The sequence below is a fragment of the Schistocerca gregaria genome, unplaced genomic scaffold, assembly GCF_023897955.1.
Source record: "Schistocerca gregaria isolate iqSchGreg1 unplaced genomic scaffold, iqSchGreg1.2 ptg000440l, whole genome shotgun sequence".
Taxonomy (NCBI): Eukaryota; Metazoa; Arthropoda; class Insecta; order Orthoptera; family Acrididae; genus Schistocerca; species Schistocerca gregaria.
Genome location: NW_026061863.1, coordinates 1,874,430 through 2,018,608, shown reverse-complemented (window position 1 = coordinate 2,018,608; position 144,179 = coordinate 1,874,430).

Sequence of the window (144,179 nt, the reverse complement as noted above, 5' to 3'; positions counted from 1 at the left end):
ATTGTGAGTCCGTTTAGTGATGATCAGAGTAAGTAAAGAGAAATGTCTGAGTACGTTGAGTTTTGCTCAGCTGTTTGAAAATCAAATAACATAAAGGAGATTATCAGCACAATCATTCATAAATTTTTCTAAAGGGAGGTTTCAAAGGTTGCAATAAATTTTTCATCTATGATTATTACTTTACATATGAAATATTCTATTGCAGATTAATAAAAACGAATTTCTTTGAATGTTCCCAAAATAATGTTCAAGTTATATTTTTATTCAAGGACTACAGCTGTTTGTACAAGAATGAAAATATGATTTTTCATCGAACTTAGCAAAGATTTTCACGTTGCACTGGATTTTTGTTTACTGGATATAGCCCGACTAGCTTTGAAGCGTAAGACTATCTTTACTTTATGAATTCTTTTTTATATTTCTAAGCTCTCCTGAAGAATTATCCACTTTTAAATACACTTCACGTTATGTTCAGAATTTATCACTTTTTGAATGAAAATTTAAAAGAGCTGCAGCTTGTATCCACCTGTGAATGCACAAGATAAAATCTACTATCTCTTTGTATTCTGCCTATGGAATGCTGTGAAAAGAAACACGTTTTTATTTTCGTTCACCTCTACCTGTACCCTTTTTAGGATGTGGTCGTTATTGCGATGGTATATTTTAATCTGCCGCTGTTCCAGAATGCTCGCTCACGGTGCAGCTCCGTACTGCCAGCGATATACAATAAAATGCTGGAAATTCTAAAATAAAATGGGTAATGTCCGGTGCGAACTTTGCAGTAATTGTGACAAACAGATTTTATTAGATAAATATATTTTAACAGAAACAATTAAAATCTTTACACACCGTTTACAATCCCAGCTACAAATGGCGTCGATCATCGACTTATGACAAATGAAGACTACGTAAGAGCCTAATGCAACGTTACGGGTTCCTCTCCCATTCAGTCTGTGCAGAAGGCAAGCGATTCTACTACAATATATTGCCAATTTATATCTTACCTAATTTTTGTACAGTCTTTGTCGTTTTTGATAACATATCCTTTCTTCTGTAGCGATTTTCACATCCTCCGCCACAGATAGTATTTAACAGTCTTTGAATAATCATTTATAATAGCAAAATTCATAATTATCTTTTAAATGTCCTTTTGAAATACAATTAACAGAAACACATATAAATTATTTGTTGCAATGAACATTATACATCGAAATGTTCTTTTAACTTTCACTTTGGATGCGTGCTGCCAGAAAACGTTACACCACGAAAGCAGAGACTGCTCATGAGGGGACCGTGAGCAGAATAGGAATGCCTTGGCGGGACCACCACAGTTGGAGAAAATCGAACCCGCTGATCCACAACATAATCCACTTAACGACAATGAGTGGCGGGAACTCTCGCGACAGAATGGTGCGGAACAGGACGGATCTCTGAGCAAGGTAAGTGCGAATGTTCTACACGTGAAAAAATCCAGCACACGGGACGATTTGTTACAGGAGGCTGCAGGCAGTAAGGTTTCAGCTTTTATGCCAGATATCACCACCTCTATTAGAGTATCAGTACCCAGAACGCACTTGAGCTGCATCTGCCTGTGTTCGATTACAGGTGAGGCAGCGTTTCGTAATTATGTGTGGCTACAGAGGCAGCGTGCAATATTTCTGCAAGGGACTTCTGTCGACTTTTTGAGTACACGCCACACGGAGATGATGCTCTGTACTGGGTGAAACGAGGTCCGACACGATGCTACGACGTGCTCCGTGACTTTTGCTACTTCAGTGTATAAATGTACCGGATGTCTCTCTTAAAAGTCTTCAGGCACATTTCTTCTGGTTTTTCAGTAGATATTTTAAATGTGTAGATGCAGTCAGTCCAAACGTGTAATGGTCATCACGTCGACGGAAAGCTTCGGTTTGTTTCCGTTACACGCGAAATGCTGTTTGAAGCGGAATTTTACATTCTCATTCGTTAGAGCGGCCCGAGATTAGTCCAGCTTGGTATTCGTTTTAGCGATACGTATTAGCAGGAAAACTGGAAAACGGAGAGTGGCGGTAGCTATCAATTTGGGCCAGGGCCTTGTTGTCGCTGTTAGAGTATCGGTTATTCTTAGAGTTTTCCCGCTCCTGTTAATACAAATGGATGAAGCGAATGACGTTGTAGACTAGTTTGTGGCCCGTCCATCCGAATGGGTACGTGAAATTCCGCTTTGAAAATATATTATTTTTTTTAACGGGGAACAAACCGACGCTTTGCGGCGACAGTGGCACATCATGACAGGCGTAATGAACAGTATTAATTTCGACTGACTCCACCTACACATTCCAAACACGAAATCGAAAATATCTGTCGGAACACCAGAGCAAATGCGCCTGAAGACTCTTGGGTGGAATACCTACACAGGATATTGGAGAAATAGTGGCAAATATTTTGATAGGTGATACCAACCACAAGAACAAGAAAAAAAATACCTTGAACGTGGGTCTGGAAATGCATACTTTGTGAGATCTCTACACTTGTCCATAGTGGCTGAAGACGTTCGGGTGTGAATATGTCCGCCTGACACGCAAGGTAGATATTAAATAAACAAGTGACGTATGGCCACAGGTGCTGCCCCCATGATCCGTGAACCGAGCGAGGTGACGCAGTGGCTTGCACACTGGACTCGCATTCGGGAGGACGACGGTTCAATCCCGCGTCCGTCCATCCTGATTTAGGTTTTCCGTGGTTTCCCTAAATCACTCCAGGCAAATGCCGGGATGGTTCCTTTGAAAGGGCACGGCCGACTTTCTTCCCCGTTCTTCCCTAATGCGATGAGACCGATGACCTCACTGTCAGCTCTCCTTCCCCAAACAACCGAACCCCAACCCATGATCCGTCAATAGCGTTCACTACTGTACGTGTCTTTCCGTATTGACGTACTCCAGTGTACACAAGTCTGAGCACTGGGTAATCTACAGGCAGTTGTGTTGCATGTACTATAGTTTTAGCGTTGTTAGTGTGTGTTATTTTGTAGTAAATTGCTTGCAACTATGGGAATGTATCGCATTTATTTATTCGGAGTATGGCATTTAAGTACATTTCAGAATTGCATCACGTTATTCTATATTACATGCTTTCACAGACAAACATCTAGTCCCTGTAAGTCATATCGCAATGTTTACTGTCACTGTGATATTTGTACTGCACTGTGCACGAATAGGTTGGTAAATTTTCCATTTCTCTTCTGCTTGTTAACAATGGAAGCTTACTACTCATAAAGTGACATGACGGATATAATTATCTCCTATGGGTTAGCAATTGGAAATAGGCCGTAAGCACGTTCCCACTACGCAGAAAAATACCCACGTTGCAGAGTACCATGCGATAAGTTGTTGACCCAAAGTTTTCGGCTTCTTAAGGACACGGATTTTCTAGCTTCCAAAAGACGAATGGTGGACCGAATGAGTCAGTTCACACACCTCAGATGCAGGGGGACATACCAGATTTGCTGGACGAAAGACGTGCAACAGCAGTGTGGGGATTTGGCGATTGACACCAACAGAAGGCATAAGTCATCCTGTTGTTCGGCTGGTACTGCTTGAGCTATTGCTGTATCCGTAACACCTTCAACACATCGAGGCACTAATGCCAGAGGACCACGATAGCCTATCATAGTTGTGTCATTGGCCCATACAGAAGCGTGCTGCAGGTCCACTGTTTTCGACGAAGAATTTATTTCTCTGATCCTTTGCGGTTCACAAAGGGTCGTGCTGTGAACTTCCATACTCAGCACGTGTGGGCTTATGAAAACCCCTATGCTGGTGTACAAAGAGTACATCAACCTCATTTCTCCGTCAACTAATGGATAGACATTCTTGGTGATAAGTTACTAGGGCCATATATCCTACTCCAAACATTTAATGGAGCTCATTATCGTCAACTTCTTGTTAACATTTTGCTTACCTTGTCTGAGGAGGTACCACATCAGTAAAGACTACCGATGTGGTTTATGCATTATGTCACATTTCATCTGCAATGTGTGTGAATATCGGATGCTGACGCTTCATGTCTTTTGGAATGGTTGGGGCGGAGGGGGCACACCTTCGTCCCCTGTTCCCTCGACTTCGGTCCCCTGTAGTTTTGGTTATGGGAACAGTTCAAGGCGTTAGTCTTGCAGTACCACATGTATGTGAAATTAGAAATCGTTACCAGAGTCGGAGACTATTTAGACTCTGACAAATCCCTTTAGATACAGTTTTGATATACATAATACAATGGAAATATGCTACTTGATATTTGGCCCTTACATGAGGTCCTAGGGTGAACAATTTGTATAAAATTACTTAATAACTGTATTTTAAAAACAATTAATAATGCAAATCGAATGAAAGGAACACTAAATTCTTTAAATGAAATTCAAGTAAAAAATGAACTGGTGATTTATTGCAAAAAGTCTTCTTCGTACACAAGAAAACCAATAGACTAACTGTCTATCATGTTAGACTAATACTGACAATCAGCAAAAGCATAATGTCCAGGGAAGGATAATGTGTTCATGCTGCACATTCCCTCCACGATGTTGAGGCGAAATAAATAAAAAAAAATTAAATTTCTTGGTTTTTTGTAAACAGGAAAAATTGTGGACATGGAATCGTAACTTCAGAATTTTTGAAAGGCGTTTGTTTTTTTACGGGCTGTATTAACCAGCTTGAATGCGGACAAATTCAGTGCTGCGTGAAATATGCCTGTAATATAATTTACCATTCCGATTAATTACATTTTTGAATTCTACGTCACTGTTGATTTAATCAGAGTTCTCACCTTAGACGTAGAATTAGTCCTTCTGCCACAATATTAATTCTTTAGTCGCCCTCGATGTTCTTCTCTTTGTTGACCGTGTGTACCTTCCTAAGTCGGCATCGGTTCACTTCACGTAGACGGTGGAAACCAAGGAAATACAATGCTACGTCACTTTAAAAAATAGTGAGAAGTATCGAAGTGTTACGAAAATTATTTATTCACAAGACAATAAGACTTGCTCTGCTCGTCGCACAAATCATGATTACTAACAACATGGCTCTGCCTTTCCGCACAGTCCGAAATTACGTCCGTCCTCCACAAGGCAACAATCGAAAGTGTCTCTCAGCTCCTTCGTGGAGTATGAAACAAAAGAGAATCCAATTTGAACATTACAGAGATTATATCCTACATCCCTCTCAATTTGATCTTTAGCGCAGCCTTTAAGGTGTTGTATGTCTCGGCGTCGGAATGTGTCATTACAATGTGAATAAACAGTACGAATCTGAATTTTACTATGTAGTGATTCCTTGTCGGGACTAAAATGAAAAGAACCTCTCTTCGTATCCGTAATCTTACGGTACTGCGGTGGTGTACAACTACAAAATGGTAATCTCCCAGACAAATTGGTGCCGCTACAATGTGCTCACCAATTACTAGCCATCTCGATCTACATCCACATCTACATCGATACTCTGCTAATTACGTTGAAGTGCCTTGCAGAGGGTTCTTCGAACCACCTTCAAAATTCTCTATTCTCCAAATGTCGTATAGCGCACGGAAATAACAAACACCTACATCTTTTTCGTACGAGCTCTTCAAATGGTTCAAATGGCTCTAAGCTCTATGAGACTTAACATCTGAGGTCATCATTCCTCTGGACTTAGAATTACTTAAACATTAACGAACCTAACCACACACACATCCATGCCCGCGGCAGGATTCGAACCTGCGACCGTAGCAGAAGCGCCGTTCCAGACCGAAGCGCCTAGAACCGGTTGGCCACAGCGACCGGCTGTACGAGCTCTGACTTCCCTTATTTTATCCTAGTGATCGTTTCTTCGTATCTAGATCGGCGTCAACAAAATATTTTCGCATTCAGAGGAGAAAGCTGGTGACTGGAATTTCGTGAGAAGATTGCTCCGCAACGAAAAATGCCTTTGTTTTAATAATCTCCATCACAAATCCTCCATCATTTCAGTGACACTCTCCCCCCTATTTCGCGTTGATGCAAAACATGCTACCATCTTTGCACTTTTTCGATGTACCTGCTAAAAACGCAGTGTTGGGTTAGCCTTCCCCACATGATTTTCTGTGTGTTCCTTACAATTTAAGTTGTTCATAATTGTAATTACTAGGTATTTAGTTGAACGTATGGCCTTTAGATTTGACTGATTTATCGTGTGACGGGAGTTGAACGGATTACTTTTAGCACTCATGTGGATGACCTCACACTTTTCGTTACTTATGGTCGTTGCAATTTGTTTGCCGGCCGGTGTGGCCGAGCAGTTCTAGGCGCTACAGTCTGGAACCACGTGACCGCTACGATCTCAGGTTCGAATCCTGCCTCGGGCATGGATATGTGTGATGTCCCTAAGATAGTTAGGTTTAAGTAGTTCTAAGTTCTAGGGGACTGATGACCACAGATGTTAAGTCCAATAGTGCTCAGAGCCATTTATCTATTTCTTTGCAATGTGTTTTGATCTTCTGATGACTTTATTAGTCGATAACCGACAGCGTCATCAGCAAACAACCTAAGCGACTGCTCAGATTGTCTCACAAATCGTTTATACGGATAAGGAACAGCAAAGGGCCTGCAACACTAAGATGTGTGCGTCAACACGAGATCTGCGCCCCCATGGAACTTGTGGACCGAGCTAAGTTGTCGGGACGACTTCCTAGTGCAGAACACCAGAATGTTCGCCCCCCCTCAGCGATCGAGCACGAGAAGTCTCCTCTACGACGATCGACCCAAGAGTGTTCGATCATCCACATTCAACTCCTCAGTTTGGGCCGTCATGGCAACAAGCATGTCATTTAAAACGTTATGTACTTCTGTCCAATGACAGCAGACGAATCAGAGCCTTGTATAAACAACTCAGAATTTCCAACAAGCCAAGCAAACGCCGCTGGAACCCCACCAGGTCAGGTTCACACAGCAGCAGGCCGCTCCTCGTCAAGAACTGGTCAGTTCTCTCCAGATGTTACCGGGTAAGACACTCAGCGTCAAATTCTGAGCTTCCTGGTGTCGTGACTCGTGACGTCACTATGTGTGCCACTGGATGTCAGACTCGGAAAAACTTTCTTCTTCAAGGCGTGAAAATGACTGTAATGCGTGAGTTATTGCCGGATTTGTTATGCGCTCTGTATGTGCTTTCACCCTTCTCAGACAGCAGCTGGTATAGATTTTACGCTTGTGAGCGTATATATACGTTGTTATGTGGCTAGAGGAGCTTGTGGACTGGCCGTTCGATTTCCTTTACGTACATTTATGTAATTCGAAAATCTGTGCCCAGACATCAGTTTACTAAAACAACGTGACAATTTTGTAAAACTCAAAATTGTTAATTCTAAAAAAGGGAGATATTTTTCCGGCTCACTTAAATACAAATCTATTCGTAAGTATTTGAGTTTCATATTGAAACAGTCTCGAGGTTAGAACCTCATTTTCAGCAGTTTCTTTAATTGTATTAATATTGTATTTTTTTGTCAACTGGAAATACTGAATTATAATATTCTAATGAAAATACGATTTTATTTGAGTCAAATCAAATAAATTAAAATTTGATTCAGACATGTGAAATGACTTGTCAATACTAATAAAACTCCCAGAAAGAATATCACTCTGCAGCAGAGAGTGCGCTGCGATGAGACGTCCTCTCAGAACTAGAATAATCTGCCAGATGGTTCCATCAGTAATACTGGTGCGCTTTATATGTTCGTTTCTCCATGTAATGGAGAAAAAAGAATTACTCGACATTCACAGTGACTAGAGTATGTACAAAAAGGGCAATCAATACACATTTGCAGTTGACCAGCAGATCGTTCTGCAGATACAGTCTATCCTTTTGAATTTTTAAGTACTATAATCTATTTCTGTGAAGGATGCTTATCACGATATTTATTTGCTCTTTCGCTTTAATCACATGAACTCTGAGAGTTTTATGTGACTATATTATTTTGTTTCTGCAAACATAATTCGTTCCACCAAAATAGCTGGAAATCCCACAGCAGATCAGTTCCAGTCATTCCACGAGTAAGGAGGTACACGGCTCGTCTTATCTGTAATTCAACCATGCCTAGACGGTCAATACCGTATTCTATCGCGTCCGCACTGTTACTTTGTGCCAACAAGGTCTCTCAACAAGGGAGGGGTCAGGCGTCTCGGAGTGAACCAAAGCTATGTTGTTCGGGTATGGAGGAGATACACACAGAGAGAGGAAATGTCGATGACATGCCTCGTTCAGACCGTCCAAGGACTACTACTGCAGTGGATGACCGTATCCTACGGATTATGGCTCGGAGGAACTCTGACAGCAACGCCACCATGTTGAATAATGCTTTTCGTGCAGCCACAGGACGTCTTGTTACGACTCAAACTTTGCGCTACAGGCTGCATGATGCGCAACTTCACTTCCGACGTCCATGGCGAAGTCGATCTTTGCAACCACGACATTTTGCAGCTCGGTACAGGTGGGCCCAACAACACGCAGAATGGACCGCTGAGGATTGGCATCACGTTCTATCCACCGATGAGTGTCGCATATGCCTTCAACCAGACAATCGTCGGAGACGTGTTTGGAGGCAACCCGGTCAGGATGAACGCCTCAAGATACACTGTCCAGCGAGTGCAGCAAGGTGGAGGTTCCCTTCTCTTTTGGCATGGCATTATGGAGGGCGGACGTATGCCGCTGGTGGTCATGGAAGGCGCCGTAACGGCTGTACGATACGTGAATACCACCTTCCGACCGATAGTACAACCATGTCGGCAGCATATTGGCGAGGCATTCGTCTTCATGGACGACAGTTCGCGCCCCCATCGTGCACATCCTTTGAATGACTTCCTTCAGGATAACGACATCGCTCGACTAGGGTGGCCAGCATCTTCTCCTGACATGAACGCTATAGAACATGTCTGGGATAGATTGAAAAGGGCTGTTTATGGAAGACGTGACGCACCAACCCTCTCAGGGATCTACGCCCAATCGCCGTTGAGAAGTGGGACAATCTTGACCAACAGTGCCTTGATGAACTTATGGCTAAAATGCCACTACGAATACAGGCACGAATCAATGCAATAGGACGTGCTACTGGCTATTAGAGGGAGAGGTGCGTACAGCAATGTTGACCACCACCTCCGAAGGTGTCCCTGTATGGTGGTACAAGATGCAATGCCTGACTTTCATTAGCAATAAAAAGGGTGCAAAGGATATTCATGTTGATCTCAATTCCAATTTTGTGTACAGGTTCCGGAGCTCTTGGAGCCGAGGTGATGCGAAACTTTTTTGATGTATGTACATTTTTACTTTGTCTGTACAGAACTGTATACACTGTTAGCGTAAATAGCGCTAGGGAGGTGCATTATAGATTCAGTAAGCGTACAATACTTCAAAACTCGTTTACTACCTCATTTTCCGCAATTTGATCTTACGTTCTTGCCTCAGTGTCAGAGGTACAACAACAGAGTTTGCGTTTGGCTGTCATCCATTCGTATGTTCCGCTACATTTTTGGAGAGAAACCCGGTTGCCGCACAGTCGCGGCGTTGGCCTCTCTCTCTCTCTCTCTCTCTGTCTCTCTCTCTCCGTCTCTGGTGCCGACTCGCTGAGTGTGACACCTAGCGGCAGCACTGGGTACCTTTGGCGCGACGTTGCGAGTCACAATCCCAGAAAGCTAAGGAATTAACGCCGGGTCTTGAGACTCAGACCTGCTAGCCGCCAGTAGCGCACGCAACACCAAAGATCCCACCCTCCTCCTAACGGCGCGTGACCCCTGCGGGCCCCAATGTAGCTGCCCTGCCGGACTTATAACCGGGGACTCAATGCTCTGAGCGGTGAGCAGGCTGTCCCTCCCTTATTCCCATTGTTGTGTGCCTCGGACGTTCTACAACTCTTGGGGAAACGAACTCCGAGGTTCCCACGAATTCTCTCAGCTGAAGTGATGTAAGTTAAGACACACAACCTCTGGAATTTTTATCAGGCACAATAGTGAAAATCAAGTATATTAATGAGAGTTTAATAAAGTGATGAGAATCGTCTTCCAGCATTTCTCCGTCATAAGGAGTGGGTGGTGTTAGTTTATCACTGGATGGAGCAACCCAGATTGCTTGTAACATTTCAGCCGACGCCACGCCGGTCAATGATACCCAGACACTACAGGTTCGCGTCTTCGACGCAACTACGAGCAAGCGTATTTCGGAGAGTGCGTGATCTCTTAAGCTGAGGATCAGAGCGATACATTTCCATTGGAGGAACGTCACGTTGAGCACCTCATATGAGAAATGTCATTAACGGATATCAGGATGGACGGCTCGTATGGACAAGTGTACAGATCACAGAAAGTATGCGTTTCCCGATCCACGTTATAACATCCCAGCTTCCTCAACCAAATTATAACGTCCCAGGACTTTCTGCACCAAATTATAACATTTCAGCTCCTCAACACCAAGTTAAAACGTTGCATTAGGAGGTGTGTGCTTCGTGCAAAAGGTCTTGAGTTCATATTGACGACAACAAGTAATTCTTCATTACAGACGTTTATTTACAAACAGAACTGACAGACTTCACAGATTCAATAACTGGATCTCCGAGCTAACCGCACTGCATATCCGAACTGGCAACTGACAACTCCTAGGTGTATTAATATCTTTCCAAACAATCAGAGTCTTTGACAATGTTTTGTTTACAATACCATAGCAATTCACGACTTAAAACTAAATTAGACATTACAGAATTTTAGTACAGATTAAAGTAAGTAAGAGGATCAGTACATATAAATTCTTACAAGCATAATTTCCAAATAGATTTTATAACATTTTTCTACCAGCTTCTGGATAACCTTCACCAGATTTGTACCGGTGTTTCCAGAAATATCTTGACATTTGATTCTGGATATTTCTTGAGTGATTTAGAACAACTGTTTATATGTAAAATGATTTAAATCGTGTTTCAAATCGTAAATAAATCTTTTTAGCAATATTTCTTGATACAAATCGTCTTTCGAAATCAGGTTATGAAACAGTTTTCACAAGTTTTCGTATCTTTGCGATCATAATATAGAATATCTCTTTAGCTGGTGAGTTTTTAAATGTATCTTGTCCATATTATACGAAATAATTTAGCTCAAAACTGATAATTTATACAATTAATCAGAGCTACAGCAAACAGTGAGTCTTTCTTTTACAAAATGAAATATAATTACAAAATTGAATGAAAATAGGTTACTAACACTAATATATATTTACATTAATTCTATTTTTGTTCTTTCTGTGCAAAATGTCCTAATATTGACACAGTACAATATTTAAACATCACCAAGGTTTCCCTTTACATTTTGCATATCTGTATCGACATCCCCTAAAAGTCTACAGTATCGAATACTTCAATATGTCCCAATATGTCCTGTAATGTTACACAACCCCCCATCAGCACTTCCACGTGAAACACGGAAGGGTTGATGTCCTTACATTGCAAAACAGAAAAGTTTTACACATATCTTTGGTGTCTTCTTTCTTGAAGACCGGTGATCTTCTTTCTTGAAGGTCAGTGATCTTCTTCCTTAAAGGTCGGTATACCTCAATGCCGCACACTGTATTTCAGTCTCATCTTCACAGTCCGTATGGTTTCCATATACACTGCATGCAATCACAGGCTGCAATAGCACAGTCCGCTATGAATATACAGCACACAGTGGTCAAACCCAGTTAAACATTAGCAAAAGCATTTAATAGTCGGTGCACCGGTTTTTAAGGACACAGAAATTTGAATTCTCTAAAGTCTAATTACTCAAGAAAATTTACTCTAAATAATTTCTTAAAGCTAAGAGAGGATAGACTGACAGGTGGAGAAAATTGATTATACAGGATCACAGAATAAGTGTAAGATGCAATGCCAGAATACTAACATGAAATATGACAATTGCATAGCTAGGGGACCTAGTGCTCGCCAAACACTTAGCACACAAAGAATGTATGCTCCCCTGAGGAATCAGATAAATACAACATAACAAAGTATACAAAAATATCCTGGTAAGATTACATATAAAAGTCTATAAACATCTATTATCTAAAACACTTTTTTACATTTTTTTATACAATTTCAGTTCGGTCACGTTTTGTAGGTCAAACAGTCTCCAAGAATTTGGGTAGACTAGATGGTAAGCATTCGGATGAGGATTGTCCTGAATCTTGAAAGGTCCAATGTATATGTCAAAAAACTTTTTTAATTCACCACTGATGGCTTTAGACTTCTCTTGTGTTTTAACAAGGACCAAGTCTTCAATTTTAAATTGAGTAGGCTCCAATCTTTTGTCACGTCTACATTCCCTCTTATCACCTTGAGATTTCATGGTCTTTCTCACTATTTCCTCTCTCTCTTGAGTACTTAATGGTTTGCAGACTGGAAAATCAATGAAATCACTAATTGGATGTGGTGGTTTGCTATTATACTGTATTTCATACGGCGAAAACACTAATGCTGTAGGCTGTTCACAACATCTTCGAATTTCTCAACATAGTCAATCCAACTAGCATGATCAGTATTGCAGTAGGTTCTAAAGAATCGCCCAATTTCCCTCATGTATCTCTCCGAAGGGTTTCCTGACAGATGATAAGCTGAAATAAGAATGTGACTTATATTTTCATCTTCAACAAAAGCTTTCCATACTCCAGAAGTAAATTGAGTCCCATTGTCTGATAATATTTTCTGAGGTTTTCCAACCCTGCCAAAATAGTCTCCTCTGATTTTTGAAATAATGCTCTTACTGTTTGCCTTGCGAAGAGGGTATGACTTAATGAATTTTGAAAAAAACATCAACCATAACAAAAACGTTGCAATAGCCTCCTCTGGTCTTCGGTAATGGTCCATATAATTTGACAGCGACAAACTCGTGTTGTTCTTTCGGTAAGATGTTTTGCATCAATCCTCGACAAGTTTGGTTGGATACTTTTACTCTTTGGCACCTGTCACAACCCGTTAAAATTTTTCTAACCCTCCTGGCTATGTTGTTAAAGTACACATTTTCTTGGATTTTCTGGATACACTTTTGAATCCCACAATGACCAAAACTTTCATGAATGTACTTGATGAGTACATTGATGTACTGTTCAGGCCAACATAATTTCCATACATCGCTATCTACACTGTTTCTCTTGAATAGAATCCCTTTGTAGATTTTGTAATAATCTCCCACTTTTTCATGTCCCTATTTCCCTAAATAACTTTTGACCAGTTTACAGTTCTCATCGTGGTTCTGATTCCGTCGGATGTCATTACAAATGTCTCTGATTTCTTGTTCATTGTCCACCCCTCTTAAATACATAATTTTGAATTCTTTTTCACATTCCCCACTGTCATCTTCAAAGTCACCCCCCACAGGTAGTCTAGATAAAGCATCAGCAACTACATTATCGGGTCCTCTAAGATATTTTATTGAGTAATTAATTTGTTGTAACAAGAGTGCCCACCTGGTAATCCTTCCATGATGCAACCTACATTCTTGAATATAAATTAATGCCTTATGGTCTGTGTAGACAACTACCTGGTTTCCCAATAAACAATTTCTGAATTTAGAAAATGCCCAGTAAATGGCCAAAAGCTCTTTCTCAGTAACAGTGTACTGCCTCTCATGTTTTTTCAAGGTTTGACTAGCAAAAGCAATAGACCTGTGTTCTATTTTCCCATTTATATTTACTTCTTGGAAAAGGTGAGCACCTAGGCCATAATCACTACTATCTGCCATAATGCAAAAAGGTAAACTTAAATCAGGATGGTACAAAATTTTACTGTTACATAACTGTGTTTTTATTTCTTCAAAAGCAGCTTCACATTCCTGATCCCAAACCCACATTGCGTTTTTCTTCAGCAATCTGTTAAGACTTGGAGCAATTAGAGCTTGGGTACTAATGAACTTTCTGTAGTAACCGCACATCCCGAAAATTGACTTGAGTTGTTTCTTGGTTTTTGGAATTGGGAATTTTGCAATTGCCTTGAGTTTTTCAGGATCTGGCAAAATACCATCCTCAGAAATACTGTGCCCCAGAAACTTCAATTTTTTCATACCAAACTTACATTTAGATAATTTAAGTGACATTCCCCCTTTCCTTAATCTATTGCAAACCTCCCTCAAAGTATTAACATGTTCTTCCCAAGTTTCTCCAGTGATCAAAATGTCATCTACATACACAGTTAATTTTGATAAAAGATCTTTTCCCAAAACAAAGTCAAGTGCTCTAATGAATTCGGCTACTGAGACATTCAGCCCAAATGGTACCACACAATACTGGTAACATCTTCCCCCATACAAAAAGGCAGTATACTTTTTGGAATCATTTTCTAATTCTACTTGGTGAAATCCTGGTGTGAGATCTAAACTGGTCATATATTTCATTCTTTCAAATTTATGAAGTAGTTCGTCTATATTCTCGAGATGATCGGTCTCTCTTTCCACATACTTATTTAGGTGTCTTGAATCTAGTACAAGCCTGACACTGCCATCACGTTTTGCAACCACTACCAAAGGATTATTGTATTGGCTCTTACTTCTCTCAATGATGCCCCACTCTTCCATCTTTTGAAGTTCCTTTTCTACATCTTTTCTCTTTGCAATGGGTACACTATAAGGTTTTATAAAGAATGGCTCATGTGGTTTTAACCTGAGTTTACATTGGTAATTCTTTACTCTGCCAGGTCTATCATCAAAAACATCACAGTAATTCCACAATAATCTTTCTACCTCTACCTTCTGTTCTTGGTTCAAATTATCTGATTCCCGTAATTTTTCTTGAACTATATCCCCATATTCTCCATCATCATAATCCTCAGTAATTTCATCTACACAATAACCACTGTCTTTAGAAAATGTAACGTCCCTAATTTCAATTCCCTTATCAGCACAGTTTTGAACCGACATGTCAGTACTGGAACATACTCTCGTCTTAAGATCAATAAAGGTAAACAAACTCTTTTCCCAATCAAATGCTGCATTAGCTTTTAATATCCAGTCCATACCCAACAGTACATTCTCATTTAGGTCACTTATTACAGGACATCCTTGAGTAAACTGTACATCATTTATACTGAAGGACAACAACATCTGTCTATTAACAATTTTGCTCAGTTTGCCAGTAATGCCTCTAATTTTTATTCCAACAACAGGTAATTCAACAAAGTCAGGATCATGGTTAATTATATCTCTTAATTTGCTTGAAATGGCACTAATTGGACTCCATGTGTCAATCAAACAATACCCTTCCCAACCTGCAGCTTTAATTTTTATGTATGGACAACCCATAGTGGTGTTTTCCCTTTCTTCCTGTTCTTCATACAAAAGATCTTCTGCTATCTCATCATACCTCTGTTCCATATTTAGGTTTCCTTTATTAGGCAATACTTTCTTCAAACTTCTAGGTCTACTGGAATTTACTGGAATGTCTGGATTACTATTTACCTCACTCACATCCTGACTAGTACCCCGTTTGATGATTTCATTAGGCTTAAAAGCAGAAACTGGTTCACAAATTTCCCTTAATTTGATCTTAACATCATTGTCATCACTGTAATCTTTAAATTTGTCCCAAACAGATTTCAAAATAATCACAGGTGCATCAGCACAATCAACCCCCCTGTCTCCTGATGTATTACTAAGCTGAACTGGCACAATCTGATTCTCATGTGGAATGTAGTTAGAGTTCCTGGCACAACTATTCTCAACACTATTGCTTATAACATCCTCCTTAACCTCAACATAAACTATTCCATCCAATTCACCATCAAAATCTTCTAGTACATAATCACCATTAGCCTTAACATCAACATTATCATCATCATTGCCTGAGCTTACACTACAAACACTACTAGTATCACCAACATTACTCACAACACCATCTTCACCAACCACATCCACATGAATATCAGACTCTCCAGAAACTTCAGTACGAACATCATTATGACAACTTACATCTAAAACATCACCACACATACGTTTGTACAATCCAAAATTATCAAAGTTATTCTTACCTTTCATTTCAGCATTAGATGCTGCTTCTTGATTATATAAATTTGCAATTATATCATCTTCTAGGCCTACTTCATCAACGGTAGCCTGGTTCCTATTACAGTTGTTTCTAGTATTTTCTCTGATGACATTCCAAAATTTCCTGTCAAATTTAATTTTTTCATTACCTCTATCTACAGATCGATCATAGCATACTGTCTATACTGGTTAGGTCTCTGATTATAGTGCTGTCTGTTCCGAGTGAAATTAGCCTGATTTTGAAAATTCCTTGCCTCAAACTGACAGACTCCCAGTGGAGCATTTAGTCGTTTAAAGGCCTATGTCTGTCGTTTCCCTGCCTCGGGTTACCTTCTCTCATGTCATTACCCCAGGACCTGTTTCGATTTTCCCATTCTCTGTTTGAATTAAAGTGCTGATCATTCCTACCTAAATTTCTTCTGTCATTGCTATTATAATTATCCCTGTTGTTGTTAAAGTTTCTTCGTTCACTATTACTGTTATTATTTGCACGGTTCGGTTCCCACCCTCTGTGTGCTGAACCTACAAAGTCGTTGAATGTGTTGTTTTGTTCAAAGGCTCTATCAAGTTTGTCCACATATTTCAAGAATTGTTCTATGGACTCATCTGGACCATATACTAAACCCCATTGTACTCTTTTCGGAAGTCTCCGGTTTAGTGCATCAATTTGAGTTAGCTCATCAAATGGCTTATCCAGATGCACTAATTTTTGCAACTGTTTCTCACAATAGGCTTTCATTGACCCATCAGATTCTCTGTAACTAGGACCATTCAAGAATTCACTTTTGATTCGAGCTTGCTCAGTTTCAGACCAAAATTTGGTTAGAAAACATTTTTTCGAAATCTTCAAAGGACATTTCCGCATAACAATTCTGATTGGCCCACGAAAGCGCCTCACCATCAAGTAATTTCTTTACAAATTTTATCTTAACACTATCTGTCATTATGGACGTGAACTGCTCCTTGCAGAATTGCATGAAGTCTTTTGGGTGTATATTCTTGTCACCGGGATAAGTTTTAATTGGAAAATTTCCCCATATCCCATTACAACTATTACTAAAACCTTTTTGAAACATAGTTTCTTGTATTTCTACAAATTTTCTGTCTACATTTTTTTCGACATTACCTACTCTACTACAAATTTCTGTGACCTTTTTGTCCGTATCAGATTCCGTATCAGATTTGAAAGATTCAATTTCGTTTTCAAAAAATCGTTTTGTCTGGTCAAATTCATTTCTCAATTGAGAATTTTCCTCATTTACAAAATCAACAACTTTTTTAAAATTTGACTGGTTATTTGAAATTTCGTTACTTAAATCAGTTTCAAGGACAGAAATTTTGAACTCAACCGTGTCCACACGACAGCTAACTTCTTTTTGGTTTGACTCAAAAGTAATTCGCCATTCTTCGAGAACCTGATTAGTGTGAGCAATCTGTTCTGTATTTGAGTTTATTTCTGATTTTAAATCACACACAGCCTTCGAAATCGACCTGTCCATCTGTTGTTGTGTCTGTTCAATTTGTTGACGTAATTCGGCACGAGAATCGTCCATCTTCGAGTTTAACTCTGAAAACATTTGTTTTAACATTTCCAACATTCCTACACTGTCAGAAGCACTTTCCCTAATAGGTGTACTCGCTACACCGCTGTCAGTACTGAAATCTGCGTCTTTTTCCATTATTTTAGGAAGCAGTTACTTATCTTAGTGTCCGTCGGCGGTCGTTGGTGTCCGTGTTTTGCGAAATTTCTTCAATTCCAGGATGGTTTCACTCGGTTGATTCACTCCTCTTCTAGTGACCCCAGAATCGACGTATTTACTTCTTGTGATCCCAGAAGAGACGTATTTTATTTAGAAGAATCACTGGGTGGTCGCCAAATAGTCTGCTTCCTCCACCAAATTAAAATATCCCAGCTCCAGCGCCTCCACCAAATTATGACATCCCAGCTTCCTCAACCAAATTATAACGTCCCAGGACTTTCTGCACCAAATTATAACATTTCAGCTCCTCAACACCAAGTTAAAACGTTGCATTAGGAGGTGTCTGCTTCGTGCAAAAGGTCTTGAGTTCATATTGACGACAACAAGTAATTCTTCGTTACAGACCTTTATATACAAACAGAACTGACAGACTTCACAGACTCAACAACTGACTCTCCGAGCTAACCGCACTGCATATCCGAACTGGCAACTGATAACTCCTAGGTGTATTAATATCTTTCCAAACAATGAGAGTCTTTGACAATGTTTTGTTTAGAACACGATAGCAATTCACGACTTAAAACTAAATTAGACATTACAGAATTTTAGTACAGATTAAAGTAAGTAAGAGGATCAGTACATATAAATTCTTACAAGCATTATTTACAAATAGATTTCATAACATTTTTCTACCAGCTTCTGGATAACCTTCACCAGATTTGTACCGGTGTTTCCAGAAATATTTTGACATTTGATTCTGGATATTTCATGAGTGATTTAGAACAACTATTTATATGTAAAATGATTTAAATCGTGTTTCAAAACGTAAATAAATCTTTTTAGCAATAGTTCTTGATACAGATCGTCTTTCGAAATTAGGTTATGAAACAGTTTCCACAAGTTTTCCTATTTTTGCGATCATAATATAGAATTTCTCCATTGAAAGTTCCAGAAGTGTGCATTAAACGTTCATTTACAGACTTTCTCGTTAGCTGGAGAGTTTTTAAAAGTATCTTCTCCATATTATACGAAATAATTTAGCTCAAAACTGATAATTTATACAATTAATCAGAGCTACAGCAAACAGTGAGTCTTTCTTTTACAAAATGAAATATAATTACAAAATTGAATGAAAATAGATTACTAACACTAATATATATTTACATTAATTCTATTTTTGTTCTTTCTGTGCAAAAGTCCTAATATTGACACAGTACAATATTTATACATCACCAAAGTTTCCCTTTACATTTTGCATATCTGTATCGACATCCCCTAAAAGTCTACAGTATCGAATACTTCAATATGTCCCAATATGTCCTGTAATGTTACAACGTGTAATGGATTTTTTTTCTTGTTTTGGTGGACAGCCCCACCTCTCGAAATATTCGACACTTTGCACTACAGGTTGAAAGAAGAGTGACGAACATAAGATGCCTTCAATATTTATTAACGTTGTGGGTGGTTCTCTTGATTTATGCTAACTTTTTTCCACCCTACGTCTAGATCTGGTTTTGTTCCCTGCATATAAAATTATATGCAAGCGTTTCTATCGCACCAGAAAGGTTGGAGGAGGTTTGATGTAAGATCTATTCGTGGTTTCTCCCTTATCGAAATCGTTTCCCATAAGAATACAAGCTACATCGTTAGCCTCGTGGCTATTGAGGTTGATCCTCAAAAAAACGTAGTACTAATAGTTCAATCCAGAACGGTTTAGGTAGCCTTTACGGTAGTTGGGTGTAGCTGTGTGGTTGGTATCCGAACAGACATCCGAAGTAGTGTGGCGGTAATGCTTCAATCTGTCCGAAGAACAGTTCCAGCTTTATAAATGTAGCAAGAAGTGTATCGTGACTAATGGAGTTGATCATTAAGACCAATTAAAGTATTTTCCTAATATATTTTGTTGCCCTTATTTTATAAAATCATTCGGTGGCTTTCTAAGAGGTACTTTGTGTTAGGAGTACGAAACGTAAATAAAATTACATTTTCACACGTTTTACTTGAGGCAGAATTAGGTAATAAAGCCAGTCGATACCTTTCGTATAGTGGAACGACGTAGTTGCTTACTGGCTGAGTATTTTTCAAGAGATCCTCTCACACAGACTGGTAATTTACACTGTTTTTAAGAGACACTCCGAGTGCGCCGTATCAGTCACTCTTTAACCTGTTACGTAAGGCGATTCGTTCCTGCTGTTATCTTTTGCGTTAATTCAGTCCCGCAACCAATAACCGTGCATTCGGGCGGTAATCAGTTATCGGTGCGTTATTGTAGTCTAAAAACTGAATCCGTTATAGTAACTCTTTTGTTTACTCACTCGGGGTCCCACCGTTTTGTACACAACTGAGGTGAGAAGTAGTTGTGACGTTCTCTACGGCGACATCAAAAACCCATTCTGAGGTGGTGTCGTCGAAAGCGTAAACCGAAGCAATCCGCCTGGATTCGAATACATCTTTCGAAAGCGAGTACAAAAGAATATTATCACAGGACTTTACAAACAGGTTTTTCAGAAATTCCTACCAGTTCACTTACTTAAATTATTTAATATTGCAACGCGTTTCGAGCTATCACCTCTTTATCAGGCAAAATATGACAAAACAAAAAACATTCAAACAGAATGGACATAGACCTTAATGCAAGTATTTTTTTAGTCTTGTCGTTTGTTGTGGCTTTCCTGCAGAGAAAGTCAAATACAAGCCGTATGAGAGCGCGTTTACTTCCTTTTCTTGTCTGTAGATGAATACTGGAGCACTCCGTTCATCAGAAAAGGCTGCCGTCTTGTGGCCACTGTGGCTTTAAATTGTAAGCACACCACGTAGCTCACCCGGAAAACATGAATAACTGATCTGGCTACTTCAGTATTATGGGCTTAATTTGTATTATTAGTTCACTTTTCTCGGACATGAGCAGACATCCACCAGTAGCAAATAATGTGACCGTGGCTTCCAAGTTAAGGTTCTTCGGTTAATCACAAGGCGTCTACTTCGGTAATAATCTTGCTGGCATTTCGATGATCTTTCTTGGGATTTCTTCATGATTCATTACATTCTTGCACGTGCTACCTTTTTATAGTTTTATGCACAGTGAGATATAATATTTAGCGATTTTAAAAAGCGAGTAAATCAAGCTGCGTCGGATAGAGGTGGAGAGGAAAGCTTCAGTTACGTTTGACGCGAAATAGCATTTAGTCATAATGGAGCGTACACTGTCAAAGCATTTTATCAAAACGGTAGTTCGTACCAGCTAGCACGTCGTGCAATCCGCAACCACTTCAGCGTTAATCGAAATCGGCCGGTGCACCTGCCTGGGCGATTAAAAAGTGGCTGGGGAACATTGAGGAGACGGCGCCAACTGGGAAACCAAAAACTGTGCGCTCGCCTGAAAAACATCGAACGTGTACGCCAAATGAAACGCGTATAGCACGTGTGCCTTGACACGACACTACAGCGCGACACGCACGTGCCGCACGAGTCGCGCGGCTGCAGTGCATATTGCGACACGTACACCGTACTTAGCACGCGCCGAATGGCGACGCTCTGCAATGACAGAACCGAAGCGCGCGCACCTTTTTATCTTTCTCTAATAATTTACAGAAACTATTCACTGAAAATATTTGATTTTTTTCCGTACTTGTAGCTTTATGTGTGAACGTCTTGGCCAAGTGCCCATCATCTCGCTAATGGTCATGCTTACTGGGATCTACACATTTTAGTAAGTCACTACGCAAAACTCAAAAAGTTTGCAATGAAAAATAGGGGGCGCTATGATTTAGCGTTTGGTGCGTATTACACCATATGTTTATGAGTATGAAATTCAGCTAACATATTAAATTTTTGTTTAGACTTAGGAGGAGGTCTCCATCTGTCTTCGATTTCGAGAAAATGGATCCCATGTAGAGCATTCACTCCCAATCTTACGCCACGGGAATGAAATATTCCTACATCACTGGTATTTCCTAAACCGCTCGAGACATGGAAACAAGATTTTGGTTAATAATGATACAAGGAAGAGAGTACTTTGCCACGCCGGCCGGTGTGGCCAAGTGGTTCTAGGCGCTTCAGTCTGGAACCGCGCGACCGCTACGATCACAGGTTCGAATCCTGCCTCGGGCATGGATGTGTGTCATGCCCCTAGGTTAGTTAGGTTTAAGTAGTTCTAAGTTCTATGGGACTGATGACCTCAGATTGTAAGTCCCATAGTGTTCAGAGCCATTTGAACCATACTTTGCCACGTCGTAAACACACTGAGCTTTCTTATCTATCACGGTATATCAGTAGTTACACTTCCCTATTTATTTATTTTTTTTCATTCCACTGTCTAATTTTTTTAGAGTTATCGACAGCTAGTGAGACAAGAGTGTCCTAATATGAAAGTAAACATGAAATTTCTTCTCTTATGTTGCCACAAACCGTCACAATGAGTTTTTTGATAAGATATTCGGCTCTCTGGTCGCCAGTTACTTGTTTAATGAGACAGATTTCTAAAACAGTGTGTCACAATAACTGCTGCAAAAATGAGTTTATGCAAATCATATTGTGTTTTGGTAAAAGAAGTGCTCTCAAACCCTTCAACAAGAGAAGTGTGACCGTTACTCGCAAATGGTATTGCATCTTCGAATGAGACGAGGTTAACAACTCACACGAAAATAAATCGCTAATTCTGTTGGAATTTTTGTTGAATCTCACAACCCATTTTATTTTTAACACCGAGCGACTGAAATGGAAACTTACCAAAGAGTTTTATTCCTTTCCTTCATCTGAGCAATAGCAAAGTAATGAAGAGCGTGGTCTTCAGGCGGGATACCACGCACACCACTGATGCCGGTTCCTCACCAACGCCTTGCCAAACTGACAGTCCGTGGTTCGCGAATAAAATAGTTGTTACTGAGAAAAGTAAACAACTGATACGTGGCACAACACAATGGCCAGTGTATCGTCAGCAGCTGGGAATAAATCGCGCGACAGGAATGCGGAAGCCAGAAAGTATGCTTTGTGAGAGGAAGAGTTCACATCGTTCCGAAAACATTGTCACCATTACATTTCTACATATCACCACACTCTTTCAGGATATTCCTACTTTTATAATAGTACCGACCACTAATTCCTTTGTGTAGCCTGTTGTGTAATTAGTTTATTAATGCTGATAGCGTGTATGCAACCACTGAAATACTTTTCCTCGTCACGACGAGCCGATTAAAACATCGTTATTTACGAGGGCTTCTCGACTATTTCGGGCTTGCAATGGAAATGTCACGTCCACATGTACGAAGTATAACGTCTCTTATTAGACCCATATCCACATGATGATATGAAGTACTTAAGTTTTACTATCTCGGACGCTTTTTACCAGGAGCGCAAAGGGGTCATACCTGTGGAAATTATGCCTTCCCGACTTTTTGTAATGGATCGCAGAGATACTTCAGCATAAGAGGCAGCAAGTAGGTAACCTTGTTTTACTTTCCTGTCTTGCTTCTAGATGACACGATTTTATAATATTCCTTACTTCCTTATTCACTACCCTCACGGTAAATCGTCTGTCCCTTCTTACGTTCTGAAAAAATTGTGGAGGCAGACGATATACTTTCAGTGGCTAATGGCTCACCGGTTATTGAACTGTGCATTGGGTTTTTTGACAAAGAATAAACAAAACAAAAGAACTGTACATATGTATGTAAATGAAAACTATTACGTGCTAACGAAAATGGACGGAGCGCTTAAACAGCGAAAAAAAGAACACTGCTCAGTGATAGAAAACTTCAGTTTACATTACAGGCCGTACTCTTCGGATGGACAATACTTCCACTGCCCGTATGCGCCATGCCGAAGTGAGTATATGGCAGAACTGCCCTCCCGCTCCCCGCCTCACACATCCGTCAGTACCCGCGTGACGCGCGGCGCGAGAAACTGCGCCGCTACCACAAAGCCGCGCGACCTGGCGCAGGCGCGTGTCGCGTCCCAGTCGCGTCGCGTCGCAGTTTGCGCGGTCCCATTTGAACCTGTGAAGTTGCAAAAACGCGCGCTAAACTTGGGATTTCAAAGAGAACGGTAGGAAGGATTTAACCCCAGGATTTGCACTTTCACCCCTACAAAATCTAAACGGTACAGGTCCTTAAGGGAATAGATTATGTGATCCGCAGCCGCTTCTAATTAAAAGTTTTGGTCATGATTATTCGGGACCAGGACATTGTAAACCGTTTGTGGATGAGGGATGAAGCTCACTTCCGTCTCTCCAGTTATGTGAACAAGCAGAACTTTCGATTTTGCAGTGACGTTAATACTAGAGAACTGCATCAGCAACCACTGCACTGGGCAAAAGTTACTGTGTGGTTCGTAATGTCTTCAATTAGGGATCATAAGGCCAAACGATTTTTAAGTTGTAACAGTGACTTCGCAGAGATACGCTAGTAAGCATGAATATTGTCAGTCGTTTGTTTCCAAAGATATGGCCTCCCGAAATGGGTACATTGCATGGCCCTCTTGTTCACTGGACGTCACATGTTTGTGACTTTTTCTTTGGGGTTATCTGAAGCGGAAAGTTTAGCAAGATAACCCACCTCGAACAACTGAAGCCCTGAAAGAGTGGACGCGACAGGAAGTGTGATGAGTCAGTACAAGGTCTGGCTGGAGGAATGCGTGCTTCTAAGCGGACGCCATAATAAGACAGTTATCTTGAAAAAGTAACTGAGGAGGAGGAGGAGGACATTAGTGTTTAACGTCCCGTCGACAACGAGGTCATTAGAGACGGAGCGCCAGCTCGGGTGAGGGAAGGATGGAGAAGGAAATCGGCCGTGCCCTTCAAAGGAACCATCCCGACATTTGCCTGAAGCGATTTAGGGAAATCAGGGAAAACCTAAATCAGGACGGCCGGAGACGGGATTGAACCGTCGTCCTCACGAATGCGAGTCCAGTGTGCTAACCACTGCGCCACCTCACTCGGTGAAAAAGTAACTGACGTTTTACTGTTACAGAAAACACTTTTTCGTATATTTTAAGATTATGAAATAGAAAAAGTGTCTTTATTTAACAGCTTTTCAAAAATCGCTCTTTATTATGCCTCACCCTGTAGTTGAAACTCTCTTCTTCATTTAGCTCATGAGGCCCTCAGCTTTAAAAGAATTTATTGTGTCGTAAACACAGTACTATTTCAATATGCTATACGAGCTTATTTTAGGAAAGACACACGGGAAATATATAGTGGTAAATGCGAAAAACAAATACAGAACTAGTTCTCTCACAAATGTTATGACTACTCTTATTTTTTATTTGGGGGACTTATGAAATCTGAATATTTTCGTAGTCTCCATGAAATAGCTGTGTTAATCTTAGATAACGGTGGGTGTGATTAACGTCTCTGACTGGTGGTGTGGAACTGTCTCAAGTGAAGGACAGCAGTAATTGGGTTATTCAGATACACACAGTAGACGATTGTAACTGCACTGTTTACGTGGAAAGAACCCACACATATTACAAAAAATTGATGTATGTACGTATGTGGCACATCTCCCCCTAGACCACTGGACTGATATGGACCAAAGTTTGTGCACATACCACTTACTGACAGGTAACAATCATAATTCAGGAGGTGCGGCATCATAAACGATGAGATGCATGAAAATCAGCCGCACCATGCCTGATGTTGAAATTTGCTTCTGTACTACTAACTCTATTCGTAACAAATTTCGCAGACATTCGCAGCGAAAGGCACATACAAAACTATATCATGATGCCACACATGATTCGGGAGATCCGACGTCATGAACACCAAGATGTGTGAAGAACTGCCGGAGTGTGCCTAATGTTTATATTTATCCTTGCTGCTCACTCTGTTAGCAACATATTTTGCTGACGGTATCGACATACGCCGCTGAATGCGCCTACATGAATGCATCGTTGTAGGACTCTTTACTGCCGAGCCACTCGTGCAGTCGAGTGAAGTGACTCCAGGCAGCGCTTTTGGCAGCTTTCAACTATGAGGCGCAAACGGTTGTAGGCCTCGCCACAGAGGCGTGCAGATACTCGAAGCAGCTGTGCCAAGCGCATCATCCCACGCCGAGCCTACTGGCAGGTGTGCGTGCAAGGTTCCTCGTTGTGGAAAACTAGCAAAGTGAACACCCCGACCGACAGTGCCGGCTGTCAGCTAGTGTACAATAAAAACATTATGACAGGTGACAGACTTACGTCATTCAACAGTCTCTGGTCAATGAATTAGTTCTTTCTTATGATCTTAATGAATTATTGTCAATGTAAACAACAAGACACCAACAGAGATAGTGATAAATGGTTCAAATGGCTCTGAGTACTATGGGACTTAACATCTGAGGTCATCAGTCCCCTATACCTAGGGTAGTTAGGTTTAAGTAGTTCTAAGGACAGCACACACATCCATGCCCGAGGCAGGATTCGAACCTGCAACCGTAGCAGCAGCGCGGTTCCGGACTGAAGCGCCTAGAAACGATCGGCCACAACGGCCGGCAAAAGCGATAAATGAGGTATTAGTGAAAGATACTGGCTTATTAACATGGCTTGCTTCAAATTTTCAGAAAATGTAACTGATTCGAATATTTGACTAACGTAAAGCCTACCAAAATCGGCTGTATAGTTACGTTCACAGTCTGCACATAACTTTGCGGTGCACGGCCGTTGCCCCTGATAACAAAGTGCGAGTGCACCGCCCTCGTGGATAACATTGCGCCCCCTAGAGTGTGCAGCTGGAACACTGATAGAGGCAGAACATTCCCATTCGTCTGGTGCGCTCTCAAGTGTCATTGATACCTTCTCTGACAATGATCTCTTACCTTCGCCATCAAAATGGCCTACCTCACTGGGAACGCATTTCTGGCCATATGTCCGCATGACCTTTTTTGCTCCTTTTGCTGCGGAAGCTGTGATCTCTGTATCTTGAAACAATACAAACCAAGGGAAAATCGAAATCACTATCTCTCGCCAATAAATAAACGATCTCTATAATCATACAACACGAGCGAATTGTGTTAAGTAACTGATCGTTCATTTTGGCCGCTGTGCACAACGCAAATACCGTCTCCTTGCGATGAACAGCTTACGAATAGAAGAGGTTATAGTTATTATTTGCGGGTCGTCTTGCCCCTCAAAAACTGGAGGGCAGTAAGTGATCTTGAAATTCGGCGACGTTCCTGGGTGCATTACGTGCTCCCACTTCTGGCCATATGAGGGTACGACGAGAATTGTCCATATAATCGTTCCGATGCGCTCACGTGTTATGTTTTGGAGAGGCATACCGTTGGTTGGGCAAATTGATCATGGTACACTCGCAGGTCAGCGGCATTGTGACACTGCATTCGTTTCCCATGCGTATCTTTTCAGGCTGTATGCGACCCTCACTGTACTTTTAAGGACGACAATGCGTGATCGCATCGAAAGCACTGGTGTAGGAGGTCTTTGAATGAGTGGATGTTCGGCAAACGTAAACACCGTGGGCCACGTCGTTATGCATTGGGGATGCATACCGCAGCTCGCCTACATGTTCCAGCGACCATCCAGAGTTCTCAGTCAAACTTGTTGAGGAATGGAACGCTCTACCACATTTCCTTACCAACCTCGTGCCCAGCTTGGGAGCTGGTTACAGAGCACGCACAGCTGTGTTTGGTGATCACATGCTTCATGGAGAACACGTTCCGCCTTTTGCAATGTGACTACTGTCTTTGAACAAAAACGTCAGTTATGTTCGTATCATTGCATGCTGCTTTGTTACCATCTGTACCATGCAGCAGCAATTATTTCTATTTTGCTTGACAGTGACACAACATGTGAAAGTTACTTTGGCCCGGAGTTTCGCAAAGCACTATAATCGAAAACGAAAAAGGTCTGACGGGGTCTATTGGGGTGAAGTGAGACCACGGGGGCTGATTCCATACCACTGTGGCGGCTCCTTTATTGTATGAAGGACTGAATTTAGTTGAAAGTACTTGATCTTCATTTGTCGAGTATATGCTGAAGATTAAAGTTAATCGCATGTGAACCGGTACTTTCAGAGACTAAAATAAAGAGCTCCTGCAAACGCTATTTACTATTCTAAAGAAATGTGACTGGGATCCTAGAATACGCAACTGACTACAACTGTATGTAAGCAATATCTGTTTCTGGTGCTCCATTTATGACAATATGAGAATAGGGGGGGGGGGGGGGCATAGGATAGTGTACCTACAAACACATCTTCTTTCTTGGTCGGTGTTTCAGTTAGTCACCGATTTTAGAACTAAATGAAGCAACGCGTACTAGAGGACGCGGTAAGTAGTTCCTGGCATTTTCGACTGCTGCTGTTGTGGGGCCTGAGGTTTTGTTTTCTGCAGGGTTTGCAAATATAACGAGTTCTACATATTTAGTGTTGTGTAATATATTAAAGATATTTGGAGGATACTGTCTGTTCTATGGTTAAAGAATTTTGTGGTGAATAAAATATTGTTTAATTTTGACTAGTTACATAACGTGTGGATGAATAAGTTATAGTTCGTGGGTCACAAACCATCTCGTACCTTCAAACGGAAGACCTTGCACCATGGAGTATATGAGATTTGCAAAAGAAGTATGTTTATGTAATGTATTAACGAAGTTACCAGTCTCGAAAAGGGAAATTTGTGATAGCTGCAACAGCTTCTATTTCAGATCGTTGTTAACTTCTAACTGGTTTTTGATAAAACGATTGATTTCGCTTGCTGATTATTCTTGTGTAGTAGAGTAATAACGTAAGACATTTCTCATAGAGAAATACACTACTGACAAAATTTTTTCTCGATTGCAACGATTTGAACTGATATTTGTACCTAGGTACATGACCATGTTGTATCTTGGAACAGTCTCTCATTTGTCAAAAATCTTACTTTTCCGGAGTAATTGTAATTTCAGAAAGAAAGTGCACCACTCCTAAAGTGAATGCTGTCATTTCAAAATAGAATAACAAAATGGAGTAAAGGTCTATTAAAGTGTGAAAGTCTGAAGTGTGTTCCACGGTAAAACACTTTTCGCTAATAATTGTCAAAACTAAGAACAAACACAAAACGCTGTCCGAGCATATAAACGATCGATAGTCGAACTAAAAATCTGAATGCCGGGTGTTCGGACAAACTTCTAGGACTTGTAGAAGGGAGACAGGAAAGAATATTTTGAGTACAAACCCATGCCCAGGAATGTACCGTTTCAGTTCTACAATGGTTTCAACTTCGATTTTTAACTCATCCACTTCTGTTTGAGGGATTAAATTACGCATAAGGCAATACAAAACAATTCGAAATGAAACATAACGGAACACCTGTTTATCACTTAAGCACATTTGTTTGTGTTAAGACTCCTCGCCCTGTCCATCTGTCACCATATCGTTTGTTCAGATGTCTGCAAACTGCACGATACAAGCGAGTTGGTGCATCATCATGCTGAAACCACATTTCCTGATGGGCAATCACTGGCACAGCTTTCAAGGACGGCCCCAATATCTTTTGTAGAGACATAAGAGATGCAAGACCAGTTAGAGTGGAAGGAGGTACGGCCCAGTTACATGACAGTCTGGAATGCCTGCCAATAAACAAATATCCAACAGGCACCGAAGCCTCGGAATGTGCTTCGCATGGAGCTTTTTGGCTGCCAGACATGGCTGTTTAGCGAATTCAGAACACAATCCCTCCCCAGTGAACTCACATTTGTCTGTGAACAGGAGTAGTTGGGTAAGGAAAGGATCAGCACATTTTGTTAGCGCAGGTTGCCTACATCAGGAGCAAGCATACATTCAGTGGAAAACCTATTGGTCTCTTTTGATTGACAAGTCCTTAACTTACTATTTTGCTAAGTGGATTATGTCCACCTGAGGATAATCCGTCATTCCAAGAAACCCTCCACACTCCTCCCTTCCCTCTCCTTCTCCCCACTTCTCCTCCTTCTCCACCAACCCTCTGGAAATTGTCTCGCAATACAAGCACACTTATGATATGGACCCATTTGACTAATTAATTAAATCGACCAATTAATTAACCCCTCCCTATCTGGGACACCCCCAGCAGTTCCCCTCCCCTCCCCTCCCCCTCCAGGAATTTGTCTGGAAAAAGACCCAATTGATTGGCTAGCAGGTGGAAAATTGATTGCAGTGTATGGAATATTGTTTAACCCTTTATTTGGCAGTGTTGCTTTCAAGCAACATCACATTTACCTTGGCCTTATGGGACAACAAACTCTTCCCAGTGCATTTTACTGGCATTACTGCCTCCAGGCAACATTCCTTTACACACTGCCAACGCCAGTTTTTGTAATAGCTTAAGGTTTTCCACACGAGATAGCAGTTTGTGCAGTGGTGTTACAGAGATCTCCTCGTGTGAGCAACAGAGGTGTCTTATTTTGGTTCTAAAAGAGTGGATTTAAATAGATTGAAGAAAAACTGCTAAGATTACTGGCAAGATATACCCAGAGGTAAGTTTACAGCAGAAATATTTCAATCTTTGTTTGGAAATACGTAAGTAGTATAAAACTTTTATGTTGCCTGTGAGCAACATTGCCTATAGTTGGGACATGTGCCATTAGTATATTACACATGTTTACGGTGTGACAGAGAAGATATTTTTATTTTTAGGGGCTTTTTAGCAATGGATTCCAGAATATTTTATGGAATTGAAAAAGCGAGAGGAATAGTAGTTCCACTAGAAAACCCGGCTTTGTCTGATCTAAGTGAATCTGATGACACTGAACTCGAAGCTTTGGCAGGCTGTAGTGATTCCAGAGCGTCAATCTCAGTTCCATAACCAAGTTATACCAGACACTGATTCTGATTTAGGAAGTGAAATCTCAGAAGCTGAACATGTGCAAGGACCTTCTGCAGTGAATCCTTCTAGTGCAAGTGGCAGTCAAGTGAAAAAGTAAATTACAAAAGCAGTCACTTACATGTGGGTAAAGGAAGATACAACTGCTAGGGCAGAAAGTCTCTCTCCTGTGTTTTCTGATGAAGGCAATACACCACTGGGTTATTTCAGAAGATTCTTTGATTCAGAACTAATTGACAAAATTGTGCAGGAAACGAACTTAAACTCTGACCAACGAACTACACGTCAGTAAACAGCAATATAAATTAAATAGAACAATTTTTCGGTGTTCTGATATACATGGGTCTTGTTTCTATGTCTTAGTAGACTGACTATTGGTCTCAGTCAATGAACTGTGAAAAATTCACCAGCATTTTCAGTTTGAAGCGCTTTCAGAAACTCCGCCGATACCTGCATTTTACGAGCAATGAGAATGCTGTGAACTGTTCTGAAAGACTTTTGAAAATAAGACCTGTTCTTGAGTCAATTGTATAGAACTGCCGTGAGCAGAAACAAGAGTCGGCATTTTCTACAGATGAGAAGATGGTTGCATATAAAGGTACAAGAGCAGGTAATTTGCGCCAATATATTCAAATAAGCCACACAAGTGGCGTTTTAAGATTTTTGTTCGTGCTGGTGTGTCTAGAGTTGTCTATGATTTTCTTCCCTATACTGGCAAGGGGATGATAACTGATCTTGCTGATGACGTGAAAATAATGGAATTGGAATACTTTTATTTTGACAATTTATTTTGCAGCCTTGAACTTAAAACATACTTAAAAAACATCAAAACATTGAGTCCATGGGCACCATAAGGAGGAACTGAATAAAGAACTGTCCTCTACATGACGAGAAGCGGTTACTGAATGACGAGTCAGCTATGACTACAGGAAGGACAGTCACTCCGACCTCATTTTAGTAAGGTGGGCAGGCTATAAAATCGTGACACTTGCAAGCTCGTTTTTTGGTGTCCAACCACTCTCAACAGGAAAACGATGGGACAGCAATCAAAAAAGAATTGATGTGCCCTGTCCCAGTAATGTACGTCAGTACAACAAGCACATGGGAGGAGTTGATCTTGCTGGTATGCTGATAGAGCTCTACAGAGTACCAATGAAAACTAGGCGATGGTACATGAGATGGTTTAGATTTATTCTAGATCTGAGTGTTTTAAATGCTTGCCTGCATTTTTCGAAGAGAATCTCTGGACAAAAAGACCTCATCAAAGTCATTTAGGGCAGATACTGCCAATGGTTTGATATTTTCAGGTAAAAGTAAAGTAGGAAGACCTTCAACAGACAAACCACCACCATAAAAGAAGAGGAGGAAGGCAACAGCTCCGACTGTTACACAAGATGCCCGATTTGATAATATGGAGCATTGGGCCTGTATACGGTCCCAAAGGTCGTTGTCGTTATTGTCCGTCTGAATATTCTACAGTCATGTGTTCCAATTGCAATCTAGTATTGTACTTCGATCCAAAGAGGAACTGTTTCCAAAAATTCCATTGCAAGAAGAACAAGAAGGGAAAATGAAACAGTTCTATTACACAGCAGGAATGCATAAATGTGTTTATAAATTAAATTATTCACGTACGGCAAACATTTTGCTTCAGGTTATCGGCAAACTCCTTTTTCCTATAATATGTATAAGTGTGATCTACTGCTGGCAATGTTGCTTGTAAGCAACGTTTCATAATTTTCATAATTTTTGTCAAAAATTTCTAAAACTGACTGAATTGTATTTCTTTAAGTATAATAAATAGATATAAGCACTTAATTTTTTTTATTTTCACCATTTGCCAAATAAAGAGTTAAAAAGTTTCTCATACACAAAACAATGTGTGAAAGATTCTTTATTTAAACAATTTAAGGGATACAAGGCAGTGTATATCATACAGTTCATTTATTTACTTTAAATATTTAAATAGACAAAATTCCATTACCTACAAATTCTTTGAGGGTGAGAAGATACTTGGAATATTAAACAACTTCGAAATTTTTTTTTTAGCCCACACGCCCAAACACTTCACTGGGCTTGTCATTCCACGTATTACTATATGTGGAGGCCACGCTACCCCTGCTCAGGTCCGTGACTGGCCACTATGAGAGCAGACGTTGCAGTAATCCCCAAACAAAAGAGCTTCTGATGGTGGCTGTTCTTTATTATTTGATTGCTGAGAAATTCCTGTTCAAGCACATGCTCTCTCTCTCTTTCCCCTATCCCCCTCTCTCTCCCTCCACCCCCCCCCCCTCATCACAACCGGTCATGTCCTGTAGTGTAACCCTGCTAGGACTGCATTCACCATTGGCCATGGTCGGATCGAATCACACACAAAGCAGCATTTACCTAGTAAACCCCACCTGTGCATTTCTTAGAGTGAGGTAATATCTCCATCAGATTGATTGTCTAATTAATTAAATCGATGCCCTTCGTGTGGGACAGTTTTCCGTTGCTTTCTATTGGTGGATTACTAGGATTAGAATATTTGATGTGATTCGATCCTACAGCTTCCCAATTTCCGAACCCTACTGTTATTTTTTCCCGTTGCCTCCTATTGGTGTATACTGATACAGTTAAGTCATTTATAGAAAGTCCATTAACCTGGAGGTAGCTGAAAATTTCAAATTTCAGCTCAGCTGCATGCTGTGTCCATAGAAATTCTGTGGAGATTTCGGACTGGTATGTGTGCTCGTAATAAAGCAACAACAATAAATTGATTAAACGGGGATTGGATATTGCGATTGGATTTTTAAATCTTTGTAGAATTCCTAAATTGGTTCTCTCCACTACATTCGGAAGGAGGAGGAGGAGGAGGAGGAGAAAGGGTGGGTTAGGGGGTAGGACAAAGACACAGAAAATACCACAGTCCAGGCCGTAGCAGTAGTTGTCATGGCCAGATGTTGGATATCGCTGAAATACATCCTGAATGCACATGCCCAGTGTCCACACGTCACTCGCCAATCTCCTCATGAGCAACCAGCGCCAACGCTCAGAGGTCGGACGGCCGTAGCCAGTTTGGTGGACGCGTGTGTCCGCCAGAGTGCACCACCCTGACGTGGAGGGCGTCTGGAAGTGATTGGAGTGGTAGGAATTAGGATGTTATCAACACGTTCATTGCCAACACTTGACAGTTATCGATATTGAATGACTCAATTTTCCAAGGGGAATACATGCAACACATACGATCACAGAGACAGCCCAATGCACACTGTGTATTAGTTTGCTGTTTAGCTATCGAAAGGGCACTGTGGCTGGGACTTGTGTGTGCAATAACCGACTAGCTGGCCTACTGGAACTTTTCGTTGTAACCACCGATTGCCAGAAAAGCCCATTTGTTCTGGCCACATGCCTCCTCTGGCACACGCCTCACATTCGAAACCGCGTCGTCCTAGGAAACCAGCAAAATTTATTTATCGCTGTAATTAGAATTAAATATTACACTTGCAGCCCTAATCTCATAACATTGGACACCGACTCTGGAAATATCGCCCTTATAATTGGGTACAGTTTAACACATAAAATGATTCATCCTCCTTGGGGGTATTGGTGCATTAGTACAATGGACATCCAGCTCACAAAATAGTTTGATTGGGGTGATCATGTGCCATCACTGTGGATTTTTAGAGTATAAAAGGAGGTGTGATAGGAGCAATCGTACACCTTGCATGTTTATTATTACTGGAGAATCTAGACAATATTGGTTGTTGTTTTGGTCTTCAGTCCTGAGACTGGTCTGATGCAGCTCTCCATGCTACTCTATCCTGTGCAAGCTTCATCATCTGCCAGTACCTACTGCAACTTACATCCTTCTGAATCTGCTTAGTGTATTCATCTATTGGTCTCCCTCGCCGTTTTTTACCCTCAAAGCTGCCCTCCGATACTAAATTGGTGATCCCTCGGTGTCTCAGAACATGTCCTACCAACCGATCCCTTCTTCAAGTCAAGTTGTGCCACAAGCTTCTCTTCTCCCCAATTCTATTCAATACCTCCTCATTAAGTATGTGATCTACCCATCTAATCTTCAGCACTCTTCTGTAGAACCACATTTCGAAAGCTTCTATTCTCTTCTTGTCTAAGCTATTTATCGTCCATGTTTCACTTCCATACATGGCTACACTCCAATACAAATATTTTCAGAAACCACTTCCTGACATTTAAATCTATACTAGATGTTAACAAAATTTTCTTCTTCACAAACGCTTTCCTTGCCATTGCCATTCTATATTTTATATCCTCTCTACTTCGGCCATCATCAGTTATTTTGCTCCCCAAATAGCAAAACTCCTTTACAACTTTAAGTGTCTCATTTCCTAAACAAAAATCCCTCAGCATCAGCCTCGTTTTGCTTTTGTTGATGTTCATCTTATACCCTCCTTTCAAGACACTGTCCATTTTGTTCAACTGCTATTCCAAGTCCTTTGCTGCCTCTGACGTTCGCCGATGACATTGTAATTCCGTCAGAGTTTTTATTTCTTCTCCATGGATTTTAATACCTACTCCGAACTTTTCTTTTGTTTCCTTCATTGCTTGCTCAATATACAGATTGAATAACAACGGGGACAGGCTACAACCTTGTCTCACTCCCTTCCCAACCACTGCATGCCTTTCATACCCCCCGACTCTTATAACTGCCATCTGCTTTCTGTACAGATTGTAAATAGCCTTTCGCTCCCTGTATTTTACCCCTGCCACCTTCAGAATTTGAAAGATAGTATTACAACCAACATTGTCAAAAGCTTTCTCTAAGTCTACAAATGCTAGAATCGTAGATTTGCCTTTCCTTAATCTTTCTTCTAAGATACGTCTTAGGGTAGGTATTGCCTCACGTGTTCCAACATTACTATGGAATCCAAGGTGATCTTCCCCGAGGACGGCTTCTATAAGTTTTTCCATTCGTCTGTAAAGAATGCACGTTAGTATTTTACAGCTGTGACTTATTAAACTGATAGGTAATTTTCACATCTGTCCACGCCTGCTTTCTTTGTGATTGGAATTATTATATTCTTCTTGAAGTATGAGGGTATTTCACCTGTCTCATACCAAATGGTAGAATTTTGTCAGAACTGACTCTCCCAAGGCTGTCAGTAGTTCTAATGGAATCTTGTCTACTCCCGGGGCCTTGTTTCGACTCAGGTCTTTCAGTGCTCTGTCAAGCTCTACACGCAGTATCATATCTCCTATTTCATCTTCACCTACATCCTCTTCGATTTCGATAATATTATCCTCAAGTACATTGCCCTTGTATAGACCCTCTATATACTCCTTCCACCTTTCTGCTTTCCCTTCTATGCTTAGAACTGGGTTTCCATCTGAGCTCTTGATATCCATGCAATTGGTTCTCCTTTCTCCAAAGGTCTCTTTAATCTTCCTGTAGGCAGTATCTATCATACCCCTTGTGTGATAAGCCTCTATATCCTTACATTTATAGTCTAGCCATCCCTGCTTAGTCATTTTCCACTTGCTGTCGATCTCATTTTTGAGACGTTTGTATTCCTTTTTGCCTGTTTCATTTATTGCATTTTTATATTTTCTCCTTTCATCAGTTAAATTGAGTATTTCTTCTGTTACCCAAGGATTTCTACTAGCCCTCGTGTTTTAACCTACTTGATCTTCTGCTGCCTTGACTATTTCATCCCTCAAAGCTACCCATTCTTCTTCGACTGTATTTCATTCCCCCATTCCTGTCAATTGTTCTGTTATGCTCTCCCTGAAACTCTGTACAACCTCTGGTTCTTTCAGTTTATCCAGGTCTCATGTCCTTAAATTCCCTCCTTTTTGCAATTTCTTCAGCTTTAATCTTCATTTCATAACCAATAGATTGTGGCCAGAGTCCAAATCTGCCCCTGGAAATGTCTTGCACAAATATTGGTAATATAAGTTATATCGAAATAGGTATGATCTTTAGCAGCACGAATTTAAATGTTGTGGTGTCCTAACAGAGGATGGAGGGAAGACAGGGGTTTAAGGTCAGTCTACAAGTTCTGAATGGTGAGAAGTAAATGCCGGCAGACAAATATCCAGTGAAGGGAGGTTGATGATTTGGATCAGCGTCAAACGGTGTCACAGGGCATCTACAAGAGATGCAGATGTTGAGACTCGATACTTGCAGCAGGGGTCTGATTAGCACATTTGATTTGTGTTCAGACTATCTATTACACTGAATGCTAATTCTAAACATTAGAAAAAACAAAGGAGGCGATTTGTTGCACAACACAAGTCAATATCTAAAGCCACGGGAGCTGCACTACATGAGTCTGCAGACAGCCTCTCTCATGGATCATATCAGCACATGGAATTGTTTTTCAACGGCTGGCGCGGATGATGGATGTAGTGGAGTCTCATACAGGTACTAATCGACTGCTACTATATTTTTAATGATCGGCCTATCCAAAATTCATGCATGTGGACCATAAGGGAAAGGGCAAGTCTTGGGATTTTTAATAGTTTGGTGTACAATAAACGCAAATATTCTTGTAGAATATCAGACAGTACATGGGATGTCAGCACTACGACCACACCTATGGGAAACTTTGACGAAAAATTGAATAACGCATTATACGAGGTTTTTCTCGAATTTTACCGATTTCATCACGAGATACTGATGTGAAATACGTTGAAATTGAGGGAAATGCGATAAAATATGTAAAATCACGAAAAACTAGTTAAATATACAAAATTAGAGAAGAATGCCATGAGATATGAAGCTAGCGAAATCAATAGGACTGCATATTCTGGAGGAGGGTGGTAGAATGGCGCTACATAAAGACACCTTAATAGCGGAGATGGCAATATTATCGTGCACATGAGCAATACAACCTAAAATCGAACCATGACATCTGTGTGCAAGAGGAAGGTTACAAGGGGCTATGGTAAACTGTAGGACTGTTACACATTCTCTGGCACTGCCTGTAGTGCTTATTTCCTTGTAAGCTATCGCTGTTCCTTCGTATGCATTTTTGCCTGCTGACGACCATTTTATGGGACTGTTGTGAAAAGATCACAATTTCTGAACTGTAATTGGCCTTCATACTTTTACAGAGGTGTATGACACCAGGTGTTTACAAAGTTGGAGTGTTTGTTTTACAAAGAATTAATGCCTTCTTTGGCGTGATAAGTAGTAGTTTTATCACCTTACAGTGCGTCACCATAGTTCACCATAAAGAAACTCACAGGAAGAATGTATATCATGCGCTTTATTGCACTGGAATATTAACAGCGTTGTATTCCACACGACTCAGAAGTCACAAGCAGCACAGCTCTAGCAATATAGCGTGTTTAGTGCAGGACCATGTAGCCCTTGGAATGTGTTTATGTTCCACGATCATTTCTCTCTTTCTGATACCTTACTTGTATGGGCGCCAAACACAGGACCAATAATTTGGAATATTTTATATGAATCTACTGTGCTACCAGTTCTAAACTACATTCGTCTGGAGCTCAATCATGCACAAATTTCTTCTTTACGATCATCTGTTATATCATCACAACACTTTCATATCTACCATACACCGATAAGGGGTGCTAACCTCTTCCACATGTCTGCATCTGGAGATGCGCTGTGAGTACGATTGGTTGTGAATAGTCTCCCTGAACACCTGTTACGGATTCAGCTCTCTCTGTTCCTTCACGAGACCTGGGGTTTAATGGGTATAATAACCTCCTACTTCTAGTCAGTTTAAAATGAAATAGGAGACAGTTTTTAGGGAGGGTTGGTCAAAGACAGTGCAAGGAGACCTTTCAATATCCAACTTTATCTAATCAATGCAAGAATAGTCTGTGACCCACAACCACGCAGGGAAAGATGGGCAATCGTAATACTAAATTACGCAGTATGATCAAACTGCTAGAAATATGTAGATAACCTAACTTCATAAGTAGAGATGCTGTCTGGTCTACTTTGTGCAGTACACCCATTCATCGATAATTCTTGTACATATGCACCAGTCATCTATCTGCATTCGCAATGGTACTCGCAAAGTAGAGGGGGGCAGTTTAGTGATGATGTAGAACCTGGGAAACATGCTACCATGTCACTGGTCAGCGTTGACATTATGGAAAAACTGATAATATTGCTGAAATTGATAGCACCACCAACTGTGGTGCTTATTACAGTGCATCGGTGGCATCTTTTCCATCTACTGGTACATGGTTGATTACCACATAATGATTGACCGACTCCACCTGTTTGAGGGGGAGAGAGTCTTTATGAGAGCAACACGTTCCAGGGATGACCAGCACCGATTCCTTATATTGCAGCTATGTACGTGATATCTGTTTCAATCATAATGGAACACCAAGACGTCTGCTACCCCCATCACTATTGAAGATGAGATTAAATGTACAGGTCATCACCTCTGTATAGCTGTTTGGAAACGCTCCACAATGCCGCAAACTCTTCCAGTTTCCACATGTTGTGATGTTTTCCACATTTTTGTCAGTAAGAAACACCGCCTCTCTCTTATTTCAACCATCCTGTGTGCTGTGAGAACAGCATCATAGTTTACACCATGCAATGTCCAGCTTTCTGTGAGAGCCAATGGATCGAAATGTGTTTATGTCGGTTTAACACCTGACACAGACCTTGAAGTCATGGTGGATAAAAAAAAAAAGGTATGGCGGTGTACAAAGCTGCAGACATATACTACTTCGATGTGTTACAGCGGAAAGCAACATATCAAACAAAGGCCCAATGACACTCTTTTTTAATTGATAATCTGTGGGATATGGTGGTCCTACAGTGCAGGTCCTGAAGCGACTTCGATCACTGGTTACCTGCTCCAGTCGAGCAGTACCTGTATATTTTCAGTAGGATCTCCACATAGCACACAGACGGTACTTGTTTTTGACATATCGGAAGAGAGGAACACAGTAACACCTTATCAAATTCTCTATTGGGTGAGAGTGAAGTTTTTATAGCTCATAGTTTCTTTCTATTGGATGGTACAAAATAACGAAGATAGAGATAACGTTTTCGTGACAGATAGAAATGCACCCTGAGGGATGCTGTGCGCTAAGTCCGCCGCTGGCGGCCGGAGTGGCCGTGCGTTCTAGGCGCTACAGTCTGGAGCCGAGAGACCGCTACCGTCGCAAGTTAGAATCCTGTCTCGGGCATGGATGTGTGTGTGATGTCCTTAAAACTAATTAAACCTAACTAACCTAAGTTCTAGGCGACTGATGAGCTCAGAAGTTAAGTCGCATAGTGCTCAGAGCCATTTGAACCATTTGTAGTTTGAAAACATCCCTCAAAGCTGTAGCAAAATCATTGTCCATCTTCTAGTTCACATATTATGTGGAGTCTACCTAACTTTCCTCATAAACACTACTGTAACTGCTGGTACTGTCTTTCCTACTAGCTTGTGTCGCAGGAGAAAGCTTTGTTTGGCACTGGCTTTACACATTGCACACGGTTAGCACAGCTACGACAAAATGTTCCCATTTCCACCAGACGGTAAAAAGATGGTCCCGTTGCATTAACTCAGCTCTCCGTGTTTGTCTCTCCAACTTCGGCTCAGTTACGACTCAAACTGTGATGACCACATGGACAAGGCTGCAGTGAGATCGTGGCAGAGACCGAGGGAGAGTTACAAGGTGCAGAGGGACTGATTAAAATCACGATGGAGTTTTGCCGTACAGGGTCCTTAGCAGACAGGATCGAAAGAGGTAACTAGTTTTGAGATAGGAGAGTGCCGTGAATATAATCTACCAGTGGCTGTAATCATGAAAATGTGAATCTCGTGTCACTATGGCCTCCCGTCGGGTAGAGTGTTCGCCGGGTGCAAGTCTTTCTACATCTACATTCATACTCCGCAAGCCACCTGACGGTGTGTGGAGGTGGGTACCCTGAGTACCTCTATCGGTTCTCCCTTCTATTCCAGTCTCGTATTGTTCGTAGAATGATGTATTGTCGGTATGCTTCTGTGGGGGTTCTAATCTCTCCGATTTTATCCTCATGGTCTCTTCGCGAGATATACGTAGGAGGGAGCAATATACTGCTTGACACTTCGGTGAAGGTATGTTCTCGAAACTTTAACAAAATCCCGTACCGAGCTACTGAGCGTCTCTCCTGCAGAGTCTTCCACTGGAGCTTATCTATCATCCCGTAACGCTTTCGCGATTACTAAATGATCCTGTAACGAAGCGCGCTGCTCTCCGTTGGATCTTCTCTGTCTCTTCTATCAAACCTATCTGGTGCGGATCCCACACTGCTGAGCAGTATTCAAGCAGTGGGCGAACAAGCGTACTGCAGCCTACTTCCTTTTTTTTCGGATTGCATTTCCTTGGGATTCTTCCAACGTATCTCAGTCTGGCATCTGCTTTACCGACGATCAACTTTATATGATCATTCAATTTTAAATCACTCCTAATGCGTACTCCCAGATAATTTATGCAATTAACTGCTTCCAGTCGCTGACCTATTTTGTAGATAAATAAGGGATCTATCTTTCTATGTATTCGCAGCACATTACACTTGTCTACATTGAGATTCAATTGCCATTCCTTGCACCATGCGTCAATTCGCTGCAGATCCTCCTGCATTTCAGTACAATTTTCCATTGTTGCAACCTCTCGATACACCACAGTATCACCTGCAAAAAGCCTCAGTGAACTTCCGATGTCATCCACCAGGTCATTTATTGTGAAAAGCAACGGTCCTATGACACTCCCCAGCGGCACACCTGAAATCACTCTTACTTCGGAACACTTCTCTCCATTGAGAATGACATGTTGCGTTCTGTTATCTAGGAACTCCTCAATCCAATCACACAATTGGTCTGATAGTCCGTATGCTCTTACTTTGTTCGTTAAACGACTGTGGGGAACTGTGTCAAACGCCTTGCGGAAGTCAAGAAACAGGGCATCTGCCTGTGAACCAGTGTCTGTGGCCCTCTGAGTCTCGTGGACGAATAGCGCGAGCTGGGTTTCAAACGACCGTCTTTTTCGAAACCATTGCTGATTCCCACAGAGTAGATTTCTAGTCTCCAGAAAATACATTGTACTCGAACATAATACGTGTTTCAATATTCTACAACTGATCGACGTTAGAGATATAGGTCTATAGTTCTGCACATCTGTCTGATGTCCCTTCTTGAAAACGGGGAGGACCTGTGCCCTTTTCCAATCCTTTGGAACGCTTCGCTCTTCTAGAGACCTACGGTACACTGCTGCAAGAAGGGGGGCAAGTTCCTTCGCGTACTCTGTGTAAAATCAAACTGGTATCCCATCAGGTCCAGCGGCCTTTCCCCTTTTGAGCAATTTTAATTGTTTCTCTATCCCTCTGTCGTCTATTTCGATATCTACCATTTTGTCAACTGTGCGACAATCTAGAGAAGGAAGTACAGTGCAGTCTTCCTCTGTGAAACAGCTTTGGAAGAAGACATTTAGTATTTCGGCCTTTAGTCTGTCATCCTCTGTTTCAGTACCATTTTGATCACAGAGTGGACATTTTGTTTTGATCCACCTACCGCTTTGACATAGGACCAACATTTCTTAGGATTTCTGCCAAGTCAGTACATAGAACTTTACTTTCGAATTCATTGAACGCCTCTCGCATAGCCCTCCTCACACTACCTTTCGCTTCGCGTAATTTTTGTTTGTCTGGAAGGCTTTGGCTATGTTTATGTTTGCTGTGAAGTTCCCTTTGCTTCCGCAGCAGTTTTCTAACTCGGTTGTTGTACCACGGTGGCTCTTTTCCATCGCTTACGATCTTGCTTGGCACATACTCATCTAACGCATAGTGTACGATGGTTTTGAACTTTGTCCACTGATTCTCAACACTATCTGTATTTGAGACAAAACTTTTATGTTGAGCCATCAGGTACTTTGTAATCTGCTTTTCGTCACTTTTGCTAAACAGAAAAATCTTCCTACCTTTTTTTTATATTTCTATTTACGGCTGAAATCATCGATGCAGTAACCGCTTTATGATCGCTGATTCCCTGTTCTGCATTAACTGATTCAAATAGTTCGGGTCTGTTTGTCACCAGAAGGTCTAATATGTTATCGCCACGAGTCGGTTCTCTGTTTAACTGCTCAAGGTAGTTTTCAGATAAAGCACTTAAAAAAATTTCACTGGATTCTTTGTCCCTGCCACCCGTTATGAACGTTTGAGTCACCCAGTCTGTATCCGGCAAATTAAAATCTCCACCCAGAACTCTAACATGGTGGGGAAATGTACTCGAAATGTTTTCTAAATTATTCTTCATGTGCTGAGCCCGGGGTCCTATAGAGACATCCAATTGCGATGTCTGAGCCTGCTTTATCCTTGACCCTCACCCAAATCATTTGACAATTCGGATCTCCGTCAATTTCCTTCGATACTATTGCACTTCTTATCGCTATAAACACGCCTCCCCGTTCACTGTCCAGCCTGTCTCTGCGGTATACATTCCAATCTGAGTTTAGGATTTCATTACTGTTTACGTCTGGTTTCAGCCAACTTTCTGTCCCTAGTACTATATGGGCGCTGTGACCGTTTATTAATGAGAGCAGTTCTGGGACCTTTCTATAGACGCTCTTGCAGTTTACTATTAGCACATTAATATTGTTATTCCCTGTTGCATTTTGCCTACTCCTACCTTGCCGCGTCTCAGGAGGCGTCTTGTCGGGCCTAGGGAGGGAATTCTCTAACCTAAAAACCCCCATGTGCACTCCACACGTACTCCGCTACCATTGTAGCCGCTTCCGGCCTGTAGTGCACGCCTGACCTATTCAGGGGGACCCTACATTTCTGCATCCGATAGCGGAGGTCAAGAAACTTGCACCCCAGCTCTCCGCAGAATCGTCTGAGCCTCTGGTTTAAGCCTTCCACTCGGCTCCAAACCAGAGGACCGCGATCGGTTCTGGGAACGATACTACAAATAGTTAGCTCAGATTCCACCCCGCGAACGAGGCTTTCCGCCTTCACCAATTCCGCCAACCGCCTGTACGAACTGAGGATGACCTCTCAACCCAGACGGCAGGAGTCATTCGTGCCGACATGAGCAACAATTTGCAGTCAGGTGCACCCAGTGCTCTCTATCGCCGCCGGTAGGGCCTCCTTCACATCTCGGATGAGACCCCCCGGCAAGCAGACAGAGTGAACACTGGCCTTCTTCCCCGACCTTTCCGCTATTTTCCTAAGGGGCTCCATCACCCCCCCCTAACTTTGGAGCTCCCAATAACTAATAAACCCCTCCCCCCGTGTGCCTGCTCGGACCTTGCTGAAGGAGCAGCCACATGTCCACTCACAGACAGAGCGGGTGATGCCACACGGCCAGCCTCCACATTGACCCTCCGCCTCGTGCGCCGCGAACGCCACTGAACCCGCCACTCCCCTTGCGGAGAGGGTGGCCCAACCGCGCCCGGTACCCGAGAAGATATCTTGACAGCAGGGACAGTGGGTGAAGCATGTAACACCTGGGGTGTACCTTGAGACGCTCCAGACTCCCCACTGCCGCTACACTCCGAGGTAGCAGCCTGAAGTCGGATGACCGCGGCCATCAACACGCTCAGCTGTTCGCGAAGAGTGGCCAGCTCCTCGTGCGTCCGTACACAGCAGTCACACATCCTATCCATCCTAAGGAATTAATTTACTGAAGAGACTTAATAAACTTTTAACTAGACTGCTAATTCACTAAAGGCGGCTGATTATTGACTAAACTGTGATTGCTAGCCACTTCTTGTAGAAAACAATGAAAATAGCACTACCCGTCTCTGGACTGTATTGAAAACAAACACTAGCACTACTGGCACTATGGCTCACTAAAGGGACTCTCTCTGACTGTATTCAAAACTAACACGAAATCTATGGAACACTATTAATAGCAGTCGACAATTAAAGCTTCCTAAAAGCAAAAACACACGGTAAAAGAAGTGACAAGTAAGAAAAATACAGTTAATACTTAAATAACGTAGCTCGCTGCACAGCAGACGTGAAGCAGACGGCGGTTAGGACGACATTTTCGGTTTGACGCCACTTCGACGAGTTGCGCGTCGATGGGGGATGAAATGATGATGGTTAGAACAACACAACATCCAGTCCCTGAGCGGAAAAAATCTCCAGTCCAGCCGGGAATCGAACCCGGTCGCTTAGGATTGACATTCTGTCGAGCTGACCACTCAGCTACCGGGACTGGACGGTGTAATCATTAAGACAACGCGATAGGATGCACCCAAAATATGTGGCTGAATGGTACTAAATTCCAGACAGCATTTCTGGCTGAAAGCTTGACACTAAAGACCTGAGAAGTCATGGGATTTTATACATATTTTATGAGGTCCATGTAGTGATGCATTTTTAAGTGATTGCTCATATAACATACCATCCACTGTATGTGATCATTCTCAATCAACCATCAACCTCCCCTATAACCACGTGGATATATCGCAGAACCTCTGTTACACTGTCTACATACTATCGATATAGAAGACGCTACAAATACTGTTTGTTAGTGTGACAAATACGTAGCAGCTGCAAGAAGCAGTTGCAAATATTGGACTAGTACCATGTTTCTTAGCTGCATCACTTTCTAAATTCGGTGATAGTGTTGATTTTATTACGGGCTTACATCGCTAGCAATGTGCACCTACACTTTCGGTCTGTTAATACAGAAACCGCAATCACTATCCACGTTCAATATCTTGGTATTTGTGCGGAAGACTACTTTATTCAGAAGCACTAGCATACCTCGATTTATAAGGAAGGTATACTTTTCAGCATGGATATCGTTGTTGATACTTGGGTGTCTGTAGAACGAAGACTGATTTTTATGCGGGGTTACAATAACACGGTCTTTGCGATCGTGTTTTTAATATCTGGTAGCTCATAGGACGATTATGCCTCTCTTCCTAAGACACACATGCAAGGTAAACAAATGAGGCATGTCGATCCATTGCGGTTTTCCACTGAATATTGCTTGGAGCCACCAGCATTCAGTTACTGGCAAAGTATTGTACTTAGTAGGCGGTGTGAATGGCAGGATTATAAAGCTAGTTTTGGGGGTGTGAAGTGACTGTGGTTATTGTTTCAACATGTACAAAGAAAACGGCTGTGTCCAGTCATAAGGGAGATATGGGTTTGACATGGGGGATTGCAGTTTCAAGGCATCGATAGCCATAAGGAGGTGCCCAGTCATAAGAGGGTTATTGATATTTCCAGAGCCACAGTCTTCAGGAGGAGGTGTTTCTCTTACTTCGATCTCTTTTTAATGTTATCAGGTTGGGGCTGCAATCGAACTATGTGATTGTAATTACAGTGATAAATACGTCGCTGGTTTCCTAGGACGACAAAGTTCGTCATGAGGAGCACGTGGCAGAGGTAGACTGTGGCCAGAACAAATGGGTTTGCTGGCTAAAAGCTCTTGCGAGTGGTAGAGACAAAGAAAAGTTCAGGCCAGCGGACTAGTCGTTTTTTGCGCACAGCTGCAGGACAACTCCCGGCGATTATGCCCTCTGGATAGCTGAATAGCGAACTGATACTCAGTACGAGTTGAGCTGTCTTTTCGATCGCGTGTGTTGCATGTATTCTCCATGGACAATTGAACAATTCAGTATTTATCACTGCCAAGTGTTGGTCCTGAACGCATTGATGAAATCCGAAGTCCTACCACTCCAATTATCCCTGGACGCCGCCCATGGCTTGGATGGTGCATTCTGGTATACACGCACATCCATGGCTGCTACAGTTTTCTCTGGCCTCTGAGCGTTGGCAATGGCGGTGTACGAGGGGACAGGTGCGCTGTGTGTGGACGATCAGGAGGTGGTTTAAGTGTGTCAGGTTTAGTGCTTCTCAATACATCACAGTGATCTCTGTCTTTCAGTGGTATTTGCTGTTGTCTCTATCATATCAGGCAGTAGACCCTTCCTTCTCGTTCTCCTCCATCTCCATCTCATTGTAGCACCAGTACAAACCCTCCACAGATTGTTTATAGACATAGCGTGCAACTGAACTGAACTTCGAAATTTTCAGTTACCTTCAACTTAATGGACTTTCTACCAAATGACGTAACTGTACTAGTATCGACCGATAGGAGGCAAGTGAAAAAAATAACAGTAGGGTTTGCATACTGGGAGGTTGTAAAAATGGCTGTGAGCACTATGGGACTTAACAGCTCAGGACATCAGTCCCCTAGAACTTAGAACTACTTAAACCTAACTAACCTAAGGACATCACACACATCCATGCTCGAGGCCGGATTCGAACCTGCGGCCGTAGCAGTCGCGCGGTTCCAGACTGAAGCGCCTAGAAACGCTCGGTCACTCCGGCCGGCTGGGAGGTTGTAGGATAACATCCCATCAAATATTCCAGTTCTATTATCCACCAATAGGAAGCAAGGAAAAACTGTCCACAAAAAGGGTATCGATGTAATTAATTACTCAATCAGTCAGATAGAGTGCGGGAATATTTCCAAGACATCCACACCTGGGGTTTACCAGGTAAATGCTGCTTTGTTTGTGGTTTAAACCAACAATGACCAACGGTGCGTACAGTCCTGGCAGTGGCACACTACATGACGTGACTGCTTGAGAGAGAGAGAGAGAGAGAGAGAGAGAGAGAGAGAGAGAGAGAGAGAGAGAGAGCATGTGCTTCAACAGGAATTTCTCAGGTATCAAATATCGAAACTTTGCCACCAGCTGAAGCTTTTGTTTAGGGATTAGTGCAACTTCCGCTCTGCCAGTAGCCAGTCATGGACCTGAGTGGGAGTAGTGCAGCCTCCGCATGAAGAAATAGGCTAAATGGCCAGCCTCGCGAAGTGGTTGGAGGTGTGGTCGCACAGTGCTATGAGGTTGATGAAAAGGATTTTCAACAGTGTAATAACGCTTGGTGAGTTATGTTGATGGAATTCCTTGCACAATTGGGATAATAAAGCGCCACAATTGTTTAAATATTCGGAACTACATTGTCACCATCAAAATTTTCCAAGCTCTCGTAAACGACGGCAAAAGTATTTACAGAAAATCTAAATAATTCTAATCATTCTAATATTTCAAATATTTCCCCCTATGAGTGAATATAAATTGGTTCAAGAATCATGAAAGAAGGTTGTGTACATGGAAGAAGCTTAGAGATACTAGAAGGTATCAGATAGATTATATAATGGTGAGACAGAGATTTAGGAACCAGGTTTTAAATTTTAATGACAAAAAAAAGTTCAAATGGCTCTGAGCACAATGGGACTTAAAATCTGAGGTCATCAGTCCCCTAGAAATCCGAAATAAATAAACCTAACTAACCTAAGGACATCACACACATCCATGCCCGAGCCAAAATTCGAAACTGCGACAGTAGCGGTCGCGCGGTTCCAGACTGTAGCACCTAGAACCGCTCGGCCACTCAGGCCGACAAATTGTAAGGCATTTTCAGGGGTAGATGTGGACTCTGACCACAATCTATTGGTTATGAATTGCAGATTAAAACTGAAGAAACTGCGAAAAGGGGAGAATTTAAGGAGATGGGACCGTGGATAAACTGACTAAACCAGAGATTGTACAGAGTTTTAGGGAGAGCATAGGGGCACAATTGACAAGAATGGGGGAAAAGAAATACAGCAGAAGAATAATGGGTAGCTCTGAGGGATGAAGTAGTCAAGGCAGCAGAGGATCAGGTAGGTAAAAAGACGAGAGATGCTAGAAATCTTTGGGTAACAGAAGAAATATTGAATTTAATTGATGAAAGGAGAAAATATAAAAATGCAGTAAATGAAGCGGGCAAAAAGGAATAGAAACGTCTCAAAAATGAGATCGGCAGGAAGTGCAAAATGGCTAAGCAGGGATGGCTAGACGACAAATGTAAGAATGTAGAGGGCTCATCTCACTAGGGGTAAGATAGATACTGCCTACAGGAAGAAAGGAGAAAGGAGAACCACTTGCATGGATATCAAGAGCTCAGATGGAAACCCAGTTCTAAGCAAAGAAGGGAAAGCAGAAAGGTGGAAGGAGTATATAGAGGGTCTATACAAGGGCAATGTAATTGAGGACAATGTTATGGAAATGAAAGAGGATGTAGATGAAGGTGAAATGGGAGATATGATACTGCATGAAGAGTTTGAAAGAGCACTGAAAGACCTGAGTCGAAACAAAGACCCGAGAGTGGACAACATTCCATTAGAACTACTGACAGCCTTGGGAGAGCCAGTCCTGACAAAACTCTACCATCTGGTCAGTAAGATATATGAGACAGGCGAAATACCCTCATACTTCAAGAAGAATATAATAATTCCAATTCCAAAGGAAGCAAGTGTTGACAGATGTGAAAATTACCGAACTATCAGTTTAATAAGTCACGGCTGTAAAATACTAGCACGAATTCTTAACAGAAGAATGGAAAAACTGGTAGAAGTCGAACTCAAGAAAGATCAGTTTGGATTCCGTAGAAATGCTGGAACACGTGAGGCAATACTGACCCTACGGCTTATCTTAGAAGAAAGATTAAGGAAAGGCAAACCTACATTCCTAGCATTTGTAGACTTAGAGAAAGCTTTTGACAGTGTTGACTGGAATACCCTCTTTCAAATTCTGAAGGTGGCAGGGGTAAAATACAGGGAGCGAAAGTCTATTTTCAATTTTAACAGAAACCAGATGGCAGTTATAAGAGTCAAGGGGCACGAAAGGGAAGCAGTGGTTGGAAAGGGATTGAGACGGGATTGTAGCCTCTCCCCGATGCTGTTGAATCTGTATATTGAGCAAGTAGTAAAGAAAACCAAATATAAATTCGGAGTAGGTATTAAAATTCATGGAGAAGAAATAAAAACTTTGACAGAGTTACAATGTCATTCGCGAACCTCAGAGACAGCAAAGGACTTGGAAGAGCAGTTGAACGGAATGGACAGTGTCTTGAAAGGAGGATATAAGATGAACATCAACAAAAGCAAAACGAGGATAATGGAATGTAGTCGAATTAAGGCCTGTGATGCTGAGGGAATTGGATTAGGAAATGAGACGTTTAATGTAGTAAAGGAGTTTTGCTATTTGGGGAAAAAAATAACTGATGATGTTCTAAGTAGAGAGGATGTAAAATGTAGACCGAGAATGGCAAGGAAAGCGTTTCTGAAGAAGAGAAATTTGTTAAAACCGAGTATAGATTTAGAAGTATTTGTATGGAGTACGTGGACGATAAATAGTTTGGACAAGAAGAGAATAGAAGCTTTCGCAATGTGGTGCTATACAAAGATGCTGAAGATTAGTTGGGTGGATCACATAACTAATGAGAAGGTATTGAATTGAATTGGGGAGAAGAGGAGTTTGTAGCACAACTTGACTAGAAGTAGGAATCGGTTGGTAGGACATGTTCTGAGGCATCAAGGAATCACCAATTTAGTACTGGAGGGCAGTGTGGAGGGTAAAAATCGTAGAGGGAGACCAAGAGATGACTACACTAAGCAGATTCAGAAGGATGTAGGTTGGGGTAGGTGCTGGGAGATGAAGCAGCTTGCACAGGATAGAGTAGCATGGAGAGCTGCATCAAACCAGTCTCAGGACTGAAGACCAAAACAACAACAACAAAACGTGAGTGATTACAATGACTACTGTTAACCCGCTGCCCCACACTTTGTATAGACCCTCTACATACTCCTTCGACCTCCCACCTTTCCCATCTTTGCTGAAGACTGGTTCTCCATCTGAGATCTTTATATTCGTACAGCTGCTTCTCTTTGTTTCCCGAATACCTCCTTAACTTTCCTGTAGCCTAATTCACAGAACAATTTCGGTCGAGTGGTAAAAAGTGAAACAAATGCCTGAAATGGCATCGGCTTTTATTGAAATGGAAAAAGACATTAAAACTGGGCAACAGACGGGCAACTTTACAAACTGTCAGCGTGGCGGGTGCGAGGTAGGTCGATGTTACTAAATCGCATCGTCCCATGTCTGGCTAATAAACACTCTCCGAAAGGTACGACTTTTATCCAGGACGGCGCCCCACTCCGCACTGCTACACGTGTGCAAGATGTCTCGCGCACATTATTTAGTGAGGATCACGAGCTGAGCAGCCACTCCCGGCTCCCCAGACCTCAGTACGTGTGATTATTGGCTGTGGGCTTAGCTGAAGTCTCAAGTCACCCGCGATCGTCCGACCGCATTAACGATGCTAAAAGACAACACTCGACGGCAGTTTTTCACCATACCTACTGGTGAGTTGTACAGAGCATTTCACAACGTTGTCGCCTGACTACAGGCACTGTGGGTGAATGACGGCCGACATACTGAGCATTTGTTATAAGTAACATCTTCAAAACTCCATTGCTATGCTAAATATTGCTTTTGTATCACATAAAGAGCCATCTGTTGGTGTACATCTACATCTACATGGATACTCTGCAAATTACATTTAAGTGCCTGGCAGAGGGTTCATAGAAACACCTTCACAATTCTCTATTATTCCAATTTCGTATAGCGCGGGGAAAGAATGGAAACCTGTATCTTTCCGTACGAGCTCTGATTTCCGTTATTTTATGGTGGTGATCGTGCCTCCCAATATAGTTCGGTGTCAACAAAACATTTTCGCACCCGGAGGAGAAAGTTGGTGATTGGAATTTCGTGAGAAGATTCCGTCACTACGAAAAACGCCTTAAATGATGCCTAATCCACATCCGGTATCATTTCGGTGACACTCTCTCCCATATTTCGCGATAAAACAAAATGTGCTGCCTTTCTTTGAACTTTTTCGATGTACTCCGTCAGTCCTATCTGGTAGGTATCCCATACCGCGCACCAGTATTCTAAAAGAGGACGGACAAGTGTAGTGTAGGCAGTCTCCTTAGAAAATATAACCGACCTACTAAGTGTCCTGAAAATAAAACGCAGCCTTTGGTGAGCCTTTCCCACAACATTTTCTATGTGTTCTGTCCAATTTAACTTGTTCGTAATTGTAATACCTAGATATATAGTTGAATTTACGGCTTTTCGATTAGACCTATTTATCGTGTAACCGAAGTTTAAAGAGTTCCTTTCAGTACTCTTGTGGATGATCTCACACTTTTCGTTATTTAGGGTCAGCAGCCACTTTTCGCACAATCAGATATCTTTTCTAAATCATTTTGCAGTTTATTTTGATCTTTTGATCTAGGCGCGCAGTCCGGAACCGTGCGACTGCTACTGTCGCAGGTTCGAATCCTGTGTGTGATGTCCTTAGGTTAGTTAGGTTTAAGTAGTTCTAAGCTCTAGGGGACTAGTGACCGCAGCAGTTGATTCCCATAGTGCTCAGAGTAATTTAAATTTGATCTTTTGATGACTTTATTAGTCGATAAACGGAAGCGTCATCTGCAAACAACCGAAGACAGCTGCTCAGATTGTGTCCCAAATCGTTTATATGGATAAGGAACAGAAAAGGGCCTATAGCACTACCTTGGGGAACGCCGGAAATCACTTCTGCTTTACTCGATGACGTTCCGTCAATTACTAAGAATTGTGACCTCCGTGACAGGAAATGGCCAATCCAGTCACAAAACTGAGACGATATTCCATAATCACGCATTTTCACTACGAGCCGCTTGTGCGGTACAGTGTCAAAGGCCTTCCGGAAATACGGAATCGATCTCAAATCCCTTGTCAATAGCACTCAACAAGAGCTAGTTGTGTTTCACAGGAACAATCTTTACAAAACCCATGTTGACTGCGTGTCAGTGTTATAGCGCAGAGGAGGCATTGATTGTAAATTGCCACTAGCATACTTCATATACGACCAGAATATCTTGGATTTGTCTGCCAGGTTTCGAGACAAAGTTTCGTCGTGGAAACTGTTATAGGCATCTCGCATTGAACTCTGGCTATCCTTTAGAGAAGCCCGGAATTTAAGCAATCTTAGGGATTTTGCGTCTGTTTAAATTTGGCATGTTTGTTTCGTTGTTTCTGCAACAGTGTTCTAACCCGTTTTGTGTACCACGGAGGATCAGCTCCGCCGTTTGTTAGTTTATTTCGTATAAATCTCTCAATTGCTGCCGATACTATTTTTTGAATGCAAACCACTTCTGGTCTACACTTATATTATTAATTTGGAATGAGTCTCTCAGGAAGGCGTCAAGTGAAATTTTATCAACATTTTTGAATAGGTATAATTTTTATTTGTTTTTCGAGGATTTCGGGATTACAATATACAGTCTCGCTACGACAACCCTGTGTTCACTAATCCCTATAACGGTTTTGATGCTCGTTATTAACTCAGGATTATTTGTCATTTGCACTTTCTTTAGTTTCAGTAAAAACCTAAATTTGGGAAATTTGTGGTAAGTTCCTATGGGACCAAACAGCTGAGACCATCGGTCCCTAACTTAAACTGACTTACATTACGGACAAAACACACACCCGTGCCCGAGGAAGGGCTCGAACCTCCGAGGGGAGCCGTGCGAACCGTGGCAAGGCGCCCAAGACAACTCGGCTACCGCGTGCGGCTATCTCTACCTGCATTATTCCGTGAAATATTGACTTTTGAAATAATATGGACTTTAGCATATCCCTGCACAATATCAACAGCAAGGCTTCCAAGACACTTCCCTCGGGCACAATCTAAGTTACTTTGATACTTAATGATGACTCTTCATCCAAGATTACAAGCTACATTCTCCTTATCAAATATCCTCAACTGACGCAAATTTTCATTGATTCCTCATAGTGCCTTACTATTGATAATAGTATAGCATTGGTACTGAATCAAATACTTTTCGAAAATCGAAAAATACTGCATTTATCTGCCTTCGTCCATTACTTTTAGCAGTCATCTGATAAAATAGCGAGTTGGGTTTCACGTGATCATTGTTTTCGGAAATCATACAGGTTGCCATAGGGAGGTCATTCTGTCAGACATACCTCGTTATTTTTTTAATTTAGAATATATTCTAAGATTCTATAACAAATCGATATCAAGGATACCGGACGGAAGTTTTGAGGATCACGTGTACTGCCCTTCTTGTAAACGGGTGCGATCTGTGACTTCTTCCAACTACTGGGCAGGGCTTTTTGTTCGTGCGATGGACGATGGATTATAGTTAACAGAACTGCTAACGCAGCCGCAAATACCATGCACCGTGTTAAGGGATCGGCCGAGCCATGGAGCTTCATTCAATTAGAGAGATTTCAGCTGTTCTCAATGTTCGATGATCTATTGGAATTTGCCGGACGCTGTGGCCGAGCGGTTCTAGGCCCTTCAGTCCGGGAATGCACTGCTGCTACGGTCGCAGGTTCGAATCCTGCCTCGGGCATGGATGTGTGTGATGTCCTTAGGTTAGTTAGGCTTAAGTAGTTCCAGGTCTAGGGGACTGATGACTTCAGATGTTAAGTCCCATAGAGCTCAGAGAAATTTGAACCATCTATTGAAACTGATTAAAGGTAAACACACTATATGAGCAGAAGCGTTCTCTTCTGCAAATGCTTTGCAAAAAAGGGATGACAGTCCTTTTTGAACAGCAATCTGTTGTAGACTAATTATTATTGGTTTTCCCATTTTAAGGATACTGCAAATACACTCCTGGAAATGGAAAAAAGAACACATTGACAAGGGTGTGTCAGACCCACCATACTTGCTCCGGACACTGCGAGAGGGCTGTGCAAGCAATGATCACACGCACGGCACAGCGGACACACCAGGAAGCGCGGTGTTGCCCGTCGAATGGCGCTGGCTGCGCAGCATTTGTGCACCGCCGCCGTCAGTGTCAGCCAGTTTGCCGTGGCATACGGAGCTCCATCGCAGTCTTCAACACTGGTAGCATGCCGCGACAGCGTGGACGTGAACCGTATGTGCAGTTGACGGACTTTGAGCGAGGGCGTATAGTGGGCATGCGGGAGGTCGGGTGGACGTACCGCCGAATTGCTCAACACGTGGGGCGTGAGGTCTCCACAGTACATCGATGTTGTCGCCAGTGGTCGGCGGAAGGTACACGTGCCCGTCGAACTGGGACTGGACCGCAGCGACGCACGGATGCACGCCAAGACCGTAGGATCCTACGCAGTGCCGTAGGGGACCGCCCCGACAAATTCCATCAAATTAGGGACACTGTTGCTCCTGGGGTATCGGCGAGGACCATTCGCAACCGTCTCCATGAAGCTGGGCTACGGTCCCGTACACCGTTAGGCCGTCTTCCGCTCACGCCCCAGCATCGTGCAGCCCGCCTCCAGTGGTGTCGCGACAGGCGTGAATGGAGGGACGAATGGAGACGTGTCGTCTTCAGCGATGACAGTCGCTTCTGCCTTGGTGCCAATGATGGTCGTATGCGTGTTTGGCGCCGTGCAGGTGAGCTCCACAATCAGGACTGCATACGACCGAGGCACACAGGGCCAACACCCGGCATCATGGTGTGGGGAGCGATCTCCTACACTGGCCGTATACCTCTGGTGATCGTCGAGGGGACACTGAACAGTGCATGGTACATCCAAACCGTCATCGAACCCATAGTTCTACCATTCCTAGAACGGCAAGGGAACTTGCTGTTCCAACAGGACAATGCACGTCCGCATCTATCCCGTGCCACCCAACGTGCTCTAGTAGGTGTAAGTCAACTACCCTGGCCAGCAAGATCTCCGGATCTGTCCCCCATTGAGCATGTTTGGGACTGGATCAAGCGTCGTCTCAAGCGGTCTGCACGTCCAGCACGAAGGCTGGTCCAACTGAGGCGCCAGGTGGAAATGGCATGGCAAGCCGTTCCTCATGACTACATCCAGCATCTCTACGATCGTCTCCATGGGAGAATAGCAGCCTGCATTGCTGCGAAAGGTGGATATACACTGTACTAGTGCCGACATTGTGCATGCTCTGTTGCCTGTGTCTATGTGCCTGTGGTTCTGTCAGTGTGATCATGTGATGTATCTGAGCCCAGGAATGTGTCAATAAAGTTTCCCCTTCCTTGGACAATGAATTCACGGTGTTCTTATCTCAATTTCCAGGAGTGTATTTCATACCTGCCACAGAAAATTTGTGTACGTGGGGTTTGTATTCTAATTCGAACGTTTGATTTACGCTATACGTATTCGTTTCGGAATATCGTTTCTACGTCTTCCGTTAACTATACTTGGTTAACATTATGAAGACATTTAATAACATTAATGAAATACAACTTTGTTTGCGGAAAACATAATGATGTTCGAAGTTGCCAGTTTTTCCACGACAAACTACTTTCAACAACTTATTATATGCATAATTGTTGCAACTGATTGCTGGGAATTATATATATATATATATATATTTTGTGTGTATGTACACAAATTTGAATTACAAAAAACAAATACTAAAAAAAATGGTTGCATGGCGCGAGATTCGATCCGGCGAACTTCGGAATTACCAACCCGAACCCGAGAGTTTACCGCTGCGCCACGACGCTGTAGAATACTATCAATCGTAGTGAGTATTTCACCGCAACGGTTTCTTTTAACTGTCAATTTTCTCGACAACGGCTGAGAAGTACATCTTGGTGCTTTCCCACATAGCACCTCTGGCCATGAGCTTTTATTATGCGCAGTATGAATTGAATCTGAATTTCACAATTGGCGGCCTCCCCTTGTAAGAGTGCTTCGAATTCCTCACGAGGGATCACAGACAGCCAACCGCTCGACGCTTGTTTACAGCGAGGCACGGGACAGAATGCACGCGGGGAGAGTTATGTTGTCCCGGTTGCCTCTTCGTCATATCATAGTTTTGAATCTGGAAGAGAGAAGGTGTCCAGCACGAGCCTTATAGACGTAAATCGGAAAGAGTTGTTTTCCGTCATTAGGCTGCCGCGATCCTGGCGGATACAGTAGTGATTTTTCCATCATTAATGTGCCGAATGAAATAAGTTTCGTGAATGAATACAGTGTTATTCTGTAAGTAACATATGACGAGTGCTGTATGTAGTTTGTAGAAATTAGCTCGTCTGTTTATGCCGTAGTAACTAGTTATTATTTGTTGTCATATCTTTCAGGTGCATAATCTGAGTAACGGAGGATGTACACCCTTCGACTAGCGTTGTAATATATAGTTGGGAGCCTGTCACAGACGATGGCAAGCGGGAAGTTACTGTCACTGTGTTTTGGTTTGCAAAATACAGATGCATTATCAACGCACTACCGGAAGCAGCCAGGTCTGTTTCTCGGCGTTCCAGGTTGACAGGAACGGCTATGGTGGAGAGATTTTTGGTGGTGACGAACGAAATGACTTTTCTTGATACTGAGGTACTATACCATGAAGACGAAGCAGAAGGTGATTCAGTGGAAGATATCCCGACTAGTGAATCGCTAAATTGTCATAACACTTCAGAAATCTCCACATCACTGGGAATATGTGCTTCATCCGTTCCCGATAAGTATCACGAACCGGTTACTAAACGACTTAACTACAGCTCTATACCCCTTGAAGTAAAAGTTAAGGCGGTAGCGCTAGCCAGGAATCATCCAAATTTGAACTTACAAACACTGCAAAGGAATGGAGCAACAACAGCCCTGGAACAGAAGAAGGACTTGAAATTGTGTGAAAGTGATATCGTTAAAGGAGGGACAAGATACGACAAATACCAGGCGATAAATATGTGGACATACGACCGATTTGTCGAATCTTGTTGACGTAACTAGAATGTAACAGCGAGAATACTTCAGGAGTGGGCTGCAGGTGCAGCGCTTCAATATACGGCCAACAAGGATTCTACGTCTGCTGCATCATTATCTTGGGCAAAAAATTTCAGATCGGGGTATAAAATTCGTCAACGGCGCGTCACTAAATACGTCTCTCATAAGGAGGTACAAAATATAGAAGATATACAGGAAGTGGGAGCTCTTTTCAACAGGCAAACGGCGTCACTTATGACCGGTTTTAATAGTGATTACGTGATCAACACCGGCATACAGGATGCGAGTATTGGATGAACATTCGACGCACGTTATCGCATAAGGGAGAAAAACGAATCCTTGTCGCAGTTGGTAGTAAAAACCTACTAACACATTCGTACACGGCGCAACATGCCACTACAGCCTCTGGAAAACTGTTACGTAAGGTTTTCCTATGTTTACAAGAAACGAATGTTACATTTGGTCCTCAGGTTATAGAAGAGGTCAACCGTTTAACCGACTCGTTGAAAAATGTTTACATTACCTTCTCCAAACTGACGAATGCGATTTACAGAACATTTCTTGAGAATGTTTTAAAACCATACGTTCCCGATAGCAAGTTTTTTCTAGTAGTGGATTCCTGGAGTGGACAAAGTAATGCTATATTATATGACACAATGATTATAGTTGGCGAGGGTCAGCCGACGTGCACGGTAAAAGTAATACCGCCCAACTGTACACCTGTGTACCAGCCGTGTGATGTTGATTTCTATCGCCAGGTTAAAAACTTTATTTCCAGGCTTCAGGATTGCAGTGTGCTTCTGGAAGCCCAGCGGGAATTGGACGACCGCACGGATACAATAACTATTTACAACATAATTCATAACCAACTTTCAGCACCGATTTTTCACGCAATGATATCGTATGCGTGGTACGCATCAAAATTAATTCCCGAAAAAGACATTTTTAAATGTAAACCAAGTTTGTTTTCCGCCTACTCTTGGGAAGGAACAGTGTAGCTATCGAAAGATTGCATTCATTAGATGTTCTTGGTGCCGTGAGTATATTTGCTTCAAATTTTTATGTGACAAGTACCAGCCATCTCGTTGTTCGACGAAAAATGAGGACACGTAACAGTGACTGGAAGAGCCATTCTAAAGTGACCTGGAGTAACATTTTAGTTGTTTACTACCCCAAGAAGTTTCAGAAATTTATTTGCCTACCTTATTTTTATCGTTCCTTATAGATTTACTTACCTTATTAACCCTCCTATTCCTATGAATTGAGATATGGAAAAATACAAACGAAAATAATAACATCCACTGGGTTTCCTCGCGATTCGAACCCGGGTTCTTAGATTCCCAGCCAGTTACCTTGGCTGTTGCGCTATCAGTGCTGTCGGCAAAAACCGTTTAAAAAGTAGGAACAGAAGCGACAGTTGTAAAACTTTCTTTCCTCGGTTTCTGGAATAGTATGCGTTTTCAGTTACAATAGCTGATATTGAAAAATGCTCTATTTACAATTATCTATCGATCCCACCAATTTTGAGTCGATTGCTCTTCATAACTTTTAGGGGTGATTTTTTCAATAACGTGGCGGTGTTGACCTAAAATATCTTAGATTCCTCCGTTTTAGGTTGTACACAAGCGACCTGCCAAATTTTAGCCGAATCGGTTGGCCGTGTCTGAGGCCTTCCATTTGTAAGGAGTTACATGTCAAGCTCAAGGAACAAACGCGCCGTCTCAGTGCGACGTCAAACATTATTTGTGAATATTTGAATGTTGTTGAAAGAGAAGGAACAATTACTTATTCATTCTTTCTCTTACTTTTGTAAGGTCCAGACGGTTGTCTTGTTAAATTTTGTGAGATTTGTACACTGTATTTATGGAAAAATGAATGTGATAGTTTCTGACGGACCAGAAGGTTCCGAGCTTGCGAAAAATGTTTTGTTGTTGTTGTTGTTGTTGTGGTCTTCAGTCCTGAGATTGGTTTGCTGCAGCTCTCCATGCTACTCTGTCCTGTGCAAGCTTCTTCATCTCCCAGATCCTACTGCAACCTACATCCTTCTGAATCTGATTAGTGTATTCAGCTCTTGGTCTCCCTCTACGATTTTTACCCTCCACGCTGCCCTCCAATGCTAAATTTGTGATCCCTTGATGCCTCAAAACATGTCCTACCAACGGATCCCTTCTTCTAGTCAAGTTGTGCTACAAATTGCTCTTCTCCCCAATTCTATTCAATACCTCCTCATTAGTTACGTGATCTATCCACCCTATTTTCAGCATTCATCTGTAGCACCACATTTCGAAAGCTTCTATTCTATTCTTGTCCAAACTATTTATCGTACATGTTTCACTTCCATACATGACTACACTCCATACTTTCAGAAACGATTTACTGATACATAAATCTATACTCGATGTTAACAAATTTCTCTTCTTCAGAAATGGTTACCTTTCCATTGCCAGTCTACATTAATAGGATGTATACATCCCGCTCTCTCGAGGATGCAGTCAAGGCAGCCGAGTTGTGGCCAGCTGCATTTACTGATCACACTGCTTACGCCTGTACCATCAAGCTTTGACGACAACTACTATGGCGTAGCCGCTGCCCGCTTACCTGATCTCACCGGAATGTCAACCGTCAGTTGGAGACACGTGTAGACTGTGCCTACTTAAACCTAACTAACCTAAGGACTTTACACAACACTCGGTCATCACGTGGCAGAAAAATGCCTGACCCCCCCCCCCCCCCCCCATCCGGGAATCGCAGACTTTTACTACGCCATCCTCAGGTAGTGTTCCGTTATGCCACAAACACGGACTCGACAGATGACTGTCAACCGAGCACATCAACACTGTGAAGGGACCATCAATTGTACTCGTCAAATGGTGGGAATCATCAACGACAGCCCTCCATATCCCACGTTGTTGTTGTTGGAGTGTTCAGTCTTGAGACTGGTTTGAAGCAGCTCCTTATGCTTCTCTATCCCTCTGAATCTGCTTAGTGTATTCATCTCTTGGTCTCCCTCTACGATTTTTACTTTCCACGCTGCCCTCCAATACTAAATTGGTGATCCCTTGATCCTACCAACCGATCCCTTCTTCTAGCCAAGTTGTGCCACAAACTTCTCCCCAATTTTATTCAATACCTCCTAATTAGTTATGTGATCTACCCATCTAATCTTCAGCAATATTCTATAGCACCATATTTCGAAAGCTTCTATTCTCTTATTGCCCAAACTATTTATCGTCCATGTCTCACTTCCATACATGGCTACACTCCGTACAAATACTTTCAGAAAAGACTTCCTGACACTTAAATCTATATTTGATGTTAACAAATTTCTCTTCTTCAAAAACGCTTTCCTTGCAATTGCCAGTCTACATCTTATATCCTCTCTACTTGGACCATCATCAGTTATTTTGCTCCCCAAATAGCAAAACTCCTTTACTACTTTAAGTGTCTCATTTCCTATTTTAATTCCCTCAGCGTTACCCGACGTAATTCGACTACATTCCATTATCATCGTTTTGCTTTTGTTGGTGTTCATCTTATATCTTCCTTTCAAGACACTATCTATTCCTTTCAATTGCTCTTCCAAGTCCTTTGCCCTCTCTGACAGAATTACAATGTCATCGCCGAACCTCAAAAGAAAAATTCGGAGTAGGTATTAAAATCCATGGAGAAGAAATAAAAACTTTGTTTACTTCACTGCTTACTCAATATACAGATTGAATAACATCGGGGAGAGGCTACAAACCTATCTCACTCCCTTCCCAACCACTGATTCCCTTTCATGCCACTCGACTCTTATAAATGCCATCTTGTTTCTGTACAAATTGTAAATAGCCTTTCACTCCCTGTATATTACCCATGCCACCTTCAGAAATTCAAAGAGAGAAAACTTTTGACAGTGTTGACTGGAATACTCTAAGGAAAGGCAAACCTACGTTTCTAGCTTTTGTAGACATAATCTATTTTCTAAGATAAGTCGTGGGGTCAGTATTGCCTCACGTATTCCAATATTTCCTAACTGATCTTCCCTGAGGTCGACTTCTACCAGTTTTTCCATTCGTCTGTAAAGAATTCGCGTTAGTATTTTGCAGCCATGACTTACTAAACTGATAGTTCGGTAATTTTCACATCTGCCAACACCTGCTTTCTTTGGGATTGGAATTATTATATTCTTCTTGAAGTCTGAGGGTAATTTTTCTGTCTCATGCATTTTGGTCACCAGATGGTAGTTTTGTTAGGCGTGGCTCTCCCAAGGCTGTCAGTAGTTCTAATTGAATGTTGTCTACTCCCGGGGCCTTATTTCGACTTAGGTCTTTCAGTGCTTTGTCAAACTCTTGCTGCAGTATCATATCTCCTATATCAACTTCATCTACACTTTCCTCCGGTTGTATGATATTGTCCTCAAGAACACCGCCCTTGTATAGACCCTCTATATACTCCTTCCACCTTTCGGGTTTCCCTTCTTTGCTTAGAACTGCGTTTCCATCTCAAATCTTGAAATTCATGCAAGTGGTTCTCTTTTCTCCAAAGGTCTCCTTAATTTTCCTGTAGGCAGTGTCTATCTTTCCCCTAGTGACTATCACGACAGCTGTCCCGCAGAAATATGTGGACGGCAATCAGCGCAAAGCGTGTGGCACGTGGTGTCCACTCACAAGCAAATATTCTGTTAGGCCAAATTATGGCAATGGTATGATGCACACAGGAGTAAAAAACAAACCAGTTTGAGATGGGCTATAGTACCGAGTATACACGTATTCTGGGTCTGGTGCACGAGCCATGGACTACTTGGGTTGAGCTTAACGTGAGCTACTGATGTGTTTGGCTTTATTTAGGGCTGTCCACATGTTTCGCTTTCGTTCATAAGTACAGTGTGCCTGGTGGTTCATAAAGAAAGTTTGCTTCACTCCAGACTTACGTCCATTGTTATTCCGTGGTCACGTGATAGGACGACATGCTCATATCACTGAGGCCTGTATGCCCTCAACGTGCACTCCTGTGAGAACATCATTTACCGCATTCACCAGCTAGTAGACATTGTAAATAGATTTCATTTGCCGGTTACTTGTTTACTCTTTTGTGCAGAGTCAATGTATCTATTTCAAACAAACCTCATCAAGTTCCATCGCCATGTCATCACTTTATCCTTGTCCTTCAACACAGTACAAGTGTACAGCAATAAAGCTAGTTCACTGCGCAACTGGCATGTGAGCAACAATATTAGCCTGTTCCGTCTTCACTGGTGATCCAGATGTGATCTGTGCATAACACTTGGTGAAGAACTTTCGCTGATGTCTGTGACATGGAACCATGAGGTGACAAACCATCGAGTTTTTTGTAATAAGCCTCCACATCCTTACATTTGTCCAATAGCCATCCCTGCTTAGCCATTTTGCACTTCCTGTCGATCTCATTTTTGAGACGGTTATATTCCTTTTTGCCCGCTTCATTTACTGCATTTTTATATTTTCTCCTTTCATCAATTAAATTCAATATATCTTCTGTTACCCAAGGACTTTTACTAGCCCTCGTGTTTTTACTTACTTGATCCACTGCTGCCTTCACTACTTCATCCCTCAAACCTACTCATTCTTCTTCTACTGTATTTGTTTGCCCTATTCCTCTCAATTGTTCTCTTATGCTCTCCTTGAAACTCCTTACAACCTCTGGTTCTTTCAGTTCATCCAGATCCCATCTCCTTAAATTCCCACCTTTTTGCAGTTTATTGAGTTTTAATCTACAGTTCATAACCAATAGATTGTGGTCACAGTCCACATCTGCCCCTGGAAATGTCATACAATTTAAAAGCTGGTTCCTAAATCTCTGTCTTATAATTATATAATCTATCTGAAACCTGTCAGTATCTCCAGGCCTCTTCCATGTATACAACCTTCTTTTATGGTTCTTGAACCATGTGTTAGCTATGATTAAGTTGTGCTCTGTACAAAATTCTACCAGGCGGCTTCCTCTTTCATTTATTACCCCCAATCCATCTTCACCTACTACGTTACATTCTCTCCCTTTTCCTACTGTCGAATTCCTGTCACCCGTGACTATTAAATTTTAGTCTCTCTTCACTATCTGAATAATTTCTTTTATTTCATCAATTTCTTCGTCATCTGCAGAGCTGGTTGGCATATAAACTTGTACTACTGTAATAGGCGTGGGCTTCGAATCTATCTTGGCCACAATAATGCGTTCACTATGCTGTTTGTAGTAGCTTACCCGAACTCCTATTTTTTTATTCATTATTAAGCGTACTCTTGCTTTATCCCTATTTGATTTTGTGTTTATAACCCTGTATTCACCTGACCGGAAATCTTGTTCCTCCTGCCACCGAACTTCACTAATTCCCACTATCTCCAACTTTAACCTATCCATTTCCCTTTTTAAATTTTCTAACCTACCTGCGCGATTAATGGGTCTGACATTCCACGCTCCGATTCGTAGAATGCCAGTTTTCTTTCTCCTGATAACGATATCCCCTTGAGTAGCCCCGCCCAGAGATCCAAATGGGGGACTATTTTTCCACCGGAATATTTTACCCAAGAGGACGCCATCATCATTAAGCATACAGTAAAGGTGTATGCCCTCGGGAAAAATTACGGCTGTAGTTTCCCCTTGCTTTCAACCGTTCGCAGTACCAGCACAGCAACGCCGTTTTGATTAGTGTTACAGGGTTAGATCAGTCAATCATCCAGACTGTTGCCCCTGCAACTACTGAAGAGGCTGCTGCATCTCTTCAGGGACCACACATTTGCCTGGTCTCTCTACTGATACCCCTCCATTGTGGTTGCACAAACGGAACGGCTATCTGTATCGCTGAGGCACGCAAGCCTCCCTACCAACGGCAAGGTCCATGGTTCATGTGGGAGATTTATATTGTATCTGTAGTTATTTGTTTTGCCAGCGAAACTTACTTTGCTGTAAGTAGCTTCTGTTAAGCAATACAACAATGTAGTTACTAAGGCAGAAAATTTAGACTGAAACTGGTCAGTATGAAGTACACGAAACTAGCAGTAAATATTTAATCAGTTTTGATATTCTTATGACACTCGACGATTGCATGGAAAGGAAAGGGACCCTGCATGGTAATAATGTATGAGGACAATGCAACACAGGTGTCCTAGAAATTTTAACTTTTGCAAGTTATTATTCAAGTTATTCACACTCTGTGAATGAAATGTTGCTGGTTGAAGCCTCTCTACACTACAATGTTTGTCAATTAACAGTCCTTCGATATTGTAGCTGTGCGGATGACAAGTATGTAGCCGACGACAATGCGGAGCTGCTGTTGCTGCTGCTGCTTGATGAGAGGAACCCCGAGTCGTCTCCAGAGCCACGGATACTTACGGGACAGGCAACAGTTGAAACTGCAGCTTCCCCCGCCGGTCCACTCCTACCGTGCTCTCAGTAATCGCAGGTTAACGAGTTAGGGATGTCTACACTGGCGCGAGTATAGGTACACAACGGGTCGGCCGGAGCGTTCAACAAACACTTCCGCACTCTTTCATGACACAAACTGCTCTGCCTCCCATCTGCACGCCACGCGACAGAGGCTCTCCATGCGCAAAGATAAACATCGGTACAGCTATTATCATTTCGTCTTTGCTATTGATACATCTCAATAAAGTTCCCTTGGCTATTACCCGGCAATTTATAATACTTCTATTATAATTACAATCAATTATATACAGTCAAATTTTTATTCAATACGTAATCGAAGTATTGATGTATTTAGTTTCTGTAGCACAGCATATAGCATCAGAATCAAGAGTATAGTGGAAGATATCAACGAAAATTAAACGGCGAAAATTTTGGATGTTGCAGACGGTACTTTGTCTGCATTTTTGGTTTTATACCCTCTATGAGACATGTGTATATTGATGATTACCCGGTACACGCCTGATCACGTGGTACCGTAGACATGCCAGAAAATGGAGAGACACCGAAATCCATTGCAAATAAATACATAAAAAACCACATTTAGACGTCAACTGCTAGGAGTCTCACGCGTACATCTGAAGGACTATCTCATGTATATATGTTTGAGGGAATCCCATCATTCCCAGAGTGACAGGTAGGTATGGCAACTCGCCGGACAATGATGTGACCGCCCAACATTCACCAAGCTTTTGTATGCACAGAAAGGACCTCCACTTGCTTTGCCTGTAAGTTAGGACGATAATTGCCCGTGGATGATACTGAGGCCAAGAAGATTTACTAATCATCAGGATACAGTGGTTGCGAATGCTGAGAGATATCGTAAGCCAACCATTAACCAGGAAAGGAATCCTTTTACATTGACAATCTTTTTGTGAAATACGTCTTTTTTTGTGTGTGTGGCAAAGGCATTGCCCAACCGTAAGGGAAGCTGCTAAGTAGTAATTCAGCTGACTGCTTGTAGAATCCTATCTGGCTAATCAAACGTAAAGAAACGACCACGGTGAATAAAGTGCTCGGAATACTGCTGCATCCAGTAACTGACCTGTGCTGATATTTCGTCCGAGACTTCTTCGTAGCCGTAATATTCTTCACAGATGTCAGCATCTTCCGAATTGCTGTTTTATATTTTTTATTGATGTCAGAGTATGTGTTACTCGATACATATATCTCGCTTACTAAGTGGAATGGTGCTACGAAGGTAAGTTCACCCAGAGTTTCAAGAATTCTGAAGGAATTTCGTCTACTACAGCTGCCTTCTTTTGATTTATGTGTTTCAGTGCTCTTCGGCAGCTGCTGTTGTTATAACGTCAAAACTCAGAGATTGAAAAATATTCCCGTTACGAGCAATACTATCGCTGAAATGGGTAGTTTGAAGCCCGAGAAGTTGTCAGATACTACCCTACGCCTTGTACTGTTCATGAACGCCTGCAGTTCAGCGGGGCAACCTCATGGCTGGATGCACGTTCCCCTCACGCTGCGGCATCCCGTCACACCGGTAAGCTCTGCGGACTGCCGTGTCTCATGCAGAAAAGGTATTTGTCTGGTGCATAAGTTCTAACGTAACACAGACGTTTATCAATAATACATTCTCCTTCTCTATTTAAAACAATCTGTCAACGCTGGAATACGTTTTATATTCCGCGACTGTGGAAATCACGTGGTTTTGAGGCGAAGAACTCGTCGAGCCATGTTCATAGAGCATCTTCATTGGAAAGGGAAGTTCCTTCAAGGTTGTATCTGTGTTTGAGGACACCAGATCAGCTGAATAACGTGGTTGCGGAAGGACTCCCCAACACAACTCCCGTATAGTGTCTTCCCTCAGCCTAGAAAAATGCGGGTGGTCATTATCGTGGAGTAGCATCACTTCACGCGGTCTTCCTCCTTGTCGTTCTTGGATTGCGTCTGCAAAACGTCTCGGTTGCTGAGAATAAACGTCAGCAGTGATGGTTACACTTCGGGGAAGCAATTCGTAGCGCACTAGATGCATAACATCATCTTTTGTAGATGATTACAGGTCGTTGTTCCGGGAGTTGCTGCTTTGCTGGGCTCAACCATTCCTTTCGTTTCCCTGTGTTAGCATTGTTGTTGTTTGCTGTCTTCAGTTCTGAGACTGGCTTGATGCAACTCTCCATGCTACTCTATCCTGTGCAAGCTTCTTCATCTCCCAGTACCTACTGCAACCTTCATCCTTTTGAATCTGCGTAGTGTATTCATCTCTTGGTTTCCGTCTAATCTCTTGGTCTCCGTCTACGATTTTTACCCTCCACGCTGTCCTCCAGTGCTAAATTTGTGATCCCTTGATGCCTCAGAACATGTCCTACCAACCGGTCCCTTCTTCTTGTCAAGTTGTGCCACAAATTCCTCTTCTGCCGAATTCTATTCAATACTTCATCGTTAGTTATGTGATCTGCCCATCTAATCTTTAGCATACTTCTGTAGCACCACATTTCGCAAGCTTCTATTCTCTTCTTGTCCAAACTATTTATCGTCATGTTTCACTTCCATACACGGCTGTCGTGCGGTAGCGTTCTCGCTTCCCACGTCCGGGTTCCCGGGTACTATTCCCGGCGGGGTCAGGGATTTTCTCTGCCTCGTGATGACTGCGTGTTGTGTGCTGTCCTTAGGCTAGTTAGGTTTAAGTAGTTCTAAGTTCTAGGGGACTGATGACCATAGATGTTAAGTCCCATAGTGCTCAGAGCCACTTGAACCATTTGAACCATACATGACTACACTCCATACAAATACTTTCAGAAACGACTTCCTGATACTGAAATCTATACTCGATGTTAACAAATTTTTCTTCTTCAGAAACGCTTTCCCTGCCATTTCCAGTCTATAATCTATATCCTCTGTTCTTCGACCATCATCAGTTATTTTGCACCCCAATAGCGGTACGGAGTAGTCATCGCCGGTGTTGTTCACGAGCCAAGCAATGATGCACATGTGGTCACCTGCTGATTTTGTGATTTTGGCTTAGGGCATGCGGCACCCGTACTCTTGATGTTTGAGCCTTTCCAATTGCACTTAAATTCGTACGGTGGTGAAATAATTGCAGTTTACCACATTTACCAGCTCTCGAGTACACTCGCGTGGATCATTGTGGGTTCATGAGTGTGAACGACTTCCATTAAACAGCGAAATCATTAACGTCAAAACGATCCTCCTTAACAAGAGAAAACCACTTCCTTAGAGTTCTCTGTCCAATAGTATTATCCCCACACACGGTGCAAATGTTTCTGGGTGCCTCCGCTGCTGTAGCCCCTCGAATGAACTCAGACCGTGTAAAATGTCGGAAATGTTCCGATTTATCCTGTTTGTACTCCATTTTGTAGCGTCGACAGCTCCACTCACTATCTTCAGACACAAAATTTCAACATGTAAACTCAAATAGCAACAGTGAACTAACAATAAAAACTGACAATCGTTAAATAAACCCTTAGCAACCTGAATACCAGCTGACAAAAAAAAAAAAGCTGTGAACTTCTGCACCAGCCTAATAGATACATATTTTCAAGTGAACCTAGGATTTCAGACTTAATTTTTTTTGTTTAAGAGCGATTATATCAGGACGCTAATTATGGACAAAGTATGGTCACAAAATATCGACATAATATTTACAGATGACTTTGACATAACACAAATCAATATTTTGCACATTTTGCGCCACTTTCTGGAGCATCTATATTCCACTACATCCGCATTATGTACAAACCAGCAGAATTTCTGAGATTTATAGTAGTGGTGCAAAACAATAACTATGATGTATAAGAAAACACAATTAGTTACTTCAGACATTTTTTGAGTACACCCTGTGGTCCATAGCATTCTACTTAAAGCTCCTAAAGCATCTCGCTAACACTAGGCAGATATGAGACATCGACGTGACAATTCTAAACACTGCGTATGACTTTAGTATGACAGCAACGAAAGATTTAAGTTTTTCTCAGTTACCCTGATTTATTTAAAGAAGTTAAATCGTTTTTCGCAAAACTAGTCCTCACGCTGGTCTATTTGCTTCCTCATTTGGTCATATCCTACTCTTTGCTTCGAACAATTTATAGAGAATCATATTTTCGTTACACTGAAAAATTTGACCATTGAAATACACAGACAGCATTCCGCTCTAGGCAAAAGCACGCCAAAAAAAGAAACTAAAGTGTAGCCTGTATAGAAACAATAACTGTTGTACGTTCTCGCTTCCCACGCCCGGGTTCCCGGGTTCGATTCCCGGCGGGGTCAGGGACTTTCTCTGCCTCGTGATGGCTGGGTGTTGTATGCTGTCCTTAGGTTAGTTAGGTTGAAGTAGTTCTAAGTTCTAGAGGACTGATGACCATAGATGTTAAGTCTCATAGGGCTCAGAGCCATTTTTTGAATAAGTGTTGTAGAATTAAGGAACATGTTTTATGTGGAAGAACTGCGATGTTTTTGGAAAATGAATATCTCTTCTATAAAAGTCAACATTGACTTATCAGGATGGCAACGTGAGAAGGCAGTATTGAATACTGAAAGGAATTGTCAGCACCATTGCTCTTTGCAACGTATGTGAGCCGTGGCTGGCTGGATGGGTGCCTTGTTTTTTTTTTTTTTTTTAATCATTTGTTGTAGCCCAGTGGTTACCGCAATAACGTTGCTGTCTTCTCTCCGTGAGCCGCAGTAGCAGTGTGTATCGATACTAGTACTGCTGTACTATGTCTGGTGTGGCGGATATGTTTTCCGGGTGTGCTGTGTGTGACAGTCGGTCCGTTGGGTCAGAGCAACGAGGAAGTCTCTGTGGCGCGTGGTCAGACCGGAGCCGCTGGCGGCGTGCACGTGCGGTTGGAGTTGTGAGGCACTTCTTGCGAGGGTTACGAAGTTCGTCAGCCACCGAAACTGGACACTAAAGTTGAGTGCTCACTTAACCTACTATCAAGCCTCAACTGCTATCACATCTCTTGGTTTGATCCTGGTTGTCACTTTCTGAGAGATCCACGCGAGCAACAACGTGTGTGCATTGAAGTCGACTAGAATTGCAGCCGTCTTCCTGTGTGGTGTTAAACTTCATTAATGAAGGAATGACTTAAATTAAGTGTACCAGAGGTATCTCCTGTGTTGTGGCCGTTGACGTTCCAGTGACCTAAAGTGGTTGTTGACGTAGTTTCTGGCAGTGTATTTTCCACATCGTGTTGGTATTGTACAGCACAGCGTGTAGTGTGACAGCTAAGGTGTTGGTAGTTTTGGGCGTTTATTCTCATTTGGCTTGATTGGCCACCAGTATCCGGAACGTTTTGCGATTGACATCTTGTTGTCGTTTTGCTGTTCAGATGCAGTAGAAGTGATGTTGTTGGTTGGTTCCTCGGCTGGCTTTTTGTTGGGTTGCCTTTTGATTAAGAAGTTGTCGGTCTGGCTGCCTGTTTCACCTAAAAGTGCGTTAGTTACTTCCCCAGGTTGGAACCTTCTGAGCGCCGCTCCTTGTGTTTTACAGAGTGATTTCCTTTTTAGTCTTAAGTACTGTGTGTGGCCTTCAGCGGAGTTTTTTCTTATTGAAATTTCAAGGCTTTTCTTCTTAGGCCTTAAGGCGTAAAAAAAGTTTCTTGACTGGTATGTGGCCTTCAGCCGAGTTTTCAGCCTTTTAAAATCAAAAGTTGAAAATTTTGTCTAGGATTTAAGCCGGAAGAAATATTTTGTAGTTTTTATGTGGCCTTCAGCCGAGTTTTTCAGTTAAAGCCCAGACAAAGAAATTTCCAATTTTTAATTTTAAGACGTGAGATTATTTGGGTTTCGTATGTGGCCTTCAGCCGAGAGTTATGTGAAGCATTTTAGGATAAAGACTTTATCCTATTTTAGTTGAAATTCAGAATCTCTTCCTTTAGGCCTTAAGTCGTAAAATTGTTTTCTCCATGATGTGTGTTTTAATCTCTATTAAATTAAAAATTCAAAATCCTTGTCTTGCCCTTAAGTCATAAGATTGTTATTTTTTAATATGAGGCCTGCAGCAGAGTTTTACACGAAGTATTTTGAGATCAGGCCTTCAGCCTTTTCAAATTGAAAGCTCTTCTTCCCAGGCAAAATCCGTAAAATTGTTTTGTTGATATGCGGCCTTCAACCGAGTTTTCAGCCAATATAAATTAAACTTTGAAAATCTTTGTCTCGGCCTTAAGCCGCGAGACTATTCTTGATTAACGTGAGGCCTTCAGCCGCGTTATATGGGATAACATTAAATCTAAGGCTTTCAGCCTATTTATATTGAAGATAAAAAATTCTGAAGAAGTGAAACCGCCAGAAGAACTCCTGTACCTTGCTTAGGCCTTGTGCCTTGGATTTTCGATGTGGCCTTCAGCCGATCTAAATTAAATCAAAGGAGGTCTTTCGTTAAAACCTTGAGAGTTTTGATTCTTGCTTGTCTGATTGTGTGTTTTAAGAAATAAATTTTGTATGATGGTGTGCAACTGACAGTAACATATTTTGACCTCTTTCCACAAATATAACCGCATCCGCTCCGTCCTGCTAGCCCAGGGATTTCACTGGTAGCAGAGCGTGGTTACGTTTGTGTTCTTGCCATTCCAGTTACTGTTAGTTTCAATTTTATTTCTGTTCTGTGACACCACATTGTTTTGGGTGTTGATTGTTTCAGGTGTATTGTAATGGCGGTCAGTCAGAGTCCGGGGATCGGCCTGCTCAGGAACATCTTGTTTACGAGTTGGAAATAAGGCGCCAAGCTACTGAGAGCAGTGATCCGGATTTAGTGGCCCGTTTAGGTGCTGCCGTTTTTCAGCCGGTTGACGTCACGCCGGCGGTGTTGGGTGAGACAGGAGCGGCCACTGAATTTTTGTTGAAGGCTGTTAGGGGCCTTGTGGACAATATTTGCGTTTTGGAAGGCACTCAACCTAGTGCCAGTCTATTGGATACGGTGTAGGCCCAGTTAATGTATTTAACAAATCGGAAAGCGGATTTGGGCATGTTAGCTTTGGAAGATCACCATAAAAAATTAGCCGCCGAATTGGGCTCTTTGGTTAGTGCATTGCAGTTTAATGTTACGTGTTTAGATTTGGTGAGAAGAGGATTGAGGAGCGGGACTTGCTGTGTTCGGGAGAGGGCGAGAGCCTGCCCGGGATGGTACTGTTACGTCCTCGGTGAAGTTAGACGCAATGTTTGCCAAGTTGCCTAATCCTCTCGTGATATTACTGAATTAGTCGTGGAGTGGCTTGAACAGGTCGAAAAATTATTACGGTTGTCGGTTCGTCTTGAACTTTATGCTTCTCCCTATCGTGGTTCCACACCAAGTAATTTTGTCACTGCCGTACCTGTTAGCTAGAAGTGAGTTGCAGAACCTCCTCTTCCGAGCCATGACTGAAGTGTTCTCCTTACAGCAATTGAGGGAGCTCGTCATTAGGCAGAGATTGACCACCGGAGTTCGAAAACAGCTTGAATGTCGTTACATTTGGGAGATGCAGCGGGATAAAGAGCAGTTACATCAGTATGTGGACAGAGTTCAGACGGCGTCCTTGGCTTTGTTAATCGATTTGCCTGAACAACAGCCGGTGTCTATTGTTCTTAGGGGAATGCGCGTTGCGGATAAGTAGCACTATGTTTTCCGTAATCAGCCTTCAGCTTGGGAAGAACTCCGTGCCGCGGTTGTAGCGATATGGGCGTTGCCACTTGGATACGATGTATGTCACGAAGTTAAGGGGCAGGCCACCGGCGCTGGCAAGGGAAATTCCGAAGTGTCTGCATCCGCTGAAGCCGTAAAACTGGAACCCCGGGGTTGTTTCAGGTGCGGCAGCACGGCTCACTTGGAGCGCTCTCGGATTCAGCCTCGCGCTCTCAGAGCCAATAAATGACGCCGGACTGGGCAGCTATCTCGTGATCGAGCCTTTAGACGCTGGCGTACCCGTGTTGTCGCTCCCTCTTCACCGCCCTCGCCTTACGTTTGTTCTCGAGTAGGTGGCGAACCGATCTGTGCTCTTTCCGATTGTGGTAGCTCATTTTCATTATTGTGCTTCGAGTGGTTTTTGGAAGTTGGTCATTTTACGAAACTTCGGTCGGTGCTTTCTCCGGTGCAGAGATGTCGGGTGGCCAATGACCAGGTGTTGCCTCTGCATGATTGGGTCCGAGGGAGTATATCGATGGGGGATTTTTCCTGGCCCTTGTCATTAGCCTCGGTCAAGGAGCTGCCGGTCGATCTAATTTTGGGATGTGATTTCAGTAAATACTGGGTTATTCTTGGATTATTCTGGGCACACCTTTTTCTTTAAGTTAGCTCCTGTGGAGAAGTTTCTACATCTCCATCCATACTCCGCAAGCCACCTTATGTTTCGTTTTATAAGTGCGCTAAACGTATTGTGCATCGAAATGCAGATGCATTGGCCGTTCAGGATGTGGGTAATGAGTTTGATCTTACCCATCTCTCGCCGCATCACGCTTCTCAATTACGGGATTTGTTACAGAGTTTTCCTGAGCTTCTTAGTGATAACTTGAGTGTCACTAATGTTCTTAATTACCATATCCTTCTATCCGACGATAGTCCTGTCAGGCAGCCCCCACGTCGCCTCTCACCTCCTAAGGTGAAGATACTGAAGGCGAGAATATCACAAATGCTCCAACAAGGAGTTATTACGCCTTCTACATCTACTTATGCTTCCCCCATATGCCATGTTCCCAAGGATCAGGAGCACTATTTCAGACCTGTGGTTAACTACCGGGTGCTTGAACACTAAGGTTGTCTTCGAATGTACCTCTGCCTCTGATCTGCATAACTTTTACCTGGTTTGCCGGTACTAATTGGTTTACTGTTCTTGGTTTGAACCAAGCCTGTTGTCAGATTCCATTAGCTGAAGAATGTAAACATGTTACCGCATTTTGTACTCATTGGAATCTGTTTGACGGAGTTCCTTTTGGTTTGGCAACTCGTTTGCTGGATAATATCCTTAGGAACTTGAAATTAGTGTTTGCCTATAATTATTTGGACGATTTAGTCATCTATAGCTGTTCGTTTCAGTCCATTTGGATCATATCCAGAAAGTTCTTTCGAGGTTTCAGGGAGCCGGGCTGACTGTTAAACCCAGTAAGATGACATTAGAAAGGCAGCAGGTGTTCTTCTTAGGTCACCTAGTGTCAGGTCAGAGTATTCGCAACGAACAAGAGCGAACTAAGACCATACGGGCGTTGCCTCCGCCTACTGATAAACTCGGAATTGCTAGGTTCATAGGCATGTTGAACTACTTTAGGCGTTTTGTCCCTAATTTTGCTTAGTTGGCCGCGACCTCAAACGAACAGTGCCGGAAGAGAGTGCGTTTTGAATAAGGACCTGTCCAGGAGCCCGCGTTTGAGTATATTAAGGCAGCTGTAGCCAATCGTCCATTTCTAGGAGTACCATACTTTAATAAAAGGTTTATTGTCCAAAATGACACATCTAATGCTGGTATTTTAGCCGTAAAACTGGCCGTAGTGCCAGATGAGAGGTACGCATTTAATTTGAAGTTAAACACGTGAGAGACACTGAAAATATCCTTGCGGATGTCCTCAGCCGGTAGTTCGCCGAATCTACACCTAGTGAGGGAACCCGGGAGACAGATGGAGGCAGGATTGGGAGAAATTCCTCTTTAGTTTGATGTCGCTCAGCGTCGGGATCAGGACCCTATTTGGCTGGAGAACTGTCGCATGAGTATATTATTAACAGTTGCATTCTGCGTAAAAGGGTCGGGCATGCGAAGCAGTTAAAGAAGTTTGCCAGTAGCTCTGGTGCGCCCGGTTTTTCGGTACTTTCATGATTCGTTGGTGGGTAGCCACTTATAAGTTCCTAAGACTCTGAAAAAAGTCAAGGAGCATTTGACTTGGCCCACCATGGAGCGAAATGTCAGAGAGATGGTATAGCAATATCGGCTGTATAATGTAGTCAAACCCAAGAATGCTCTTCAACAGGGTTTGCTGAGCTCTGAGCGCGAGTCCTGTCCTACGCACAAGCTCTATATCGATTATCTAGGACCCTTTCTTCGTACTAAGAAAGGTCATCGATACGTGTTAGTTATTATTGATGCGTTCTCCGGATTCACTTGGCTCACTGCTACCACCACTATTCCTCATTTAACTAAAGTTTTCATTGTTTTTGGCCCCCCTAAGAAAATTGTTAGCGATAATGCGCCGGCCTTCCTTTCGGCTCCTTTCAAGGCGTCCTATTTTCAGAACGGTGTCAAGCATATCACGACTGCGTCGTATTATCCGCAGGCATGCTTTACGGAGAGGGTTAACCGAAATCGTAAATCCGCTTTGATTTCAGAAAACGCCTAGTAAGTGGGACTCTAGTCTTCCTTGGCTTAGTTTTGCTTTTAATACCACCAATCATGAAGCCTTGGGAGCTACTCCCGCCTCTTTGATCCTTTCCTATCCTGTTAATTCCCCTTTTTAGAACTTGTGGGGAATTCAAGATCTAGTTCCTCAAGTCATCAATGAAAACTGGAACCGTGCCAGACGTAATATACTCAGGGTCCATAATAATCAAGGTGAGCGTTACAATCGTAATCGGCGAACCTTTAGAGGGAGGCCAGGAGATCAGGTCTATGTCCGTAGTTTCCCCAGTAGGCAGCTGCGTGTCGGAAATATGAGTAAATTTACTCCTCATTTTCTGGGGCCTAGCACCAATTTGTTCATTTTAGGCCCGGTGAATCTGCTGGTTAAGGATAACCATTCCGGTAACCAGTACTGGGTTCACCTTAGCCAGGTTAAATCCAGTTAGTTAGTCTGATGGTTAAGTAGCCACCCCCCCGCCCCCCCTTCCAGCATCGTGTTTGTTTGAGGGCGGGAGGTTGAGCCGTGGCTGGCTCGTGTTATGCTTCCCATTAAATATTGGTTTTGGTTGATATTCTGTGATTAGTCTCTCGCGGTTAAGCTGTTATCCTCTCTCTCCGTGAGTCGCAGCAGCAGCGCGTATCGATATTAGTACCCTTGTACTATCTATGGCATCGCGCTTATAGTTTTCCGACTGCAGCGCGTGCGGGTAATGCTCCCGTCCTTTTGCCTCAGAAAGTCTACAAGGAAGAGCTATGTGGTCTACTTAGTTCTGGTGCATAACGGAAGATTAACAAAGATCCTACTATCAAGGTGACAGTATGGACTGCTGCCTTGCTGAACGCTTCATCACTACCAAAGGAAGTCAAAAGAAGTACCACCGAGATATTATGGTCTTCCTAAAGTTCACAAAATGTCTAAGTATGAGAGTGTAGAGGTCTATGAGACCTATAACGAGCGCTATTGATTCACCGACGTATTTTTCTGCCAAACACTTGACTTCCTAATTAAAACAATTGGTAGGAAAATGGAGTCACCACATTCGTAATTCTATGGATTTTATTCAGAGACTTAACACGTCAAAACTAACTAGCACATCATTATTATTTAGCCTGACGTTGCTGTCATTATGCACCGGTACCTTTAAAGGACTCTTTCTCTTATCAGCCAACATCTTGATACGAACATTACGGCCTTATTTGATCATGTGCTTTTATCATCTTATTTCCAGTTTAATGGTGAATTTTATGAGAAGATTGATAGTTAATAAAAATTTGCGGGTTTCCAGCCGCGTCGGGTGGTTAAAATCCCACGGGCTTTCGACCGAGCTCTCCCCGGTCATTCTCAAGTGGTAAGACTGACTGCTGTGTCGTCGTGGCCGCGTCGTTATACAGCCGCACTGCTGGCTGTGACGTCACTGGTGCTCTCTTCCACGCCATATATGATCATGTTTTCATACCGCGTTCATCGCGCCCGTTTTAACATCGCGATAGCCGGGTCCCAGGCTGTGCTGAGTTGCAAACATCCGCCCTTGTTGATGGTGTTTTCAGCGGTTTTTATTTCAATAGCTTCTTTTATGACGCTATCGCAAAATCCCTCCGCTTTCATAACGACAGATGTTTCGTCGAATAGAATTCGGTGTCCATTTTCTAAGGCGTGTTCTTCCACGGCTGATTTTTCTGGATAGCGTAGGTGTAAGCACCTCTCGTGTTCCTTTCCGACGTTGCTCTACCATGCGTACTGTTTGGCCGACGTAGTAACAGCCACACTGACATGGTATCTTGTACACTCCAGGCGTTCTTAGCCCTAGGTAGTCCTTCACAGGCCTTATGAGCTGACGAATTTTTGCTGGGGGCCTGAACACCGATGAAATGTTATATCTCTTCAGGAGTCGGCTAATCTTTCCCGACACTGTACCACAGAAAGGCTAAAACACAAGTTTCTTGCTTTCTTCTTCGGTGGTGTTCTCTTCTCTGTTGGTGTGTTTCTTGCGTGTCACGCCAGATATAGCCTGGACACCTGTCCGTGGCTGTACCCGTTTTCCCGGAAGACGTTTCGGAGGTGGCTCAGTTCTAGTGGCAGACTTGCTGCGCCTGGGACGACTTTAGCACGATGGACGAGGGTATTCAGAACGCCACGTTTTTGTGCCGGATGGTGGTGGCTGAGAGCGTGCAGATACTGATCTGTGTGTGTGTGTGTGTGTGTGTGTGTGTGTGTGTGTGTGTGTGTGTGTGTCTCCGTTTTCTGTAGACACTGTGGCTGAGGGGCCCCTTGGTTTTCCGTCGAATGAGGACGTGAAGCAAGGGCAATGTACCCTCTGTCTCGACTTCCATCTTACACTTGATGTGGCCGTGAATGCTGTTCAGGTGTTCCAAAAATTCACGACCATGGGGCTACATGATGAAAGTGTCATCGACGTAACGCTAAAAGCAACTTGGTTTAGCTGGAGCCGTGTCCAAGGCGAAGTCTTCAAATTGTGCCATAAAAAGTTTGGCTATGGATGGAGCCAGAGGGCTTCCCATAGCCACGCCGTCCAACTGGTCGAAATACTGGCCGTCATGTAGGAAGTACGACTATGTCACTGTGTGCTTAAACAGTCCCACAATTGTGCTATCAGATAATTGGGAGAGGAGATCTATACAGTCTTTGACCGGAACACGTGTAAACAGGGAGACCACACCAAAACTAACCATCATATCTCCTTGACTAAGACGCAGTTGTTTAATTCTGTTGAGAAAGTCGACGGTGTTCTTGATGTGATGCACACAACGACCCACATGCGGTGCAAGGAGGCTGGTCAGGTGTTCTGCCAGTCTATAAGTGGGTGACCCAATGGTGTTCACAATGGGACGAAGAGGAGAATCCGGTTGTGGATTTCTGGTAGTCCAGAAAGCGTAGGTGGTCTCGGCGCCTGAGGGAGGAGAGTCTTAATAACGCCCTCTTCCAGCATTGACTGTTTTAGAAGCTCTGATGTCTTCCTCATTATTCTTGACGTCGGGTCCCGTGGCAGTTAACGCTATATATCCTCTTCAAGCATTAACTGAATTTTGGCATCGTAGTCAGCTTTATTTACAATGACGGATGCATTGCCCTTGTCGACTGGCAGAACCACGATGAGTGCGTCGTTGCGGAGTGCGTGAAGACCATTGCGTTTAGCCCTAGTCAAGTTAGACCTCGGTGGTTTAGATTTTGAAATGATGAGACACGTTTCGCGATGAATTTCGTCAGCATTCTCACTAGGCATCTTACGGATTGTTTGTTCAACCCCACTTATATCATCACAGACAGGGATGCTCTGAAGCGCTGGTGCGAAGTTAATACCTTTCTTAAGCGCCGAAATGGCACCCGCATCGACCTCTTTCTCCGTCATATTGATGACAGTTCCTTCTGTTGATTTCCGTTCTGCACCGTGTTGTTGTTAAGAAATCCGCGCGAACTACCCTTTCTGTTTCTCTGTGGCCTTCTTTTGCTGTGGTGGCCGCGTCGACCCACTCAAAATCTAATTGTGAGAGTACCTCTGTCAACTGCAGATGTATAGCCAGCAGTTCGCGACCTTTTAAATCCAGCTGCCTCCTAGTGAAGTGTATCGTTTCCCGCAACAGGGCAGAGCTGGCTGAACGGTAGATTCACCTGGCTGCCGAGGTAAATCGTGGAATCGCGTTCTCATCTCGACAGCGTAGCAGGAAGGCTAGAGAGCTTAACAGGTTAGCCTTCTTCCCAAGCAGGTTCCCTAGGCGCCACGTTTCCCCCCCCCCCCCCGTAGAGGTACGCCATGTATGAATGCGTGGTTTCGTGGCGATATGAATTAATAAGATTTTCTCGGGCTTCCAGCCGCGTCAGGTGGTTATAATCCAACGAACTTTCGACCGAGCTCTCCTCGGCCACATCAAGTTTACGATGGAAGTCGAGACAGATGATGCACTGCCCTTGCTTGACGTACTCGTTCGACGGAAAACCAACGGGCACCTCAGCCACAGTGCCCGCAGGAAACCTACACACACAGATCGGTAACTCAGCCACCACCATCCGGCACAAAAAGTGGCCTTCTGAATACCCTCGTCCATTTTGCTAAAGTCGTCCCAGACGCAGCAAGTCTGCCACTAGAACTGAGCCACTTCCGAAACGTCTTCCGGGAAAACGGTTACAGCCACGGACAGGTATCACAGGCTATATCTGGCGCGACACGCAAAAAAACAAACTAAGAGAGGTGAGAACACCACCGAAGAAGCAAACAAGAAACTTGTGTTTTAGCCTTTCTGTGGTACAGTGTCGGGAAAGATTAGCCGGCTCCTGAAGAGATATAACATTTCATCGGTGTTCAGGTCCCCAGCAAAAGTTCGTCAGCTCATGAGGCCTGTGAAGGACGATCTAGATCTTAGAACGCTTCGAGTGTACAAGATACCATGTCAGTGTGGCTGTTACTACGTCAGCCAAACAGTACGCATGGTAGAGCAACGTCGGGAAGGAACACGAGAGGTGCTTACACCTACGCTATCCAGAAAATTCAGCCGTGAGCCGTGGAAGAACACGCCTTAGAAAGTGGACATCGAATTCTATTCGACGAAACATGTCGATATGAAGGAGGGATTTTGCGATAGCGTCATAAAAGAAGCTATTGAAATAAAAACCGCTGAAAACACCATCAACAAGGACGGAACCCGACTATCGCGATGTTAAAACGGGCGCGACGGACGCGGAATGAAAACATGACTATATACAGTGTGTTACAAAAAGGGACGGCCAAATTTCAGGAAATATTCCTCACACACAAATAAAGAAAAGATGTTATGTGGAGATGTGTCCGGAAACGCTCAATTTCCATGTTAGAGCTCATTTTAGTTACGTCAGTATGTACCCTACTTCCTCTATTCACCTCCAGTTGGCAAAATAGAAGGAAGGTAATGTTGACTTCGATGTTTGTGTTGACATGCGACTCATTGCTCTACAGTACTAGCATCAAGCACATTAGTACGTAGCATCAACAGGTTAGTGTTCATCACGAACGTGGTTTTGCAGTCAGTGCAATGTTTACAAATGCGGAGTTGGCAGATGCCCATTTGATGTATGGATTAGCACGGGGTAATAACCGTGGCGAGGTATGTTTGTATCGAGACAGATTTCCAGAACGAAGGTGTCCCGACAGGAAGACGTTCGAAGCAATTGATCGGCGTCTTAGGGAGCACGGAACATTCCAGCCTATGACTCGCGACTGGCGAACACCGAGAACGACGAGGACACCTGCAATGGACGAGACAATTCTTCGTGCAGTTGACGATAACCCTAATGTCAGCGTCACAGAAGTTGCTGCTGTACAAGGTAACGTTGACCACGTCACTGTATGGAGGGTGCTGCGGGAGAACCAGTTGATTCCGTACCATATACAGCGTGTGCAGGCACTATCAGCAGCTGATTGGCCTCTACGGGTACACTTCTGCGAATGGTTCATCCAACAATGTGTCAATCCTCATTTTAGTGCAGATGTTCTCTTTACGGATGAGGCTTCATTCCAACGTGATCAAATTGTAAATTTTCAGAATCAACATGTGTGGGCTGATGAGAATCCGCACGCATTTGTGCAATCACGTCATCACCACAGATTTTCTGTGAACGTTTGGGCAGGCATTATTTGTCGGTGATGTCTTGATTGGGCCCCATGTTCTTCCACCAACGCTCAATGGAGCACGTAAATATGATTTCATACGGGATACCCTACCTGTGCTGCTAGAACATGTGCCTTTACAAGTACGACACAACATGTGGTTCATGCACGATGTAGCTCCTATACATTTCAGTCGAAGGGTTCGTATGCTTCTCAACAACAGATTCGGTGACCGATGGACTGGTAGAGGCGGACCAATTCCATGACCTCCACTCTCTACTGACCTCAACCCTCTTGACTTTCATTTATGGGGGCATTTGGAAGCTCTTGTCTACGCAACCCCGGTACCAAACGTAGAGACTCTTCGTGCTCGTATTGTGGACGGCTGTGATACAATACACCATCCTCCAGGGCTGCATTAGCGCATCAGGGATTCCATGCGACGGAGGGTGGATGCATGTATCCTCGCTAACGGAGGACATTTTGAACATTTCCCGTAACAAAGTGTTTGAAGTCACGCTGGTACGTTCTGTTGATGTGTGTTTCCATTCCATGATTAATGTGATTTGAAGAGAAGTAATAAAATGAGCTCTAACATGGAGTTAAGCGTTTCCGGACACATGTCCACATAACATCTTTTCTTTATTTGTGTGAGGAATGTTTCCTGAAAGTTTGCCGTACCTTTTTGCAACACCCTGTTTGTCGAGGAAGAGAGCACCAGTGACGTCACAGCTAGCAGTGCGGCTGTATAACGACGCGGCCACGTCGACACAGCAGTCAGTCTTACCACTTGACAATGACCGGGGAGAGCTCGGTCGGAAGCTCGTGCGATTTTAACCGCTGGAAGCCTGAGAATATTTTATTAATTCATATCGCCGAGAAACCATGCATTCATACAAGATCGATGGTATTGTCATGGGACGCCCCCTCTACCCACTGGTAGCTAATTTATTCATGGAAGACTTCGAGGACAAGGCACTGGACTCAGCAAGTTTTAAACCAACGGTCTTCTGGAGGTACGTGGACGACACATTTGTGGTATCGACGCACGGGATGAATGAATTACATCGATTTCTTGAGCATTAGAATTCCATCCATTCTAGTATCAAATTTACTATGGAAATATAAAAAAAACGTCTACCTCCCATTTTTGGATGTTGTCGCTCGCCGTAAAGTTGATGGCTCATTAGGACACGCCGTATACCGGAAACCAACGTATACAAATCTAAATGTTCATGCCAGTAGCTGCCATCACCCTTCACAGACCGTATGTGTTCTTAAGACCTTAGTGCATAGGGCACACTGTATTTCCGATAAAGACAATTTGCAACAAGAGCTCACATACCTTAAGAGCATTTTTAAATCGAATGGATTTTCTCCGCAACAAATTTGTAGAGCATTCAATGTAAAACCTAGGAAGAAGATAGTAATTCTTTCAAATCTAGTACTTTTTTGCCGATGTGGGTGTATTCCTGAGAAATTCTGTGTTGTGGTGGTCTTTCACCCCCCCCCCCCCCCATCCCCCCAACGAAGACTGCTGCAGCTTTACTCTGTGAAGGACGATTTACAGCTTCGTAAAGCGGGTGTGTATCAGATTTATAGCGGAAATTGTGAGAAATCGTACAGAGATCAAACAACACGCACCGTTCATGAGAGATGTGTAGAGCATCGAAGATACAAACGCTTATTACAGCCAGACAAGTCAGCTGTGGCCGAACATTGTCTTGGTACAGGTCATTCCATGAATTACAGTGATGTGAATATTTTAACATCCACGTCTTCCTTTTGGGAATCTGCCGTCAAGGTATAGAGATTAGAGCAGCTAATAATTTAATAAACAGAGATAATTGTTTTAATTTGGACAAAGCATGGAATCCGGCTCTTGGGGTAGTTGAACTGCAGAGAAGTCGTCACGGTGTCACCGCCGCCGCTCATACATCGATAAGCGAATCAAATGTCTGTACGCCTTCGCCACAGGCGGTGCATGTATAAGCGTATTTCTTTGCCGCCGACCAACATCTCTCACTCGCATGCGCAGTACCGCCGCGGTGGAGCATCTAAGGCCGCGCTTGGCATCTTGTCGTCAGTCTTATGACTCACTCTGAGGATGGCCGGACGATACGCGGCCGAAATATCAGCGGAGGAAATTTTATTTGCGCGGCTGCGTGCCCAAAATTTAATGGACTGTTCATTACGCGGCGAGAAATTGAAAATGGACAGTGGTTATGAAGTTTTTTAAGTGAGAAACTGAGGAAAAATAGGGAGGAAGCGTTTATGAAAAAGCACATCGCCGATTCAAAAATGAGCTTGTAATGTCTTCACTTACGTTGTACTATATCCCACAGTATGTCTCGTTTCACCAGCTATCGATGCCCCTTAATAATTACATTGTTTCATCGTATAATGAGGTCAATAATTAAGTTTTGCATGTTAACCATACGGCAAAGCACTCTTCTCTTTGCGTGCTGTCATTTGCGAAAATCTTGTTTCCATATCTCAAACCGTTTGAGATGTGAGGAATGTTGAGAATATCTCATTCTGGCTCTTTCGCTGGCTCGGACGGTTGCAGATGAGTGCGCTACATCAGATTAATTTTTCCGTCATTGGTGACTGAGACTTCCACCAAAGTCTAAAGAAAAATTCATTATCTCAGCTGAATTTTATACGCGACAACATATTATGTTATGTGTACCAAACGCAAAATCTTAGCAACCCCTATTTTCTATTTTAAACTTTTTCATATTTCATGCAGTGTCTTACTTAAATCGAAGTACCATAATAAATGTCACCATTAACGAAATGATGGGCACGTCACACGAAGCTGGCATATAAAGCTATAAGTAGGGAAAAAAGATTTTTTTTTACGGAATAGTATCTGTAAAATCGTTTGAGGAAGAACGCAGGGCGTGTGGCTCGCTTCTGCCATCGCAGTGTGTCGCCAGCCGGCTGGAAGTGACCAGACAAGGTCGGCCCCGCCTAAAGAAACAAATGAAATCGCTCAGTAACTGTTCCCTGCGCATCGGCCACTGTATCCAGCACGGATTCCACCATCTGCCACAGCATATTACACGGCTTGCAAGGTATAGGGTAGATGTGGACCAGTGATTTTCCACAGCTGCCACTATGCTCTGTATGTAAGTAAAGATTTTACAGCGGGTTTGTCGTTCAGAAATCGCATTTGAGTGTTGTTTGTTTGTGGGAAGACTGTGTGACACCTTGTGTACGAAGGGGAAACGTCTACCAGCACTTACCAAAGTCCGAGACTGCAGTTTGTCGTTACGCTGCTCGCGCTGTCACGTGAATACGGTGCCCATCGGTTCGCGAGGGTCACGTAGGCTGTTAATGGCCCTACGTGACTAGCGCCTGAGAGGCTCGACGTGCTGTTTGGTTGGCTGTGCAGGACCACACAGACACACCAGGTTCCCTGTGTCATGGAACGCAGCGAGCTCACTGGTGGCCAGAAGAGCGCCCTCACGGACAGTGCGGCGACGTCCAGCGACAACTGCTGTCGAAGCCCACATCGACGCGGCAGGAGACCGAGGCGGCCGACAGTGGAACTCCCAACAAGGAGACTGGACATACCAGAGTGGCACTATGTCGTCTTTGCAGACGAGTCCCAGTCCTGTGTACAACATCACATTGGACGTATCCATGCATGCAAGCTCTGAGGAGGACGAACGTTGCCAGGCTGCTTTCGTCATCTTCTCATGGGCTCATCATCTGACTTGTTGGTATGGGGTACCACTGGGTAAATAAGATGATCGCGTCTTGTCCACACAGATGGTAATTTGGACTGTACCTATCACATTTCTGGCGCCTTAAGGACGAATGCTATGACCCTTCTCCGAGATCTTCGTGACATTATCTTTCAACACATTACACCAACATCACATGTTGCCCATGCTGTGCTGACCTGTGCCGCACACCGGAGTATATTTACCGAAATTATGGCCAAAATGGCAAAAATGGACGTTTGGTCAACTATTGTAGCAAGTACATGAAAGGTTCTCGGTTCACTTGCCTCGTCAAATTTTCAGAAAATTCCACGCTTTCGATGATACCCTCCACCATCGTCGTCAGGGACTAAAACTGACTGTCGTGAACTGGCAAGGTTCCCTCTTTCATACTCATAGGAAGGCATCTGATTTGCTGGATTACGTCACGGTGGAGCATACAGATATGTTGCCCCCCTACGTAGATAGATTTTGCTTGCAATCTAGCGATGCATGCAGCACCATCTATCGCATCACGCTGTGAACTGCGAGAAGTAAGAAAATAAACCAACGTGCAATTGAAAAGAACTTTGCGAGAGGCCTGGGACAATCACCTGCTGTGATCGGTAACATTAGACAAGTCAACGTAGCAGAACCAACCTAGATTACACACACTAACATTCACTTCTCAATACGCACATATATAACACAGTACATAGCTATAATTAGTTTGAAGGCGCATTTAAAAATTGCGAGAAAAGTATGGCAAACTAACTACATATGGAACAATCACACACGTGACGAGCAATTCGGTGCCCTAGTAGAAGCAGTCCTGTCATCACGTCACCAGTAAAATCGGTACAGCAAATTAAGGGTATCACACGAATCTACTTTGAAATTTTCAAGTACAAAAGGTTAAGAACTAGTGCAAAGTGGCATGGTACAAACTGAAAGACAGGCAGACAAACTAACAAATGCATGCCGAGTCATCCCAGGCCCATCTCTATGGACGGCAGTGGAGTAGTTTAGGGGTATTCACAACTACAGTTAACCTAGTAGTGAAAGGGAGTGCTTTAAAGGTTTGAAACTATCAAAAATAATTTTGGCCAGGATTTCGGTACATGTAATCCACTGTTGGTTGGTTGAATTGTTGGAAGGCACCAAACAGCAAGGCCATCGGTCCCTCACATTATGGAAGGATGGGGAAGGAAGGTGGCTATGCCCTTTCAGAGGAACCATCCCGGCATTTGCGTGAAGCGATTTGGGGAAATCACCGAAAACCTAAATCAGGATGGCGGAATGGGTTTGAACCGTCGTTCTCCCTAACTAGAGTCCAGTGTGGTAACCACTGCGCCACCATGCTCAGTATATAATCCTCTTTGAGTCGATACAGAGCGTTCCAGACTGTTGCTTTAAACAGACACCAGAAACACTGGCTACGAACTGTGCAGAGACAGCCACAACAGGGGGTGAAACCCGTGTAGGGGCTACACGTAACACGACTTCGGTTCGCTGTCAGGCCACTTGCAGTGCTGCAAGTTTATTAATGCATCATGTCGCTTTCTTATTGGATGATCGTTAGGTTCTGTGTTTGTTTTCGTTCCGTAGTGAACGGAACTTAACAGATGCTCGTTTCAAATCATTGTGCTTCTTATTCCTTATTGTGTGCTTTGCACTCTTTGAGTTACGTTGTAAGTATGTTGCTCATATTCTGATTGAGCTCTGTTGACATCAGTAATACTGGGTCGGGTAAATGATTCCATATTTGGTTGTTGTTCATATAAAACAGAAGTTAGTTTCTTCACATGATGTTCTGAGATTTATGATTTTTGTTACCACTTACGAATCTGTGTGTTAACTACGCGATTTAGACAATTGTTAAGAACGCCGCTTTTATTATACTTTATGTGGTGTCACCGCCAGACACCGCACTTGCTAGGTGGTAGCCTTTAAATCGGCCGCGGTCCGGTAGTATACGTCGGACCCGCGTGTCGCCACTATCAGTGATTGCTTACCGAGCGCCGCCACACGGCAGGTATAGTCTAGAGACTCCCTAGCACTCGCCCCAGTTGTACAGCCGACTTTGCTAGCGATGGTTCACTGTCTACATACGCTCTCATTTGCAGAGGCGACAGTTTAGCATAGCCTTCAGCTACGTCATTTGGTACGACTTAGCAAGGCGCCATATTCAGTTAATATGAATGTATTCTGAACAGATAATATTGTGAATCATGTACCGTCAAGAGCGACGTTCATCATTAATGGATTAAAGTTAAGTATCAAAATAATTGCGTCCGCTTTCTGAATTCTAATTCCTTGTCATGTTCCAGATCTGACGTCAGTATAGTTCTTTCCTCCTCACGCCAGCCTGCGTGTGCTAAAACGCGTGCATTTTGGCCTCCTCTTGTAACACGGTGTTGGCTCTTCTGCCAACACAACACTTTATATCTGTTTACATACGTGTCCTGTACTTTCACGCTTTTAATGAAGAACTCCATCTTAGCGGGTGTCGACAGTATTGCTATTCCACATTATTACATCTGTTGCGGAACTTGTATCTAATTCTGCATTGAGTGCTGTTGCTTCTCGTCACTGGATGCCATGCGTTTCACAATGGCTCGAAGAGTGTCGATGTAGGTGTAGATGTCTGTTTCGTAGTCTCAGTAACTAGCAAATGTTTTCACACGTTATTAACAGGCAGTGCAGATAGTGCATTTTAGCAGAAGTCAATGAAAATTTTGGTGGAGTACGAAAAACGAATGGGAACAAAAATAACAAAGGATACGAAGAGTACACTAACAATGGATTTCAATCGAGGTTCTTAAGCTGTAACAAAAATACGTGAGTCTGCAGAACACCGCGAGACAAAACCAGTGTCCTTTAGCATGCAACAAAAACAAATACAGAAGCATTTAGTTCACCCTATAATACGGATGTCAGCAAAAATTAAACAGAATACGAGCATCGTATTTGCAATGCAATTCAAAGACTGCAATACACATAGAGAGGTCCTCAAGTGGTTTGAATGGCTGTGAGCACTATGGGACTTAACATCTGAGGTCACCAGTCTCCTAAAACTACTTAAACCTAACCAACCTAAGGCCATCACACACATCCATGCCCGAGGCAGGATTCGAACCTGCCACCGTAGCGGTCGCGCGGTAGAGATGTCTTAATCGGGAACATAATTTCAACTCGATTACAGCCAAACGGTAGAAATTGCATTATTGGGTTTTAAAATAAATGTACTTTGGCACCAGACCCACTCATATAAATGAAAAATATTATCATATAGTACTCGCATTTTGCAGAGCAAGAATACAGATTATCACGTCATATTTCCCCGAATTCAATGTTCACCGCCAGGCCATTTGGAGCGCTAGTGTCGGTCTCTGCGACCGTACCTTAACATAGTCGCTACTCTTATGATATTTTGGTATTCTGTGTGGCGGATCACCACCATCCATTCAGTACGATACAGAGTCGTATCAGCGTGGAATGTCTCGCGGCACCCCTGTCTGTCACACGAGCTTAGTTCGACTCGATGTGCTGCCGCTTGTCACTGCCTGATGTAGCTTCACTGTCTATTAATTTTCGAAGCCTGAATGAACAAAAAATTAAGTACTCTAACTAGAAGAGAAACCAGGCATTGAGCAAGTATTTATTTCTTCTAGTCTTCCGTTATTCCATCTCTTCCTCCCGCTTCACTCTGTCCACCTTCTTCCCCCCTTTCTCTAGCCATCCTCTCTCTCTCTTTATCCACTCTTCTCCCCCTCTCTCTGTCCATTTCCTCTCTTCTGCTGTACATGTCCTCCTCCTCCTCCCCTCGTCTCTCTCCACGCTATCACGCTCACCCCAGCAGGAAGCTGGTGGTTTTTAGCTCTTCATTCTAGACAGCGACTAATATGTGTGCCAAATATAACTGAAGTCGTTCCAAGGATTAGGATGAGCATTTTACCGCTAGTTTGCTCGTATACGTACACGTCACCTAATTTCAGACAAATTTCGATCATATTTGTATACATATTTCACCTGTATGCCTAGCGAATTTTCACCCTGCTGTTGTGTTTTCATATAGCTAAATGTTTATGACGTCGTATATCCTGAAATATGTGTTGTACAAAAAGATAATTTTCCAGGTAGATCCAGCAGTATACGTGGCCACTATCTGCGAAATGCGTTGTGAACACAGTTGGCAGTAAAGAAGTAATAAATTAAAACGTCACACATCATCTGACAGTTTCTCGCGCATCTCACTGTTTATGACGTAATATCTCTTGAACTATTTGTTATAAAATTATATATTTTTGTAGGTACGTTGAGCGGCATATATGGATGATGTTTGCGACTAGAGTTGGTTTCAAATAAGTGATAAATTAAAACGTCATGCATAATCTGAACGTTTTTCACTCATGGTTCAGGAGACATGTCAAATACTGAGATGAGCTGTAGAATGATACATTGTAGGTACATTCAGCGACAAATGTGGATATTGTCTGCAAAAAATGTTGCAAATAGAATAAGTAGCAACTAAGTAATAGATTTAAACGTCTTGCATGATATGGTAGTTTTCCACGCAGTCAGTGTTTATGAAGTCTTGTCGCCTAAACTACACTCCTGGAAATGGAAAAAAGAACACATTGACACCGGTGTGTCACACCCACCATACTTGCTCCGGACACTGCGAGAGGGCTGTACAACCAATGATCACACGCACGGCACAGCGGACACACCAGGAACCGCGGTGTTGGCCGTCGAATGGCGCTAGCTGCGCAGCATTTGTGCACCGCCGCCGTCAGTGTCAGCCATTTTGCCGTGGCATACGGAGCTCCTTCGCAGTCTTTAACACTGGTAGCATGCCGCGACAGCGTGGACGTAAACCGTATGTGCAGTTGACGGACTTTGGGCGAGGGCATATAGTGGGCATGCGGGAGGCCGGGTGGACGTACCGCCGAATTGCTCAACACGTGGGGCGTGAGGTCTCCACGGTACATCGATGTTGTTGCCAGTGGTCGGCGGAAGGTGCACGTACCCGTCGACATGGGACCGGACCGCAGCGACGCACGGATGCACGCCAAGACCGTAGGATCCTACGCAGTGCCATAGGGGACCGCACCGCCACTTCCAAGCAAATTAGGGACACTGTTGCTCCTGGGGTATCGGCGAGGACCATTTTCAACCGTCTCCACGAAGCTGGGCTACGGTCCCGCACACTGTTAGGCCGTCTTCCGCTCACGCCCCAACATCGTGCAGCCCGCCTCCAGTGGTGTCACGACAGGCGTGAATGGAGGGACGAATGGAGACGTGTCGTCTTCAGCGATGAGAGTCGCTTCTGCCTTGGTGCCAATGATAGTCGTATGCGTGTTTGGCGCCGTACAGGTGAGCGCCACAATCAGGACTGCATACGACCGAGGCACACAGGGCCAACAGCCGGCATCATGGTGTGGGGAGCGATCTCCTACACTGGCCGTACACCTCTGGTGATCGTCGAGGGGACACTGAATATTGCACAGTACATCCAAACCGTCATCGAACCCATCGTTCTGCCATTCCTAGACCGGCAAGGGAACTTGCTGTTCCAACAGGACAATGCTCGTCCGCATGTATCCCGATCCACCCAACGTACTCTAGGAGGTGTACGTCAACTACCCTGGCCAGCAAGATCTCCGGATCTGTTCCCCATTGAGCATGTTTGGGACTGGATGAAGCGTCGTCTCACGCGGTCTGCACGTCCAGCACGAACGCTGGTCCAATTGAGGCGCCAGGTGGAAATGGCATGGCAAGCCGTTCCACAGGACTACATCCAGCATCTCTACGATCGTTTCCATGGGAGAATAGCAGCCTGCATTGCTGCGAAAGGTGGATATACACTGTACTAGTGCCGACATTGTGCAAGCTCTGTTGCCTGTGTCGATGTGCCTGTGGTTCTGTCAGTGTGATCATGTGATGTATCTGACCCCAGGAATGTGTCAGTAAAGTTTCCCCTTCCTGGGACAATGAATTCACGGTGTTCTTATTTCAATTTCCAGGAGTGTAAATGTCGTTCCACGATGTAATTTTCTGCTACATTCAGAGCTATAGGCGAATACTGTCTGCATAAAAAATTGGCCACGAAAACGTTAGCAACAAATACCCAATTAATTAAAACGTCACTTGCCAAGTGAACAGCAACACTGTAGTAAGTGACATTTTTTTTTGTTTTCATCATTTTTTGGTGTTATGAGAGAGAAAAAGTTTCGTAAAGATTTGAAATTATGTGTCAAGTTTATTGCAAGTCTGTAAGTGATCTGAGCTACAAATGCTGGATGACTGAAGAGTGGGTGTTCTGGCTCGTGGGCTGCGCTGGTTTTGCACTCCCACCCCCCACCCCCAACCCTTGTGGTCCTTACCACCACAGTGCTCCTTTCCACTCAGTAAATGATACGTGCACCAAGTTTGGTTGAAATTCGTCCTGTGGTTTAGGCAGAGGTGTGGAACGAACATACATACATACACATATACATACAAACATGTATATAATTTGTGTGAAGTACACAGTGAGAAGATTTAGTTATTTACTCTCCTTCCAGTGCAGTTTTAACACTCTCAATACCAAGCCATTTTCAGTAACGTGTATTACCAAAGAGAGGGGGGCGGGGGGCTACTTTGTACCCACAGTAAAGAATTTATAAAATAAAAACGTTTCATTACTTGTTTTTAAATTGCGTTATGAACATAATCAGGATCCAGTACCTCAACATGTCTTATAAAATGCATTTTTGAAAACAGTTTTAACCTTTCACTTACATCACTTTTAAGTTAAGTAAGTCTAATTATCTTGAGAAAAATTATTAGTAAAATTCGTTATAAAACTATTGAAGTGCACTTTACTATAATTAAAATAGTTACAAATACCTGACGTAATATAGAAATATATGTTATGTACATAACATAGTGTCGTGAGAGTAATTATTCACGACTTTCTTGGGCTTGGAACATACAACAGTTTTTTGCTGTTTTGCACATATGTACCTCTTACAATTGTGGCAGACTATTATTGTTTTGTTCACTTTGTTGTACTTTTCTGCTTTCGAAAGGCTTTCACTAACACACAAAAGACATCTACCTTTACCTCCATGAGCTTCCTTTGCACCGTAGTCCTGCTGGATTTTCCTCTGAGAATACCCTCCATTCTTGAAACTACAGGCTTTGGCAGTCCAGAAATATTTTTAGCCCTTTCTTCAGTGTATGGTTTCGCGAGCTGTAGTCCAAGTTCTTGAAGAATAAGTCGTCACTTACTAGGTTCTTCTTATCCCAGTCCGGCAAGTTCAACAAAAATAGTGTAGACCTATTCACCACTGCTATGCACACAAGAGTACAGAAAAGAGATAGCGCCCACCTTCTTGTAGCCCTCTTAGTTGAATATTTCCTCACCATTGGATCTATCGTGTCAACGCCACCTTTAGTCTCATTATAGTATAAATTTATGATCAGATGATAGAAATAGCAGATTTCTTTTGGGTTTTTTACGGGGGATACAATTGTTATTGGAATATTTCCAACACTAATATGTAATTGTCGTCTTGAGATGTCTCTCAGTTCTTGAGGTATGTGTTTCCAATTAGCTTGTAATGTTCCCACGAGAGTCAGTTTGTGATTCCTCTATAGATCTTCGGCCAAATCAATTGAAGTGTAATATCTATATGTGGTGACCTTTCTCACTGAATTATGTATAGGAACTTTCAGGCGTTTGACCACAGCTGCAGCGGAATTTGAGTGCTGTGTACCATTATTTCTTTTCCCAGCATAAGGCTCCGTGCAGATAACATATCTAGTTTTAGCGTCTGTGAGCATGCGTGTAAGTACACCGTATTTACCATGCTTTTCCTTCACGAAGACCTTGACGGGATACCTGCCACGGAACAATGGAAACTTTTTATCAATAACAGTGTGCATCCCAACAGAATAATATTTTGGACAAAATTCATTCTTTTTATCAAAAACTTCTTGTATTGCAGCAAACTTATCACGTTTATTGCGATCGCTTCGTGACTCTCTGTGATCAAATCTTATTACTTTAGTAAGCTGCTCGAATCTGATACGACTTGTAGCAGTATAAACAAACGTTCCTTAAGTAAAGAACCATAAATCTGTAAATGATGACTTACTGTCGTTTTCCTTCCCAATTATAATAAATAGTCCTATATACGCCATGAACGCAGGTCTGTCTGTCTGTCTGTCTGTCTGTCTTGGGTATTTTCTGCCTCAATGCTTCTTGATTGGTATGCTTTATTATGATGTTGACAATTTCTGGAGACAAAAACTCTTCAAATATGTCTGTTATTGTTCCTAGTTTACCTTCGTCTCTTATGCCTTCTCTTTCTTTCACTGTGTTTTCTGCTACTCGTCTTCTAATTTGAGGTGGTTTGGAGGTATAAATTTTTCCAGTGCTTGTAATATCCTTGTCACTAACCTCGCAAACTGCGACGTCATCAGTTTCAGGTACCCAGAGTTCATCATCAGCTTCTGTAAGTGCTCTATCATTGTCCACATCCTAGCGCACAACACAATCCTCTTCAGGTCCACTCACTACAGCTTCAGTTTGATCAGATTCCATTTGAGAAGCCGTAGCTTCTTCCAAAATCTGTGGTATTTCTCCATCAGTAAGTGAATGTCGACAAGTTTTGAAGCACAGTTGTATTAAGACTGAACTAAGTGCCACTGAACAGGAAACAATAAAGAAACAAAGGGAAATGAATCATTGTTGGGACCATTGTTGCTATCAGTCCAGAGAAATATAATTTCCATGTGTTCTAAGGTCATATAATGCTGTTATTTGTGGAGTAAGACAAACATTGTGGAAGTCTCATCTACTACCAAGCGGGTAAGACATTATGACCACCTCCCTTCAACTTAAAATTTCGGATTAAGCTTAAACGAAAAATGTAAATCAATCATAAAATCTGTAAGAAGATTTCATCAAAGACAACAAACATTTTTTACAAAACTTAAGAAAATAAAGTACCCGAGTAGATTTCAATATTTTCAAAAGGTGGGTACAAAGTACCCCCCCCCTGGTAATGCGAGTATTGCGAGGGTTACTGGTCAAGACTGTAAGTGATTAGGATTTCCATTACTATATTTGACCGATATACTACTAACTCGCAAAAAAGAAACGATATTGCTCGCATTACTAACGATTTCTTTTAACGAACATTTTCTGAGTATGTCGTTTTTGACCTGCGATAGCGCCACTACGCCATCACAAAAATTGCATCAAAACTGATAAAGTGGACCAACAATTTCCTGCAAACGTGTTCTTACGCTCTATAGAGAAATTTCAAGTAGCGCTTCTGACACGAAAGAAACGACAATGATGTCCCGATACCGGATACGCTCCGTTGCTGTAACCTGCTCTGAGGCAGACGAGAGGACCTTGCTGAATTGCCCTCTGCCACTTCCTTCATACCTACCGCAGTTCAAGGTCAGTGTCGCACGTGTACTTCCTTGCGTACGTATAGTACGACACAGTTCTCAAAAAAGGTTGAAATATCGCCTTTGCTTAATATACTCGGAAGTTCTGTAACCTTCACAGAACTCTTATAATTATCTTCTTAATATATTCCTCCGCAAGTGAGTGTGCTGCGAAATGATTGGCCCGTGTCACGCACACGGCGCCTTCAACCATACCGCTAGAAAATAGACTGAAGCACCAAAGAAACTGGTATAGGCATGCGTATTCAAACACAGAGGTATGTAAACAGGGAGAATACGGCGCTGCGGTCGGCAACGCCTACGTAAGACAAGTGTTTCGCGCAGTCGTTAGACCTGTCAAGGCTGCTACAATAGGTCATGATTGTGAGTTTGAACGGGATGTTACTGTCCACGCACGAGCGATGGGACACAGCATCTCCGAGGTAGCGAAGAATTGGGGATTTTCCCGTACGAGGATTTCACGAGGGTACCGTGAATATCAGAAATCCGGCAAAACATATAATTCCCGACATCGCTGTGGCCGGAAAAATATTCGGCAAGAACGGGACCAACGACGACCGAAGAGAATCGTTCAATGTGACAGAAGTGCAGTCCTTTCGAAAATTGCTGCAAATTTCAATGCAGTTGGAGTGATATGGGGCCCCTGATACGTCTAGATACTACTCTGACTCGTTCCTAAGCATCCTGTCTGATCACCTGCATCCGTTCACTTTCATTGTGCTTTCCGACGGACGTGGGCAATTTCAGCAGGACAGTGCGACACCCTACACGTCCAGAATTGCCTCAGAGTGGCTCCAGGAACACTTTTCTGAATTTAAACACTTACGTTGGCCACCAAGGTGCGCAGCCACGAAAATTATTGAGCATATCTGGGATGCCTTGCTACGTGCTGTTCAGAAGAGATCTCCACCCCCTCGTATTCTTATGGATTTATGGACAGCCCTGCAGGATTCACAGCGTCAGTTCTGTACGGCATTACTTCAGACGTTAGTCGAGTCCATGCCACGTCGTGTTGCGGCACTTGTGTGTTCGTGGGGGACCTACACGATATTAGGCAGGTGTACCAGTTTCTTTGGCTCTTCAGTGTATATTACCATCGGATTGGCAGTTCTAACATAACATTTGCGTGTGGTACGTGACTCACATTGTCCCTTACATACTCACTTCAACGAGAGACACAACGGGCGTTAGTGACTACTTAAATATGCAACAGTAGTTTTAATAACCAACTTACAACAGAAATAGAAATAATTTTCCTGCAATTTTCTAGAAATTTCTCCCAGTAAAATAGATTAATAGCCGCTGTACATGTATTTTGATTGTTTTTTTAAGAAGAGTTGTTATTGCTTGTTTTTCCTGTGAAGAGGAGCCTTTTTCTTGTTGTCTTCCAGAGTAATTTGTTATAACTTCCTTTCTTCGCGTGACGATGTTTAACAATTTTGCGAAGAGGAGTGTTACTTCACAGTTTATTCCATTCTTTTGTATGAAGAAGTTGTTTCTCTGCTTTTCACGAAGCAGCTCACCTTGTACAAAGACCAGGTTATAGTTGTGAGAGGGTTACTTAAGCATTCTGGAAGAGGAATCAGGTCGAATCCTGTGAGGAAAATACCGTTACGAGCTACAAGCCTCCATCAACTTAGGAATTCTTTTATGGTGAGCGTAAGACGGAGCTAAATGGGAAAAGTAAAAAGGAGCGTAGCTGTGATTCGAATCTTGCTAGTAACAATGTCTATTTTTAGTATTTATGTTTCACATTTATTAACAAATGAAAATGACATTATCTCATAGTCTTTAATGATAATAAAATCTCTCCATTTCGAATTACTGACCGCGTAAAAATTTGATATAGAGAGGCGAAATGCGTTTATTAAATAAGAAAGTTGTACATCAACAACGTAGTTCAATCTCTAGAAATGAAAATAGGGTTTATTTTGTATCTGATGTTTCGCATTTTTGTACCCAATAAATTTTAAAAAGGACGTTATTTTTATTAAAAAATGTGATTCGATAGTTGATAAGAAACGTTTCCATATCATCACAAATTCGGTATTTAAATAAAAGTAAAAGTGGATGCTAATAGCGAAATTCGAACTAACGATTTTACGCTTACAGGCCTCTACGAAATGGCTCTGAGCACTGTGGGACTTAACATCTGAGGTCATCAGTCCCTTAGAACTTGGGTTAGTTGGGTTTAAGTAGTTCTATGGACATTACACACATACATGGACAAGGCCTTTACAATATGCATTTCAATGCCAGTGAATACGTTAATGGTAATAAATTTTTTGTACGGTACTCAATAATGAAGAGAATTCTTATGATATTCAAGAGCGACATATTCGAGGTGTTTCTTATTTAATTGTGTCGTATTTCGTTAGAAAGTTGCTATCCCAACACAAACCTGCTGGGAGACGCGTGGGAAGAGAGTCGCTGAGGTTCTGGAAGGTACCGGCAGGGATGTGGAGCCGTGCCAAGTCTACAGCCGTGGCCAGCCTGGCTACTTGTCTCAGCTGAGCAAGCATGGAACGAGCAGCCCCATCCAGCCACTCTTTGAAACCACTCGTACACTGTGAGCTGTGTGACTCGTTGCATTGTCCTGCTGGTAGATGCCATCGCGCTTAGGAAAAACAAACTGCATGTAGAGGTTGACATCGACGCATATTTGTGTTGATCCACTGTGGTTTCCAGAATGACAAGATCATTCAAGGAATTTTGTGTCGTCTTGTTGTCACTGTTGACTTGTATTGTACGAAGCAAGGAGAGCATGTTGTTTGGTGGCCAGTATCCTCTTCTATAACAAAAAGTGCATGGGTGTATTAACAGGGTTCTTTACTTATAAGAACAAGAAGTTACTTAAGATGGCCGACTTTTACTTCACACAAGACCTGGACTATGCACACTATTCTGATGGCTAGGTACTGACTGTGAGCTAGAGGCTGAGCTAACTGCGATTTCGACTCCCATTAGGCTGTGACTGATGACTCAGTTCGTTGACTCACTGGACGCCTGCTGACTACCCCCCTCTCCACCCCAAATCTGCGGCGGCGATCTAAATACTGGAGGTCGAGAGGGCGCTGGCGGCGCATTGTTTGCGAGTGCGTCTTTGGCCTCTCTCCCGATAGGCTCGCTTGCTCCGGTGACTACAATCAATCTTCTCACAACCTCTGTGTCACCTGCTGTGCTGGCGAGATCTTATGCCAGCACATTACCTCCCCCCCCCCTCCCCCCGAAATGGCACACCGTTGCCGTGTAGTGAGGCAGTTAATGACAATGGGGAGGGAGGCAGGATGCTGGACGTAGAGATGAGCGAGGAGCCGTAGCTGTGGAGAATGGCGTGCTTCTGGCTGTACCCTGCCTTCTGGCTTGTGAGGCAACAGCAACGCACTCCAGAAAACTGCTGCCAGGCCGCACATTCAGGCCTAAGGGCGTGTCCTGGGGCGACGAGGGCGACGGCGATGCAGATGCCATGTCCACCTCCATTGGGTCGGCGAGCGGGTACGGTCAGGGCGAGGGCGTATCGTCCATCTGTTCCTTGGTGGCACCAGCGGGCATCTGCGAAGGCCGTGCGCCCCTGTGAGGCAGTGAACATGGGGGAAGGAAAGCAGCAGAATGGTGGAGAGATGACACGCACGAATTTGGTTCTGATGGCGGCGGTGCAAACCATTCGGAGCTGCAATCAAATATGTAAAGAGCCAATGCGTTCCTGAACCACGCCTCTTGCACCAGCGCTCACTGTTGCCATAAACAGTACAAAAAAAAAAACAAGATTACGCGGCACGAAGCGGTACCTGCGGCCCATTCGCGGCACCGGATGCTGTGGTGGGTGTAGCAAGTGAAGCACTGACCTATGGCTGCGGCCGTGCAGAAGTTCCGGCAGTGATGATCCGTCTCGTGGGTGTGAGCGATAGGAGGCAGAAAAGAGTTGCAGCGCCTGTTCCGAATTAGAATCTTAATAATTTTACAATAAAACACCATTCCGAGGTTTTTAATTTAAACTATTAATCAGATTTTATTCTGTATTATAGTACATGTGTAGGTGGTGAGAAGCTTGGCCACTGTTGTTTGCAAGTCCGTATGAAGCGATCTGCTTGTCCGCTGGTCTGCGGGTGAAACGGAGCACTTGTTAGATGACGAATGCCGTTTCGTTCACAAAACTGTTCAGGGTTTGCCATGAAAACGTTCCCAATACCACAACGCTCCCGCCTCTGGCCTGGACTCTTCTGACGACTGTTGCCGGGTGTTTTCTTTTAGATGTTTCTAGCCATAAACGCCAGCAGCCGTCAGTCTAGTGGACCATAAAAACGGGAACCACGTGATGAGGCCATCTGTTGCCACTGGGTGGACGTCCAATTACGGTACTGGGCTGCGAATTCCAGCCTCTGTCGACGACGAACAGCGGTCAGCATGCTGACCTGAAGCGGGCGCCTGCTGTAGAGGTTCAGACACAGCAACGTGTGGTGAACGGCCGCTGAGGAGACGCAGTCGGCAGCCCCTCGGCTAAGATGGGCGGCCAGCTGCTCAACAGCTGCTCGTCTCTTCGGCCGTACACGTCTCCACAGCCATCATTCACTCCTGTCATCTGTGGGGCGCGCTGCACTACACTTCCACTGGCGCCAGGTTTCGTTAGCGCCGTCTTACCGTTGACTTCATCCTTCAGCCACGGTGACAGCGAACAATTTTTAAACTTAGCCCTTTCTATCCCTGGCTCGAAAAACAATTGTCGTGCCCTTTTGGTCGCCAATTCAGTTTCTCCTTTTCCTATCAACGACTGCACCGTTTACCGCGTCCCCTGACACGCTATGCGTACACCCTCCACTGCTAGAGCTGCACTTGCTGTCTGTGAGTGGTTACTGCATGTGTGACGCTCTTTCAGTGATTACATAATACTGTCAAGTTACAAAGAACTTGACAGTATGAGCCCATTTATCAGTTTGACGTTGCGCTCCTTCTCTCCTAGCTGCTATGCACTGATTCGGTTGAGGAAGATGCCATAAGGTCAGTTTACCCCGGAGCCACTGCGCTGAAACAGTTTATTTGGTGTCTTCAGTCCCCAATACTCGGTCTATGTGCAATCTTGAGATGCAGATCTCCAATCTAAATGTACATGTGCACCACTGCAAACATTCTATTTTCAGTTGGTCATCCTGCTAAGATGCAGATGTGCTAATGCCGTCTACATTATTTAATGGGACCCACATAGCAAGTCTTTCTGTTCAGTACGGGACGTTGGCCAGCAGAGATGTCTATTGAGGCAATGGAGGACTGCAGGATAGGTGTGTTGAATCTGCAAATATCTTACATTAGGTGTCAGGTTACCAACTTGGGAATGCTTGGTAAACACCCCCCCCCCCCCCCTCCACCCTATTCCCCGAGAACCAGTGAGAATTGATTAAAGTCCCCAGAGTAGTCATCGAGGCAACTTTGTCATGTGACAAAGGTGACGACAACCGGCTCACTTACTCTCCCCTCTAAGCAATGAGGATCAAGCATTACCTCCTCCCCTCTTTTATAACTGGGACACTTGAGTGCGAGGGGCTACTCCAGAGCTGTAAAGCACGGGGGGGGGGGGGGGGGGGGGGCATCAGCCAATGGCTATTTGTTTGTAACGAATTACATTAAGTCATGTCACTTGAGTTATATTTGTTAATACCAGTATTATATAATTAGAGGCACCAGCGGATGCCGCATCCAGGAAGTACTCTCATTATTCCATATTTTTTTGTAGTTTTCACCCATTTTCATATTTTTTTGTGTATTCCTCAGTTTTATGTATTTTTCTTTCTTTTTCTTATTGCTACCAGATTTTCCACAATTTTACGTATTTTCCACCACACTTTTCCCGGCGTCACGTCGCCATTGTGACTCTATCTGCCAATCACAGTCCAGCGTGGTTCCGATTTACGGATCACTGCTAAGCCACCACTCCATTACTAGTGTGTGTGTTACGTCATAGTGTTAGAAATGAAGAAATTGGTAGAAATAGTGACGTCTCGTCTAATACATAATAAAGAATTTCTAACCAAAGATATTCTATGTATAACAAATACTACACTGTGATACATAAATACCAAATACATCGTCAGATTGTGTGATGTCATAGCGATATTTTGATGCTTCCAATCAAAGCTACTGTGTTTGTACAACAGCACTACAAAATATGCCTCTGGAGAGGTGAGCAGTATCTGCAACAAACCTACCTAATGAACAGCACATCACCTGCAGGATGGCCCTCCACTCAGAGACCCAAGGAAACTGAGTTTTGTCATTTAATACTAACATGGCATTCTGAGTCATATGTTTCTTCATTTCAAGTATTTCCAGGTGGATCATCCTTTTGATATTCTTTACAGAATGTAAAATCTTACAATCAACATAATTTGAGCGATTAGTTTTCTGTTATCAGATAATTAGCAAAGGTTTAACCTTTCTTTCTTAATCTGTAGTTTCTCTCATGTTCAGATAACCTAAGTTATTGGTCTGCCGCTGTGGTTGCCCCGGTTGCTGCCCGCAGTGGGGCTGAGCCCTCGCCTGTGGTTGATTGGGAGGTCGTTCCAAGGCCTGGCAGGCAGCGAAAGGCGTCCCCGGAGGCTGATCAGAAAGCCTCCCCGGTGTGTCTGACAAACCGGTTTCAGGCACTGTCTCTGGCTGAGCCAGATGCAGCTGCCTGCCCTATTTCAGAGGATCATTGTCAGCCTTCAAGGTCCAGGCAATCGCAGAGGGTGGGCTTACTGGTAGTTGGGAGCTCCAATGTTAGGCGCGTAACGGGGCCCCTTAGGGATACGGCGGCTAAGGAGGGGAAGAAATCCAGTGTGCACTCCGTGTGCATTCCGGGAGGAGTCATTCCTGATGTGGAAAGGGTCCTTCCGGATGCCATGAAGAGCACAGGGTGCAGCCAGCTGCAGGTGGTGGCACATGTCGGCACTAATGACGTGTGTCGCTCTGGATCTGAGGAAATTCTCTCTGGATTCCAGCGGCTATCTGATTTGGTGAATGCTGCCGGTCTTGCTTACGAGATGAAGGCAGAGCTCACCATCTGCATCATCGTTGACAGAAACGACTGCGGACCTTTGGTGCAGAGCCGGGTGGAGGGTCTGAATCAGAGGCTCAGATGGTTTGGCGACCGTATTGGCTGCAGATTCCTTGACTTGCGCCATAGGTTGGTGGGGTTTCGGGTTCCGCTGAATAGGTCAGGAGTTCACTACACTCATCTGGCGGCTACATGGGTAGCAGAGGCTGTGTGGCGTGGACTGGGCGGTTTTTTAGGTTAGATGGTCTCGGGAAAGTGCGGGATGGGCTGCAATGCCAAAGGGTGCTTGGCAAATACAGGACTTGCTTGGATCAAGGAACAGTCGGAATTATCGTTGTAAATTGTTGTAGTTGCGCTGGAAAAGTCCCTGAGCTTCAAGCGCTAATAGAAAGCAGAGAAGCTGATATCGTTATAGGTACAGAAAGCTGGCTAAAGCCTGAAATAAGTTCCGCAGAAATTTTTACGAAGTCTCAGACGGTGTTCAGGAAAGATAGATCAGGCAGAATTGGTGGTGGACTGTTTGTGTCTGTCAGTAGTGGTTTATCTTGTAGTGAAGTCGAAGTAGATACTCCGTGCGAATTGGTGTCTGTGGAGGTTATACATAACAGCCGAATTAAGTTAATAACTGGCTCCTTCTACCGACCCCCAGACTCCGATGATACAGTTGCGGAACAGTTGAGAGAAAGTTTGAGTCTCGTAACAAATAAATACCCGACTCATACGGTTATAGTTGGTATGTTGGCAAAAATACTTGTTCAAAACCGGTGGTAGGCAGAAAACGTCTGCCGAGATTGTCCTAAATGCTTTCTCCGAAAATTATTTCGAGCAGTTAGTCGACGAACCCACGCGAATTGTAAATGGTTGCGAAAACACACTTGACCTCTTAGCCACAAACAATCCAGAGCTGATAGAGAACATCATGACTGATACAGGGATTAGTGATCACAAGGTCATTGTAGCTAGGCTCAATACCATTTCTTCCAAATCCATCAGAAACAAACGCAAAATAATTTTATTTAAAAAAGCGGATAAAGTGCCACTAGAAGCCTTCCTAACAGACAATTTCCATTCCTTCCGAACTGACTATGCGAATGTAGACGAGATGTGGCTCATATTCAAAGATATAGTAGCAACAGCAATTGAGATATTTATACCTCATAAATTGGTAAGAGATGGAACGGATCCCCCGTGGTACACAAAAAAGGTCCGAACGCTGTTGCAGAGGCAATGGAAAAAGCATGCGAAGTTCAGAAGAACGCGAAATCCCGAAGATGGGCTAATATTTACAGACGCTCGAAATTTGGCACGTACTTCGATGCGAGAAGCCTTTAATAGGTTCCACAACGAAACTTTGTCTCGAAATTTGGTAGAAAATCCGAAGAAATTCTGGTCGTATGTAAAGTACACAAGCCGCAAGACGCAGTCAATACCTTCGCTGCGCAGTGCCGATGGTACTGTTATCGACGACTGTGCCGCTAAAGCGGAGTTATTGAACGCAGTTTTCCGATCTTCCTTCACCAAGGAAGACGAATGGGGTATTCCAGAATTTGAAACACGAACATCTGCTAGCATGAGTCTCTTAGAAGTAGATACTTTAGGGGTTGCAAAGCTACTCAAATCGCTTGATACGGGCAAGTCTTCAGGTCCAGATTGTATACCGATTAGGTTCCTTTCAGATTACGCTGATACTATAGCTCCCTACTTAGCACTCATATACAACCGCTCGCTCACCGATAGATCTGTACCTACAGATTGGAAAATTGCGCAGGTCGCACCAGTGTTCAAGAAGGGTAGTAGGAGTAATCCATTTAACTACAGACCTATATCATTGACGTCGGTTTGCAGTAGGGTTTTGGAGCATATATTGTATTCAAACATTATGAATCACCTCGAAGGGAACGATCTATTGACACGTAATCAGCATGGCTTCAGAAAACATCGCTCTTGTGCAACGCAGCTAGCTCTTTATTCGCACGAAGTAATGGCCGCTATCGACAGGGGATCTCAAGTTGATTCCGTATTTCTAGATTTCCGGAAAGCTTTTGACACCGTTCCTCACAAGCGACTTCTAATCAAGCTGCGGAGCTATGGGGTATCGTCTCAGTTGTGCGACTGGATTCGTGATTTCCTGTCAGGAAGGTCGCAGTTCTTAGTAATAGACGGCAAATCATCGAGTAAAACTGAAGTGATATCAGGTGTTCCCCAGGGAAGCGTCCTGGGACCTCTACTGTTCCTGATCTATATAAATGACCTGGGTGACAATCTGAGCAGTCCTCTTAGACTGTTCGCAGATGATGCTGTAATTTACCGTCTAGTAAGGTCATCCGAAGACCAGTATCAGTTGCAAAGCGATTTAGAAAAGATTGCTGTATGGTGTGTCAGGTCGCAGTTGACGCTAAATAACGAAAAGTGTGAGATGATCCACATGAGTTCCAAAAGAAATCCGTTGGAATTCGATTACTCGATAAATAGTACAATTCTCAAGGCTGTCAATTCAACTAAGTACCTGGGTGTTAAAATTACGAACAACTTCAGTTGGAAGGACCACATAGATAATATTGTCGGAAGGCGAGCCAAAGGTTGCGTTTCATTGGCAGGACACTTAGAAGATGCAACAAGTCCACTAAAGAGACAGCTTACACTACACTCGTTCGTCCTCTGTTAGAATATTGCTGCGCGGTGTGGGATCCTTACCAGGTGGGATTGACGGAGGACATCGAAAGGGTGCAAAAAAGGGCAGCTCGTTTTGTATTATCACGTTATAGGGGAGAGAGTGTGGCAGATATGATACACGAGTTGGGATGGAAGTCATTACAGCACAGACGTTTTTCGTCGCGGCGAGACCTTTTTACGAAATTTCAGTCAACAACTTTCTCTTCCGAATGCGAAAATATTTTGTTGAGCCCAACCTACATAGGTAGGAATGATCATCAAAATAAAATAAGAGAAATCAGAGCTCGAACAGAAAGGTTTAGGTGTTTCCCGCTCGCTGTTCGCGAGTGGAATAGTAGAGAGATAGTATGATTGTGGTTCGATGAACCCTCTGCCAAGCACTTAAATGTGAATTGCAGAGTAGTCATGTAGATGTAGATGTAGATGTAGATGTACCACAGATCTACCTGACTCACAAGCAGTACTGTGGAGAAGTATAAGTTAGTCACTCTATACACAACACTCATTGCCAGTATTTCTCGGTGACATAAGCAAAGTGATACTTTCCTATGTAAACAATCTACATCTCATTATCTTTGGATCTTATGCATTTATAACATCCTCGAACTCAGTTTGAATTACCTTTGGCAATAAGACCTGATCTCATTAAGGTGATTAAAGGGCAATCACCACGCAGCATTGTAAGAGAAGATCTCAATGAATTCTCGGTTCCACAAAACCAATTACAGCAAAATAAGCATCTCCGGTTTAAAGACTATGAGACTAGCCGACAGAGATTTTCCAAGCTCTTTATAGCTCCTAGGTCTCCGTGAGACACCCTATTGTAGTGCAGAAATGAAGCAGTTGCTGAAGTGAAGCACATCCTGTTCATCAAAGAGAACTACTGACGGATGTGTTATGGAAAAATGTTCTTCTCCCCGTGTCCAGTGAAACTCTGTTGCGATCATGAGTAGTTGCCATCTACGATCACTGTTTGTAGGTAATGTCTAGTAAAGTCATTAGAAGATCGAAATCGGTTGCAAAACGATTTAGTAAAGATATCTGTATGGTTCGAAAGTTGGCAGTTGGCAATTAGCGCAAAGTTATGAAAAGTGTGGGGTTATCCGCAAGAGTGCTACTAGGAATCCGTTAAACATCGGCTACACGATAAATCAAATCTAAAAGCCGTAATTTTAAATTAATACCTAAAAATTACAGTTACGAACTACTTAAGTGGAAAGAAGAGAGAGAAAATGATGCGGGGAAGACAAACCAAAGACTGCGTTTGTTTGGCGGAACAGTTAGAATATGTAACAGATCTACTGATGAGTCTAGCTACACTGTGCTTGTCCGTCTCCTTTCGAAGTACTGCTGCGCGGTGTGGGATTGTTACCAGATGGAATTAACGGAGTACATCGAGAAACTTCAAAGAAGCGCTGCTCGTTTTGTATTAATATAGAATAGGGGAGAGAGTGTCACTGCATGATACACAGTTAGGGGAGGACGTCATCAAAACGAAGGCGTTTTTCGTTGCGGCGGAATCTTCTCACGGAATTTCAGTCATTAACTTTCTTCTCCGAACGTGAAAATATTTTGTTAACGCTGACCTACATAGGGAGAAACGATCATCATAATAAAATAAGGGAAATAAGAGCACGCACTGACAGATATACGTGTTAGTTATTCCACCACGCTGTTCGAGATTGGAATAATAGAGAATTATTGTGAAGGTGGTTCGATAAACCCTCTGCCAGGCACTTAAGTGTGATTTGCAGTCTACCCATGGAGATATAGATGTAGACAGTGGACGCTCATATCAATAAAAGTACCCCGTAACTCCACAGGAGAAAACGCAAAAATCACTGCATGAAGGATTATAATTAGTGTGTTTATGATATGTTGAAATGTCTGTGTAGAGTCGCTTTATAAGACTGTTGCCCTGTTTGATTCTGTTTGTCTGCAGTTGGTTCTACTAACCCTCCCAGAAGGACTGAGAAGTTTCAGTGATAATCTGACGTTAAGTGCAAGCAACTCGTTCTGCGCATCAGTATGTCAGTACTTTAAGTGATCCATTAATATTCCATGTGTAATCTAGCCCCATAGTTATAAAGTTCGTCCATTAGCCTACCTTGTGTGACCAGGTCTTTTTATGTGTCTTTTCAGGTTTGTCTTGGGTTTGGTACTTGAGCTGCTTTTCGTCTGCTAGAAGCACAGGATAACCAATTTTGTACCTCTTACGTGGGCAAAGAGGTCTATCGGTGCTGTTCGACAGCTTCGTGGTTGTCAAGTTGGTATTGTCCGTTTCCCGTGTGGGCTTTCCATGCGCTCCGAGCCGAGCGGTGGCTGTCGGTGGATGTATGGCTCTGAGCGCTATGGGACGTAACATCTGAGGTCATCAGTCCCCAAGAACTTAGAACTACTTAAACCTAACTAACCTAAGGACATCACACACATCCATGTCCGAGGCAGGATTCGAACCTGCAACCGTAGCAGTCGCGCGGTTCCGTACTGAACTCGGTGGATGTAGCTGTGCTCTTAAGTGAGCCCTCTCCTGCCAGTGATGAGATAGGTCGTAGCTTCAAACGCGGTCTTCATGCGTGAAGCCGTTCGGAAAAGCTCTTGGCCTGAATGAAGTGTTTCGATTACTTCTTGCTTTATATTGCTCTTGATAGGCAATGCTTGAGTCTATGATTTTGTCAGTGTCCGGAGTTTGCTTTGTTCCTTTCTACTATTGTGGTGTCAATGCGCTCTACGGGATATGGTTAGCCTGAGTTAATGTGCTTTAAAGCTTTGTGAATATGACAGAACTTGTGTTTTCGTGTATGTGCGATATTTCTTTTTATGTATTGTAGTTTATCACATGTTCTATTTTCTGCTGTGATCTCGAGTTGTCTTTATTCTGTGAGCGTTGCGCTCTATTACTGAATCTCAATAGTTGGTCCGTGTTATTTTAACTGATAAGTGATGGGTGAATATTTGCGTTACTGCATTTCCGTGTTTTGTGGGAACGTGTAGCAGCTGCCTTTGTTTAATGGGGGCCATATGTTTCTCGAATCATTGGGGCCTTCCGCCTTGATGGTTTTATTATGAATTCGGTGTGATTCATGATCTATTCGTTCTTACAGTGGTGTACTCTCATTGATTTATACATTTAGCGATTTTCACTCACATCTGTTTGAAACAGTTGGATGTGCAACTCAGGTGACTTCTTTCCATGATGCTTGCGTGAATTCTCAGGTGGTGTATTTGCTGTAACAAGATGTTTCAATCGGTGTAAACCCCTTTGATGTTAGTGCATGCACGCAATGCAGGTAATGTTCCTCTGAATTTCGTCGTTTTCGTGTGAAGCTTGATTGGATAACTGAAGTCATATGTTTCTGTTCCGTTTCCTCTCTTTTCCCTCACGTATGCATAGTTAAATTGCGCTATGTAATTTCTTCTTGCCAGATCAGATTAGTTTATTTCGTGTTCAGGCACAACTAAAGTATATCTACAGAATGTCCACCCATAATTCTTTGTGGCTATTTTTGAATAAATGTGTTTCATGAAAACTCAAATCGTGTGTCCTCTAACTACTTCAGAACGCACCAAATAGCTGCCAGACTTGCAACTCGATGCTCTTAACTGCTTCTTTCTTTGAAATATTAGCCTGATTTTTATATGCTGCACAAAAAGACAGTGATAACGAAGTACCCAGAGAGAGGAATGAGTAGAACTAATGTGCCAAATTCACAATCCATTGATTAATTATACAGGTTCATTTAACGATGTTATGTACTATGGTTAGATTTAGTATTGCATTAACTGCATGCAAATTTTTTTTCCACTATGCTCAAACAACCTCTGTGCCGGTTGGTGAACTCACGAAGGGACTGAAGAGAAATTTAATGAGCCGAGGAAAGTGAATGAAAAGCTATTTGATGACTTAGAAGCTGCGAATCTTAAGCTCGAACGGAACGTGGAAAGTAAAGCGAATGACTTTAGAAGATGCTACGGGATGAAATAGTGATCGAGTTAGCGAAAACGTCGAGGGTCGTCGAGAAGCGTCTGTGAAGCTGAAAGCGAGCAGTTGCCGCTAAACAGAGTGCTCGAAGAACAGGAGAGCAGGGTTATGGCGACGTTCGTGGCTGCCCAAAGTGAACGCGTAGAGCTACTGTCCCGAGCTGAGAGAGCGGCTGCCGGGCGTTTGGAAGTCACGAAGGGTCAGGCAGAGCAGAGAATCAGCGCGATACGTACTCTGTCTTTTGCTGCGCCCGAGTTCCTGTTCCTAAGAGCTGCCGAGAGCCGGGAGTTAACGTCGCAGAGACAGTGAGCACCAGTTCGGCCGCAGGCGGTGGCGATAAAGCAACAGACTGCCGGCTACTGTGAGCAACACCCAGGTTTGGTCCAGAGGAGACGATACGTAGCTCGTGACTTGAAGAAACGTGTGGCTCACCTCAAAGCAGGTTGTCCCGAAATTGAAGTAGACAGTTCCTGCGAATTAGTATGCACAGAGGACATTCTTGGCAACCGGAATCAAATAATAACTGGATCCTTTTACCGACCTCCCAATTTAGATGATACAGTAGCTGAAAGGTTCAAAGACGAGTTGAGTTTAATTTCAAACGCGTACCCGACTCATACAAATATAGTTCGTGGTGCCTTTAATCTATCCTCGATATGTTAGTGAAAATACATGTTTAATTCCGGAGGTACGCATAAAACATCATCCGAAATTTTGCTAAACGCTTTCTCCGACAACTATTTCGAGCAGTTACTTCATGAATAGTAAAAGGTTGTGAAAACCGCGCTTTACCTGTTAACAAGGAATAATCCTGAACTAGTAACGAGGATTAAAACGTATACTGGTATTATTGAACGTACCCAGATCCCCAAGTCCTCCACAAATAAACGAAATATATACCTGTTCAAAAAAGCACATAAAAATTCACATAACACCTTCCTCCACTCCTTCCACATTAATAATGTCACTGCAGACCAGATGTGACTTGAATGCAAAGAAATAGTATCGGCGGCAATTCAGAGATTTACACCAAATAAATTAACAAACGACGCAGTTCATCCTCATTGGTACGCCAAACGCGTCAAAACACTGTTGCAGAAACAACGAAACAAACATGCCAAATTTAAACGGAAACAAAATCTCCAACATTGGCGATCTTTTAAAGAGACTCGAAATTTAGCGCTGACTTCAATGCGACATGCTTATAATAGTTTTCACAACGAAACTTTATCTCCAAACCTGGCAGAAAATTCAGACAGATTCTGTTCGTATGTGAAGTATGCTAGCAGCAGGACACAATCAATGCCTTCTCTGCGCAATAGCAATGGAGATACTATCGAAGACAGTGCTGCCAAAACAGAGCTACTAAACATAGTTATCCGAAATGCCTTCACAAAGGAACACGAAGTAAATATTCAAGAATTCGAAACAAGATCAGGTGCCAACATGAGTAACGTCGAAGTAGATATCCTTGGAGTAGTGAAGAACCATGAATTACTTAATAAAGGCAAGTCTTCTGGCCCAGAGTGTATACCAATTAGGTTCCTATCAGAGTTTGGTGGTGCAAGTCATCGAGTAAAACAGAAGTGATTCATGGCGTTCTCTAGGGTCCTTTGCTGTTCCTCATCTCTATAAACGAGTTGGGAGACAATCTGAGCATCCGTCTTTGATTGTTTGCAGATGACACTGTCGTTTATCGGCTAATAAAGTCATCAGAAGATCAAAACAAATTGCAAAGCCATTTAGAAAAGGTATCTGGATGGTGCGAAAATTGGCAATCGACCCTAAATAACGGAAAGTGTGAGGTAATCCACATGAGTGCTAAACGTAATCCGTTAAACTTCGGTTACACGATAAATCAGAAAAATCTAAAGGCCGTAAATACCTAGGAATTATTATTACGAACAACTTAAATTGTAAGTAACACACAGAGTATGTTCTGGGGAAGGCTAACCCAAGACTGCATTTTACTGGCAGGAGACTTAGGAAGTGTAATACATTTGCTAAGGAGACTGCCTACACTATGCTTGTCCGTTATCTTTTAGAATACTGCTGTGCGGTGTGGGATCCTTACCACATAGGACTGACGGGGTGCATCGAAAAAGTGTATTATCACGATATAGGGGAGAGAGTGTCACTGAAATGTTGGAGGCTTTGGGATGGAGATCATTAAAACAAAGGCGTTTTTCGTTGCAGAGGAAGCTTCCTACGAAATTTCAATCACCAACGTTCTCCTCCGAATGCTAAAACATTCTGCTGACGGAGACCAACATAGGAAGAAACGACCAGCATAATAAAATAAGGGAAACCAGACCTAGCATTGAAAGATATATATGTTAGTTTCTTCTGCGCTCTATACGAGATTGGAATAATAGGGAATTGTGAAGGTTGTTCGACGAAATGGCTCAAATGGCTCTGAGCACTATGGGACTCAACATCTGAGGTCATCAGTCCCCTAGAACTTAGAACTACTTAAACCTAACTAACCTAAGGACATAGCACACATCCATGCCCGAGGCAGGATTCGAACCTGCAACCGTAACGGTCGCGCGGTGTTCGATGAACCCTCTGCCAGCCACTTAAATATAATTTGCAGAGTATCCATGTAAATGTAGATGTATAGGGGCTGATGGAGTTGGAGCCTCAGGGAATAAATTGCAAAGAGGGACTCGGAACGCGAGGATAAGTGCAATTACAGGGAAAGCAATGTTGCGGGAGGTTCTCGCGGCGGAGGACAGACCTTCGCGAGAGAAAAGCAAAGCTTCTGTTTTAAGCATTTCCTTTCACTACGTGAGTTTGAGTTGTTCCTGAACTCGGTTAACTGAATTCACCCTATGCCTGGTCGGAACTGTTCGAATTTGTGCTTTCCCCAGTGTGGCCCAGCACACACAACTGAATTCGTGCGTTGTTTCTTAGCAGGGGAACCTGCCATGCCAATGAGGACCAGATAGCGGCGTTGTGAGACAGTAAGGGAATTTCGGAAGGCTTTCCTTTCAGCGCAGGGCGGAGTAGCCACGAGGTTTGAGGCGCCATGTCACGGATTGAGAGCCCTTCCTGCCGGAGGTTCGAGTCCTGCCTCTTGCATGGGTTGTGTGTTGTTCTTAGGTGGGGTTATTGTAAGTGATGATCTCAGCAGTTTGGTACTTTAGGAATTCACTCACACACATTCCTTTCAGCCTACTAGTCGGAGGCTGCACGAGCCCACACAACACTATCGTAATACTCTTCCTTAAATATTCTGGATTTACGAGCGCCGCCCGTTTGCTCGAACACATGGTACAGGCTAATCAATTTTTATTTTATACGTTCGGAGCAGCAGAGCTGATCAGTATCTGCCTGACTATAATGCCAACCCACATGTGTCACATCATCCCAGCTGCCAAATGCAGCCGGCCGGTGTGGCCATGAGGTTCTAGGCGCTTCAGTGTGATGTCATTTGGTTAGTTAGGTTTAAGTAGTTCTAAGTTATAGGGGACTGATACCTCATCTTTTTGCAAAATGAAAGGGTGATGTGGAAGCATTTAAAGCGGCGCAATAAGAGTTCGAGTACGATTTGGGGGACTATGTGTCTAAGTATACGATCTAGTCACGCGGTGCGCAAACGCACGATTCCAGTTGCGGGCGCAGTCGAAAACCTAGACCAGAGTGACTGACCGTACGCGGCCACCCTAGTTCCTTTGGGAAGAACTGGGGAATAGAAAAACGTAGGGTAAATCAGTACAGGAATGAAGGGGCACACGTACGCGGTCACGAGAACCCTGGAAGCAGTGGGATGAAAAACCATTTTTATGCATTTCTGTCTGTAAAATATCTGGGAGTGTGGGTGCGGAACGATTTGAAGTGGAATGATCATATAAAATTAATTTTTGGTAAGGCGGTCACCAGGTTGAGATTCATTGGGAGAGTCCTTAGAAAATGTAGTCCATCAACAAAGGAGGTGGCTTACAAAACACTCGTTCGACCTATATTTGAATATTGCTCATCAGTGTGGGATCCGTACCAGATTGGGTTGACGGAGGAGATAGAGAAGATCCGAAGAAGAGCGGCGCGTTTCGTCACAGGGTTATTAAGCGTGATAGCGTTACGGAGATGTTTAGCAAACTCAAGTGGCAGACTCTACAAGAGAGGCGCTGTGCATCACTGTGTAGCTTGCTGTCCAGGTTTTGAGAGGGTGCGTTTCTGGATGAGGTATCGAATATATTGCTTCCCCCCGCTTATACCTCCCGAGGAGATCACGAATGTAAAATTAGAGAGATTCGATCGCGCACGGAGGCTTTCCGGCAATCGTTCTTCCTGCGAACCATACGCGACTGGAACAGAAAAGGGAGGTAATGAGAGTGGCACGTAAAGTGCCCTCCGCCTCACACCGTTGGGTGGCTTGCGCAGTATAAATGTAGATGTAGTAGCGACAACAACGGGCGGTCGTAGTGAGTTCGATTACGGGGCTGGAATCAGCTGAGTGGTGATAGCAATAACGGGTGGCGGTGATTTGGGAACAACTGGGGAATAGAAAAAGATAGGGAAAATCAGTACAGGAATGAAGAGACACGCGAACGCAATCACAAAACCCTGGAAGCAGTGGGATCAGAAACCACTTTAAGGCCTTTCTGTCTATTTAATTATTCGGGAGCTGACCGTTTGGTTTTAAACTTTGTTTTCTGCGTTTAATTTGATTGGGAAACCGTTGAGATTAAACTTAACATATACATGGATGGACATGAGAAATGAAAGGTGTAAGTAGGCTGTTTAGGTTTTTATGTTGGTAACGCCACATAGCACTCTGTATGAAAATCACTGATTGTGCTGTGTGCAGTCTGTGGCTGGTTGGCATTGTTGAAATATTCTCTATTGTAGTGTTGGGCAGTTGGATGTGAACAGCCCTTAGCGTAGCGCAGTTGGAGGTGAGCCGCCAGCAGTGTTGGATGTGGGGAGAGAGATGACAGAGTTTTGAGAGCGGATGATCTGGACGTGTGTCCATCAGAGTAAATTTGTAGGACTGGATTTCTAGTTAGTGCCTTCAATAGTTAGAATCTTTTATGTAGCTGGCAGTACTGGCGCTCGCTATATTGCAGTAGTTCGAGTAACGAAGATTTTTATGAGGTCAGTGATTCGTGAAAGGTATAGGTTATTGTTAGTCGGGGCCATTCTTTTGTGGGGATTATATAAGTCAGATTGCGTTGCGCTAAAATATTGTGAGTCCGTTTAGTGATGATCAGAGTAAGTAAAGAGAAATGTCTGAGTACGTTGAGTTTTGCTCAGCTGTTTGAAAATCAAATAACATAAAGGAGATTATCAGCACAATCATTCATAAATTTTTCTAAAGGGAGGTTTCAAAGGTTGCAATAAATTTTTCATCTATGATTATTACTTTACATATGAAATATTCTATTGCAGATTAATAAAAACGAATTTCTTTGAATGTTCCCAAAATAATGTTCAAGTTATATTTTTATTCAAGGACTACAGCTGTTTGTACAAGAATGAAAATATGATTTTTCATCGAACTTAGCAAAGATTTTCACGTTGCACTGGATTTTTGTTTACTGGATATAGCCCGACTAGCTTTGAAGCGTAAGACTATCTTTACTTTATGAATTCTTTTTTATATTTCTAAGCTCTCCTGAAGAATTATCCACTTTTAAATACACTTCACGTTATGTTCAGAATTTATCACTTTTTGAATGAAAATTTAAAAGAGCTGCAGCTTGTATCCACCTGTGAATGCACAAGATAAAATCTACTATCTCTTTGTATTCTGCCTATGGAATGCTGTGAAAAGAAACACGTTTTTATTTTCGTTCACCTCTACCTGTACCCTTTTTAGGATGTGGTCGTTATTGCGATGGTATATTTTAATCTGCCGCTGTTCCAGAATGCTCGCTCACGGTGCAGCTCCGTACTGCCAGCGATATACAATAAAATGCTGGAAATTCTAAAATAAAATGGGTAATGTCCGGTGCGAACTTTGCAGTAATTGTGACAAACAGATTTTATTAGATAAATATATTTTAACAGAAACAATTAAAATCTTTACACACCGTTTACAATCCCAGCTACAAATGGCGTCGATCATCGACTTATGACAAATGAAGACTACGTAAGAGCCTAATGCAACGTTACGGGTTCCTCTCCCATTCAGTCTGTGCAGAAGGCAAGCGATTCTACTACAATATATTGCCAATTTATATCTTACCTAATTTTTGTACAGTCTTTGTCGTTTTTGATAACATATCCTTTCTTCTGTAGCGATTTTCACATCCTCCGCCACAGATAGTATTTAACAGTCTTTGAATAATCATTTATAATAGCAAAATTCATAATTATCTTTTAAATGTCCTTTTGAAATACAATTAACAGAAACACATATAAATTATTTGTTGCAATGAACATTATACATCGAAATGTTCTTTTAACTTTCACTTTGGATGCGTGCTGCCAGAAAACGTTACACCACGAAAGCAGAGACTGCTCATGAGGGGACCGTGAGCAGAATAGGAATGCCTTGGCGGGACCACCACAGTTGGAGAAAATCGAACCCGCTGATCCACAACATAATCCACTTAACGACAATGAGTGGCGGGAACTCTCGCGACAGAATGGTGCGGAACAGGACGGATCTCTGAGCAAGGTAAGTGCGAATGTTCTACACGTGAAAAAATCCAGCACACGGGACGATTTGTTACAGGAGGCTGCAGGCAGTAAGGTTTCAGCTTTTATGCCAGATATCACCACCTCTATTAGAGTATCAGTACCCAGAACGCACTTGAGCTGCATCTGCCTGTGTTCGATTACAGGTGAGGCAGCGTTTCGTAATTATGTGTGGCTACAGAGGCAGCGTGCAATATTTCTGCAAGGGACTTCTGTCGACTTTTTGAGTACACGCCACACGGAGATGATGCTCTGTACTGGGTGAAACGAGGTCCGACACGATGCTACGACGTGCTCCGTGACTTTTGCTACTTCAGTGTATAAATGTACCGGATGTCTCTCTTAAAAGTCTTCAGGCACATTTCTTCTGGTTTTTCAGTAGATATTTTAAATGTGTAGATGCAGTCAGTCCAAACGTGTAATGGTCATCACGTCGACGGAAAGCTTCGGTTTGTTTCCGTTACACGCGAAATGCTGTTTGAAGCGGAATTTTACATTCTCATTCGTTAGAGCGGCCCGAGATTAGTCCAGCTTGGTATTCGTTTTAGCGATACGTATTAGCAGGAAAACTGGAAAACGGAGAGTGGCGGTAGCTATCAATTTGGGCCAGGGCCTTGTTGTCGCTGTTAGAGTATCGGTTATTCTTAGAGTTTTCCCGCTCCTGTTAATACAAATGGATGAAGCGAATGACGTTGTAGACTAGTTTGTGGCCCGTCCATCCGAATGGGTACGTGAAATTCCGCTTTGAAAATATATTATTTTTTTTAACGGGGAACAAACCGACGCTTTGCGGCGACAGTGGCACATCATGACAGGCGTAATGAACAGTATTAATTTCGACTGACTCCACCTACACATTCCAAACACGAAATCGAAAATATCTGTCGGAACACCAGAGCAAATGCGCCTGAAGACTCTTGGGTGGAATACCTACACAGGATATTGGAGAAATAGTGGCAAATATTTTGATAGGTGATACCAACCACAAGAACAAGAAAAAAAATACCTTGAACGTGGGTCTGGAAATGCATACTTTGTGAGATCTCTACACTTGTCCATAGTGGCTGAAGACGTTCGGGTGTGAATATGTCCGCCTGACACGCAAGGTAGATATTAAATAAACAAGTGACGTATGGCCACAGGTGCTGCCCCCATGATCCGTGAACCGAGCGAGGTGACGCAGTGGCTTGCACACTGGACTCGCATTCGGGAGGACGACGGTTCAATCCCGCGTCCGTCCATCCTGATTTAGGTTTTCCGTGGTTTCCCTAAATCACTCCAGGCAAATGCCGGGATGGTTCCTTTGAAAGGGCACGGCCGACTTTCTTCCCCGTTCTTCCCTAATGCGATGAGACCGATGACCTCACTGTCAGCTCTCCTTCCCCAAACAACCGAACCCCAACCCATGATCCGTCAATAGCGTTCACTACTGTACGTGTCTTTCCGTATTGACGTACTCCAGTGTACACAAGTCTGAGCACTGGGTAATCTACAGGCAGTTGTGTTGCATGTACTATAGTTTTAGCGTTGTTAGTGTGTGTTATTTTGTAGTAAATTGCTTGCAACTATGGGTATGTATCGCATTTATTTATTCGGAGTATGGCATTTAAGTACATTTCAGAATTGCATCACGTTATTCTGTATTACATGCTTTCACAGACAAACATCTAGTCCCTGTAAGTCATATCGCAATGTTTACTGTCACTGTGATATTTGTACTGCACTGTGCACGAATAGGTTGGTAAATTTTCCATTTCTCTTCTGCTTGTTAACAATGGAAGCTTACTACTCATAAAGTGACATGACGGATATAATTATCTCCTATGGGTTAGCAATTGGAAATAGGCCGTAAGCACGTTCCCACTACGCAGAAAAATACCCACGTTGCAGAGTACCATGCGATAAGTTGTTGACCCAAAGTTTTCGGCTTCTTAAGGACACGGATTTTCTAGCTTCCAAAAGACGAATGGTGGACCGAATGAGTCAGTTCACACACCTCAGATGCAGGGGGACATACCAGATTTGCTGGACGAAAGACGTGCAACAGCAGTGTGGGGATTTGGCGATTGACACCAACAGAAGGCATAAGTCATCCTGTTGTTCGGCTGGTACTGCTTGAGCTATTGCTGTATCCGTAACACCTTCAACACATCGAGGCACTAATGCCAGAGGACCACGATAGCCTATCATAGTTGTGTCATTGGCCCATACAGAAGCGTGCTGCAGGTCCACTGTTTTCGACGAAGAATTTATTTCTCTGATCCTTTGCGGTTCACAAAGGGTCGTGCTGTGAACTTCCATACTCAGCACGTGTGGGCTTATGAAAACCCCTATGCTGGTGTACAAAGAGTACATCAACCTCATTTCTCCGTCAACTAATGGATAGACATTCTTGGTGATAAGTTACTAGGGCCATATATCCTACTCCAAACATTTAATGGAGCTCATTATCGTCAACTTCTTGTTAACATTTTGCTTACCTTGTCTGAGGAGGTACCACATCAGTAAAGACTACCGATGTGGTTTATGCATTATGTCACATTTCATCTGCAATGTGTGTGAATATCGGATGCTGACGCTTCATGTCTTTTGGAATGGTTGGGGCGGAGGGGGCACACCTTCGTCCCCTGTTCCCTCGACTTCGGTCCCCTGTAGTTTTGGTTATGGGAACAGTTCAAGGCGTTAGTCTTGCAGTACCACATGTATGTGAAATTAGAAATCGTTACCAGAGTCGGAGACTATTTAGACTCTGACAAATCCCTTTAGATACAGTTTTGATATACATAATACAATGGAAATATGCTACTTGATATTTGGCCCTTACATGAGGTCCTAGGGTGAACAATTTGTATAAAATTACTTAATAACTGTATTTTAAAAACAATTAATAATGCAAATCGAATGAAAGGAACACTAAATTCTTTAAATGAAATTCAAGTAAAAAATGAACTGGTGATTTATTGCAAAAAGTCTTCTTCGTACACAAGAAAACCAATAGACTAACTGTCTATCATGTTAGACTAATACTGACAATCAGCAAAAGCATAATGTCCAGGGAAGGATAATGTGTTCATGCTGCACATTCCCTCCACGATGTTGAGGCGAAATAAATAAAAAAAAATTAAATTTCTTGGTTTTTTGTAAACAGGAAAAATTGTGGACATGGAATTGTAACTTCAGAATTTTTGAAAGGCGTTTGTTTTTTTACGGGCTGTATTAACCAGCTTGAATGCGGACAAATTCAGTGCTGCGTGAAATATGCCTGTAATATAATTTACCATTCCGATTAATTACATTTTTGAATTCTACGTCACTGTTGATTTAATCAGAGTTCTCACCTTAGACGTAGAATTAGTCCTTCTGCCACAATATTAATTCTTTAGTCGCCCTCGATGTTCTTCTCTTTGTTGACCGTGTGTACCTTCCTAAGTCGGCATCGGTTCACTTCACGTAGACGGTGGAAACCAAGGAAATACAATGCTACGTCACTTTAAAAAATAGTGAGAAGTATCGAAGTGTTACGAAAATTATTTATTCACAAGACAATAAGACTTGCTCTGCTCGTCGCACAAATCATGATTACTAACAACATGGCTGCCTTTCCGCACAGTCCGAAATTACGTCCGTCCTCCACAAGGCAACAATCGAAAGTGTCTCTCAGCTCCTTCGTGGAGTATGAAACAAAAGAGAATCCAATTTGAACATTACAGAGATTATATCCTACATCCCTCTCAATTTGATCTTTAGCGCAGCCTTTAAGGTGTTGTATGTCTCGGCGTCGGAATGTGTCATTACAATGTGAATAAACAGTACGAATCTGAATTTTACTATGTAGTGATTCCTTGTCGGGACTAAAATGAAAAGAACCTCTCTTCGTATCCGTAATCTTACGGTACTGCGGTGGTGTACAACTACAAAATGGTAATCTCCCAGACAAATTGGTGCCGCTACAATGTGCTCACCAATTACTAGCCATCTCGATCTACATCCACATCTACATCGATACTCTGCTAATTACGTTGAAGTGCCTTGCAGAGGGTTCTTCGAACCACCTTCAAAATTCTCTATTCTCCAAATGTCGTATAGCGCACGGAAATAACAAACACCTACATCTTTTTCGTACGAGCTCTTCAAATGGTTCAAATGGCTCTAAGCTCTATGAGACTTAACATCTGAGGTCATCATTCCTCTGGACTTAGAATTACTTAAACATTAACGAACCTAACCACACACACATCCATGCCCGCGGCAGGATTCGAACCTGCGACCGTAGCAGAAGCGCCGTTCCAGACCGAAGCGCCTAGAACCGGTTGGCCACAGCGACCGGCTGTACGAGCTCTGACTTCCCTTATTTTATCCTAGTGATCGTTTCTTCGTATCTAGATCGGCGTCAACAAAATATTTTCGCATTCAGAGGAGAAAGCTGGTGACTGGAATTTCGTGAGAAGATTGCTCCGCAACGAAAAATGCCTTTGTTTTAATAATCTCCATCACAAATCCTCCATCATTTCAGTGACACTCTCCCCCCTATTTCGCGTTGATGCAAAACATGCTACCATCTTTGCACTTTTTCGATGTACCTGCTAAAAACGCAGTGTTGGGTTAGCCTTCCCCACATGATTTTCTGTGTGTTCCTTACAATTTAAGTTGTTCATAATTGTAATTACTAGGTATTTAGTTGAACGTATGGCCTTTAGATTTGACTGATTTATCGTGTGACGGGAGTTGAACGGATTACTTTTAGCACTCATGTGGATGACCTCACACTTTTCGTTACTTATGGTCGTTGCAATTTGTTTGCCGGCCGGTGTGGCCGAGCAGTTCTAGGCGCTACAGTCTGGAACCACGTGACCGCTACGATCTCAGGTTCGAATCCTGCCTCGGGCATGGATATGTGTGATGTCCCTAAGATAGTTAGGTTTAAGTAGTTCTAAGTTCTAGGGGACTGATGACCACAGATGTTAAGTCCAATAGTGCTCAGAGCCATTTATCTATTTCTTTGCAATGTGTTTTGATCTTCTGATGACTTTATTAGTCGATAACCGACAGCGTCATCAGCAAACAACCTAAGCGACTGCTCAGATTGTCTCACAAATCGTTTATACGGATAAGGAACAGCAAAGGGCCTGCAACACTAAGATGTGTGCGTCAACACGAGATCTGCGCCCCCATGGAACTTGTGGACCGAGCTAAGTTGTCGGGACGACTTCCTAGTGCAGAACACCAGAATGTTCGCCCCCCCTCAGCGATCGAGCACGAGAAGTCTCCTCTACGACGATCGACCCAAGAGTGTTCGATCATCCACATTCAACTCCTCAGTTTGGGCCGTCATGGCAACAAGCATGTCATTTAAAACGTTATGTACTTCTGTCCAATGACAGCAGACGAATCAGAGCCTTGTATAAACAACTCAGAATTTCCAACAAGCCAAGCAAACGCCGCTGGAACCCCACCAGGTCAGGTTCACACAGCAGCAGGCCGCTCCTCGTCAAGAACTGGTCAGTTCTCTCCAGATGTTACCGGGTAAGACACTCAGCGTCAAATTCTGAGCTTCCTGGTGTCGTGACTCGTGACGTCACTATGTGTGCCACTGGATGTCAGACTCGGAAAAACTTTCTTCTTCAAGGCGTGAAAATGACTGTAATGCGTGAGTTATTGCCGGATTTGTTATGCGCTCTGTATGTGCTTTCACCCTTCTCAGACAGCAGCTGGTATAGATTTTACGCTTGTGAGCGTATATATACGTTGTTATGTGGCTAGAGGAGCTTGTGGACTGGCCGTTCGATTTCCTTTACGTACATTTATGTAATTCGAAAATCTGTGCCCAGACATCAGTTTACTAAAACAACGTGACAATTTTGTAAAACTCAAAATTGTTAATTCTAAAAAAGGGAGATATTTTTCCGGCTCACTTAAATACAAATCTATTCGTAAGTATTTGAGTTTCATATTGAAACAGTCTCGAGGTTAGAACCTCATTTTCAGCAGTTTCTTTAATTGTATTAATATTGTATTTTTTTGTCAACTGGAAATACTGAATTATAATATTCTAATGAAAATACGATTTTATTTGAGTCAAATCAAATAAATTAAAATTTGATTCAGACATGTGAAATGACTTGTCAATACTAATAAAACTCCCAGAAAGAATATCACTCTGCAGCAGAGAGTGCGCTGCGATGAGACGTCCTCTCAGAACTAGAATAATCTGCCAGATGGTTCCATCAGTAATACTGGTGCGCTTTATATGTTCGTTTCTCCATGTAATGGAGAAAAAAGAATTACTCGACATTCACAGTGACTAGAGTATGTACAAAAAGGGCAATCAATACACATTTGCAGTTGACCAGCAGATCGTTCTGCAGATACAGTCTATCCTTTTGAATTTTTAAGTACTATAATCTATTTCTGTGAAGGATGCTTATCACGATATTTATTTGCTCTTTCACTTTAATCACATGAACTCTGAGAGTTTTATGTGACTATATTATTTTGTTTCTGCAAACATAATTCGTTCCACCAAAATAGCTGGAAATCCCACAGCAGATCAGTTCCAGTCATTCCACGAGTAAGGAGGTACACGGCTCGTCTTATCTGTAATTCAACCATGCCTAGACGGTCAATACCGTATTCTATCGCGTCCGCACTGTTACTTTGTGCCAACAAGGTCTCTCAACAAGGGAGGGGTCAGGCGTCTCGGAGTGAACCAAAGCTATGTTGTTCGGGTATGGAGGAGATACACACAGAGAGAGGAAATGTCGATGACATGCCTCGTTCAGACCGTCCAAGGACTACTACTGCAGTGGATGACCGTATCCTACGGATTATGGCTCGGAGGAACTCTGACAGCAACGCCACCATGTTGAATAATGCTTTTCGTGCAGCCACAGGACGTCTTGTTACGACTCAAACTTTGCGCTACAGGCTGCATGATGCGCAACTTCACTTCCGACGTCCATGGCGAAGTCGATCTTTGCAACCACGACATTTTGCAGCTCGGTACAGGTGGGCCCAACAACACGCAGAATGGACCGCTGAGGATTGGCATCACGTTCTATCCACCGATGAGTGTCGCATATGCCTTCAACCAGACAATCGTCGGAGACGTGTTTGGAGGCAACCCGGTCAGGATGAACGCCTCAAGATACACTGTCCAGCGAGTGCAGCAAGGTGGAGGTTCCCTTCTCTTTTGGCATGGCATTATGGAGGGCGGACGTATGCCGCTGGTGGTCATGGAAGGCGCCGTAACGGCTGTACGATACGTGAATACCACCTTCCGACCGATAGTACAACCATGTCGGCAGCATATTGGCGAGGCATTCGTCTTCATGGACGACAGTTCGCGCCCCCATCGTGCACATCCTTTGAATGACTTCCTTCAGGATAACGACATCGCTCGACTAGGGTGGCCAGCATCTTCTCCTGACATGAACGCTATAGAACATGTCTGGGATAGATTGAAAAGGGCTGTTTATGGAAGACGTGACGCACCAACCCTCTCAGGGATCTACGCCCAATCGCCGTTGAGAAGTGGGACAATCTTGACCAACAGTGCCTTGATGAACTTATGGCTAAAATGCCACTACGAATACAGGCACGAATCAATGCAATAGGACGTGCTACTGGCTATTAGAGGGAGAGGTGCGTACAGCAATGTTGACCACCACCTCCGAAGGTGTCCCTGTATGGTGGTACAAGATGCAATGCCTGACTTTCATTAGCAATAAAAAGGGTGCAAAGGATATTCATGTTGATCTCAATTCCAATTTTGTGTACAGGTTCCGGAGCTCTTGGAGCCGAGGTGATGCGAAACTTTTTTGATGTATGTACATTTTTACTTTGTCTGTACAGAACTGTATACACTGTTAGCGTAAATAGCGCTAGGGAGGTGCATTATAGATTCAGTAAGCGTACAATACTTCAAAACTCGTTTACTACCTCATTTTCCGCAATTTGATCTTACGTTCTTGCCTCAGTGTCAGAGGTACAACAACAGAGTTTGCGTTTGGCTGTCATCCATTCGTATGTTCCGCTACATTTTTGGAGAGAAACCCGGTTGCCGCACAGTCGCGGCGTTGGCCTCTCTCTCTCTCTCTCTCTCTGTCTCTCTCTCTCCGTCTCTGGTGCCGACTCGCTGAGTGTGACACCTAGCGGCAGCACTGGGTACCTTTGGCGCGACGTTGCGAGTCACAATCCCAGAAAGCTAAGGAATTAACGCCGGGTCTTGAGACTCAGACCTGCTAGCCGCCAGTAGCGCACGCAACACCAAAGATCCCACCCTCCTCCTAACGGCGCGTGACCCCTGCGGGCCCCAATGTAGCTGCCCTGCCGGACTTATAACCGGGGACTCAATGCTCTGAGCGGTGAGCAGGCTGTCCCTCCCTTATTCCCATTGTTGTGTGCCTCGGACGTTCTACAACTCTTGGGGAAACGAACTCCGAGGTTCCCACGAATTCTCTCAGCTGAAGTGATGTAAGTTAAGACACACAACCTCTGGAATTTTTATCAGGCACAATAGTGAAAATCAAGTATATTAATGAGAGTTTAATAAAGTGATGAGAATCGTCTTCCAGCATTTCTCCGTCATAAGGAGTGGGTGGTGTTAGTTTATCACTGGATGGAGCAACCCAGATTGCTTGTAACATTTCAGCCGACGCCACGCCGGTCAATGATACCCAGACACTACAGGTTCGCGTCTTCGACGCAACTACGAGCAAGCGTATTTCGGAGAGTGCGTGATCTCTTAAGCTGAGGATCAGAGCGATACATTTCCATTGGAGGAACGTCACGTTGAGCACCTCATATGAGAAATGTCATTAACGGATATCAGGATGGACGGCTCGTATGGACAAGTGTACAGATCACAGAAAGTATGCGTTTCCCGATCCACGTTATAACATCCCAGCTTCCTCAACCAAATTATAACGTCCCAGGACTTTCTGCACCAAATTATAACATTTCAGCTCCTCAACACCAAGTTAAAACGTTGCATTAGGAGGTGTGTGCTTCGTGCAAAAGGTCTTGAGTTCATATTGACGACAACAAGTAATTCTTCATTACAGACGTTTATTTACAAACAGAACTGACAGACTTCACAGATTCAATAACTGGATCTCCGAGCTAACCGCACTGCATATCCGAACTGGCAACTGACAACTCCTAGGTGTATTAATATCTTTCCAAACAATCAGAGTCTTTGACAATGTTTTGTTTACAATACCATAGCAATTCACGACTTAAAACTAAATTAGACATTACAGAATTTTAGTACAGATTAAAGTAAGTAAGAGGATCAGTACATATAAATTCTTACAAGCATAATTTCCAAATAGATTTTATAACATTTTTCTACCAGCTTCTGGATAACCTTCACCAGATTTGTACCGGTGTTTCCAGAAATATCTTGACATTTGATTCTGGATATTTCTTGAGTGATTTAGAACAACTGTTTATATGTAAAATGATTTAAATCGTGTTTCAAATCGTAAATAAATCTTTTTAGCAATATTTCTTGATACAAATCGTCTTTCGAAATCAGGTTATGAAACAGTTTTCACAAGTTTTCGTATCTTTGCGATCATAATATAGAATATCTCTTTAGCTGGTGAGTTTTTAAATGTATCTTGTCCATATTATACGAAATAATTTAGCTCAAAACTGATAATTTATACAATTAATCAGAGCTACAGCAAACAGTGAGTCTTTCTTTTACAAAATGAAATATAATTACAAAATTGAATGAAAATAGGTTACTAACACTAATATATATTTACATTAATTCTATTTTTGTTCTTTCTGTGCAAAATGTCCTAATATTGACACAGTACAATATTTAAACATCACCAAGGTTTCCCTTTACATTTTGCATATCTGTATCGACATCCCCTAAAAGTCTACAGTATCGAATACTTCAATATGTCCCAATATGTCCTGTAATGTTACACAACCCCCCCATCAGCACTTCCACGTGAAACACGGAAGGGTTGATGTCCTTACATTGCAAAACAGAAAAGTTTTACACATATCTTTGGTGTCTTCTTTCTTGAAGACCGGTGATCTTCTTTCTTGAAGGTCAGTGATCTTCTTCCTTAAAGGTCGGTATACCTCAATGCCGCACACTGTATTTCAGTCTCATCTTCACAGTCCGTATGGTTTCCATATACACTGCATGCAATCACAGGCTGCAATAGCACAGTCCGCTATGAATATACAGCACACAGTGGTCAAACCCAGTTAAACATTAGCAAAAGCATTTAATAGTCGGTGCACCGGTTTTTAAGGACACAGAAATTTGAATTCTCTAAAGTCTAATTACTCAAGAAAATTTACTCTAAATAATTTCTTAAAGCTAAGAGAGGATAGACTGACAGGTGGAGAAAATTGATTATACAGGATCACAGAATAAGTGTAAGATGCAATGCCAGAATACTAACATGAAATATGACAATTGCATAGCTAGGGGACCTAGTGCTCGCCAAACACTTAGCACACAAAGAATGTATGCTCCCCTGAGGAATCAGATAAATACAACATAACAAAGTATACAAAAATATCCTGGTAAGATTACATATAAAAGTCTATAAACATCTATTATCTAAAACACTTTTTTACATTTTTTTATACAATTTCAGTTCGGTCACGTTTTGTAGGTCAAACAGTCTCCAAGAATTTGGGTAGACTAGATGGTAAGCATTCGGATGAGGATTGTCCTGAATCTTGAAAGGTCCAATGTATATGTCAAAAAACTTTTTTAATTCACCACTGATGGCTTTAGACTTCTCTTGTGTTTTAACAAGGACCAAGTCTTCAATTTTAAATTGAGTAGGCTCCAATCTTTTGTCACGTCTACATTCCCTCTTATCACCTTGAGATTTCATGGTCTTTCTCACTATTTCCTCTCTCTCTTGAGTACTTAATGGTTTGCAGACTGGAAAATCAATGAAATCACTAATTGGATGTGGTGGTTTGCTATTATACTGTATTTCATACGGCGAAAACACTAATGCTGTAGGCTGTTCACAACATCTTCGAATTTCTCAACATAGTCAATCCAACTAGCATGATCAGTATTGCAGTAGGTTCTAAAGAATCGCCCAATTTCCCTCATGTATCTCTCCGAAGGGTTTCCTGACAGATGATAAGCTGAAATAAGAATGTGACTTATATTTTCATCTTCAACAAAAGCTTTCCATACTCCAGAAGTAAATTGAGTCCCATTGTCTGATAATATTTTCTGAGGTTTTCCAACCCTGCCAAAATAGTCTCCTCTGATTTTTGAAATAATGCTCTTACTGTTTGCCTTGCGAAGAGGGTATGACTTAATGAATTTTGAAAAAAACATCAACCATAACAAAAACGTTGCAATAGCCTCCTCTGGTCTTCGGTAATGGTCCATATAATTTGACAGCGACAAACTCGTGTTGTTCTTTCGGTAAGATGTTTTGCATCAATCCTCGACAAGTTTGGTTGGATACTTTTACTCTTTGGCACCTGTCACAACCCGTTAAAATTTTTCTAACCCTCCTGGCTATGTTGTTAAAGTACACATTTTCTTGGATTTTCTGGATACACTTTTGAATCCCACAATGACCAAAACTTTCATGAATGTACTTGATGAGTACATTGATGTACTGTTCAGGCCAACATAATTTCCATACATCGCTATCTACACTGTTTCTCTTGAATAGAATCCCTTTGTAGATTTTGTAATAATCTCCCACTTTTTCATGTCCCTATTTCCCTAAATAACTTTTGACCAGTTTACAGTTCTCATCGTGGTTCTGATTCCGTCGGATGTCATTACAAATGTCTCTGATTTCTTGTTCATTGTCCACCCCTCTTAAATACATAATTTTGAATTCTTTTTCACATTCCCCACTGTCATCTTCAAAGTCACCCCCCACAGGTAGTCTAGATAAAGCATCAGCAACTACATTATCGGGTCCTCTAAGATATTTTATTGAGTAATTAATTTGTTGTAACAAGAGTGCCCACCTGGTAATCCTTCCATGATGCAACCTACATTCTTGAATATAAATTAATGCCTTATGGTCTGTGTAGACAACTACCTGGTTTCCCAATAAACAATTTCTGAATTTAGAAAATGCCCAGTAAATGGCCAAAAGCTCTTTCTCAGTAACAGTGTACTGCCTCTCATGTTTTTTCAAGGTTTGACTAGCAAAAGCAATAGACCTGTGTTCTATTTTCCCATTTATATTTACTTCTTGGAAAAGGTGAGCACCTAGGCCATAATCACTACTATCTGCCATAATGCAAAAAGGTAAACTTAAATCAGGATGGTACAAAATTTTACTGTTACATAACTGTGTTTTTATTTCTTCAAAAGCAGCTCCACATTCCTGATCCCAAACCCACATTGCGTTTTTCTTCAGCAATCTGTTAAGACTTGGAGCAATTAGAGCTTGGGTACTAATGAACTTTCTGTAGTAACCGCACATCCCGAAAATTGACTTGAGTTGTTTCTTGGTTTTTGGAATTGGGAATTTTGCAATTGCCTTGAGTTTTTCAGGATCTGGCAAAATACCATCCTCAGAAATACTGTGCCCCAGAAACTTCAATTTTTTCATACCAAACTTACATTTAGATAATTTAAGTGACATTCCCCCTTTCCTTAATCTATTGCAAACCTCCCTCAAAGTATTAACATGTTCTTCCCAAGTTTCTCCAGTGATCAAAATGTCATCTACATACACAGTTAATTTTGATAAAAGATCTTTTCCCAAAACAAAGTCAAGTGCTCTAATGAATTCGGCTACTGAGACATTCAGCCCAAATGGTACCACACAATACTGGTAACATCTTCCCCCATACAAAAAGGCAGTATACTTTTTGGAATCATTTTCTAATTCTACTTGGTGAAATCCTGGTGTGAGATCTAAACTGGTCATATATTTCATTCTTTCAAATTTATGAAGTAGTTCGTCTATATTCTCGAGATGATCGGTCTCTCTTTCCACATACTTATTTAGGTGTCTTGAATCTAGTACAAGCCTGACACTGCCATCACGTTTTGCAACCACTACCAAAGGATTATTGTATTGGCTCTTACTTCTCTCAATGATGCCCCACTCTTCCATCTTTTGAAGTTCCTTTTCTACATCTTTTCTCTTTGCAATGGGTACACTATAAGGTTTTATAAAGAATGGCTCATGTGGTTTTAACCTGAGTTTACATTGGTAATTCTTTACTCTGCCAGGTCTATCATCAAAAACATCACAGTAATTCCACAATAATCTTTCTACCTCTACCTTCTGTTCTTGGTTCAAATTATCTGATTCCCGTAATTTTTCTTGAACTATATCCCCATATTCTCCATCATCATAATCCTCAGTAATTTCATCTACACAATAACCACTGTCTTTAGAAAATGTAACGTCCCTAATTTCAATTCCCTTATCAGCACAGTTTTGAACCGACATGTCAGTACTGGAACATACTCTCGTCTTAAGATCAATAAAGGTAAACAAACTCTTTTCCCAATCAAATGCTGCATTAGCTTTTAATATCCAGTCCATACCCAACAGTACATTCTCATTTAGGTCACTTATTACAGGACATCCTTGAGTAAACTGTACATCATTTATACTGAAGGACAACAACATCTGTCTATTAACAATTTTGCTCAGTTTGCCAGTAATGCCTCTAATTTTTATTCCAACAACAGGTAATTCAACAAAGTCAGGATCATGGTTAATTATATCTTTTAATTTGCTTGAAATGGCACTAATTGGACTCCATGTGTCAATCAAACAATACCCTTCCCAACCTGCAGCTTTAATTTTTATGTATGGACAACCCATAGTGGTGTTTTCCCTTTCTTCCTGTTCTTCATACAAAAGATCTTCTGCTATCTCATCATACCTCTGTTCCATATTTAGGTTTCCTTTATTAGGCAATACTTTCTTCAAACTTCTAGGTCTACTGGAATTTACTGGAATGTCTGGATTACTATTTACCTCACTCACATCCTGACTAGTACCCCGTTTGATGATTTCATTAGGCTTAAAAGCAGAAACTGGTTCACAAATTTCCCTTAATTTGATCTTAACATCATTGTCATCACTGTAATCTTTAAATTTGTCCCAAACAGATTTCAAAATAATCACAGGTGCATCAGCACAATCAACCCCCCTGTCTCCTGATGTATTACTAAGCTGAACTGGCACAATCTGATTCTCATGTGGAATGTAGTTAGAGTTCCTGGCACAACTATTCTCAACACTATTGCTTATAACATCCTCCTTAACCTCAACATAAACTATTCCATCCAATTCACCATCAAAATCTTCTAGTACATAATCACCATTAGCCTTAACATCAACATTATCATCATCATTGCCTGAGCTTACACTACAAACACTACTAGTATCACCAACATTACTCACAACACCATCTTCACCAACCACATCCACATGAATATCAGACTCTCCAGAAACTTCAGTACGAACATCATTATGACAACTTACATCTAAAACATCACCACACATACGTTTGTACAATCCAAAATTATCAAAGTTATTCTTACCTTTCATTTCAGCATTAGATGCTGCTTCTTGATTATATAAATTTGCAATTATATCATCTTCTAGGCCTACTTCATCAACGGTAGCCTGGTTCCTATTACAGTTGTTTCTAGTATTTTCTCTGATGACATTCCAAAATTTCCTGTCAAATTTAATTTTTTCATTACCTCTATCTACAGATCGATCATAGCATACTGTCTATACTGGTTAGGTCTCTGATTATAGTGCTGTCTGTTCCGAGTGAAATTAGCCTGATTTTGAAAATTCCTTGCCTCAAACTGACAGACTCCCAGTGGAGCATTTAGTCGTTTAAAGGCCTATGTCTGTCGTTTCCCTGCCTCGGGTTACCTTCTCTCATGTCATTACCCCAGGACCTGTTTCGATTTTCCCATTCTCTGTTTGAATTAAAGTGCTGATCATTCCTACCAAAATTTCTTCTGTCATTGCTATTATAATTATCCCTGTTGTTGTTAAAGTTTCTTCGTTCACTATTACTGTTATTATTAGCACGGTTCGGTTCCCACCCTCTGTGTGCTGAACCTACAAAGTCGTTGAATGTGTTGTTTTGTTCAAAGGCTCTATCAAGTTTGTCCACATATTTCAAGAATTGTTCTATGGACTCATCTGGACCATATACTAAACCCCATTGTACTCTTTTCGGAAGTCTCCGGTTTAGTGCATCAATTTGAGTTAGCTCATCAAATGGCTTATCCAGATGCACTAATTTTTGCAACTGTTTCTCACAATAGGCTTTCATTGACCCATCAGATTCTCTGTAACTAGGACCATTCAAGAATTCACTTTTGATTCGAGCTTGCTCAGTTTCAGACCAAAATTTGGTTAGAAAACATTTTTTCGAAATCTTCAAAGGACATTTCCGCATAACAATTCTGATTGGCCCACGAAAGCGCCTCACCATCAAGTAATTTCTTTACAAATTTTATCTTAACACTATCTGTCATTATGGACGTGAACTGCTCCTTGCAGAATTGCATGAAGTCTTTTGGGTGTATATTCTTGTCACCGGGATAAGTTTTAATTGGAAAATTTCCCCATATCCCATTACAACTATTACTAAAACCTTTTTGAAACATAGTTTCTTGTATTTCTACAAATTTTCTGTCTACATTTTTTTCGACATTACCTACTCTACTACAAATTTCTGTGACCTTTTTGTCCGTATCAGATTCCGTATCAGATTTGAAAGATTCAATTTCGTTTTCAAAAAATCGTTTTGTCTGGTCAAATTCATTTCTCAATTGAGAATTTTCCTCATTTACAAAATCAACAACTTTTTTAAAATTTGACTGGTTATTTGAAATTTCGTTACTTAAATCAGTTTCAAGGACAGAAATTTTGAACTCAACCGTGTCCACACGACAACTAACTTCTTTTTGGTTTGACTCAAAAGTAATTCGCCATTCTTCGAGAACCTGATTAGTGTGAGCAATCTGTTCTGTATTTGAGTTTATTTCTGATTTTAAATCACACACAGCCTTCGAAATCGACCTGTCCATCTGTTGTTGTGTCTGTTCAATTTGTTGACGTAATTCGGCACGAGAATCGTCCATCTTCGAGTTTAACTCTGAAAACATTTGTTTTAACATTTCCAACATTCCTACACTGTCAGAAGCACTTTCCCTAATAGGTGTACTCGCTACACCGCTGTCAGTACTGAAATCTGCGTCTTTTTCCATTATTTTAGGAAGCAGTTACTTATCTTAGTGTCCGTCGGCGGTCGTTGGTGTCCGTGTTTTGCGAAATTTCTTCAATTCCAGGATGGTTTCACTCGGTTGATTCACTCCTCTTCTAGTGACCCCAGAATCGACGTATTTACTTCTTGTGATCCCAGAAAAGACGTATTTTATTTAGAAGAATCACTGGGTGGTCGTCAAATAGTCTGCTTCCTCCACCAAATTAAAATATCCCAGCTCCAGCGCCTCCACCAAATTATGACATCCCAGCTTCCTCAACCAAATTATAACGTCCCAGGACTTTCTGCACCAAATTATAACATTTCAGCTCCTCAACACCAAGTTAAAACGTTGCATTAGGAGGTGTCTGCTTCGTGCAAAAGGTCTTGAGTTCATATTGACGACAACAAGTAATTCTTCGTTACAGACCTTTATATACAAACAGAACTGACAGACTTCACAGACTCAACAACTGACTCTCCGAGCTAACCGCACTGCATATCCGAACTGGCAACTGATAACTCCTAGGTGTATTAATATCTTTCCAAACAATGAGAGTCTTTGACAATGTTTTGTTTAGAACACGATAGCAATTCACGACTTAAAACTAAATTAGACATTACAGAATTTTAGTACAGATTAAAGTAAGTAAGAGGATCAGTACATATAAATTCTTACAAGCATTATTTACAAATAGATTTCATAACATTTTTCTACCAGCTTCTGGATAACCTTCACCAGATTTGTACCGGTGTTTCCAGAAATATTTTGACATTTGATTCTGGATATTTCTTGAGTGATTTAGAACAACTATTTATATGTAAAATGATTTAAATCGTGTTTCAAAACGTAAATAAATCTTTTTAGCAATAGTTCTTGATACAGATCGTCTTTCGAAATTAGGTTATGAAACAGTTTCCACAAGTTTTCCTATTTTTGCGATCATAATATAGAATTTCTCCATTGAAAGTTCCAGAAGTGTGCATTAAACGTTCATTTACAGACTTTCTCGTTAGCTGGAGAGTTTTTAAAAGTATCTTCTCCATATTATACGAAATAATTTAGCTCAAAACTGATAATTTATACAATTAATCAGAGCTACAGCAAACAGTGAGTCTTTCTTTTACAAAATGAAATATAATTACAAAATTGAATGAAAATAGATTACTAACACTAATATATATTTACATTAATTCTATTTTTGTTCTTTCTGTGCAAAAGTCCTAATATTGACACAGTACAATATTTATACATCACCAAAGTTTCCCTTTACATTTTGCATATCTGTATCGACATCCCCTAAAAGTCTACAGTATCGAATACTTCAATATGTCCCAATATGTCCTGTAATGTTACAACGTGTAATGGATTTTTTTTCTTGTTTTGGTGGACAGCCCCACCTCTCGAAATATTCGACACTTTGCACTACAGGTTGAAAGAAGAGTGACGAACATAAGATGCCTTCAATATTTATTAACGTTGTGGGTGGTTCTCTTGATTTATGCTAACTTTTTTCCACCCTACGTCTAGATCTGGTTTTGTTCCCTGCATATAAAATTATATGCAAGCGTTTCTATCGCACCAGAAAGGTTGGAGGAGGTTTGATGTAAGATCTATTCGTGGTTTCTCCCTTATCGAAATCGTTTCCCATAAGAATACAAGCTACATCGTTAGCCTCGTGGCTATTGAGGTTGATCCTCAAAAAAACGTAGTACTAATAGTTCAATCCAGAACGGTTTAGGTAGCCTTTACGGTAGTTGGGTGTAGCTGTGTGGTTGGTATCCGAACAGACATCCGAAGTAGTGTGGCGGTAATGCTTCAATCTGTCCGAAGAACAGTTCCAGCTTTATAAATGTAGCCAGAAGTGTATCGTGACTAATGGAGTTGATCATTAAGACCGATTAAAGTATTTTCCTAATATATTTTGTTGCCCTTATTTTATAAAATCATTCGGTGGCTTTCTAAGAGGTACTTTGTGTTAGGAGTACGAAACGTAAATAAAATTACATTTTCACACGTTTTACTTGAGGCAGAATTAGGTAATAAAGCCAGTCGATACCTTTCGTATAGTGGAACGACGTAGTTGCTTACTGGCTGAGTATTTTTCAAGAGATCCTCTCACACAGACTGGTAATTTACACTGTTTTTAAGAGACACTCCGAGTGCGCCGTATCAGTCACTCTTTAACCTGTTACGTAAGGCGATTCGTTCCTGCTGTTATCTTTTGCGTTAATTCAGTCCCGCAACCAATAACCGTGCATTCGGGCGGTAATCAGTTATCGGTGCGTTATTGTAGTCTAAAAACTGAATCCGTTATAGTAACTCTTTTGTTTACTCACTCGGGGTCCCACCGTTTTGTACACAACTGAGGTGAGAAGTAGTTGTGACGTTCTCTACGGCGACATCAAAAACCCATTCTGAGGTGGTGTCGTCGAAAGCGTAAACCGAAGCAATCCGCCTGGATTCGAATACATCTTTCGAAAGCGAGTACAAAAGAATATTATCACAGGACTTTACAAACAGGTTTTTCAGAAATTCCTACCAGTTCACTTACTTAAATTATTTAATATTGCAACGCGTTTCGAGCTATCACCTCTTTATCAGGCAAAATATGACAAAACAAAAAACATTCAAACAGAATGGACATAGACCTTAATGCAAGTATTTTTTTAGTCTTGTCGTTTGTTGTGGCTTTCCTGCAGAGAAAGTCAAATACAAGCCGTATGAGAGCGCGTTTACTTCCTTTTCTTGTCTGTAGATGAATACTGGAGCACTCCGTTCATCAGAAAAGGCTGCCGTCTTGTGGCCACTGTGGCTTTAAATTGTAAGCACACCACGTAGCTCACCCGGAAAACATGAATAACTGATCTGGCTACTTCAGTATTATGGGCTTAATTTGTATTATTAGTTCACTTTTCTCGGACATGAGCAGACATCCACCAGTAGCAAATAATGTGACCGTGGCTTCCAAGTTAAGGTTCTTCCGTTAATCACAAGGCGTCTACTTCGGTAATAATCTTGCTGGCATTTCGATGATCTTTCTTGGGATTTCTTCATGATTCATTACATTCTTGCACGTGCTACCTTTTTATAGTTTTATGCACAGTGAGATATAATATTTAGCGATTTTAAAAAGCGAGTAAATCAAGCTGCGTCGGATAGAGGTGGAGAGGAAAGCTTCAGTTACGTTTGACGCGAAATAGCATTTAGTCATAATGGAGCGTACACTGTCAAAGCATTTTATCAAAACGGTAGTTCGTACCAGCTAGCACGTCGTGCAATCCGCAACCACTTCAGCGTTAATCGAAATCGGCCGGTGCACCTGCCTGGGCGATTAAAAAGTGGCTGGGGAACATTGAGGAGACGGCGCCAACTGGGAAACCAAAAACTGTGCGCTCGCCTGAAAAACATCGAACGTGTACGCCAAATGAAACGCGTATAGCACGTGTGCCTTGACACGACACTACAGCGCGACACGCACGTGCCGCACGAGTCGCGCGGCTGCAGTGCATATTGCGACACGTACACCGTACTTAGCACGCGCCGAATGGCGACGCTCTGCAATGACAGAACCGAAGCGCGCGCACCTTTTTATCTTTCTCTAATAATTTACAGAAACTATTCACTGAAAATATTTGATTTTTTTCCGTACTTGTAGCTTTATGTGTGAACGTCTTGGCCAAGTGCCCATCATCTCGCTAATGGTCATGCTTACTGGGATCTACACATTTTAGTAAGTCACTACGCAAAACTCAAAAAGTTTGCAATGAAAAATAGGGGGCGCTATGATTTAGCGTTTGGTGCGTATTACACCATATGTTTATGAGTATGAAATTCAGCTAACATATTAAATTTTTGTTTAGACTTAGGAGGAGGTCTCCATCTGTCTTCGATTTCGAGAAAATGGATCCCATGTAGAGCATTCACTCCCAATCTTACGCCACGGGAATGAAATATTCCTACATCACTGGTATTTCCTAAACCGCTCGAGACATGGAAACAAGATTTTGGTTAATAATGATACAAGGAAGAGAGTACTTTGCCACGCCGGCCGGTGTGGCCAAGTGGTTCTAGGCGCTTCAGTCTGGAACCGCGCGACCGCTACGATCACAGGTTCGAATCCTGCCTCGGGCATGGATGTGTGTCATGCCCCTAGGTTAGTTAGGTTTAAGTAGTTCTAAGTTCTATGGGACTGATGACCTCAGATTGTAAGTCCCATAGTGTTCAGAGCCATTTGAACCATACTTTGCCACGTCGTAAACACACTGAGCTTTCTTATCTATCACGGTATATCAGTAGTTACACTTCCCTATTTATTTATTTTTTTTCATTCCACTGTCTAATTTTTTTAGAGTTATCGACAGCTAGTGAGACAAGAGTGTCCTAATATGAAAGTAAACATGAAATTTCTTCTCTTATGTTGCCACAAACCGTCACAATGAGTTTTTTGATAAGATATTCGGCTCTCTGGTCGCCAGTTACTTGTTTAATGAGACAGATTTCTAAAACAGTGTGTCACAATAACTGCTGCAAAAATGAGTTTATGCAAATCATATTGTGTTTTGGTAAAAGAAGTGCTCTCAAACCCTTCAACAAGAGAAGTGTGACCGTTACTCGCAAATGGTATTGCATCTTCGAATGAGACGAGGTTAACAACTCACACGAAAATAAATCGCTAATTCTGTTGGAATTTTTGTTGAATCTCACAACCCATTTTATTTTTAACACCGAGCGACTGAAATGGAAACTTACCAAAGAGTTTTATTCCTTTCCTTCATCTGAGCAATAGCAAAGTAATGAAGAGCGTGGTCTTCAGGCGGGATACCACGCACACCACTGATGCCGGTTCCTCACCAACGCCTTGCCAAACTGACAGTCCGTGGTTCGCGAATAAAATAGTTGTTACTGAGAAAAGTAAACAACTGATACGTGGCACAACACAATGGCCAGTGTATCGTCAGCAGCTGGGAATAAATCGCGCGACAGGAATGCGGAAGCCAGAAAGTATGCTTTGTGAGAGGAAGAGTTCACATCGTTCCGAAAACATTGTCACCATTACATTTCTACATATCACCACACTCTTTCAGGATATTCCTACTTTTATAATAGTACCGACCACTAATTCCTTTGTGTAGCCTGTTGTGTAATTAGTTTATTAATGCTGATAGCGTGTATGCAACCACTGAAATACTTTTCCTCGTCACGACGAGCCGATTAAAACATCGTTATTTACGAGGGCTTCTCGACTATTTCGGGCTTGCAATGGAAATGTCACGTCCACATGTACGAAGTATAACGTCTCTTATTAGACCCATATCCACATGATGATATGAAGTACTTAAGTTTTACTATCTCGGACGCTTTTTACCAGGAGCGCAAAGGGGTCATACCTGTGGAAATTATGCCTTCCCGACTTTTTGTAATGGATCGCAGAGATACTTCAGCATAAGAGGCAGCAAGTAGGTAACCTTGTTTTACTTTCCTGTCTTGCTTCTAGATGACACGATTTTATAATATTCCTTACTTCCTTATTCACTACCCTCACGGTAAATCGTCTGTCCCTTCTTACGTTCTGAAAAAATTGTGGAGGCAGACGATATACTTTCAGTGGCTAATGGCTCACCGGTTATTGAACTGTGCATTGGGTTTTTTGACAAAGAATAAACAAAACAAAAGAACTGTACATATGTATGTAAATGAAAACTATTACGTGCTAACGAAAATGGACGGAGCGCTTAAACAGCGAAAAAAAGAACACTGCTCAGTGATAGAAAACTTCAGTTTACATTACAGGCCGTACTCTTCGGATGGACAATACTTCCACTGCCCGTATGCGCCATGCCGAAGTGAGTATATGGCAGAACTGCCCTCCCGCTCCCCGCCTCACACATCCGTCAGTACCCGCGTGACGCGCGGCGCGAGAAACTGCGCCGCTACCACAAAGCCGCGCGACCTGGCGCAGGCGCGTGTCGCGTCCCAGTCGCGTCGCGTCGCAGTTTGCGCGGTCCCATTTGAACCTGTGAAGTTGCAAAAACGCGCGCTAAACTTGGGATTTCAAAGAGAACGGTAGGAAGGATTTAACCCCAGGATTTGCACTTTCACCCCTACAAAATCTAAACGGTACAGGTCCTTAAGGGAATAGATTATGTGATCCGCAGCCGCTTCTGATTAAAAGTTTTGGTCATGATTATTCGGGACCAGGACATTGTAAACCGTTTGTGGATGAGGGATGAAGCTCACTTCCGTCTCTCCAGTTATGTGAACAAGCAGAACTTTCGATTTTGCAGTGACGTTAATACTAGAGAACTGCATCAGCAACCACTGCACTGGGCAAAAGTTACTGTGTGGTTCGTAATGTCTTCAATTAGGGATCATAAGGCCAAACGATTTTTAAGTTGTAACAGTGACTTCGCAGAGATACGCTAGTAAGCATGAATATTGTCAGTCGTTTGTTTCCAAAGATATGGCCTCCCGAAATGGGTACATTGCATGGCCCTCTTGTTCACTGGACGTCACATGTTTGTGACTTTTTCTTTGGGGTTATCTGAAGCGGAAAGTTTAGCAAGATAACCCACCTCGAACAACTGAAGCCCTGAAAGAGTGGACGCGACAGGAAGTGTGATGAGTCAGTACAAGGTCTGGCTGGAGGAATGCGTGCTTCTAAGCGGACGCCATAATAAGACAGTTATCTTGAAAAAGTAACTGAGGAGGAGGAGGAGGACATTAGTGTTTAACGTCCCGTCGACAACGAGGTCATTAGAGACGGAGCGCCAGCTCGGGTGAGGGAAGGATGGAGAAGGAAATCGGCCGTGCCCTTCAAAGGAACCATCCCGACATTTGCCTGAAGCGATTTAGGGAAATCAGGGAAAACCTAAATCAGGACGGCCGGAGACGGTATTGAACCGTCGTCCTCACGAATGCGAGTCCAGTGTGCTAACCACTGCGCCACCTCACTCGGTGAAAAAGTAACTGACGTTTTACTGTTACAGAAAACACTTTTTCGTATATTTTAAGATTATGAAATAGAAAAAGTGTCTTTATTTAACAGCTTTTCAAAAATCGCTCTTTATTATGCCTCACCCTGTAGTTGAAACTCTCTTCTTCATTTAGCTCATGAGGCCCTCAGCTTTAAAAGAATTTATTGTGTCGTAAACACAGTACTATTTCAATATGCTATACGAGCTTATTTTAGGAAAGACACACGGGAAATATATAGTGGTAAATGCGAAAAACAAATACAGAACTAGTTCTCTCACAAATGTTATGACTACTCTTATTTTTTATTTGGGGGACTTATGAAATCTGAATATTTTCGTAGTCTCCATGAAATAGCTGTGTTAATCTTAGATAACGGTGGGTGTGATTAACGTCTCTGACTGGTGGTGTGGAACTGTCTCAAGTGAAGGACAGCAGTAATTGGGTTATTCAGATACACACAGTAGACGATTGTAACTGCACTGTTTACGTGGAAAGAACCCACACATATTACAAAAAATTGATGTATGTACGTATGTGGCACATCTCCCCCTAGACCACTGGACTGATATGGACCAAAGTTTGTGCACATACCACTTACTGACAGGTAACAATCATAATTCAGGAGGTGCGGCATCATAAACGATGAGATGCATGAAAATCAGCCGCACCATGCCTGATGTTGAAATTTGCTTCTGTACTACTAACTCTATTCGTAACAAATTTCGCAGACATTCGCAGCGAAAGGCACATACAAAACTATATCATGATGCCACACATGATTCGGGAGATCCGACGTCATGAACACCAAGATGTGTGAAGAACTGCCGGAGTGTGCCTAATGTTTATATTTATCCTTGCTGCTCACTCTGTTAGCAACATATTTTGCTGACGGTATCGACATACGCCGCTGAATGCGCCTACATGAATGCATCGTTGTAGGACTCTTTACTGCCGAGCCACTCGTGCAGTCGAGTGAAGTGACTCCAGGCAGCGCTTTTGGCAGCTTTCAACTATGAGGCGCAAACGGTTGTAGGCCTCGCCACAGAGGCGTGCAGATACTCGAAGCAGCTGTGCCAAGCGCATCATCCCACGCCGAGCCTACTGGCAGGTGTGCGTGCAAGGTTCCTCGTTGTGGAAAACTAGCAAAGTGAACACCCCGACCGACAGTGCCGGCTGTCAGCTAGTGTACAATAAAAACATTATGACAGGTGACAGACTTACGTCATTCAACAGTCTCTGGTCAATGAATTAGTTCTTTCTTATGATCTTAATGAATTATTGTCAATGTAAACAACAAGACACCAACAGAGATAGTGATAAATGGTTCAAATGGCTCTGAGTACTATGGGACTTAACATCTGAGGTCATCAGTCCCCTATACCTAGGGTAGTTAGGTTTAAGTAGTTCTAAGGACAGCACACACATCCATGCCCGAGGCAGGATTCGAACCTGCAACCGTAGCAGCAGCGCGGTTCCGGACTGAAGCGCCTAGAAACGATCGGCCACAACGGCCGGCAAAAGCGATAAATGAGGTATTAGTGAAAGATACTGGCTTATTAACATGGCTTGCTTCAAATTTTCAGAAAATGTAACTGATTCGAATATTTGACTAACGTAAAGCCTACCAAAATCGGCTGTATAGTTACGTTCACAGTCTGCACATAACTTTGCGGTGCACGGCCGTTGCCCCTGATAACAAAGTGCGAGTGCACCGCCCTCGTGGATAACATTGCGCCCCCTAGAGTGTGCAGCTGGAACACTGATAGAGGCAGAACATTCCCATTCGTCTGGTGCGCTCTCAAGTGTCATTGATACCTTCTCTGACAATGATCTCTTACCTTCGCCATCAAAATGGCCTACCTCACTGGGAACGCATTTCTGGCCATATGTCCGCATGACCTTTTTTGCTCCTTTTGCTGCGGAAGCTGTGATCTCTGTATCTTGAAACAATACAAACCAAGGGAAAATCGAAATCACTATCTCTCGCCAATAAATAAACGATCTCTATAATCATACAACACGAGCGAATTGTGTTAAGTAACTGATCGTTCATTTTGGCCGCTGTGCACAACGCAAATACCGTCTCCTTGCGATGAACAGCTTACGAATAGAAGAGGTTATAGTTATTATTTGCGGGTCGTCTTGCCCCTCAAAAACTGGAGGGCAGTAAGTGATCTTGAAATTCGGCGACGTTCCTGGGTGCATTACGTGCTCCCACTTCTGGCCATATGAGGGTACGACGAGAATTGTCCATATAATCGTTCCGATGCGCTCACGTGTTATGTTTTGGAGAGGCATACCGTTGGTTGGGCAAATTGATCATGGTACACTCGCAGGTCAGCGGCATTGTGACACTGCATTCGTTTCCCATGCGTATCTTTTCAGGCTGTATGCGACCCTCACTGTACTTTTAAGGACGACAATGCGTGATCGCATCGAAAGCACTGGTGTAGGAGGTCTTTGAATCAGTGGATGTTCGGCAAACGTAAACACCGTGGGCCACGTCGTTATGCATTGGGGATGCATACCGCAGCTCGCCTACATGTTCCAGCGACCATCCAGAGTTCTCAGTCAAACTTGTTGAGGAATGGAACGCTCTACCACATTTCCTTACCAACCTCGTGCCCAGCTTGGGAGCTGGTTACAGAGCACGCACAGCTGTGTTTGGTGATCACATGCTTCATGGAGAACACGTTCCGCCTTTTGCAATGTGACTACTGTCTTTGAACAAAAACGTCAGTTATGTTCGTATCATTGCATGCTGCTTTGTTACCATCTGTACCATGCAGCAGCAATTATTTCTATTTTGCTTGACAGTGACACAACATGTGAAAGTTACTTTGGCCCGGAGTTTCGCAAAGCACTATAATCGAAAACGAAAAAGGTCTGACGGGGTCTATTGGGGTGAAGTGAGACCACGGGGGCTGATTCCATACCACTGTGGCGGCTCCTTTATTGTATGAAGGACTGAATTTAGTTGAAAGTACTTGATCTTCATTTGTCGAGTATATGCTGAAGATTAAAGTTAATCGCATGTGAACCGGTACTTTCAGAGACTAAAATAAAGAGCTCCTGCAAACGCTATTTACTATTCTAAAGAAATGTGACTGGGATCCTAGAATACGCAACTGACTACAACTGTATGTAAGCAATATCTGTTTCTGGTGCTCCATTTATGACAATATGAGAATAGGGGGGGGGGGCATAGGATAGTGTACCTACAAACACATCTTCTTTCTTGGTCGGTGTTTCAGTTAGTCACCGATTTTAGAACTATATGAAGCAACGCGTACTAGAGGACGCGGTAAGTAGTTCCTGGCATTTTCGACTGCTGCTGTTGTGGGGCCTGAGGTTTTGTTTTCTGCAGGGTTTGCAAATATAACGAGTTCTACATATTTAGTGTTGTGTAATATATTAAAGATATTTGGAGGATACTGTCTGTTCTATGGTTAAAGAATTTTGTGGTGAATAAAATATTGTTTAATTTTGACTAGTTACATAACGTGTGGATGAATAAGTTATAGTTCGTGGGTCACAAACCATCTCGTACCTTCAAACGGAAGACCTTGCACCATGGAGTATATGAGATTTGCAAAAGAAGTATGTTTATGTAATGTATTAACGAAGTTACCAGTCTCGAAAAGGGAAATTTGTGATAGCTGCAACAGCTTCTATTTCAGATCGTTGTTAACTTCTAACTGGTTTTTGATAAAACGATTGATTTCGCTTGCTGATTATTCTTGTGTAGTAGAGTAATAACGTAAGACATTTCTCATAGAGAAATACACTACTGACAAAATTTTTTCTCGATTGCAACGATTTGAACTGATATTTGTACCTAGGTACATGACCATGTTGTATCTTGGAACAGTCTCTCATTTGTCAAAAATCTTACTTTTCCGGAGTAATTGTAATTTCAGAAAGAAAGTGCACCACTCCTAAAGTGAATGCTGTCATTTCAAAATAGAATAACAAAATGGAGTAAAGGTCTATTAAAGTGTGAAAGTCTGAAGTGTGTTCCACGGTAAAACACTTTTCGCTAATAATTGTCAAAACTAAGAACAAACACAAAACGCTGTCCGAGCATATAAACGATCGATAGTCGAACTAAAAATCTGAATGCCGGGTGTTCGGACAAACTTCTAGGACTTGTAGAAGGGAGACAGGAAAGAATATTTTGAGTACAAACCCATGCCCAGGAATGTACCGTTTCAGTTCTACAATGGTTTCAACTTCGATTTTTAACTCATCCACTTCTGTTTGAGGGATTAAATTACGCATAAGGCAATACAAAACAATTCGAAATGAAACATAACGGAACACCTGTTTATCACTTAAGCACATTTGTTTGTGTTAAGACTCCTCGCCCTGTCCATCTGTCACCATATCGTTTGTTCAGATGTCTGCAAACTGCACGATACAAACGAGTTGGTGCATCATCATGCTGAAACCACATTTCCTGATGGGCAATCACTGGCACAGCTTTCAAGGACGGCCCCAATATCTTTTGTAGAGACATAAGAGATGCAAGACCAGTTAGAGTGGAAGGAGGTACGGCCCAGTTACACGACAGTCTGGAATGCCTGCCAACAAACAAATATCCAACAGGCACCGAAGCCTCGGAATGTGCTTCGCATGGAGCTTTTTGGCTGCCAGACATGGCTGTTTAGCGAATTCAGAACACAATCCCTCCCCAGTGAACTCACATTTGTCTGTGAACAGGAGTAGTTGGGTAAGGAAAGGATCAGCACATTTTGTTAGCGCAGGTTGCCTACATCAGGAGCAAGCATACATTCAGTGGAAAACCTATTGGTCTCTTTTGATTGACAAGTCCTTAACTTACTATTTTGCTAAGTGGATTATGTCCACCTGAGGATAATCCGTCATTCCAAGAAACCCTCCACACTCCTCCCTTCCCTCTCCTTCTCCCCACTTCTCCTCCTTCTCCACCACCCCTCTGGAAATTGTCTCGCAATACAAGCACACTTATGATATGGACCCATTTGACTAATTAATTAAATCGACCAATTAATTAACCCCTCCCTATCTGGGACACCCCCAGCAGTTCCCCTCCCCTCCCCTCCCCCTCCAGGAATTTGTCTGGAAAAAGACCCAATTGATTGGCTAGCAGGTGGAAAATTGATTGCAGTGTATGGAATATTGTTTAACCCTTTATTTGGCAGTGTTGCTTTCAAGCAACATCACATTTACCTTGGCCTTATGGGACAACAAACTCTTCCCAGTGCATTTTACTGGCATTACTGCCTCCAGGCAACATTCCTTTACACACTGCCAACGCCAGTTTTTGTAATAGCTTAAGGTTTTCCACACGAGATAGCAGTTTGTGCAGTGGTGTTACAGAGATCTCCTCGTGTGAGCAACAGAGGTGTCTTATTTTGGTTCTAAAAGAGTGGATTTAAATAGATTGAAGAAAAACTGCTAAGATTACTGGCAAGATATACCCAGAGGTAAGTTTACAGCAGAAATATTTCAATCTTTGTTTGGAAATACGTAAGTAGTATAAAACTTTTATGTTGCCTGTGAGCAACATTGCCTATAGTTGGGACATGTGCCATTAGTATATTACACATGTTTACGGTGTGACAGAGAAGATATTTTTATTTTTAGGGGCTTTTTAGCAATGGATTCCAGAATATTTTATGGAATTGAAAAAGCGAGAGGAATAGTAGTTCCACTAGAAAACCCGGCTTTGTCTGATCTAAGTGAATCTGATGACACTGAACTCGAAGCTTTGGCAGGCTGTAGTGATTCCAGAGCGTCAATCTCAGTTCCATAACCAAGTTATACCAGACACTGATTCTGATTTAGGAAGTGAAATCTCAGAAGCTGAACATGTGCAAGGACCTTCTGCAGTGAATCCTTCTAGTGCAAGTGGCAGTCAAGTGAAAAAGTAAATTACAAAAGCAGTCACTTACATGTGGGTAAAGGAAGATACAACTGCTAGGGCAGAAAGTCTCTCTCCTGTGTTTTCTGATGAAGGCAATACACCACTGGGTTATTTCAGAAGATTCTTTGATTCAGAACTAATTGACAAAATTGTGCAGGAAACGAACTTAAACTCTGACCAACGAACTACACGTCAGTAAACAGCAATATAAATTAAATAGAACAATTTTTCGGTGTTCTGATATACATGGGTCTTGTTTCTATGTCTTAGTAGACTGACTATTGGTCTCAGTCAATGAACTGTGAAAAATTCACCAGCATTTTCAGTTTGAAGCGCTTTCAGAAACTCCGCCGATACCTGCATTTTACGAGCAATGAGAATGCTGTGAACTGTTCTGAAAGACTTTTGAAAATAAGACCTGTTCTTGAGTCAATTGTATAGAACTGCCGTGAGCAGAAACAAGAGTCGGCATTTTCTACAGATGAGAAGATGGTTGCATATAAAGGTACAAGAGCAGGTAATTTGCGCCAATATATTCAAATAAGCCACACAAGTGGCGTTTTAAGATTTTTGTTCGTGCTGGTGTGTCTAGAGTTGTCTATGATTTTCTTCCCTATACTGGCAAGGGGATGATAACTGATCTTGCTGATGACGTGAAAATAATGGAATTGGAATACTTTTATTTTGACAATTTATTTTGCAGCCTTGAACTTAAAACATACTTAAAAAACATCAAAACATTGAGTCCATGGGCACCATAAGGAGGAACTGAATAAAGAACTGTCCTCTACATGACGAGAAGCGGTTACTGAATGACGAGTCAGCTATGGCTACAGGAAGGACAGTCACTCCGACCTCATTTTAGTAAGGTGGGCAGGCTATAAAATCGTGACACTTGCAAGCTCGTTTTTTGGTGTCCAACCACTCTCAACAGGAAAACGATGGGACAGCAATCAAAAAAGAATTGATGTGCCCTGTCCCAGTAATGTACGTCAGTACAACAAGCACATGGGAGGAGTTGATCTTGCTGGTATGCTGATAGAGCTCTACAGAGTACCAATGAAAACTAGGCGATGGTACATGAGATGGTTTAGATTTATTCTAGATCTGAGTGTTTTAAATGCTTGCCTGCATTTTTCGAAGAGAATCTCTGGACAAAAAGACCTCATCAAAGTCATTTAGGGCAGATACTGCCAATGGTTTGA